Below are 124,598 nucleotides of genomic sequence, written 5' to 3'. Positions count from 1 at the left end.
AGAGAGAGAGACATCAGTTTGTTGTTCCACATATTTATGCATTTATTGGTTGATTCTTGTTTGTGCCCTGACTGGGGATCAGATCTGCAACCTTGGCTCATTGGGACGATGTTCTAACATACTCAGCTAACCTGTCAGGGCCAATATTCTGATTGTAAACATCTATATAGTAAATGTTCCTCACCATCAATATCAACATTGGTGATATTTCAGCTTGTCTCTATTTCTTACAAGTTACATTAATTACAGATGGGAAATTAAGGTACTTTATATGTGTGCATGGGACTATATTTTATTGTAGATATTTTTCTGATACGAAATACAGTCATCCCTTGCCACTTCGTGATAGAGTGAAGCTGCAAAAGTCCAGGCGTGAAGTGGCAAGGGATGACTGTAGAGTAAATAGAGAATCCTACTTCGCAGAAATTCATTTATTGTGGTAGAGTCTGGAACTGATTAACCGCGATAAATGAGGGCCGACTGTAACCTGAAATTTTGGCATCTAAAATATATCTGCCCCCTCAAACATCTCTTAACAATTATAGTTTTGATTCGATTAAAATAAAATGGCAGTTCGGCTGGTGTGGCTCAGTGGTTGAGCATCAACCCATGCACCGAGAGGTCTCCAGTTGATTCCTGGTGAGGACACATGCCCAGGTTGTGGGCTGGATCCCAAGGTGGAGGCATTCAGGAGGTGGCCAATCAATGTTCTCTCATTAGTATTTCTGTCTCTCTCTCCCACTCACTTCCTCTCTCTCTCAAATCAATAAAGGAAAAAAAATGAATAAAATGGCAAAAAATCATATACAGTCTCTGATAAATTGGAGGGAGAGAAGGGCTAGGCAGAAGTAGAAGGAAGACAGAAATTGCAATCTTAATACTTTCAGCCCAACTGTCAGAGAGCAAGATTAAAGAAAGTGTAATGAAAACCAGAGTAGGAAGTAGAACTTCATTTTAATATTGGCTCTTGGTTCTTCACTGAATTCATGTAGTAATTTTGGGCAAGTAAACTGGGCTTTCTGTTTTGGATCTGTTTTTGGCAAAATTAAGAGGTTGCATTCATTGAGTTCTAAAACCATTTTCTCATATTATCAAAAGTAAAGTATTTTGCGTGGCCTGTGTGACTCAGTGGTTGAGCGTCGACCCATGCACCAACAGGTCACCAGTTCGATTCTTGGTCAGAACACATGCCCAGGTTGTGGGCCAAATCCCCAGTGGGGGCATTCAGGAGGCGGCCATTGGATGTTCCCTCTTATCAGTGTTTTTATCTCTCTCTCTCTCTCTCTCTCTCCCTCTCTAAAATCAGTAAAGGAAAAAAAAAATTAAAAAATTTTTTTTTCTATTGAGGTATAATTCATGTAATATTCACAAATTTAAAATGTACACCCCAGTGATTTTTAGTATATTGACAGGGTTTTACAATCATCACCATTATCTAATTCGGAACGTTTTCATTATCTCCAGAAGACACCTCTGTTTCTATTAGCAGTCCCTTCTCATTACTCTCTCCCCAAGTACCTGGTAAACAACCACTAATCTTTCTGTCTCTGTGGATTAGCCTGTTCTGGTTATTTCATACAACTGGAATTATACAAAATGTGATCTTTAGTGTCTGTCTGTCTGTTTTTTTTACTTAGTCTCATGTTATCAAGGTGGATGCATATTGTTGCATGAGCAGTACTTTATTTCTTTTTATGTATGAATAATATTCTGTTACATGGTATAGCTCATTTTATTTATCCACTTGTCAGTTGATGGACACTTGGTTTATTTCCACTTTTTGGCTGTTAGAAATGATGCTGCTGTCAACATTCATATACAGATTTTTGTGTAAATATGTTTTCAGTCCTCTTGGATGTATATGTAGGAGTAGAATTTCTGAGTCATATGATAACTCTTTGGTAATTAGGGTTTTTGAGGAGCTGCCAAACTGATTCCCACAGTGGCTGCACCATTTACATTCCCACCAGCAATGTGTGAAGGTTCTAATTCTCCATATCATCATCAACTTATTTTCCTTTTAAAAAAATAAATTATGGTCATTCTAGTTGGAAAAGCTCTAATTTAAAAAAATAATAAGTTTTTCTGTGTTGCATTCTAAATGATCAAACACTGGTAAGTTATAGTGATTTGATTCTTTAGATGGGTTGATTTGAATGTGATGTAAATAAAGCCCAGTGTTTGGTTTTTAATTTTTTTACTTACTGATTTTTAGAGAGAGAGAGAGAGAAACATCGATTAGTTGTTCCATTTATTTATGCATTTACTACATTTATTAATTGTTTCTTGTATGTGCCCTGACCAGGGATCAAGCCCACAATCTTGGAGTATTGGGACAATGCTCTAACCAACCAACTGAGCTACCGGGCCAGGGCAAGCCCAGTCTTAATGTGTGCTGTGTTTACTTCTATTACCATAATAGGCCCAGATTTCTCACATATAAATGCTTACAAGGAAATTAGACTAAGTCCTCCATCTAGGAAGAACAAGTCAAAGTACCTGCCCTGCTAATAAGACAGCAAGATAATCTTGGCATAAAGACAATGTATAATTGCTTTTGTATTTCTCTCTCCCCTATCTCTTTCTTTTATTTATTTCCTACCTTATCTTCAGGACATTTGAGATTATTTTCATTATGATTATGTTGTATGGAATAATAATAAAATATCTCTTAGAATAGAATTAGAACCAGAAAAAATAAGAATGGAAGACGGCAATCTTATATAGGAGAACATGATCATAAGGGCTAATACCTATGTATCATTGAATATTGATACATTATTGATTAGCTTATTATTTGGCAAAGTTACTAAAAAGAGACATGGGCAGTTACACATCTGAACTTCATACTTTTTTCCCGAAGAAGCAAAGTTTTTCATAGCTCTGGAATGAAAAAAGAAGTCTCAGATGGAACTTTACATAGTGAAACTAAACAGTGTATAGTATAGAGGTGTCCTCACTAAAGCATTGGTAGCATGAGTATATATATATTTTTTTAATCCTCACTTGAGGACATTTTTCCATTTTTTGTTCAGATAGAGTGGGAGAGAGAGAGAGAGAGAAACACCAATATGAAAGGGACACATCGAGTGGCTGCCTCCCGCACCACCTAACCAGGGCCAGGGACAAACTGCAACTGAGGCACGTGCCCCCAGTGGGAACTGAACCTGGGTCTCTCTGGACTGCAGGCCAACGCTCTAACCACTGAGCAAAACCGGCCAGGGCAGGAGTATAATTTTTAATTCTGATACACCAGTGTGGGCTATATTCATATTTGTCACATATTTGTTCATGTTTCTTGCTATTTTATGGACATTCTAACTCTAGATATTGATTGTCTTTAAATCATATTTTTTTCCCATTTGTATACTGTGTTTTCCAGAATATATACGTAGAAACTTGGGACAAGATATTTATATAATTTCTGGTAAGTTAAGTGAATGATTTAGAGAGTTACATAAAATAATTTTGTACCTATATTTTCAGTCATTTAAGATTTAAGAAATTTTAGTGCCTATAAGATAAAAAAGATACTGATAAATTTTTTATTATTACATAATGCCAAAAGAACAGAGAATTTTTTATAAACTTGCTTATAAAAGATAATATCAAAAAATGTATGTCATTATTTCCTAATGACTTGGGTTACTTTTATTGAATCATATATTGATGTTATTGTTTGTGAAGAATAGAGTTATCTCAATGTAATTTGGTAAAGATGCCATATATTCACTATGATCCACTTAAGTAAGATAGAAGTCAGATTATTTAGATCAATCTGAAGTTTCATTCTTCATCAGCCTTATTTTCCTCTCTCAATTATAACTTGTAAATTATTTCAAAAGCTAAACCCGACATACTTTATGAGTGGGCAAATGAAACTTTATAATTTTCACATTTAAATCTTCAACAAAGTTAACCATTAATAATCTACTAATTTTTGGTAGAAAAGACTATATAGTATTTATGTAGACTAAAATATTTAACTTTTTAATTATGAAAATAATAACATCTGATTATTTTTCCCTTCTAGTGGCAAAATTAAAGACTTGTCATGGCAATGAAGAAAGAGACTGAATTTGTCATTTTCACTTAAAGAAAAATGATAGACAAAAATCAAACCTGTGGTGTAGGACAGGATTCTATGCCCTATATGAGTTGTCTGATTCACATATTTGAAGAATGGTTTGGCGTGGAACAATTGGAGGACTACTTGAATTTTGCAAACTATCTCTTATGGGTTTTTACACCACTGATACTTTTAATACTTCCTTACTTTACGATTTTTCTTCTCTACCTTACTATTATTTTCTTACACATTTATAAGAGGAAGAATGTATTAAAGGAAGCCTATTCTCATAATTTATGGGATGGTGCAAGGAAGACAGTAGCAACTCTGTGGGATGGACATGCTGCAGTTTGGCATGGTAAGCAAGATTACTTTGATCTCTATGTGTTAATATTTGTGTTTGTGGCATGGAAATTATATCATTCCATTTTATTTATTGAGAACATACTGAAACATATAATGGAAGGGATATTTACTATTTCTTGTTATCTGTTTGCATGCATTGTGCATATATATATATATATATATATGTCTTTCCTAAAATGATTTTTCCCAAACACATTAGTGTCCATTAAAGAAAGAACTATACAGCAGTTGGACTATAAGCTAAAATATAAAAATTTATATTTAAGACATCTAAGAATAAGGGACTATTTAAAGCACTATAGAAAACTGTTTTGAAAATACTTTATTTAGCATTTACTTTCATTTTGTTTAAAATAAGTTTGGCGCCTTGGCTGGTTAGGCTCAGCGGTTAGAGTACCAGCCCTCAGACCAGAGTCTCAAGTTCGATTCCGATCAAGGTCATGTACCTCGGTTGCGGTTTGTCCCTGGCCCTGGTTGGGGTTGTGTGGGAGGCAGCTGATTGATGTGTCTCTCTCACATTCATGTTTCTTTCTCTCTCTGTCTGAAAATAAATGGGAGAATATCCTCGGGTGAGGATTAAAAAAATAAATAAAATAAGTTTGGCTTTTCCAATATAGAGATATTTTAAAAATGAATATTAAATATAATTTGTATACCAAAATTTATCTTTTTTGGTCTAATTCATTTCAGAGCTCATTATATCTTTCCCAATAAATGAGAGAGCAGTAAGTTTCTTTCCTTCTTTGTTATTTCAGAAAATGTGATGTACATTTAATGATTGGTGGTTCTTCATTTGGCTGTCATAAAAATTGCCCTCTAGTGGGCTATTTTCAAGAATTTAGAGTTTTTCTCTACCAGTTTTTACCTTATTTTTGGTCTCTTGTTTTGGACTACAGAAGATTCAATAGGCTTGTTAACAAAGATATGCCTTCTATATCATATTGTTAAGTATCAAAAGTGGTTTCAAAGAAAGATGTGGAAGGAAGCACAGATTTTGAAATAGACACTTGAGGTGGTGATCATGCTAAGGAATATACCTGTCAAATCACTATGTTGTACACCTGAAACTAATATAAATGATAATGATGAATTGTATGTCAACTGTATTTTAATTAAAAGAAAAGACAGTTAAGGATTACATAGAAGTATAAGGCTGCTCTTACCAAAGATCAATGACATGCTTATTTGGTTAATATGTTGTCATTTTAATACTAGGCATAATCTGTGTGTTTTTTTAAGATTTTTAAAAATTGATTTTTAGAGAGAGGAAGGTGGGGAGAGAGAGAGAGAAACATCTTTGTGAGAGTGGAACATCAATTGGCTGCCTCCTTCACGTCCCCTATCAGGGATTGAGCTTGCAACCCAGACATGTGCCTTAACTGGGAATCAAACCAACAACCTTTTGGTGCATGGGACAATGTCCAGCCAGCTGAGCCACACTGGCCAGGGCAATACTACATACATTCTTACAAATCTTTTTTGAGCACTTAACTATGCCATACATTGTAAAATGCTTAACATGCATTAATTCTTTTAAACCTTATAATAGATAGGTTCTGTTACCTCCATTTTACAGTTTTCCAATGAGAGGTTATTTGCCCAAAGCACACTAGGACACTAGGAAGAGGAGCCAAAATGCAACCTCAGCTATCAGGCTCTATGTTGTGTACTTTTGTGATCTGTGCTGTGTGGTAAGTTGGTCCCAGGTTGGGGATTTAGTGTCAGAAGTAGTGGTATTCAGCAGGTTTGCAATCAGAAACCATACATCTTTGATGGATTGAATTCCTGATATTTACTCATTTATACTAATGCTCTTGCCAGTCAGTACAATTCTCATACTCTCTGATGGTTGTTTAACCTGAGGCAAGATGGTACTTCATCATTTCATATGTGTGTGTCTATAGAGACTGTATCTAGGTAGACTGCCATTGTTCATTATCTTTAAAACAGTGATACAAAGATTCAGTGGTGGTGTTTACAGTACTCATTGGGAATATTTATTTCTCTCCCACATATATAACCTCCCCTAATAGTTCAGGATAACATACCTTGTAAAGAAATACATACCTTATATGTATTTCCGGAGACATGGTTTGATTTGGATAACTTCAAGCCCTGAACTTATTTTATAGCAGGATATCTAATCTTCAAGTATCGTATTTATTTATTGAGGTATTTTTAAATATGCAGTTATGACTCAGAGGAGGTAAAATTTATGTACATAGTTCTTAGTTTGTTTTACATTTTATTATGATAACATATTTTATTAGGTAAATGATAATTTTAAAAATGATTTTCTTTATCCTATTCTTTGGTGACATATATAAAAGGCATTTGTGTGCATATTTGAATTTTGTATTGGTGTCAAATCAGTTTTAAAGATGCTTTTCAAAGAATCTTCAAAGGAATTTTTAAACTAATATAAATTTTCATTGTGGAAAATGTGTCAAATAAGAAAAATAAAATAATAGTCACTTAAAATTTAACATGCAATTTAGTTCTTTTGAAGTTGTGGTGTGTTTATCATTTTTTATGTGTGTTGCAGACTAGTATTTTTAATGTCATTAATCCTTTTTAGTGACTTCTAATGACCTCATGGAACTTTGTAAATTTTATAATTTAGTCAGTTACCTATTATTGAACCATCATTTATTTATTATTTGTTTACTGTATCTTTGTACAAGAATCTATCTAGTGTTTTCTGTCTTGAAGTTAAAGTTTACCCTCATACTTATATATAATGTAAGTGTACTGTCATTTAAAAACAATTCTCTGATTCTTATGTGGGGTTCCAAATTATGCCTATACTGTCAAGAAACATTAATTTGATGTTTCTTTAAGTACCTATAGACATTTATAGGTAGTTTGCCTGGTGATAATGGGTCATTGAATTTCTTACATTCAAGTTGCTTATAGCCTTTAAACTATGACTTATTATTTAAAAAAATTATTCCTAGAAAATATGAATGATATTTTAAAAAGCTGGATTCTTAATAGTTAATGATTTCCCCTGAAAATTAATTTGATGAGGAAGATTCCTCAAGATATCTACATGTATTGGAAAAAATTAAAACTATATGTTTTAGGACAACTGTAAACCTAATGAGGACCATAACTTACAGTTTAGGGAAGTAAGAAATATTTTATTTGGGGGCTTTTAGTTGTTTGTTTTATCATGTGTGTGTACATATTGAGGTTGTTTTTGTTTTAAAAAAGAATTTACTTCATTGTTTGAAAATGATGTTTATGCTTACGTAGCCCTGACATACCTGGTTCAATTCATTTCACTACAGAATTTTAGAAAATGCAATGGTTTAATTAAGTAGTACCTCTCTATTTCTGTTGGATAAGAGTTTCCTTGTACTTCCTCTGTCTTTTATGCAGTAAAGGACTCCTCAGTCAGACTACCTGTGTTCAAAACCGGGCTTACCCAATTTCTGGCTGGGTGACCCTGGCAAGTTATCTAACATTTTTTCTCCCTTTCCTCTTTCCCTGTTTCCTTTTTCTTCTCTCCTTCCCTTCTTTCCCCCTCCCTCCTCCTCACTTCCTTTTGCAATAATTATGATTTTTTTTAAAACTTCATTTTGAAAAAAATTTTGAATCACAGAATAATTGCAAAAATACGACTGAGAGTTTCAGCATATTTTTCACCCAGCTTCCCCTAATCTTACTATCTTATATAATCATTTGTACAATTATCAAGTTAACAATGGTACAATACTATTAACTAAACTACAGATCTTATTGAACTCCTTCCAGTATTCCCACCAGTATCCTTTTACTGGGATCTGAATAGTGCATTTAATTGTCCTGTCTCTTCCAATCTATGTTGGTTATTTAGTTTTTTCTTTTTTTGTCTTCCATGACCTTCACTGCTTTAGAGTATTGCTCAGTTATTTTGTAGGCTGGCTCTCAATTTAGATCTGATGTTTTCCATAATTGGATTGAATTTATGCATTTTTGACAAGAATACTACAAAACTGATAATGTGTTCTTAGTGCATTATATCAGAGGCTCATGATGTTTATATGTTTTATTACTGGTGACATTAACTTTGATCACGAGGTGTCTGCCAGGTTTTTCCACCATAAATTTGCTGTTTTTGGAACTCCTTAAAACTATGTTAATAACCCTTCTTAAATGAGATACTTAACTTTTCTGAATCTCATTTTCCTCCTCTGTAAAATGAGTTGTAAGGATTTAGTGAAAATTCACGTAAAGTATTTAGCATAATTTTTATTACATACTAAATGTTCAATACATTCATGTGCTATTTAATGATGAAAAATGCAACATTAGGTGATTTTTGTCTTTATGCAAACATCATGGAGTGTACTAACACAAACCTAGGTGCTATATCCTACTACACCCCTAGGATATATCTACATGGCATAGCCTGTTGCTCCTAGGCTACGAACTTGTACAGCATGTTACTGCACAAAACAGTTCTCGATTAAATTAAGCACGAGAAAATGATGCAATCAAGTGATGTAATAAACATGAGGTATATATATGAAGCTGCTGCTAGTGTAATGTGGCATACTGTTTTATAGCAAAGTTATTTTTAATAAGTAGGGTACATTCTAAAATAATGATGAAGCCCTGGCTGGTTTGGCTCAGAGGTTAGAGCGTTGGCCTGCAGTCCAGAGAGATCCGGGTTCGGTTCCCGCTAAGGGCACGTACCTCAGTTGCAGTTTGTCCCCGGCCCTGGTTGGTCGTGCGGGTGGCAGCCACTCGATGTGTCCCTTTCATATTGATGTTTCTCTCTCTCTCTCCCTCCCACTCTATCTGAACAAGAAATGGAAAAATGTCCTTGGGTGAGGATTAAAAAAAGTAAAATAAATAAATAAATAAATAAAATAATGATGAAAAGTATAGTATAGTAAATACATAAACTAGTAACATAGTTGTTTTTATCAGTGTCAAGTATGATGTACTGTGCATAATTGTATATGCTATATATACTTTTATATAACTGACAGCACAGTAGGTTTGTTTATGCCAGCATCACCACAAATGTGAATATTGCGATGTGCTACGAAATTATTATAGCTGCAATGTCACCAGGCAATAGGAATTTTTTAGCTCCATTATAATGTGGGACTACCATTGTATATGTGATCCATCATTGACTGACATGTCGGTATGTGATGCATGACTCTAAATGTTAGCTATCATAATTATAGAGCATCTTTCTCTAATAATTTGGAAGTCACTAAAATACATAGTCTCTACATCTTGATCATTGTTAAGTGCAGTTAGTTTAACATATCTACTATGTTCAAGTTCCCTAGTATTTTAAGATGCAATTTTAGACAATTTTGACTGTTTTTTTTCTAATAAGAAACACATTTTGCCACCTAGTATAAACAACCATACACAAACACACACGATTTCATGAAAAGTAAATATATTTTGTACATGTGATTCCCTTCATTTTCTAGTCTATTTTTTAAAATTTATTTAAAAAGAAAAATGTTGGTCATAACTCACCAAAGTGATTTTAAAACTCAGTAATAGCTTTCTACCAGCACTTGAAAAACACAGGTGTAAGTAGCATTGACATGCCTGTTGTAGGAAGTGTGGTATGGGGCAAAACACAGACTTTGTAATTAGACAGATGTGAGTTTACATCCTGGCCCTACCACTGCGTGACTTTGAATAAGTTATACAGGCTCCCACTTATGTTTCTTCATCAGTTCAGGGTTTCTGTGAGGACTAAATGAGAACAATTGTTATGGACCCAATACACTGCCTGGCATGTAAAATGCTCAATAAAAACTCATTGTTTTTTCTACAGGGAAAAATAAAAGCACTATTCCAAGAGGAGATAGCTGTTGAACAAGGCTTTGAAGAATGAGTAGGGAAAAATATTGAGAAAATATTTCACACAACTGTATTTTTAAATTTTTAAAAACTTTTTAAAATTGATTTTTTCGGGAAAAAGGAAGGGGGGGAGAGAGAGAGAGAGAGAGAGAGAGAGAGAAACATCAATGTGAGAGAGATACATTGATGGACTGCTTCCTGCATACCCTTTACTGGGGATTGAGCCTGCAACTCGGGCATGTACCTTGACCGGGAATCGAGCTGGGACCTTTCAGTCCATGGGACGATGCTCAGTTCGCTGAACCACACCGGTCAGACAGACACACAACTGTATTTAAAAATGAAATGAAATGGACAGTTTTGTAGGAAAATAGAAATGGTCAGAATTGGTTCAAAAGAAGAGAGAAACAGAACAGACCAATAATCATAAAATTAATTGGAACAGTAGTCAAAAAGTCTTTATCCTTTTCATTCCACAAAGAGCCTAATGTCCACAAATTATGTCAAACTTTTAAGGAATAAATAATGCCCATCTTAAACTGTTTTAGAGTATAGAAAAAAAAAAGTGGAGCTACATAGTTTGTTTTGCAAGGTTAACATACTTTGCTATCAAAACTAAGGAGAGCACACACCAACTATTATTAATTAAAGGTTAGAAAAGAAGAGATACTCGAAAGAACCAAGTGAATCAACTGATAAACTTATCAGTACTAATACGATTGGTTACCAAGGGAAATGGGCATAAAATCAACCAAAATTAGTTAACTATTCATATATCACTAATAATTTTTTTTTAATCCTTACCCAAGGACATTTTCCCATTTTTTGTTCAGATAGAGTGGGAGGGAGAGAGAGAGAGAGAGAAACATCAACGTGAAAGGGACACATCGAGTGGCTGCCTCCTACACGACCCCAACGAGGGCCAGGGACAAATCGCAACTGAGGTATGTACCCTTGACTGGAATTAAACCCACAACTCATTGGTCTGCGGGCAATGCCCTAGTAGCTGAACCAAACCAGCCAGGGCACTAATAATAATTTTAAAAATGGAAAGGAAAAATTATACTCAAGACTACATTGAACAAAAAAATATGTAGGAACTTTATGGTGAAACTGTATACTTTACAGGTGGAATTCAAAAGAGTTGAAGCAGATAGAAAGTCTCAGTACAATAAAGATGTCACTGTAGAGTCCTTACTCTCAGTTAATTTATTAATTCAGTACAATTTTAACTGAGTTTTTATGCAACTTCTAAATTTATATAGAAAAGTAAATAAGAATACCTAGGCAAATTTGAAAAAAAAAAACACACAAAAGAGGGAGTGTTTTCCCTATTGTATCAAAAACACTAACATTTTTAATGATTGAAATTATGGTATTGGTACAGGGAAAGGATTATCACAAATAGATTAAACAGATTTTAAAAAGTCCAGAAACATGTGACTTAGTAAATGATAAAAGTTTTCTAGATCAGTAGGAAAAGACAGGGAAATATTTGATGATCTCCAAGTAGAGAAGGTCTTCTTAAAAAAGACATAGTAAAACAAAAGCTATTTATAAAGACATAGCTAAAAGACATGTCAAGCCCTGGGCAGTTTGACTCAGAGTTAGAGCTTCAGCTCTTGGACCAAAGTGTTGCAGGTTTGTTTCCGATCAAGGGCTTACCTCGGTTGCAGTTCGGTTCCCAGCCTTGGTCTGGGTCGTGTTGGAGGCAACAATCGGTGTTTCTCTCAGACTAATGTTTCTCTCTTTCTATTTCTCTCTTTCTCCTACCTTCCCTCATTCCCTCTCCCACTCTGAAAATAAATGGAAAAATATCCTCGGGCAAGGATTAATAAAAAGACATCAAAAGATGGAACAGATTAGTACAAGTCATTTATGATGTATCTTAGAAAATAATAAATTAGTAAGAAAACCTTATGATCAAGAAACAAATGGCCAATAATTATAACAGATGCACAAGCCCACTAGTAGTTAGGAAAATGCAAATTAAAACTACATTGAGATATATTTTTACCCAAAAGATTGGCAAAAATTAAAAAGTTTTATAACATTAAAGAATGAGAATGGAGAAACGGAAACTCATTCATTGTGTGTGAAAAAGTATTGTACAGCGAGTCAGGAGGACAATTTGGTGGACGATTTACTTTAGAATCTAAAGTAGTCGTATCATATAACCAACAGTTGCCCTTCTGAGTATCTGTTCTAGTGATATATTCACACATTCAGTGCACAAGGATGCATGTAAGGGATATTCACTGCAGCAGTGTTTTTGGAAAACTAGAAACAATTCAGTGATCTCTGGATAGGGAAATAACCATTTAAGAATATGATCACTACATACAGCTAACAAGGGAAGATCTCTAAGATAACGTTTGCTGTTGAATGGAAAAAATAAGATTCATCACTGTAGTCATAGTAGGATATAAATTTGTGTTAAAACACACACATATGCATGCACACACTAGTACTAAATAAAATGCAGGCTGTAGTCAGGACTAGAAGATAAATCATTCATGGGTGAGAAGTATGTTGAATGATGAACCTGGAAAGGTAGACTGAAGCTAGGTTTTGAAGGATCTTGAATGCTATGCACAGGAATTTGGACTTGATTTTGTAAGTAGTTTAGTTCTACTTGCTTTCCTGAGGAAGGCCCAGAAGGATGCATTGTTAATTTACCATAGTGTATAGGATTTTTTATGACAAATTTAGAAGGGATCTATCTCAGGAGGAGATTATCCTTATCTGAATTCATGCTGCTGATGCCTAAAGGTGGTTAACTCATTTAAGTAATAAATAATGCTATGGAGGTGAGGCTACTGAGCTCCAGTATAACCATCAAGTCCTCTCTCTGAGCTATGCTACATGGAAAGCCAAAAAATCAGGAGAGTGCTTAATGAGCATTGAGTTACTGCAGGGGAGGTAAATAAATTTTTGTATTTAATGCATCAAATAAGAAAGCCATATTTATCATAGAATAGGGATGTTCTTATTAATGAAGCCCAGACTACTCAAAATGAGGCTCCTTCTCCCTCGACAATGATTAGCTAGTGACAGTAATTGCCTTTGTGATTTCTTTCTCTGAGCTTTTATTGCTCATCAGATCTCCTTAGGATTGGTGTAGTATAGGCAGATGATGGGGCTACACTTTGAAACTAACATTAGGAACAAGGTTTGATAGATTTAAGAGAGTAAAAATGCATAGAAGTTGGTGATCAAGTGAATGTAGAGTCTGAGAGAAGGAGTTAAAGTGCCTTAAGATTTCTACTTCTGCTAGACAGGAAAACATTGGACAGGAAGTGCTCCATTTAGCTCAATAAGCACAGAGGTGGGAAAACATATTTAGGGAGTCAACATTAGTCCATGTGATTCATGAAAGAATCTGAATAATATCACTTGATGGGCAGTTGGGATCTAAAAGGCCTTGACATTGTTGGACTAAAGTGATAATCTGATGCTTTCCAAGCTGGGAGTGGTGTGATCCATTTGTGCTTTAAGAGTGACACAGCCCAGCCGGTGTGGCTCAGTGGATTGAGCGTCGTCCCATGGACTGAGAGGTCTTGGTTTGATTCCCAGTCAGGGCACATGCCCAGGTTGCTGGTTTGATCCCCAGTAGGGGGTGTGCAGGAGGCAGCCGATTGCTGTTTCTCTCTCATAGTGATGTTTCTCTCTCTTCCTTCTTCTTTCTAAAAAATCAATAAAAACATTTAAAAAAAGAGTGACACACTTAAATAATATTTGGACTTAATGTTTAGTGGCACTATGGTAACTATAATTTCTGTCAGTAATTTAATTGATTGAACTTTTCTGCTTTCAACCAGATGATTTGGTATTATGTAAGTAGTTAAATTATTTCTTAGTTCTTTTTTTAAAAAAATTCTGAAAGAAAGAAAGAACATCAAGGATATTTTATATAGAATCCCTCAAAGAAGTACTCTTTATTTCTCAGAAAATTTATGTGATGGGGCAGTTAGTTGATCCTTTTGATAACTTCAGATAACCTCAGTGATTGTTCTGTCAAGCTGAAAGTAAATTGAATTACTTCAATTAGAATTAGGTAATTGGAAGGAAATGTTTAAAGTATTGAAATATCATTAATTTAAAAAATATAATTTTAATGTTTTTTTTTTTAAATATGTTTTTTTGTTGATGTTTTAGAGAGAGAGAGAGGGGAAGGGAGAAGGAGAGATAGAAACATCAATGAGAGAGAAACATCAATCTGCTACCTACTATACACATCCTCTACTGGGGACCAAGCCTGCAACCTGGGCATGTGCCCCAACTGGGAATTGAACCAGTGACCTCTCGGTGCATGGGATGATGCTCAATTCACTGAGCCACACTGGCCAGGCATTAAATTTAATTTTTAAAAACATTCATTCTCTTGACCTGAAACTAATATAATATTAAATGTCAACTATAATTAAAAAATAAAAATAATTTTTAAAAACCATTCTCTTGAGTTCATTTAAATTGTTATCAAGTAGTTCATGCTTTCAATACTAGAATGACAGTTACCATACTTAATTTAATCTGTTTGGTGAAGACCTTAGGAACTTCTATAAAAATGAATTTCCTACACTAAAATTTACACTGAAATCTTTATTTGAATGCTTGTTTCTTAGCAAATCAAACGGATAAAAACTTAAGGGAAAGAAACAGTTTCAAATTTCCAGATTCTGGGTTCTCCTTTTGTCTGTTAATGTCAGTGGCAATACTTCTTGGGCCACCCATTCTGTGTGGGGCAGTATGGCTGTAGGAATTTCCTTTCCTTTTCTGCTGTAGCCATAGGAAATTTCCTTTTGACCCTTCCTATTTCTTTGAGCTTAATAGTGCTCTTGGCCTCTGGATACTTGCTTTTTCCTCCCTCCCTCCCTTCATTCCTTCATTCGTTTGTTCGTTCCTTCCTTCTTTGGAGAAAGACTTCCAAAACAACTTTATTTAATTGAATGAAGTTTAAACCAAAAATGGTGTTCCTTTTATGACATGAAAAAAATAACAAAAACATCTTATGTATTACTTTATATATTTTTTTCCTCTTTATTGAGGTATAATTGGCATATAATATTAGTTTCAGGTGTACAACATAATCATTTTATATTTGTATATATGAGAAATGATCACCACAATAGGTCCAGTTAACATCCATCACCATACATAGTTAACAAAAAATTTTTTCTTGTGATAAGGACTTTGAAGAGTTAAATTCTTAGCAGCTTTCAAATATACAAAACAGAATTATTTAATATAGTCACCACGTGTACATTATATCCCTGCAACATTTATTTTATAACTGAAGTTTGTATCTACTATCCCCTTCACCCATTTCACCCACCTCCCCATCCTCTATCTCTGGCAACTACCATTCTGTTCTTTGTATCTATGAGCTTGGTGGTGTTTGTTTTTTTTTTAAAATAAATTCCACATATAAGAGATCATATGATATTTGCCTTTCTCTGTCTGACTTATTTCATCCAACATAATACCCTTTAGATCTATCCATGTTCTTACAAATGGCAAGATTTAATTTGTAGGGCTGAATAGTATCCTGATGTGTATATGTACATACATCATATTTTAATTCATTCATCAGTGGACACCAAAGTTGTTTTCATATCTTGGCTATTGTAAATAATACTGAGTGAACATGCATGTATATTTTTTTCAAATTAGTGTTTTTATTTTCTTTGAATAAATACACAGAAGTGGAATTGCTGGACCATATGGTAGTTCAATTTTTAATATTTTGAGGAACCTCCATACTGTTTTCTATACTGACTTTACCAATTTACATTCCCACTATCAGTGCACAAGGGTTCCCTTTTCTTCACATCCTCACCAACACTTCTTATTCATTGTCTTTTTGATAATAGCCATTCTTACAGGTGTGTGAGGTGATACCTCATTGTGGTTTGATTTGCATGTCCCTGATGATTAGTGATGTTGAACATCTCTTCATGTACCTCTTGGCCATTTTGATGTCTTTGGAAAAATGTCTATTTAGGTCCTCTGCCCATTTTTTAATCAGATTTTTTCTATTGAGTTATATGACTAATTTATATATTTTGGATATTAACCTTTTTTTTTTTTTTTTTATCCTCACCCGAGGACATTTTTCCATTTTTTGTACAGATAGAGTGGGAGGGAGAGAGAGGAAGAGAGAGAGAGGGAAACATCGATGTGAAAGGGACACATCGAGTGGCTGCCACCCGCACGACCAACCAGGGGCCGGGGACAAACTGCAACCGAGGTACATGCCCTTAGCGGGAACTGAACCCGGGTCTCTCCGGACCGCAGGCGGACGCTCCAACCGCTGAGCCAAACCGGCCAGGGCTGGATATTAACCTTTTATCAGCTATGTGGTTTGGAAATATTTTCTCCCTTTCAGTAGGTTGTCTTTTCATTTTGTTGATTTCCTTTGCTGTGTAAAAGCTTTTTAGTTTGATACATCCCCACTTGCTAATTTTTGCTTTTGCTTTTGGAGTCAGATCTAAAAAATAATTGCCAAGACTGATGTCAAGAAGCTTACTGCCCATGTTTTGTTCTAGTGTTATGGTTTCAGGTGTCACATTCAAATCTATAATAGATTTTTAGTTAATTTTTGCATAATTTTTGGTGAGTAGTCCAGTTTCATTCTTTTTCGTGTATCTGTCTAGTTTTCCCAGTACCATTTATTGAAGAGATTATCCTTTCCCCATTGTGTATTCTTGGATCCTTTGTTGTAAATTAATTGACCATATAAGTGTTGGTTTATTTCTGGGCTCTCTGTTCTCTTTTATTGATCTATGTAATTTTTAAAAAATACCAATACCATACTGTTTTGATTACTATACATTTGTCATATAGCTTGAAATCAGGGAGCATGATGTTTCTAGCTTTGTTCTTTCTCTCAAGATTGTGTTGCCTGATCAGGGTCTTTTCTGGTTTTATACAAATTTTAGCATTGTTCGTTCTATTTATGTGAAAAATGCAGTGGAATTGAATTGAATCTCTAGATTACTTTGGATAGTATGGATATTTAAATAATATTATATATTATCATCCATTAGCTTAGATTATTTTTTTATTTATTTGTGTCTTTTTTAGTTTCTTTCATCATTGTCATAGTTTTTTTTTTTAAATCTTTATTGTTGGATGTAAAATGTATTACAGATGTTCCACATTTTTCCCCCATCGACCCCCTCCTCCCCACTCCCGCCCCCCTCCCACCTTTTCCCACACTATTGTCTGTGTCCATTGGTTATGCATGCATATAAGTTCTTTGGTTTATTTCTTCCCACCCCCCCAACCCCTTTCCCTTTGAGGTTTGTCAGTCTAGCAATGAATTTGTACTTCTTAATCCCTTCACCTTTTTCACCCATTCCCCCAGCCCCCCTCCCAACTGGCAACCAACAAAATGTTCTCTGTATCTATGAGAATGTTTCTGTTCTACCTGTTCATTTTGTTTGTAGATTCCATTGTTGACAGATATGTATTCATTGCCATTTTGTCTGTTCATATATTTTATCTTTTTCTTCCAAAAGACCCTTCATCATTTCATATAATAACGGTTTGGTGGTGATGAACTCCTTTAACTTTTTCTTGTCTGGGAAAGTCTTTATATGTCCATCGATTCTAAATGACAGCTTTACAGGATAGAGTAATCTTGATTGTAGGTTCTTGCTTTTCATCACTGTGAGTATTTCTTGCCACTCCCTTCTGGCCTGCAAAGTTTCTTTGGAGAAATCAGCTGACAGCCTTATGGGAACTCCCTTGTAGATAACTAGCTGCCTTTCTCTTGCTGCTTTTAAGATTCTCTCTTTGTCTTGAACCTTTTGCATTTTGATGATGATGTGTCTTGGTGTGGGCCTCTTGGGGTTCATCTTGTTTGGACTCTCTGTGCTTCCTGGACTTGTATGTCTGTTTCCTTCACCAGATTAGGAAAGTTTTCTGCCATTATTGTTTCAAACAGGTTTTTGATTTCTTGTTCTCGCTCTTCTCCTTCTGGCACCCCCAAGATGCGAATGTTGGCACGCTTGAAGTTGTCCCAGAGGCTCCTTACACTATCCTCATTTTTTTGGATTCTTTTTTCTTTTTGCTGTTCTGATTGGGCATTTTTTGCTTCCTTATATTCCAAATCGATGGTTTGCTCCTTGGATTTACGTACTCTATTATCGAAGCTGTGTAAATTATTCTTTATTTCAGTTAGTGCCTCCTTCATTTCTGACTGTGCATCCTTCATTTCTGACTGGTCCTTTCTTAGGCTCTTGAGGCCCTCACTAAGTTTGCTGAAGTTCTCACTAAGTTCATTGAGCATCCTTATAAGCAGTATTTTGAACTCAGTATCTGTTAGGTTGCTTATCTCCATTTTGCTTAGTTCTTTTCTTGGGGTTTTGTTCTGTTCTTTCATTTGGAACCTGTTTCTTTGTCTCCTCATTTTGGCTGCCTCCTTGTGTTTGTTTCAGTGTATTACTTAATGAGAGGTATGGGGCTGGCTGAGACCAGATGCTGCTCATTTGAAAGAATTTAGGAAAAACCTGAAGCAGGATCCAAGACCGGCCAATCCTATGGTTAAGCAAGTGGCAACAGCTTGGGTGGGCCTGAAAGTTGGGTGGGCCTGAAAGTTGGGTGGGGCAGGGCGGGGCCTTGGGGAGTCACCAGGGCGGGGCTACCAGTGTGAGCCAAGTTGCTGGAGTCCCAAATATGGCGACTGTCTGCCTCCCCCGGGAAGGGCTCACCAAAGGAACAAAGGCCTCTTACAGCACGTTTGTCCCGGAGAAAGCCCCCTCTCCAGCCCTCGCTCCAGTGCCAAACAGCTCAGTTCTTCCCTGTATGACTCTGGTGCCCCTCGAGCTGCGTCCCCTCCAAGCTTAGAGGGAGAGAGTCCAATAAGTCCATGCGCGGGCCCTTTAAGGAGCTGCCTGGGGCTCCAGCCGCGTCAGCCTCCCTGAGCCTCAGTTCCTGCTGGTTTTTCCAGCCAGAAGTTATGGGGACTTCTCTTCCTGGCACTGGAACCCTGAGCGGGGCACCTGGTGTGGGACGGGGACCCCTCAGTCCTCAGGAAGGACCTTCCCAGCTGCAGGAGCCTCCTGATTTTTATCCGCCACACTTGGGTGTGGGACCAGCCCGTGGCGCCGCCTCCGCCCCTCCTACCAGTCTGGATGTGGCTGCTGCTTTAATTTCGTAGTTGTAGGACTTCCATTCAGCTTGATTTCAGGCAGTTTTGAATGATGGTTGTTCTGTAGTTTAGTTGTAACTTTGATGTGGTTGTGGGAGGACGCGATACTGCGTTTACCTACCCGCCATCTTGACCGGAAGTCCCATTGTCATAGTTTTCACTTTGCACATCTTTCACCTGTCTGGTTAAATTTATTCCTAGGGATTGTTTTCTTAATTTCTTTTTCTGATAATTTGTTATTAGTATATGGAAATACAAGAAATTTGTATATTGATTTTGTAGTCTGCAGTTTTACTAAATTTATTAGTTCTAACAGTTTTATTTTTTTGGTAGATTTTTTTAGGATTTTCTATATATAACATCATGTAATCTGCAAATAGTGACAGTTTTACTTCTTTCTTAATAATTTGGATACCTTTTATATTTTCTCTTTGCCTTATTGCTCTGGCTAGGACTTCTAGTACTGTGTCGAATAAAAGTGGTGAGAGTAGGCATCTTTGTTTTGTTTCTGATCTTAGAGGAAAAGCTCTCAGTTTTCCACGGTGGAATATGTTTGTTCTGGGCTTGTCATATATAGTCTTTATTTTGTTGAGGTACATTCCCTTCATACTCACTTCGTTGAAAGTTTTTGTCATAAATGGATGTCAAATTTTGTCAGATGTTTTTTCAGCATCTCTAGAAATGGTCATATGATTTTACTCTTCATTTTGGTAATGTGGTTTAACATGTTGATTAATTTGTGAATGTTGAACTATCCTTGCATCTTGGATTATGTTCCTCAGGGATTGTAATTGGCCTGTAATTTTCTTTCCTTGTGGTGTTCTTGTTTGATTTTGGTATCAGGGTAATGCGCACCTTGTAAAATGAGTTTTGACGTATTTCTTTCTCTTCTCTTCTTTTCTTTGGAAGTGTTTGAGAAGAATTGGTATTAATTCTTTGAATGTTTGGTACAATTCACCAGTAAAGCCATTTGGTCCTGGACTTTTTTTTTTTCATTTTTCTTTTGATTTTAGAGAGAGAGGAAGGGAGAGGGAGAGAGAGAGAGAAACATCGATGAGAGAGAACATCAGTTGGCTTCCTTTTGCATGGCCCCAACTGGGGATCAAGCCCACAACCTGGGCATGTGCCCTTACTGGGAATGTAACCAGCAGCCTCTTGATGCATGGGTCGATGCTCAACCACTGAGCCACACCATCTGGGCTGGTCCTGGACTTTTGTTGGGAGATTTTTGATTACAGATTCTATCCCCTTACTAGTAATAGAAAAAAAAAATATCTGAATAGAAAGTCTTAGAAGGTTGTATGTTTCTTGGAATTTATCCATTTCTTCTAGATTGTCCAATTTGTTGGCGTATATTTGTTCATTGTTTGTATTTCTGTGGTATCAGTTGTGAGGTATCCTCTTTCATTTCCCATTTTATTTGAGTTTTTTTTCTTGGTGATTTTCTTTCTAATTAAAGGTTTGTTAATTTTGTTTATCTTTCAAAGAAACAGATCTTGGGCCCGGTGGGTGTGGCTTAGTGGATTGAGTGTCGTCCCATGGATTGAGAGGTCCTGGTTTGATTCAAAGTCAGGGCACATGCCCAGGGTTGTGGGCTTGATCTCCAGCAGCGGGCAAGGAGGCAGCCGATCAGTGTTTCTCTCTCACACTGATGTTTTCTCTCTAAAAAAAAAAATCAATAAAAATAATATATTAAAAAAAAGAGCCCTGGCCTGTTTGGCTCAGCAGTTAGAGTGTCAGCCTGCAGACTAAAGAGTCGTGGGTTTGAAGAATTCTCTCTTTCTCTCTCTCTTTCTCACACACACATACACACACACACACACACACACACAGACTCAAACACATTCCTGCACCTCTCCCCCTTTCCACAGGTATGTTTTTCTTGCCTCTCTCTCTCCTAAGCTCCAAGGTTCCTTCTTTTTCCTCTGTAACTTGTTTCCTGAGCCCATTTTTTTCTATGGCTCACTTCTTCTACCTCTGTGACTTTCAAAATAAACTTTCTCTTATAGTCTGAGTCTTGGCTCTGATCTCTTTATTAGCCAAAACTCAAGTACTAAGGTTGTTGAACCAAGGTCTGGTCTAACTTCACCACTCTAATACCTGGTGCCATTTCACCACCATCAGATGATCCTGCATGGTGGTTAAGGGTGTATGCCAGGAACCGAGAAAACATGACTAAGAATGGTGCCGAACGATAATGAGATGGAACGTGTAAAACTGGGTGCGAAAAAGGTGTGGATTAGAGGGCACTGTCCCACAACCTGCTGGTACCTCGAGCCAGTCCGAATAACATTGTTGGAAGAGTTTACTGAAACCTGGAGGAAACATACCCTGAAGTAAACGGGCATTGTCAGATGCATCCGAACCCTCTGTCTTTCCCACATCCTCGTTTTCTGATCTTTGTGTACATTCCTCCTCCTTCATATATGCACTAGGCACATGGGATGTGTCCACAAGGAAGGGCTTGTAGACATCAGTATGCTTTTTCTCAAGGGTTTGAAATTCCTTTTCAAATTGGGCTTCTGTTTTATCCTGTCGTCTTACAAAATTAAAAAAAAAAAAGTCATTAGTTTGATTTTGGTTGTGGTTCAGTCTCTGGCCCTGCTTGTGATCGTGCGGGAGGCAACCAATCCATGTGTCTCTCTCACATTGATGTTTCTCTCTCTCTTCTTCCCACTCTGTCTGAAAATAAGTGGGAAAATATCCTTGGGTGAGAATTAAGAAAACAAACAAACATCTTGATTTCAATGGTATTTTCTGTTGTCTTTTTTTGTGTCTATTTCATTGATTTCCTTTCTGATCTATTATTTCCTTTTAGCAACATTGGAGGTTTTTTTTTTTTCCCTAGTTCCTTGAGGTATCTTTATACCTTTATATCTCTATATCTTTAAGTTGTTTATTTGAAATTTTTCTTGTTTCTTGAGGTAGGCATTTATTGCTATGAAATTCCTTCTTAGAACTGCTTTTGCGCGTCTTATGAAGCTTTAGTGTGTTGTTTTTCTTTTTTTTAATCTTCATCAGAGGACATGCTTTTATTGATTTTTTTTAGAGAGAGAAGAAGGGCAAGGGAGAGAGAGAAACATCAATGTGAGAGTGAAACATCAATCGGTTGCCTCCTGCATGTACCCTGACCAGAGATCAAACCTGAAACCTGGATATGCTCCCTGACCGGAACTCTAACTCGCCCCCTTTTGGTATACTGGATGACTCTCCAGCCAACTGAGCCACATGGGCCAGGACAGTATGCTGCATTTTCATTTTCATTTATCTCAAGGTATTTTTTAAATTTCTTTTTTGCTTTCTTCATTGACCCACTTATTCAGTAGGCTTTTTCCTTTTTGCAAGGCCCAGCTGAGCCTGTGACCTTACTGGTGACATAGGAAGGAAAAGCAGGTCTTATGACTAGAACCATGATCATATTTCACCTGCTTCTTGGGAGTATCAGTTCGCAACTCCTGTGGTAAAATACTCAGTATCTTCCTCTGAAACATTGGTGGAGCTTATTTTTATATTCCTCACAATCCACCAACAGCACAGGATTGCTATAAAAAATGTGTTGGTGTTTGGTAATAAAATTGGGGGGGGGGATTTCTAAACAATAGTTTATGTTTGTGAATAAAATAAACATTTAAAAAAATTTACAGCTTTAATAAGTTATCCAAATGTATATAACAGTTTAATGGTGTTTTACTTTGGGTCATTAGTTAAAAGAGTTTTTCTACTTTTATCAGTGAATTATTTTATGACTCTGTTAAATTTTACTCTGGGTTGTTTACCTCATAGGGAAGTTTTAACTTATTTTGTCTCCTGCTCTGGACCTATTTCATCTATTTCCCTTTACCTCCTCATTTGCTTATCCCTTTCACAACCTGCTTGTAACGAGTAGAACCTTGTATTCCTTTGCAGCTATAGCAAGCTTACACAGAAATATCCAGATTGTTTTTTAGAAGCTAACAGATTCAATCAAGTGTGCTTGATGTTTTAGAGATGTGTGGCTCCTTGGATAACCTTGATTAACAACCAAAAGTGGTTTTAAATTCTGATATTACTTGTTAAGTTGGAACCTGAAGATTCTTTTTACCTTATAGATTCTCTGATCTTACATGATATTTTTATAAACAACAATATGATTATTTTTTTATTTGTAGACTTTTAAAAAATTAATATTCAGAGTATTGTACAAATAACTTTAATTATTTGACTCTAAGTGCCTACATTACCCTCTCTGAAACATTTTTAGTATATATTCCTACAAACAAAGATGTTCTATTTAACATCAATAAAACCATTAAAATCAGGAAGTTAACATTGACATATTACTAACATCTAATCTTTAGATCTCATTTAAGTATATAGCCTTTTTATTTGACTTCTTATCTGATTACATGTCCACTTTTTATGCTAGATCCTTGAACATAGTAACCATAATAATTTTAAAGTTGCTTTCTGGTAATTTAAACATTTGGGTCTGATTCTCTTGATTAAACAATCTCTTGACAATGGATTTTTTTTTTTTTTTAATCCTCACCCGAGGACATTTTTGCATTTATCTTCAGATGGAGCAGGAGGGAGAGAGGAAGAAAGAGAGAAAGAGAGAGACATCGATGTGAGAGAGACACATTGAGTGGTTGCCACCCACACGACCCAACCAGGGCTGGGGACAAACTGCAACCAAGGTACATGCCCTTAGTGGGAACCGAACCTGGGACTCTCTGGTCCACAGGCCAACACTCTAACCACTGAGCCAAACCGGCCAGGGCGACAATGGATTTTTTTTTTTTTACCATGTTCTATGTCCCACAAATTTTAAAATGAATTCTGGGCCTTGTTTGTAAAAAAATAAATAACAGTAGTGAATGAAGTAAATGGTTATTTATCACGGAAAATTGTCCATTTTCTGTCAGGCTGTTAAGTGAATGGAGTAGGGGTTAATTCTGTCTACTCAGTAATTGAACTGAGGTTTTGCTGTAGGTATAGTTGCCTTCAGTTCAGCACAGACTTCAGAATTCTGCAACCTTGTGCATATATAGAGCCTAGACTGCTGGAGGGTTTTTCTCAGTGTTCCTACTACCCCTCAACCCTGTATGCCTGTGCCACAGAAGGGCCCACTCCTCAATATTTCTGTTTTAGCCCAAATCTTCCACAGGCTCCGTATGCCTGGGGCTCAAGTGTGATGCTTTCTCAGTGGTCCTTTCACTCTTCCCTGTGGCAGGCAAACTTCAGTCTTGTGTAGGTAGGAGTTTGAGGTAGGTAGCATTTCCTGCCCTTCCTCCCAGTGTTAGCAAATCTCTGCTTTATGTCATTCCAGGACCTGGGTCTACCCTATACCTCCCAGGGGTAGCATCTACCCTTCCATAGTCACAGTGAATTTTTGCCTGAGAATAGGATGGTGGGGCGAGGCAGAAGAGAGGATGAGAGGAAATGGAGCTCTGTCCCTTTCAGCATCACGTGTCTTTTGCATATAACCTTTCCTTAAAAGGGGTGGAAGGGTTTCCTGCACCTCTCCCAGTTTCAGGTTTTGCTTTGTACAAGAGGTTTCCAGGAAGTGAGTGGGTTTTTTGTCTGAACCATTAGCATGGGCTCTCCTAGGTCCCTTGCCTGCTTTGCCCCTAACTTTTCTTGAGAGCACCCACTGAGGCCTGTGGAAGAATGCTGGTGAGTGAGTGTGGACGCTTGTTTGTATCTGGAGTGCCCAGGGATTCTACACTCAATGCTCGCCTACACTTAGCCTTTAAGTATTTGTTAACATTTCAGTTTTTTATTTTTTGTCTTACCCACTTTTATGGCACTACCACTACCTCCCATACTCAGTTTTTGGTTTTTTTTTAAACTCTTTAGAGGGGCTTGTCACCCTTTGGAGCTCAGTTTGCTTGATTGAGAGAGCAACCTCGGTTTTCTGGTATTCTGCTTTTTCTCATTCTTAGGGTGGAAATGAAGTTCTCTAAGAATTTATTCTAGTTTTCTCCTGTTTTTCAGCTACCTTCTCCAACAGAGAGAAGTCTGGCTCACATTTCCCTTAATATATGGACTTATTTGATCAATTCCCCCTGTATGTAGCCAGTCTCCCATCACTGCCACCTTCCTCTACCACTCATGTACCATCTCTCCCCATTTGAACCGTGACACCCTGAGCTAGGCCACTCACGTATCTCAATGCCATTCGCATTTTACCAGGATCTGACAGCCACGCTTGTCCAACCCTTGGCTCCTCTCCTTTTCCCACTCAGGCGCCAGCACCTTGTTTTAGGCCCTTCTCCTATGTGGGTGCTCTCATGACTGTGCTTGGACTTTGATTCCCCACTCCGGGCCACCCTGTGTGGATGCCGTCCACACCTTGCCAGGGCTCCAGCACTCAGTCTAGGTCACTCCTCTATGCAGGTGCCTACTTTGCTCTGGCCCACCTAATGGCCGACGGACTGATTTGTTCAAGAAGGGAAGGAAGGGAAAGAAGACTCATGTACTTTTGTAAGAAAAGACTGAGTTTCTGAGTTAGTAACCATTCATTAGTTTAGATAAATAGTAAATATATTTTAAGCGTTTGTATTTTGTCTTTCTAACAGGTTATGAAGTTCATGGAATGGAAAAAATACCAGAAGGACCAGCACTTATAATTTTTTATCATGGAGCTATTCCCATAGATTTTTACTACTTCATGGCTAAAATTTTTATCCATAAAGGCAGAACTTGCCGAGTAGTAGCTGATCACTTTGTCTTTAAAATTCCAGGTAAATTTTCACTGTAGATAGTGATATAAAAATGTTAATTAACACAATTAAAGTATGTGGTAGTCTATCTTCGAGCTGTCTAGTATCATTTGAAAAGCTTTTTGCCTTTTTGGTTACACACTTGGAACTTCAATTTGAGAGCATCTAATTATCTTGTTTATTTAATATATCTAAATATAAAAACATGGCCAAAATGTTACCTGATCCCTTTCTTTATTAACAGGTATTTAGTCATTATTTTTCTTCTTGTTTATAAATTCTTTTTTCTTTATTGATTTTAGAGAGAAGAATAGGGAGGAAAATAAAGATAGAAACATCGATGAGAGAGAACATCAATAGGCCACCTCCTGTGTGCCCCACACTGGGGATTAGGCCCACAATGTGGGCATGTGCCCTGACCGAGAATCGAACCAGTGACCTTTTGATGCATGGGTCGATGCTCAACCACTGAGCCACACCAGCTGGGCTAGTCATTATTTTTCAAAGTTAAATCCTGAACTTTCACTTTAAAAAAAAAAAAATTATAACTTTTGCCAAATAATTTATATTTTGGTATAGTCTATTATATTTTTTTATCATACTTCTTGACTTGCCTGGTAGACTTATAACTCTTAAGATTGAGGACCATATTCCTCCTAGTCTGTTCATAAAGGCTTTGTACCTTTTAAAAAAGATTAATTAGCCAAATGGTTTCAAACACAGCAGAGTTTTTTTTAAATCACTGTAAAATAAAGTCATTGAGATTTAATCTTATTTTCTCCTCTTACTAAATCAGTCACAAGACAAAAAGTTTCTAGTTTGTGTCAGCAACCCATCAACCAGACAGAAAAAAACCAAGCAGTGAATTAAATAACAGTCTACTCAGTGCCTTTCATACACATGGTTAATGTTTTGGGTATCCTTATGTCACTAGAAAGTCATTTTTACTTTGTGTATAAACTAAATAGGCTACAAAATGTGTTGTTGTTTTTTAAGAAAATAATATGAGCATTTTATAATAAAATTTGAAAACTAGAGAAAAGAATATCATTATAATCTTGCCACCCTAACATAACCAGTCTTTTGACTTATTTTATTTCATATTTATTTTTAAATTTATCTTTATTATTGAGAGTATTACAGATGTTCCCCCCTTTTTCCTCATTGCCCCCACACATCTGGCTCCTGCACCACCCCCAGACCTTTATTTCATTTTTAATTTGCATATTCATATATTATGTAAACAATTTTGTTTTTTAAATTTTAATGTTAACATTTTATTATATTGAATAAAGAATAGTTTTAATGGATGATGAAAATATTTACTTAGTTTTCTCTTATGGAACATTAGGATACTTCCATTTTTTCTTCTTTTTATACATAATTGAATGTGAATATTTTTATTTAGCCTTTGGCTTTTAAAGAACTTTCCCCCTTTATAATCTTATAATTCAGGAAACCTCCCCTGTTCATTCATTTATTATGAGATTGCATCTAATTAAATCAGTGGGCTTTTAGTGTAATGTAGGATGAAAATTACTTCACTCTTAATAATATTTATAATCTTGCTTCAGACCTTAGACCTATGAGAAGGTTGATTAGTCTGTATAATTTTCACTACCCATTTGTATTTGCTAGTCTTAAGAAATAATGTATACGCCATCAGTTCTTTTGAGTTCCAGTTTAGGATTTGCTAAAAACATTTAATAACTTGATAGGATTCTTATTATCTATAAATAATTGAGATATCAAGAATTGTATAATGTTAAGACCTAAAATTAGCTGTTTCTGAGTCAAACACTCACTTTAATGAAAACTCGTCATGATTTTGCTATTATTATTGACAAAAATTTTAATTGTGGAATTAGCATCATCTAACTTTGATTTCAGTAGATTTTATTTAATTAATTAATTAATTAATTTGTTTATTTAATCCTCACCAGAGGATTGCATTTATCTTTAGATAGGGTGGGAGGGGAGAAGAGAGAGAAACATTGATGTGAGAAAGACACATCGACTGGTCGCCACCCACAAGACCCCAACCAGGGCTGGAGACAAACTGCAACTGAGGTACATGCCCCCCGGGACTCTCTGGTCCACAGGCCGATGCTCTAATCGCTGAGCCAAAGCGGCCAGGACTGATTTCAGTACATTTTATTATGGCTTGCCAGTTTGGGTAGGGCTAAGCATAGTCAGATTCACATGCTCTTGAGTGATTTTCTTATAAAGTTAATGGAAGATTAGATTTGTGATTCTTGATGAGATATAATTTCTGATTGCTGTAATGAATACTATAGACAGTGTATAGCCATGAGATGCAGAGGAAGGAACTTTGGGTTAGATATACCTGGACCAGAATCTCTGCCTTGCCATGTTTGGTGTGTGACTTTGAGCAAGCTACTTACTCTGTGAGCCAACTTTTCTTCATCTGTAAAATAAGGATAAGAATCCCTGTTTTCCAAGGTTTTTGTGAGTTTTAATTAGGAATTTGAATATGTAAAGTAGCCAGAGTAATAGGTGATCACTAAGAAGGTAATCAATAGTAGGTAATGAATAAGACATAGTTATTACTTTACCAGCAATATTATTCTTATGTTAACCTTGAGAGTTCTTATTGTTTTTTACAAAGTAAGAAAGAATTTACTGATTTAAGTATAGATAGTACATTTTGTGGATTGTGAAGATATTTGCTCTTGAAGAATTGGACAAGAAGTACTTAAAGATATATATTCATGCTAATGTTTCTTACAGGGTTTAGTTTATTACTTGATGTATTTTGTGCTCTACATGGACCAAGAGAAAAATGTGTTGAAATTCTGAGGAGTGGTCACTTGTTAGCTATTTCACCAGGTGGAGTTCGAGAAGCTCTAATTAGTGATGAAACCTACAACATCATATGGGGTAATCGTAAAGGCTTCGCTCAGGTTGCAATTGATGCAGAAGTGGTGAGTTGTATAAAACTAATTGTTAAAGTAAAGCTAGGTTGAATTTATAACAAATACTTAAATAGTGAGCCAAAGTATGTAAGAATTTAGACACTGCCATTACAGTACTTTAAAAATTAGTATATATACTCTTAAAGGGTAACAATAGAGAAATGTTCCTGTGGATAGGAAACCATCTAAAAAACTCAATCTGGAAATTTGAAAAATATTCAGCAACATTTTATTTTATATTTCAAAATCCAGCATCTTTTAATCAGATGTCTAAAATTCCTTATATTCCTTCAGTTATACTTGTTTTCATAAGTAATAATCAGTCCACTTCTTTGTATTATAATTCCTTTTGAATGTTTGAATTGGCATATTTCAGTGATGGTTGTTGGTTGGTTTCATTGCAATTCTTTTATCTGTGATCAATTCATATAACAATAGAACTCAAATAATATTCATCTTTTTTTTTTATTAGGAAATGTGATCGGCTATCTAATGATATGAATAAAAATGAGAAATAGATATTGGTATAATTTAGATCTTTTCAAAAGACTTTATAAATGAGTTTGTCAGTGAAGTTAAATGTTCTGGGATTCACTGTACTTATTCTACTTAGTAGACTGAAGAATGTGAATGCCATTTTATCCTTTTCTTTTACTTTGGAAAGTATTTCTCAGCTTTTTGGTCTCCATTTTGTGCTTTATCCTATGAAACATTTATTACCCATGGAATGTTTCTTCTTTGTTTCCTGTTTGTTTTAATTTTAGATGGTCTATGAGAAAGAGAAATCATAGTATCTTTGACAAGTTGTGTTTTTTTTCTAGGCCAATCAATTAGCTAGAGACAGCTGCCAGTACTTTCATATTTCAGATTTTTGTGTACCCATTGCTGCTACATAAAGAAACTACACCCTTAGATTGCCTATTCATCTTGCAAATACAGACTGTTGAATAAAAAGAAAAAGATAGTGGATAATTCATAACACCAAGACTATTATTTGAAAAAGAGTGGAAAATTTCTCTATATTTTTAAATTTTAGAGTTGCAATAAATTCAAATGCATTGAGCTCTATTCTCTCTTGTACATATGCATATGTAACTCCTAGAAGTAAGTTATTACTGTATAATACTTTAATAATGTGGTCCTAGTATCAGTTAATATTGTGTTTAATAATATACAACATACAAATTTAAATACTACTGTCCTACAGTAGATTATATATAAACTCTTGGAGGACAAGGCCATCTTTTTATATTCTCAGTTCCGCCATCTTTTTATATTCTCAGTTACTAGGATAATGAAAGGCACTTAGTAGGCTATTTGTATTTGTTAAATTGATTTTTTAACACAGTGTTAAACAATACTAAAAAGGAACCTTTTAAATTTAATTTTGTTAATAGTATTAGTGATATATAAAATTAATTTATAGCACATTTTATTTTCCAAAAAGTCTTAAATATTGATTTAGAAAATAAAACCTTAGACTGTGTGAATAATATAGAATACAAAAGGATATACGTACAAAATTTATGTACAAAATTTAATTATATGTAATGTATTTTTAAGCAATGGTAAAAGCTAAAATCTGAAGTTGTTTAATTTTCAGGTTTATATTTTGAACAATTATTTCTTCTAAGGTTTAAGATAAAAATAACAAATAGATTTGGAATTACAGAAGTTGATCATGGGATTCTAATTTCTCATTCTTAAGTTTACAGTTTTTAAGAACATTGCCTGGAAGAAGGCCTGAAAAAAAATTATATAGCGAAAGGAACTCCTAGTCCAATCCTTGAAAGAGTTTCTAAATAATTATTTAAGATAATCTAGGTAATGTAGTTAAGGTTCTTATGTGAAATTTGAGAAAATTTAATAAACAGCCATTTACAAGTTTATAAATAAACAAAAGTCTGTAGCATTGCTGATTTACAAAAGAGTATTGTAGGTTTGATAAATCTTGTACCACCCCAACCTTTTATAGTGCTTCTAAAGGCTTTATGTTAGTACTGTACTCCTGTATAGTAAGTATGTAACGTATGTAATTATTCCAGTGTTGCAGATGAGGAAACTCAGGCACAGAGAGATGAAGGGGTGGAGGGATTGGTTCATACAATAAAGCAGAAGCAGAGCAGAGCACAGTTCAGGACTGCGGCAGCTGGTGCTGTTGCCATCACTGACTGCTTTCACAGTGAGTGCTGGCCTTGAGATTAGAGGGCCCTTCCTAATATGTGAGGAAAATCTTTCAATCGTACATGGATATACAGCCGTCCCTCACCACCTCACGCGTCGACTTTCCCGGCTTTACTCTATCACGGTTCTTCCAAGTATAGTATAGTGTAGCCCAGCCCAGCCCAGACCAGCCCAGCCCAGCCCAGCCCAGCACAGCAGCATAGAGTATTTGAAAAACCCACTATAGAGTGAAGCCGTGAAAATCGAAGTGCTAAGTGGCGAGGGACGACTGTATATAAATAAAGAATCCTACTTTGCGGAAATTCATTTATTGCAGTAGAGTCTGCCACTGATTAACTGTGATACACTGCAATACACTGTGATACACGAGGGCTGACTGGTTGTAAATGTCACAAGTATCCCATCTGGAAAACCCCTTCATAGACCTCATAGAATTATAAACTTTTTTTTTGTTTTTAATCCTCACCCAAGGACATTTTTGCATTTTATCCTGAGATATAGAGTGGGAGAGAGAGAAGGAGGAAGAGAGAGAGAGAGAAACATCGATGTGAGAGAGACATATGGAGTGGTTGCCACCCACACGACCCCAACCGGGGCTGGGGACAAACTGCAACTGAGGTACATGCCCTTAGCGGGAACCGAACCTGGGCCTCTCTGGTCCTTGGGCCGACACTCTAACCTCTGAGCCAAAGTGGCCAGGACCAGAATTATAAACTTTTGCCAAACATTTAAGACTATTATTGCAGGATTAACTACATTTAAATTCTGACATAGTAACAGAAATTAAAGTGAAAAAGTCTAGATCATCAATGCAAGCTCACAACATATTTAAGGGTCACCTGAAAGTTGCAACCTTTGATACAATATAAATCACTCTTATTTTGTGAATTCCTGAGAATTATGACTCTGACAAGAATTTTTAGGTAACTTCATATCTAAATAAGTTGGGAAAAAATTAGCCCATTCACTTTAGTTGGAAAACAATAGATAGAAAATAGCATTTGTTCCAATAAAATTGTTTATATGTATTATTTCTACCTATTAAAAAATCTTTGAGATGCAATAGTATTTAGCTTAATTTTAACATGAAGAAACTGAGACTTAGACTTGGTAAATAACTTATCCAGTGGTTCCCACTTTTTTAGTGGCAAAGTTAAGACTCCAAGACCAATTGAAGCTGATTTTCCAAAAGTAGTTTTAACAAAATACACATTCTCTCTCTCTCTCTCTCTCTTGCACATGTGTACATACATATACATACAGAGACACATGTATACATGTAAACAGAATGTAATGCTAGCTTACTTATGCACCTGCCTTGTGTACAAAGTATGTACAAGGAAAGGGATGAATAATTGTACTACATCATCAAGTTGTAATAAGATAATGTTTGTAGCTTTAAGGCTGGAACTTGAATGCCAGTCTAGGAACAGTGTGCCCCAAATATAGCCTGGAGTACCGAGCCTGCTAGGGTAAGCTTTCTCCTGTTCATTAGGTTCTGGAAATGTCTAGCTTCTGAAGAGTTAGCTGTTTAAAGGATGACATGTAACCTAAAAATGTGTAAATAATGTATACTTCAATACAAACCTGGGTTCGTGTCAGTAGAACTGGTCAGACAAAGCACAATGGCATATGTATGAGCTGAAACATTTCTAGAAGTTCCTTGTGCATTTTAAGTTCTTAATTCTAAAGTCATAACTATTTAAAACATTAAGATTTCAGCTATAATTTTATTGTACAAAACTAACAGTGGTTTCCTAGATCCAAATCTGAATTTTTTACAGAAGTGTCTATGTACTTTTTCTTATATGCTTGCTTTGTGAATTAACTCCATTGAATTTTAATCCTTCATCTGACTTCTTTTCTTTACCTGACTTCTCTTTTTCTTAACTGTTTTTAAGATTGCCGCTGCCTATATCTGACCTTTATTTTCTGGGTGCTGGGGATACAGCAGTGAACAAAGCAGTGTCTGTGCTCCTAGGAGTCCTTCTGGGGGAGGGGAGAGACACAATGAATATGAGATCAGTTAGTTATATGTGAGATAGTAAGTTTTATGAAGAAAGCGATACCTAGTCTCTCTCCTTCGTCTACCACATTTTACTGTTTTCCAAAGCTAAACAGAAATGGCTTTTTAAATGTCAGATTATTTAAATATCTCAAACCCTGCTTGCGAAGGCAGGTATTTCTCTATTAAGCAAATACTGATGGTAGACTAAGTGAAGTGACCGTCTCTCCCCCAGTTTTATCTATTCTAAAACTGTTTAACTTGGTATATTTTGTGTATGTTTTAAAGTGTTCAGTTTTTAATCTACTTCAGTGTTACTGTGGCATACTCTTCTCACATGATCCTTTGCTACTCCACCCCTTGTTTTCTGGCATTTAGTTAAGGTCTTCATTTTAAAAATTATACTTAATTATTGATATTCATAGAAAAATGAAAACCGTGAACTTGTAAGAAGAAATTCTCTAAAATTAATGATGTGAAGAATTCTTTTATATATATGCTTTTCCTTTTTTTGTGGTGAATCTTATACGTACTTACTTTTCATTGATGTTGAACATTATATTTAATAGGCTCACAAAAATAAATGGTGTTTTACTAATTCCATGTCAGCATCTTGCCAAAACCTGTCATTTAAATTTATATAAATTTTCTGGTAGAGAAAATCTCTGCCTTGTACCTTTTTCTTCGGTGAGCATACTATTCAGTAGCCCACTCGAACCAATTTGATTGCCCACCTTCATTTTATTTAATGAAATTAATGATTACTATAATCTTTGAGTATTAAGGATTTATGTGGAATGAATAGGAAAGTTGGTAAATGAAATATTACACATTACCACTAGAGGGTAGTGTTTCCTATTTATATTTCTACAAATGATCAAATTTAGTCTGATAAATCATGTTAGTGATAAAAGTATACCTTTATTTTAAAAATACCTTATTTTTATAATCTTAAACAGGTCCTCAAAAGTTTACATTAATGACTCAGTGGAGACATTGAATAGATTAATATATTTACTTTTTAATTCAAATTTTCTCCTTAGCCCATTATTCCTATGTTTACACAAAATATCCGAGAAGGATTTAGATCACTTGGAGGAACAAGTAAGTTCTGGTTTGTTTGATTTTTCAACTGATAATGTAATATTTATAATGTAATATTTTTATTTTTGGTTTGCTTTTTTTTATAATGTAATATTTTAAATATATGGGCTTTTAAACCCAATATGGATTGAAAATTTAGATTTTTTTCTATTTAGATGTTTTTCTATTTAAAGGCTAAATGATAACTGGTTCTAAGTAATGGCCATTCTTAGATGTTATGTTTTTGTCTCATATATGTACTGAAGCTTATTTGTCATTGGCTTTTAAACATTATGGAGTAAATTATCTAATATACTTGTATTAACAAATTGTTGAAGGTTAGGACAAATTTACAAAGAACCCAGACTATCTTCTTAACTCCCGCCTGAAGAATTTATAGCTTTAAAAATGAATGACAATATGATACTGAATTAAGATGAACAACCAAAGGAGATATAACTTACCTGGTTTATTTCTATTACTTTTTGTTTGTTTTTAAAATATTCTGAACCATGATCCATTTATTTCTTTTTGCCAACTTTTAATTTACTGGTAATAAAATAAGCTCTGAATCTAGTTATAGGAGTAATTAGATGTACTTTTCCCTTGCAATGTCTCTCATTTTCTTTTTCTTTTGAAATTTTTATAGCTAGCTTCATTTTATTATTAAAATTGTTTTTTTCTTTATTGATTTGAGAGAGAGAGAGAGATTAATGAGAGAGAACATTAATCGGCTGCCTCCTACATGCTCCCCACTGGGGATGTGGCCCATAACCTGGGCAAGTGTTCTGACTAGGAATAGAACCAGGGACTTCTTGGTGCTTGGGTTATTGCTCAACCACTCAGCCACATTGGCTGGGCTCATAGCTTGTTTTATACCCTATGCTTTATATATTACATTTGGTTGATCGTACTTTATAGCCCTAGCACTATATCGTTAATGTTTATATCCACATATAAATCCCCTCCTGAAGAACTCTAAACTTCTGTTGTTTCTTTTATGTCCAACATTGATGTGAAGTTGATATTCCATTATGTTTTATAGGTCTTCTTTTTCTTTTCTTTTTTAAATTTGAACTGGAAAGGTAGGTTGATGAGGTGTTTATTTTTGTTGTGAATTATTTCTAATTTTCTCTCAGATCATTTCTTTAGAATTTAAGTTGCATACCAGAAATTATTCCTAATTTTGCTTCTTTAAATGCAGGGTGGTTTTAAAATTCTTTTGACTGCTTTTTAGCTTTTTTTACTTTAATAGTTGAATATCTCAAAATTAGTATCTACTAATTTTTTTTTTTTTTTTTCGTATTTGGGTCTTATGGTGTGCTATGTGTTTCCATATATAAACAGTGTTTTAAACTTCCAGTATAATTTATGATTATGTATTCCATGTTGCTTGCCTTTCTTAGATTTATACTTTTTGAACTTAGTCTTGAAGTCTGCAAGTTTATTTTGTATTACTACCTCTTTTATTTTGCTGAATTTTGTACTTGATCATTAGCGTTAGTATTTCTTTGCTTTGTTACATTTTTCCTAATTTACAATAATGGTTTAGTCTTTACCTAGTTTATTGATGCATTTTGGTTTCATGTTTATGTGAATTTTTATGCTTCTATTTTTTATTCATGTAAATCACATATTTTTGAGTCTTTAGATTTTTTAGCTTCTAGCTTGTGGTTTTAGTCTTTACTCTCTGTTTTACAATAATAGTACTTGGTTTGCCTGAAAATTCTCATATTTTTAAAAGCTCATTTAAAAAAATTAATAGACCTTATTTTTTTTTTATCCTTACCCGAGGACATTTTTCCATTTTTTTGTTCAGATAGTATGGGGAGGGAGAGAGAGAAAGAGAAGCATCGATGTGAAAGGGACACATCGAGTGGCTGCCACCTGCACGACCCAACCAAGGCTGGGGACAAACTGCATCCGAGGTACGTGCCCTTAGCGGGAACCGAACCCAGACCAACATTCTACCGCTGAGCCAAACTGGCCAGGGCTAGACCTTATTTTTTTTGAGAATTTTTGAGAAAAATTAAACAGGAAGTACAGAGTGTGCTCATACACTCCTTTATCACCCTCCAGTTTCTTCTATTAACATCTTGCACATTTTTTCCCATTGATGAAAAGCACATCTTTAAAAAAATATACTAATTGCCAAGAGATGATACTGTTTGCTACTGTCCCTTAAACCTTATGTAATTACTTTGAGAGTTTACAATTACAGACTCAGAATTTGTAACCAATTAAAATGTTTTTTGTTTACTTTAAAACAGGATTATTTAGGTGGCTTTATGAAAAATTCCGCTATCCATTTGCTCCAATGTATGGAGGTTTTCCAGTGAAGTTACGTACCTATTTAGGTGATCCCATTCCATATGATCCAAAGATAACAGCAGAAGAATTAGCCCAAAAGGTAAATTATTCTTCCTTGTATAGATTTTTTTTTACTTTTAATTATTATATTATTAATGTATTAATTTATTTTACAAACATGGTGATTTCCTCCCCAGGGCACATTTACCAATATGGAGACATTTTTCATTGTCACAGGGGCAGGACTTAGGAAGTGGTGATGCTACTGGCATGTAGTGAGGAGAGGCTGGGGATGGTGAGAAACCTCCTGCACAGCACAAGACAGTCCCCACTACAAAGGACAATCCATTTTAAAATTTAGCAGTTAAAAAAATTGTCTATCCCCTAAATAGGGGGGTGGTGGGGAAGAGATAAACCACAGAACTTATATGCATGTATGCATGAACAGTGGACATGGACAACAAACTGGGGAAAGGGCAGGGAGGGAGGGGGAGGGGGAATCAGTGGGGGGAAAAGGAGAAACATCTGTAACAAAAATTAATTAATAAAAAATTTTTTTAAAAAATTGTCTATAGAATTGCCATATGTCACCTGGGACACAAGGTCAACCCTGATTGAGAACTGCTGTGTTAGGGTCTTATGGAAGCACAAAGGAATGGGAGAGACAACCAGTCGAAAAGTCTCTCACATCAATTTTCCTCCCCCTTCCCTCGTCCCTTCCCTTCCACTCTCTCAAAAACATCAACAGAAAAAATATCCTCTGGTGAGGATTAACAGAAAAAAAAAAAGAAGGAAAGGTATACAAATGAGATCAGGGACACCTCAAGGGAGGTGATGCTTAAATTCAATTTTGAAAGGCAAGAAGGGATTAACTGGACAAAGAGTAATGAGGTAGAGGAAACGGAATGTATAAAGGGATAACAACATGAAATAGCCTGAGCTCTCTGGGGAGTTGAGGGTGGTCTGGTACAGCTAAAAGGAATATCATAGGAGATGAGGCTAGACATTTAGGAATGTTCTGGACTATGATGGCTTATCATTAATTTGTTTACTGAAAGCCAGAGAGCTAAAGTAGATGAGGTCATAGGTTTGCATTTAGAAAGATTGCTAGAAACAATATGGAGGCTGAATTTGATTTAGACCAGTAGAAGCTCAAAGGGGAAAGAGACTGCTTTGTGAGGGAAAAAAGTAGTCAATCTTTCTAGGATGGGCATTTGAGGTGGGTCTTGAAAGGTGGGCATGTATTGAATATGTGAACTTGGGGCAGGAGATAGAGTATGAACAAAGAAGCAGTGGTAGGAACTAAGTTGACTGCATATACCGACAGTGTTGAGCAGTTTGATGTGATTAGAACAGCAAGGTTGGGAATGACTGCCTAATTCTCTTCTAGGGATTTTGCAAAGCATATTAACATATTAAAGATTCTAGGAAGACTTGCAATAAAAAAGTCTATTTAACTTTGTTTCAAAGAGCATTTTTGAGTCTCATCCCACCAAAACCCTCTCCCTGTTTTACCTTGAATAGCACTTAATAACAGCTGTGGAATAAACTGGGGGTCACTAGCTTAGTGGGTACAGTTTGGTCAATGAAGCTGAAAGAGTAAATGGAAGCTATATTTTGAGGCCCTTAAATACAGACTAGGGAATTTGTCTATAAAATAACATTTTTACTAGGATAGGCCTCTGTTTGGAAGTGGCTCATTTCAGTTCCACTCAAATTGTTTTTTTTTTAATCCTCACCCAAGCACATTTTTGCCTTTATCTTCAGATAGAGTGGGAAAGAAGAAAGGGGGAAGAGAGAGAGAAACATCAATGTGAGAGAGAGACATCGACTGGTTGCCACCCACACGACCCCAGCCGGGGCCGGGGACAACTGCAACCGAGGTATGTACCCTTAGCAGGAACTAAACCCAGGACTCTGTTCCAGGGGCCGATGCTCTAACCACTGAGCCAAACCAGCCAGGGCTCAAATTGTTTTTTGGCCAAAGGAAGCAAATGTATAATCTCTTTTTGTACAATGATTTGTGTTGATGCTAGCAATTGTGAAGACTTAGATACATATAAATAAAGTGCCCTTTTTAAGAGCAGAGGTTATATTATGAATTTTTGTGTCTCTAGTTCCTAGTACAGTGTTAGGTATTTAATTAAATCTTAATAAAAGTTTGATGAATAGTTAGATAATGATCTTATCTATTTGAAAGGTAGAGCAAGGTACAGATATGAGGGATTTTTACCGAGAATAGAATACACCAGACCTGAAAACTAATTTGATATAGTTACCTGCAGGATATCTATGTTTATGTTTATATATGTAGGGTTTTGGAAATATTTTACTTCTGAAGTTTGGGAAAGAAGTCAGAATTGGTAATGAAGATTTAGTCATTTGCACTGATCTGATTACTGAAGCCATGAGCTTTACAGGGCAGGTTAGAGAGAGAAAGAGGAGGACTGAGGACAGACTTAGAAGATGTAACATTCGAAGAGTGAGCCATGGAAACAACCAAAGCTGGCTGAAAGGAAAGTGGCAGAGAGGTAGGAGGACAAGTATATTTGTGTGTGAGAAGTCTGCAGGTGAAGTTTTTTTTTTTTAAAAAAAGGAATGATCAGTAGTTTTCATTGCTGCATTGAGGTCAAGGGAGATGAGATAAGACCACTTAGCTTTCAATTATACTTTTCAGAGAGTGTGAAACTACATAAAAAGTAATAAATGTCATATTATTGAATCACCTAGAAAATGGGATGTGTTATGATTTTTATATCAGCCTTTTATATACATAGCCTGATTTTTTAAAAGGTTTTTAAAATTGTGGTAAAAACACATAATGTAAAATTCATCAACTTAACTATTTTTAATTTAAGTGTAAGGTTCAGTAGAGTTAAATATGCTTACACTGTTGCGCAACTGATCTCTAGAACTTTTTCATCCTATAAAACCAAATCTCCATACTCACTGAGCACCAGCTAACCTTTCCTTGCTTCCTTTCTTCCTTGCTTCCTTCTTTCCCTCCCTCCCTTCCTTTCTATTTTATATATGTCCATCAACACTTTGTTCTGGTTCATGATTATGGGCTACACAAGATTCTTTTCCCCCCCAACTATATTGAGATATAATTGAAATAAACATTGTATAAGTTTAAGGTATACAGTGTGAAGATTTAATACATGTATATATTGGGAAATGATTATCACAATAAGGTTAATACATCTATCACCTCCATAATTACTTTTTTTTTATTGTGGTGAGAATATTTAAGATCTACTCTGTCTGCAACTTTCAAATACATACTACAGTATTGTTAACTGTAGTCACTATGCTATACATTACATCCTCAGAACTTAATTTATGTTATAGCGAGAAATTTGTGCCCTTGACCAACATCTCCTCATTTCCCCACACCCCAGCCTCTGGCAACCACCATTCTACTCTATTTCCATGAGTTCATCTTTTTTAGATTCCACCTATAAATGAGATCATATACCAGCTCCCCATTTATTCCTTCCCCAAGCACCTGGCAACCACCATTCTACTTTCTGTTACTGTGGGTTTGGCTACTTAAGAAACCTCCTATGAGGGGAATCATACAATATTTGTCTTTTTGTGATTGGTTTATTTCACTCCTCAATAATTATCCATACTGTAGCATGTGACAGGATTTCCTTTTTTTAAAAAAGCTTAATAATATTTCATTGTATGTATATACCACATTTTTTAATCTATTTGTGCATTCATTCATTGATGGACATTTGTGTTGCTTTTGTTGTCTTGGCTGTTGTGAATAATGCTACAGTAGACATGGATGTGTAAATATGTTCTCGAGATCCTGCTTTGAATTCCTTTGGATATATATCCAGAAATAAGATTGCTGGGTCAAATGTGTAACTATTTCCTTCCTCCTGTGTAGGGAAAGAATATGACGCCAAGACACAGGCATCAAAAGCGCGTCTTTCACCTGTGTCTACTTTTACACAGAATACTTCACTTCTGATACTCTATTCACCAGATGTGTGGAGGTTTACCCCACACCAAGCAATTCTCTGACACTGGCTGGATAGCTTACAATTTAACTCAATTCTGACACTATCTGTCTGGAGATAGTGTCAGATTCCACAGGTTAATATTGCTCCCACCCCACTTCAGATACGAACTGAAATTAGTAGGTCCCTAGGTTCCCCACAACTTCTGTCTGATTTGGCTACAAATTGTAGGTTCCCACAACCCCCTCCCCAGGTTCAGTTAATTTGCTAGAGTGGCTCACAGAACTCAAAGAGACACTTACTTACGTTTACCAGTTTACTAAAAGATCTGATAAAGGATACAGATGAACAGCCAGATGAAGAGATACACTGGGAATGTCCCAGTCACAGGAGCTTCTGCTCCCATGGAGTTGAGTGTGTCACCCTTCTGGTATGAATGTGTTCACCCGCCTGCAAGCTCCCTAAGTCCTGTACTACTGGGGTTTCCTAGAAGTTTCCTTACAGAGGCATGATCAATTATAACCTTCATTTTCATTCCCTCTCCCCTCTCTGGAAAATGAGTAGAGCTGAAAATTCCAAGTTTCTAATCATGGCTTAGACTTTCTGATGACCTGCCCCTGTCCAGGAGCCCATCCAGAGTTGCCTCTAGAATAAAAGACACTCCTACCACCCAGAAAATTACAAGGGTTTTTGGAGCCCTGTGCCAGGAACCAGGGGCAGAGATCAGTATATATTTCTATTATCTCACAATATGATAATTCTGTTTATTTTTATAGATTTTAGAAAGAGGAAAGGGGGGGGAAGGGGGGGAGAGAGAGAGAAACCAACCTGGGATCGAACCCGAAACCTGGGTGTGTACCCTGACTGGGAATCGAACCTGCCACCTTCTGGTATATGGGACAACACTGCTGCAACCAACTGAGCCAAATCAGCCAGGGTGATAATTTAATTTTTAAATTTTTGAGGAACCTCCTCCATATTGTTTTCTATATTGGCTATGCCATTTTACATTCCCACTTACAGTGCATAGCGGTTCCAATTTATCCACATCCTTGCCAACACTCGTTATTTGTACATTTTTTTATGGTAGTTATCCTAATGAATGTGAGACGGTATCTCATTGTAGTTATAGTTTTCTTTTCTCTAATGATTAGTGATGTTGACCATCTTTTCATATGCTTAGCCATTTGTATATCTTCTTTTAAGAAATGTCTGTTAAAGTCATTTGCCCATTTTTTAACAGTATAATTTGGGGTGTTTTGTTGTTCTTGTTGAATTGTAGAAGTTCTTTATATATTCTGAATGTTAACCCCATATTAGATATATGATTTGCAGTTATTTTCTCTCATTCCATAGGTTCCTTTTAAACCTGTTAATTGTTTCTTTTGACGTACAGAATTTTTTTAGTTTGATGTAATCCCATTTGTCTACTTTTGCTATTTATGCCTGTGCTTTTGGAGTCATGTTCAAGAAATCATTGCCAAATCTAACACCGTGAAGCTTTTCTCCTGTGTTTTCTTTTGTGTGTTTTATAGTTTTAGGTTTTATGTTTAGGTTTTGAATCAATTTTGAGTTAATTTTTGGATATGGTGTAAGATGAGGTCTAACTTCTTTCTTTTACATGTGGATATCCAGTTTTCCCACCATCAGTTGCTAAAGAGACTGTCCTTTCCTCATTGTGTAGTCTTGGCACCTTTGTTAAAGATTGTTTGACCTATGTGCAAAGGTTTGTTTCTGGGCTATCTACTTTGTTCCATCGGTTTATATGTCTGTCTTTATGCCTGTTTTGATCACTTTAGCTTTGTAATATATTTTGAAATCAGGAAGTGTGAGGCCTGCAACTTTGTTTTTCTTTTTTCAATTCAAGATCATTTGGGCTGTGTGTCCTTTGAAATTCCTTATGAATTTTTTTTTTTTTTCCTATTTTTGCAAAAAATGCTATTGGGATTTTGGTAGGGATTGCACTGAATTTGTAGATCTCTTTGGATAGTATGGTCATCTTAACAATATTAACGCTTCCAAATCCATGAAAACAGGATATCTTTCCATTTATTTGTGTCTTCATTAATTTTTTTCGGCAGTGTTTTATAGTTTTCAGTGTATAAGACTTTCTCTTCCTTGCTTTAGTCTTTATTTTATTCTTCTAGATGCTATTGTAAATGGAGTTGTTTTTTCTTTTTCTTTTTTTCAGATTGTTCATTGTATGTTGATTTTATATCCTGCAGCTTTGCTGAATTCATGTATTAGGTCTAACAGTTCTTTGTGAATCTTTAGGGTTTTCTACATATACAATCATATCATCTGTGAACAATGATAATTTTACGTCTTCTTTTCCATATATAGTTTGATTTGATCCTCACCTCAACCTTTTGAGCAGCCCTTATTATCACTGTTTTACAAATGAGAAAAATGTATGATTTAGTCAGCTTTTTGGGTTATGCTGCAGTGTCAAACAACCATATCATCTTAGCAAGTTAGAACAATAAAGCTTACTTCTTGTTCATACTACGTTTCCTCTGAGGTCCGAGTTTTCTGTATCTGGGGTTCAGGCTGAAAGAACCCTATGTGCCCTTTGCATGGCAAAAAGAAAAGGTCAGAAATGGAACCAGGAGATGGCCCTTAAAGCTTCTGGTTGGAAGTGACTCACTTATTCCCACTGACAGTTTATTGTCCAAAGCAGTCACATGGCCACACTGAACTCTAGTGCACCAGATCCTGGGCTCCTTCCACAAATTTGGCCCAGAAGAGAGGGAAGGCATGAATAATTATAATCTGCTCCACCATACTGGGTCTCAGCAAGGTCAGACACTTAGAAAGTTTCACAAAGGTAACGTTAATGATACATTTTGGACCTTGTCTGTGACCTTCATTCTTAGAAAACTTACCTTCAATTCTACTGGTTCATTAAGTACATTCACAGTTTATTGCTCTTTTTCATCCTGAAAGTAAAACCCTGGGACACGATTTTTCGGATCAGGGCACGCTCTCCACAAAATGTGGCTCTTCTGTCATCCTGAAGTGATGCCTTCCTGAGTTGGCTGCAGGAGTCCTGTACCAGGTTGAGAGCTCACCTGTGACATCGCTTCTTCATTGTTAACACATTTCTTTGCTCCCCCCTAACAAATGCAGTCTCCTTTATAACTGAATTCTGTTTTGTTCTTAAGGTTTTTTTTTCCTGCCTATCTGTTAGAATTTAAGTGGGTCAGAGCTAGTTGGGAACACATTTTTACAGATACTGTCTTTTTTTTTTGTGTGTGGTCAAAATAGAAGGTAATGGAGGTGGGTGGGGGAAGCCTGGCCTTATCTCAGTGGTTTCCTCCAGGTCTAAAATTAAATGAATCCTATCCTCTTCCCTTTCTTAGTTAAGGGAAATATATTACTGACAGTTAAATTCCAGTGGCTTGATTTTCCATAGGAGGGTTTCTTATAAAAAAAAATGTACTGTTTCTCTCTCTCTCTTCCTCCTTTCCTCCCTCTTCTCTCTCTCTCTCTCTCTCTCTCTCTCTCTCTCTCTCTCTATATATATATATATATATATATATATGTATCTATGTAAAGCCTCACCAATTCAAACTAAGTAAGAAAGGAAAGGCCTTTCTGGAGCATTGAAATACCTCAGTTATTGTCTCCAGTTACTATATGTACTTTATTATCAGTACTTAAGGTAGCAGAAGTGGTTTACTAAGGCACAGTTTAGTAGAATTTCTTGAGGGAATTTATGTAAATATCTAGTTGCCACATCCATGTTTTTTACTGTAGGTTGTCATTATTGAACTAAAGTGTACCTGAAATGAAGAATACTTGCAATTTTCCTTTTGTGAACGCATTATGGTTTTCCGATCTTCATCGTTAATAATATGATTATAAACTAGAGCATAATGATCCCTTCATTATCACAAATTTAAAATGACTAGCATCCAAATTAATGTAGAAATGAAACCTAATTTTAAAAATTAGTGATAGACTGTTCAGGCATTTGATTGTGGAGAACCATTCTGTAAACACAACATCTAAATTAAAATATATTGTACTAACACTGAAGAGGTCACTTGGGATATTTCCTTAAAGTTCTCTCAGTCTTAATCTCTGTGTTGTTTTATTTCATGTTTATAATGGCTGTTTCTATCTCTATGCCTCTCTCTGCATTCTCATACTCACATTCACATATGCATATAGAAACAGATTTATTTACATGTATTTGTTATATTATATATACATGTGTTATTAAGGTGGAAAGTGATGGGGAGAAGTGGGTAGATTATAGTGGTATTGGGGAAATGATATTAATGGATGCTGCCAATGGATTGGCCAATTGAGAATGAGAAGCAGTTGTTAGGATGACTCCTGGATTTTGGCTTACTTGACTAGTTTCCTGGTAGTGTCATTTGCTGTAATAGGGAGGGAACTTAGGAGAGGACAAAGGGTAAGGGGGAGAGAATGTTAGTTTAGTTTAAATTAAGAAGCTTGAGATGCCTTTAAAACACTCAAGGGAAGTCACATTGAACATTCCTATTGGAAACTGAGTGGACTGGAAATATAAATTGGGAGTTATCAACAAATAGATGATAATTAAGGGTGTGGAAATGGATAAGATTACTGACCTGAATCTCTGAAGAATAAGTGTGTTCCTGATTTGGGGGTTATAAATCTACAAAAGGAGATTGAAAGGGAGCAGTGTGAAAGCTAGATGAATATCTAGCTTTTCCATTTTGAGTTTATTCTTGTATATGGTGTAAGTTGGTGGTCCAGTTCCTTTCTTTTTTTTTTTTGCATGTAACTGTCCAATTTTCCCAACGCTATTTATCAAAGAGACTTTCTTTACTCCATTGTATGCTCTTGCCACCTTTGTCAAATATTTAGTATAATGTCTTGGGTCAATTTCAGGGTTCTTTGTTCTGTTCCATTGAGCTATATGCCTGTTATTATGCCACTACCAGGCTGTTTTGATTACAGTGGCTTTGTAGTATAACCTGATATCCATAATTGTGATCCCTCCTACTTTGTTCTTCTTTTTCAAGATTGCTTTGGCTATTCAGATTCTTTTTTGGTTTCATATAAACTTTTGGAGTATTTGTTCTAGTTCTGTGAAATATGCTGTTGTTATTTAAATGGGGATTGCATTGAACCTATAGGTTGCTTTGGGTAGTATGGACATTTTAATGATGTTAATTCTTCCAATCCATGAACAAGGTATATACTTCCACTTTTTTGGAACTTCCTCTATTTCTATAAAATACTTAAATGTGACTCGTGAATCCTTAAAAATCCTAGAAGAAATGTAGGCAGAAAAATTTTAGACATCATATGCAGCAGAATTTTCGCCAATACAACTCTTAGGGCAAGAGAAGAGAGGAAAAAATTAATACATGGGACTACTTCAAACTAAAAAGCTTCTGCACAGGAAAAGAAACAAGCGTCAAAATGGAAAGAGATGCCACTGTATGAGAGAATATAATTTCCAATGATACATCAGATAAGGGGTTAATTTCCAAAATATATAGAGGGCTCATACACCTCAACAAAAGGAAGACAAAGAACCCAATTAAAAAATGGGCAGAGGATCTAAAGAGACACCCCTCCAAACAGGACATACAAATAGCCAAGAGACATACAAAGAAATGTTCAACATCACTAATCATCAGAGAGATGCCAATTAAAACAACAATGAGGTATCACCTCACACCTGCCAAAATGGCTGCCATCAACAAATCATCACACAACAAGTGTTGGCGAGGGTGTGGAGAAAAGGGGACTCTAGTACACTGCTGGTGGGAATGGAGACTGTTGCAGCCACTGTGAAAAACAGTATGGTGTTTCCTCTAAAAATTGAACTGCCATTTGACCCAGTGATCCCACTTCTAGGAATATATCCTAAGAAGCCTGAAACACCAATCAGAAACAATATATGCACCTCTGTGTTCATAGCTCTGTTTACAGTTGCTAAGATCTGGTAACAGCCCAAGTGTCCCATCAATAGATGAGTGGATGAAAAAGCTGTGGTACATATATACAATGGAGTACTATGCAGCTGTAAGAAAGGAAAATCTCATCCTTTGAAACGACTTGGAGGGACCTAGAGAGCATTATGCTAAGTGAAATTAACCAGTCAGAGAAAGAGAAGTATCACATGATCTCACTTATTTGTGGAATATAATGAACAAAATAAGCTGATGGACAAAACAGAGCCAGAGACACTGAAGGTAGGGTTCTGACTAACCTCAGAGGAGTCGGGCAGGAAGGAGGAATGAGATAAACCAAAGAACTTACGAATATTAGCATAACCAATGGACATAGACAACACTGCTGTGGCGGGGGGGGAGGGGGAGCCTTGCAGGGGGACAGGAACGGAAATAGGGTGTCAGTGGGGGGAAACGAGAACCATTTGAAACAAAAATAAATTAGAGAAAAAAGAAAAATATGCCCCTCTCTCTCTCTCTCTCTCATGCACATATACAATCATTCTCTTTCTCTCTCTGGTTTCACCCACTCTCCCTCCCCAACCCCTTATCTGCTCTGGGATCTGTGGAGACACCAGCCTTGTCCTACCTATCAGAGATAGCAAAAATGGGGACACAACTAATGGACAGATGACCTGGGCCACACCCCCATGCCTCCCACCTCCTGCCCCTCCAGATGGCTTTATTATCTTATATAAAATATAATTAAAAGAAAACATATAAAAATATTCTTCTCTAAACCATAGATTTACCTGTCTGTGAAATGAGAATGATTTCATACAGTTATAAAGAGTAAATGAAATTGAAACCATGTCTTCAGATACTTGACACAGTTACTAACGCCTAGGTTGTTTTGTGAAGTATATTTTTAAAATTTTATTTACTTATTCAAAAAATATTAGGTGGCTTGGAAGCTAAAACATCAGTGAAACAAGTCTCAAATCTCAAGGAGCTCATAATTTAATAAGCATAATCAAGTCCAAAGTAAATAAAATGTAAGATAATTTGTGACATATATCATCTGAGATATGAAGAAAAAATATTTAGGTTTTTTTAAAAAAATGTTTTTATTAAATTTAGAGAGAGAGAGGAAAGGAAAGGGAGAAAGAGAAAAATGGTTCAACTGACTCCTGCATGGCCCCTACTGGGAATTGAGCCTGCAACCCCAGCATGAGTCCTGTTCAGGAATCAAACCTATGAGCTCTCAATGCAGGGGATAAGGGCAAGGGACATGCCCAACCAACTGAGCCACACCAGCCAGGACGAACAAAAAGTATTTGGAAGTTCAGACTTGTCAGCCCATTTGGTGGGCAATGATCAGAAAAGTTCGAATGAACAGGTACTGTTTGGTCTGAGTCTCCAAGGATCAGTGAGATTTCAATTACAGGGAAGGAAGAAGCACCAGGAAAAAGACCACACACTGGAAAACCACTGTCAAAAGAATGGTGAGTTACCAAGTTTGGCTAGTTTCAGGATATGTTCATAGTAAGCTGGGTGGGGTAAATCTTTAAGATTAGGATTGCCTTGGCCAGTTTCGCTTAGTGGTTAGAGCGTTAACCCATGGATGAGAGAGTCACGGGTTCGGTTCCCACTAGGGGCAGGTACCTCGGCTGCAGTTTGTCCTCAGCCCCGGTTGGGATCTTGTGGGTGGCAACCAATCAATGTGTCTCTCTCACAACGATGTTTCTCTCTCTTCCTACCTCTCTCCCTCCAGCTCTATCTTAACTTTACTTAACTTTTTTGCTGCAATTGTAAATGGGATTGTTTTTTTAGTTTCTCTTTCTGTGAGTGCATTATTGGTGTATAAGAATGTCGTTGATTTCCTTATATTAATTTTGTATCCTGGTACTTTGCCAACTTCATTTATTAAATCTAGTAGATTTTTGATAGAGTCGTTAGGGTTTTCTGTGTACAATATCCTGTCATGTGTGAATATTGACAGTTTCACTTCTTTCCAATTTGGATCTCTTACTTTTTATTCATGTCTAATTGCTGTGGCTAAGACTTCCAGTACTATGTTAAATAAGAGTGGCGAAAGTGGGCATCCCTGTCTTGTTTGTGTTTTTAAGGGAAATGCTTGTAGTTTTTGCCCATTTAGTATGATGCTGGCGGTATGTTTTTCATATATGGCCTTTATTATGTCGTGATATGATTCCTCTATTCCCACATTGCTGAGTGTTTTTACCAGGAATAGGAGTTGGATTTTGCCAAGTGCTTTTTCAGCTTCTATAAATATGATCACATGGTTTTTATCTTTCATTTTGTTTATGTGGTGTATCACATTTATTGATTTGCAAATATTGTACCGGCCTTGCATCCCTGGGATGAATCCCACTTGGTCATGGTGGATAATTTTTTTGGTGAATTGCTGGATCTGAAATGCTAATATTTTGTTAAGTATTTTGGCATCTGTGTTCATCAGGGATATTGGCCTCTAGTTTTCTTTCTTTGTCATGTCTTTATCTGGTTTTGGAGTTAGAATTATGCTGGCATCATAAAACGAGTTTTGAAGTCTTTCTTCTTGAATTTTTTGGAATAGTTTGAGGAGAACAGGTGTTAGTTCTTCTTTGAGTGTTCAGTAAAACTCTCCCATGAAGCCATCCAGACCTGGACTTTTGTTAGTTGGGAGACTCTTGATTACATCTTCAATTTCCTTTGTCGTTATTGGTCTGTTCAAATTTTCTATCTCTTCCCAGTTCAGTTTTGGGAGACTGTGTTTCTAGAGATTTGTCCATTTTGCCTAGATTGTCCAATTTGTTGGCGTATAATTGTTCATAGTATGTTTTGATGATCCTTTATGTTTCTATGGTTTCAGTTGTTACTGCCCCTCTTTCATTTCTGATTTTATTTGGATCCTCTTTTTTTATTTCTTAGTGCGTCTGGCTAAAGGTTCATCAATCCTGTTTATCTTTCAAAGAACCAGCTTTTTGTTTTATTGATCTTCTGAATTGTTTTCTTTGTTGTTTATTTCTGCTCTGACCTTTTCTATTTGTTTCCTTCTACTTGCTCTGGATTTTTCTTTTTGTTTACTTTCTAGTTTTTTAAGTTGTAGCGTTAGAAAGTCAACTAGAAATTTTTCTTGTTTCTTGAGGTAGGCTTGTATTGCTGTGAACTTCCCTCTCAGGACTGCTTTCACTGTGTCCCATAGATTTTGTGTTGTCATGTGTTCATTTTCATTGGTTTCCAGGAAGTTTTTAATTTATTCCTTGGTCTCCTTTGTAACCCATTCATTGTTTAATAACATGCTATTTAGAATCCAAGTGTTTGAATGTTTTTGTTGTAATTGAGTTCTAGTCATATGCCACTGTGATCTGAGAAGATGCTTTGATATGGTTTCAACCTTGAATTTGTAGAGACTTGCTTTGTGTCCTAACATGTGGTCTATCTTTGAGAATGTCCCGTGTACCCTTGAGAAGAATGTATGTTCTGCAGCTTTGAGGTAAATGTTCTGTATCAGTTAAGTCTAACTGATGTAGTTTATTATTTAAGGACTCTGTGTCCTTGTTAATTTTTTGTCTAGAAGATTTATCCAGGGATATCAGTGAGGTGTTAGTCATGCACTATGATTGTATTGCTATTGATCTCCCCCTTGAAATCCTGCAGGAGTTTTTGATGCTCCTGTTTATTTTGGTGCTCCCGTATTTGGTGTGTATATGTTTACCAGGGTTATATCCTCTTGTCGGATTGCTCCTGTTTATATTATATAGTGACCGTCTTTGTCTCTTATTATGGCCCTTGTTTGAAGTCTATCAGATATGAGTATTGCTACATGATTTTTTTTTTTTCATTTCCATTTGCTTGAAACTTTTTTTCCATCCCTTCACTTTCATCCTGTGTGAGTCTTTTGTTGTTAGGTGGGTCTCTTGTATACAGCATTAATATGGGTTGTGTTTTGTTGTCTAATAAGCTACCCTATGACTTTTGGTTGGAGCATGTAAACCATTTACATTTAAGGTTATTATTGATAGATTCTTATTAGTTGCTATTTTTATTTAATGCCTGCATCTACCTCCCTCCCTCCCTCCCTCCCTCCCTCCCTCCCTCCCTCCCTCCCTCCCTCCCTCCTCCTTCCTTCCTTCCTTCCTTCCTTCCTTCCTTCCTTCCTTCCTTCCTTCCTTCCTTCCTTCCTTCCTCTTTCTTCTTACAACAGTCCCTTTAGCATTTCTTGCAGTGCTGGTTTGGAGGTCGTAAATTACTTTAGTTATTTATTTATTTTTTTTGTCTGTGAAGCTCTTTATTTCACCTTCAATTTTGAATTATAGCCTGCTGTATAGAGTAGTCTTGGATTCAGACCCTTGCCTTTCATTACTTTGTATACTTAATGCCACTCCATTCTGGCCTACTGTGTTTCTATTTAGAAATCAGCTGACGCTCTAATGGGAGCTCCCTTGTAGGTAACTTTCTGTCTCTCTCTGCCTTGCTTTAAGATTCTTTCTTTGTCCTGGCCAGTTTGGCTCAGCGGTTAGAGCGTCAGCCCATGGACCAGAAAGTCCCAGGTTTCCGCTAAGGGCACGTACCTCGGTTGTAGTTTGTCCCCAGTCCTGGTTGGGGTCGTGTGGGTGGCAGCCATTTGATGTGTCTCTCTCACATCGATGTTTCTTTCTCTCTCTCCCTTCCACTCTCTCTCTGAAAATAAATGCAAAATTGACCTCGGGTGAGGATAAATAAGAAAAAAGAGTGTTTTGTGTTGTCCTAAAACTCCTTAAACTCTCCTCCTGCTTTTTAAATGTTTTTCCCATTTGCTGCTTTATTTTGGTGTGTTTTTTCTACCTTGTTTTCTATCTTACTGATTCAGTCTTCAGCTTTGTCTAATCTACTGTTGAGACCTTCAAAGGTATTTTTCATATAAGCTATGTCATTCTTTATTTCCACTTGATTTTTGTTCATAGCTTCTACGTCTTTTTTTTATGCTGATGTATTTCCCACTGAACTCTATAATTCTCATTAATTTGCTTGTAGTTCTCACTAAATGAGAACCCTTAAAATCATTGCTTTGAATTCTTTATCTGACAAATTGCTTTCTTCCATTTCATGTAATTCCTTTTCTGGTGATTCCTCCTTTTCTTTCATTTGGGTGTTGTTTCTTTGTCTCACAGTTTTAGCAGTCTTGTAGTTCCAGGTCCTGTGAGGGATGTTGGGATGTGTAGGCAGGTCTGTTCATATCAAACAAGGCTGCTGTGCCTTCAAAATTGTTTTGGTGCATGGCACCTCTTGTTGGCTCTTGGTCCTGGAGGATTGACAACTAGCAACTGGTATTAGTCTGTTATGGTAGGAGCTGCTGTGATGTTGGGTCCAGCTGGTGCGCTGCTGCCTGGTGGTGCTCAGCTCCTGATCAGTTGCCGTTGATGCTGCTTGGGGCTAGTGTCAGCTCTCGGTTTATGCTGCTACTGCTGGTACTATTGCCAAGGGTGCTTTCAGCTCCCATTCCTCTGTTGCTGTTTGGGGCTTACAGTGCTCAGCTCCTGGGACTCTGCTGCTGTGCTGCTGCAGGGGGAGGTGCTCCAGTCCAAATCTGACACTGTAGTTGTCAGGGGTGGGATTTGGGTGCCCAAGCCTTGCTACTTCTTGGGCTGGGGCTGCGCTCCTAATCAGCCTCTGTTGATGCTGCTTGGGATGGGTCTCAGCTGCTGATCTGCGCTGCTGCTGTCTGGTGATGGATGTCCACTCCTGAACCTCTGCTGCTGGGGGTGTGTCTTGGCTCCCCAGCCTCAGCTGCTGTTGGGGGTGGAGCTCCACTCCCGCTCAGTCACTGCTGTTGTGGGGGAAGATGCTGGGCTCCCAGGGTGGCACTACTGCTCCTGGGGGTGGTGCTTGGCTCTGACCAGGCTGCTGCTGTTGAGGGTGTTGCTCTTCCGAGCTGGTGCTAGGGCTGCTGCAGTGGGGGATGTGCGCTGGGAGCTGGTGGTACTTCTGCTGCTGTGGGGGATGGTGCTCAGCTCCCAGCCAGTTACTGCTTCTGCAAGCAGGTACCTTGACTGCACTGCTACTGTGCACTGGTCCACATTGACACAGAGGGGCCACTGGTCTGATGGGCCAAGGCACATGGGTGGACTCAGGTTGCTTGGCCCTCGCTGCTCCCCAGTGGAGAGGCTTATTTTTAAAATACATCTTTGGGCCAGGGTTTGTAGGTTATATTTAAAAAGAGGAAGTTCCAAGATTTGTGAAAAGACTTATTGCAAGGTTAGCATGTAAAAGGAAGATTTGTGTGCAAGTGCATGCTTGCACTGTGTATGTGCATGAGACATTATTTTAGATAGCCACAACCATTTTCAGAGTAAAACTGTTGGAATTTGTCCTGAATTGAATGAGAAACAAATAGTTTTCGATTTCTACATATATCCTAATTGACTTTTCCATTATTATGACTTAATTTACATTCTTGTTAAACTGTCTAGAAATTTAGGTAATGAACTAAACTATATTGGCTCATTCATTCATTCATTCATAATTTTCCTCACTTTTTCCTTTTTTTTTCCTTTTTGGCGTGTATGGTAATGAAGGAGAAAATGCAGAACAGTTTATTAATGGATGGAAAGCAGTGAAACTTCCATTTGTTTATTAGAAAATTTCTTGCTACTTTTTTTTCTTCAGGTCTTTATGAGTGCAAAACATTGCTGTGCTCAATGTTGGAGAAATGCTGAGATGTATTAGAAAATATCCATGTGGGCAATACTGTAATTCAAGCCTAATAAAATAAGTATAAGAAATACACTGTGGGTGTACTGAAAGGAAACTATCAATTTTGGAGAGAGATGGGTGCTCAGTTAGGGAGGACTTCTTCAAAGTAGTAGTACATTAAAATCTTTACAAAATAAATGATCTATATTGATAACTAAAAGAATAATGGCCTTTCTTTTGTTTTCTTAATAGACGAAGGATGCTGTTCAAGCTTTGATTGATAAGCACCAAAGGATACCAGGAAACATTATGAGTGCTTTGTTAGACCGTTTTCAAAAAAATCGGAACATGTACTAGAAGACGATTTGATATATTTATATTAATATGTTTGTGTCTGTAGTAATGTCTTCTAAATTTTGTAGGTTCTATAATTAGCATTTTTTTTAAAAATCATATTAATAAGCATTTTTTGCTAGACTTGTTTAAAATTGTATTGTAAATTTTGTTTTATTAAATCATGTGAAATTTAAACAATAACATTACATGCCTAATAATTCAGAAAATGATTGTTTCTTTTTATAAATTCCTAATAATGTATGATAAACATATAGATTATTAGAGTTAAGTTTATTAATAACAGCAATTTAGGTTAAACAGACATTCCTAAATAATCTATCTAATTTCTGTATCTGTTACACTGAGCTAATTTTGCAAGATGGTATTACCTAGGGTTAGTACAGGTGCTTAAGTTAGGAAAAAAACATAGAAATATTTTATCTGCCTTTTGTCTCTTTCATGACCTTGGGCAAGTCACTTAATGTTTTTGTGCCTCAACAATGCCAGAGGGGAGGGGAGTGGGGTGAGTAAATAAAGACGGTGCAGAGGTTAGCTAAAGAACATAGTGTAACCCATGGACACGGCAACAGTGTGGTGAAGGCCCATGGAGGAGGAGGCAGGGGTGAATGGAGGTGGGCAAAGTGGGGTGGGAGTGGGGGACATCTGCAATAGTGTCAACATTAACATTTTTTAATTAAAACAAAAGAATCCACTTTTTAAAAAACATGTTAATACTATGGGGAGGGGTATTATTTTAAATTCTTTATATTTGCTGTGCTTGATAATTGTAGAATTGAAATAATAACTGAATTAATTAAGACCACAATCCTTCAGAAGTTTATGTATATATTTTGTCATAGAATGTTTAAAATATTCCTTCAGGTATAATGTCAAGTTGCCAAGCACAATAAAAAAGATGTACTGGTTTTCAAATTGAATAAAAAAGAAATTAGGAAAAGTAAATTTTTAAGTATTGTTTTTAATGAGAATCTGTAAACAAACAATATAATGTATGCTGTGTATTGTCAGCCCTATACTATGGCATTAATAGTGTAAAATTTAATGTCACTGAGGTTCAAAGTCACTGTCATGCTCTGCAGTTCGTATGTCAGAAGGATTCTAGACTGATGAAAGCAGAGTTAGAGAAAGCTCTGCTTTTGCTTAATATAGCTTATTTATTTGAGTTTGCAATTACTCAAATGGTTTATTGTTTCAATAAAAATATACTTGAATGATGAATTTATGTGAACACAAGGCTTTCTGAAAAATTAATGGCTTTTGATTTGTCTCCTTGAAATCTGAATTATAAAAGTTTTTAAATTCAGAATAGAATATAAAAGAATAGTACCAGAAATCAAATGCAATATCTCCCTTTCCCTTTTTTAGATATTAAACTACTTGGATTTTTGTGTATATGTGTTGTATACCAAGTACGTATGTATGTGTGTATGGTATGTATCATGTATATAAAATTAAACAACAAAAATAAATGTAAAGCTGAATTGCAATTCATTTTCTTGTGAAATTGCATATGATTTTTTAAATTTTAAACTGTTTTATTTCTCATCCACAGTCATATTCATGTATCTCTCAACCAGAATGAATAAACCTTACTTTTTTAATGTAATATATTTTCATTTCAATTTCAATGAAAAAAGTCAATTCTTATTTGCAGCTTTTTTTTCTTGTAGTAGTGAGCAGTGTTTGTTTAAAATTGATATGTATATCCAGAATGAATGAATAAATGATCATAAAATAAATGAGATAGTGTTTTGGGGTAACTATTGGGTTTTAAAAACAAGAAAGAATAGCATTCATTGATAATGCAACAAACGCTGGGGTGTTATTTTTTTATAGTATTTAAGTTTTACTGCTTTAGTTAAAACCTTTTCTTGTTCTCTCATTCTCAGACTAATATGAGATCTTTGTCGTGGGTATTTAAATTTAAACACTAGTTAGAAGAATGAGGGAATATGACTAAATATAGAATATAAGTAATAACGGAAAAGGATGTTCTTGACCCTCTTTGAAGGGTGTCTTCACAAGTTAAAATCTGATGAAACTTAGGACTTTCTTCAGAAGCATGAACATGGTGCGCTTTTATGGGAAATCTTTCATACTCTTTAAAAAAAATCTTTCATTTTGAAACAATTTTAGATGTACAGAAAAGTTGCAATAACAGTGCATCATACTCCTATTACTCTGTACCCAGTTTCACCAGTTATTACGGCACATTTGTTTTATTCTCTTAGCATACCCCCTGTCCTATCTCCATATATATATATATATATATATATATATAAAATATTTTTCTTCTGAATCATCTACTGGTAAATTGCAGATAACATGCCCCTTACCTTTACCTAACCTATAAGGCCATCCATTAATAGCACCACAGAACAACGATCAAAATCAGGAAGTTTATCATTTATATAATATACTATCTGATCTAAAGACTGGGTTCAAAATTTCAGTTGTTTCAATAATAACCTGGATATCAATTTCTATTTTTTATCCATGGTTCATAACAGGATCACACATTGCATTTAGTTTTTCTATCTCTTTAGTCACCTGTAATCTGGAATGATTTCCCAGCCTTTTTTGTCTTTAACAATACTGTCATTTTTGGAGAACACAGACTGTTTTGTAGATAACCGTTCAATTTCCCCTGATATTTCATCACGATTTGATTAAGATTATGCATTATTTCAGAAGCACTACATAAATGATGCTGTGCACTTTGTGGTGTGTCATATCAGAAGGCCCATAATGTTAGTTTGTGTCATTAGTGATGGTGGTAACTTTGATCACTGGGTTAAAATGGTGCTCACCAGATTTCTGCCCTGTTCTTTTTTTCTTTGTAATGGATAAGGTTATGGAGACATAACATTGAGACCAAGTAAATATTTGTTTCTAAACCCCACAACTCTAGATGCTTTGAATTGACTGTTGCCTGAGTAAGTTATTACTATGAAGGTTTCAGAAGTGTGACTTTCTGACTCTGTTGTCATTTTACTATAAGAAAACTTTGTAATCCCCTCTCACTTATCAGTATACACTCTGAAATTCATATTTTGTTGAAAAGATTATGCTTATACTTTTTTTTTCACTCCTCACCCGAGGATATTTTTTCATTTCTCTTCAGACAAGAGTGGGAGGAAGAGAGAGAGAGAAAGAGAAACATCCATGTGAGAGAGACACATTGACCAGCTGCCTTTTTCATGACCCCAACCAGGGCCGGGGACTGAACACAACCGAGGTACGTGCTCTTGACCAGAATTGAACCCGTGACTCTTTGGTCTGCGGGCCAAGTCTAACTGCTGAGCCAGACGAGCCAGGGCTATACTTTTAAATAATTTAAATATAAAACCCTCTGGAGTTTATAACATTTGTGAACTATTGAAATAATAGTTGTTTACAGGGGTAAGTGGGATGAGTTGTATTTGTGTATATGATTACTATTTACTTATTTTTGCTATATAAATTAACCCATTTATTATAGGCTAGCAATGTTTCAAACTGTGGAGCTTCTACTGGTCTTTCAGTTCCTTCAGTCTTCTGATGGCAGCTTGACAGTGATGGTAGAAGTGGTGGTGTGGGTCCAGGTGCCACCAGCGACTGTCTTCATGCAGGAACCACGGTGCCGATCCCCACCGCCCATCTCTTCATCTTGGTTTTGCCACAGAAGGAGCAAGTGTACTTGACATGCTGGCTGATTTCAATTTTCTTCACCATTTTCCTGAGGGAGGTGCCATAACGGGTTCCGGATTTACTGACGATTCCGGCCTTCTTGGTGCGTTTAGCCATGTTGCCACTAACTGGGTTCAAACCCAAGAGCTATGATTACTATTTTTTTTTTTTTAAATATGCTATTATTGATAATTTTTGAGAGAGAGGAAGGGAGAGGGAGAGAGAAACATCGATGAGAGAAACATTGCTCGGCTGCCTCCTGCACACCCCCTACTGAGAATCAAGCTTGAAACCTGGGCATGTGCCCTGATCAAGAATTGAACCAGCGACCTCTTGGTGCATGGAGCCACACTCAACCAACTGAACCACATGGGTCTGGGCTATGATTACTATTTTTAAAATATATTTTTGTTACTTTTATTGTAAAATACATATAATAAAATTGACCATTTCAGCTCTTTTTAAGTATGCAGTTTACTGTCATTAAGTGCATCCACAATATTGTGGACCATCACCACTATCCATTTTCAGAACTTCTTCATTCCCAACAGAAACTCTGTAATTTACTCAATAATAACTCTCCATTCCCCACTCACCAGCCCCTGGCAACCACCATTCTACTTTCTGGCTCTGTGAATTCACCTATTCAAGGTGGAATCATACAGTATTTGTCCTGTGTCTGATTTATTTTACTTAGCATAATTATTTGATGTCTTTTCTGACACCAAATGGCATAGTTCCAATGCCAATTCTCCAGTTCCATTTAATTCTGACACTATTGGAGTTAGCACAGACCCTACAGGGTAAGGGGGATCAATTGTCACAAGACTGCCCACTTAGATGCCAGCTGCAAATTGGGTCCCCGGCTTCCCCCACTTCTTCCTGGCCTACTACAAATTTGGCGATTCCTAGGACATTTCCCCCACCCACCCCTTTTGGATAATTCAGTAGAACAAATACAACTCAGGAAAATGCTATACATAGTTTCATTGTAAAGAATACAACTCAGGAACGGATAAATGGAAGAGGGTAAGGCGTAGGGGTGGTTTCACAGAGCTTCCAAGTGTTCTGTGGGTGCGTGTGGTGATTGAACTCGAAATCTAGCCCCCTCTACCCCAGCAAGTCATCTCATCAACATACAGAGGACACTCAGGAAAATCTAAGGTTTTAGGAACTCAGTCTAGGAACTGGGAATGAAGATCAAATATATACAAGGGTGGGCAAAAGTAGGCATATAGTTGTGAGTAACATTCTTTTGAGTTAATAAAGCTATTGCAATAATCATAACCTGCATATTTTTTTCCACACAACTGTAAACCTAGTTTTGCTCACCCCTTTATATATCTGTCACAATAATGTCTTCAAAGTTCAGTCTTGTGTCAGAATTTCATTCCTTTGTAGGGCTAAAAAATATTCTGTTGTACGTATATATCACATTTTCTTTCATGTATTCATGTATTATGGACATTAGGATTGTTTCTACCCTTTATGGTTATTGTGAATAATGTTGTTGTGAACACTGGTGTACAAGTATTTGTTGACTTCTTGCATTCAGTTCTTTTGGTTATGTAAGAGTGCAATTGCCAAACTTTCCACAGAGACTGCACCATTGTACATTTCCACGTGCAGTTCTCCAGGGTTCCAATTTCTCAACATCTTTAGTGACAATTGTTATTTTCAATTTTTTTGATAATATTTCCTTATTAGATACATGATTTGCAAACATTTTCTATTCAGTGGGTTGTCTTTTTACTCAGGAGTCCTATGATGCACAACAGTTTTTAATTTTGATGATACCTAATTTATCCATTTTTTCTTTGGTTGCTTGTGCTTTTGGGTAGCAAGAAATCATTACCAAATTGAATATTACTAAGTTTTTTCTTATATTTTCCTTTCAAAGTTTTAAAATTTTACTTTTCAAGTTTAAGTCTTTGATCCATTTTGAGTTATTTTTTGTGTCTGGTTTAAAGTAAGGGTTCAGCTTCATTCTCTTGCATATGGGTGTCCAGTTTCCCCAGAACCATTTCTGGAAAGTCTGTTCTTTCCATTATGCCAGCATCACAATTTTAATTACTGTAACATTGTCACTTTGTAGTAAGTTTTGAAACATTGAAGCGTGAGTTCTCCAGCTTACTATTTTAAAATACATTTTTTTCTTCTTTTCTTTTTAATTAATTTATTTTTTATTAATTAATTTTTGTTACAGATGTTTCTCCTTTTCCCCCCACTGATTCCCTCCTCCTCCCTCCTTGACCTGTCCCCAGTTTGTTGTCCATGTCCACTGTTCATGCATACATGCATATAAGTTCTGAGGTTCATCTCTCCCCCACCACCCCCTCTTCCAGGAATTGTCTGTCTGTACCCCACGTCCACGTCTCTGGGACTACCACATTCCTCAGACTGTTATGTTCATTATATTCCATAAATAATTGAGATCATATGATACTTGTCTTTCTCTGTGTGGCTTGTTTCACTTAGGATGATATTTTCCAGGTCCCTCCATGTAGTCTCAAAGGATAAGAGATCTTTCTTTCTTACAGCTGCATAGTACTCCATTGTGTATATGTACCACTGCTTTTTTATCCATTCGTCTACTGATGGACACTTGGGCTGTTTCCAGATCATAGCTATTGTAAATAGTGCTGCTCAAACATGGGGATACATATGTTCTTTCTGATTGGTGTTTCAGGCTTCTTAGGGTATATTCCTAGAAGTGGGCATCCTTGCCTTGTTCCTGTTCTTAAGGGAAATGCTTTTAGTTTTCGCCCATTGAGTATGATGTTGGCTGTGGGTCTTTCATATATGACATTTATTATGTCTAGAAATGATCCCTCTATTCCCACATTGCTGAGCGTTTTTATGAGAAATGGATGCTGGATTTTGTCAAAGGCTTTTTCGGCATCTATTGATGTGATCATGTGGTTTTTATTCTTCATTTTATTTATGTGGTGTATTACGTTTATTGATTTGCGCATATTGTAGCAGCCTTGCATCCCTGGGATGAATCCCACTTGGTCATGGTGGATAATTTTTTTTGGTGTATTGCTGGATTCGATTTGCTAGTATTTTGTTCAGGATTTTGGTATCTATGTTCATCAGGGATATTGGCCTGTGGTTTTCTTTCTTTGTAGTGTCTTTTTCTGGTTTTGGAATTAAAATTATTCTGGCTTCATAAAACAAGTTTGGAAGTCTTCCTTCTTGAATTTTTGAAATAGTTTGAGGAGAATGGGTTCTTCTTTGAATGTTTGGTAAAATTCCCCCGTGAAGCCATCCGGGCCTGGGCTTTTGTTTGCTGGGAGAGTTTTTTTTTTTTTTTTTAAATCTTTATTGTTGGATGTAAAATGTATTACAGATGTTCCACATTTTCCCCCCATTGACCCCCTCCTTCCCCCTCCCGCCCCCCTCCCACCTTTTCCCACACTATTGTCTGTGTCCATTGGTTATGCATATAAGTTCTTTGGTTTATTTCTTCCCACCACCCCCCCCCCCCAACCCCTTTCCCTTTGAGGTTTGTCAGTCTAGCAATGAATTTGTGCTTCTTAATCCCTTCACCTTATTCACCCATTCCCCCAACCTCCTTCCCAACTGGCAACCAACAAAATGTTCTCTATCTATGAGAATGTTTCTGTTCTACCTGTTCATTTTGTTTGTAGATTCCATTGTTGATAGAAATGTATTCATTGCCATTTTGTTTGTTCATATATTTTACCTTTTTCTTCAAAAAGACCCTTCATCATTTCATATAATAATGGTTTGGTAGTGATGAACTCCTTTAACTTTTTCTTGTGTGGGAAAGTTTTTATATGTCCATCGATTCTAAATGACAGCTTTGCAGGATAGAGTAATCTTGGTTGTAGGTTCTTGGTTTTGATCACTCTGAATATTTCTTGCCACTCCCTTCTGGCCTGCAAAGTTTCTTTTGAGAAATCAGCTGACAGCCTTAGGGGAACTCCCTTGTAGGTAACTAGCTGCCTTTCTCTTGCTGCTTTTAAGATTCTCTCTTTGTCTTGAACCTTTTGCATTTTGATGATGATGTGTCTTGGTGTGGGCCTCTTGGGGTTCATCTTGTTTGGGACTCTCTGTGCTTCCTGGACTTGTATGTTTGTTTCCTTCACCAAGTTAGGAAAGTTTTCTGCCATTATTGTTTCAAACAGGTTTTCACTTTCTTGTTCTCACTCTTCTCTTTCTGGGACCCCCATGATGCAAATGTTGGCGCGCTTGAAGTTGTCCCAGAGGCTCCTTACACTATCTTCATTTTTTTGGATTCTTTTTTTTTTTTTCTGCTCTGATTGGGCATTTTTTGCTTCCTTATATTCCAAATCGATGGTTTGCTCCTTGGATTTACGTACTCTATTATTGAAGCTGTGTAAATTATTCTTTATTTCAGTTAATGCCTCCTTCAATTCTAACTGTGTATCCATGATTTCTAACTGGTTGTTTTTTATGCTCTTGAGGCCCTCCCTAAGTTCACTGAGGTTCTCACTAAGTTCATCGAGCATCCTTATAAGCAGTATTTTGAACTCAGCATCTGTTGGGTTCCTTATCTCCATTTCGCTTAGTTCTTTTCTTGGGGTTTTGTTCTGTTCTTTCATTTGGGACCTGTTACTTTGTCTCCTCATTTTGGCTGCCTCCCTGTGTTTGTTTCTGGGTATTACTTAATGAGAGGTATGGGGCTCGCTGAAACCAGATGCTGCTCGTTTGAAAGATTTTAGGAAAAACCTGAAGCAGGATCCAAGACAGGCCAATCCTATGGTTAAGCAAGTGGCAATAGCTTGGGTGGGCTTGAAAGTTGGGTGGGGTGGGGCGGGGTCTCAGGGAGTCACCAGGGCAGGGCTACCAGTGTGAGCCAGGTTGCTGGAGTCCCAGATATGGTGGCTGTCTGCCGCCCCAGGGAAGGGCTCACCAAAGGAACAAAGGCCTCTGACAGCACGTTTGTCCCCTAGAAAGCCTCATCTCCAGCCCTCGCTCCAGGGCCAAACAGCTCAGTTCTTCCCTGTATGTCTCTGGCGCCTGTGGAGCTGCCTCCCCTCCAAGCTTAGAGGGAGAGAGTCTGATAAGTCCGTGCGCGGGCCCTTTAGGGAGCTGCCTGGGGCTCCAGCCGCTTCAGCTTCCCTGAGCCTCAGTTCCCGCTGGTGTTTCCAGCCAGAAGTTATGGGGAGTCTCTTCCTGGCACTGGAACCCTGAGCGGGGCACCTGGTGTGGGACGGGGACCCCTCAGTCCTCAGGGAGGACCTTCCTAGCCGAGGGAGCCTCCTGATTTTTATTCGCCACACTTGGGTGTGGGTCCAGCCCGATGCGCTGCCGCCCCTCCTACCAGTCTGGATGTGGCTGCTGCTTTAATTCCGTAGCTTGATTTCAGGCAGTTTTGAATGATGGTTGTTCTGTAGTTTAGTTGTAACTTTGATGTGGTTGTGGGAGGATGCGATACCACATTTACCTACCCGCCATCTTGACCAGAAGTCTGCTGGTAGAGTCTTGATTACATCTTCAACTTATTCTGTTGATATTGGTCTCTTCAAGTTTTCTATCTCTTCCCGGTCCAGTTTTTGGAGACTATGTGTTTCTAGAAATTTGTCCATTTCGCTTAAATTGTCGAATTTGTTGCCATATAATTCTTCATAGTAGTTGTTACGGATCTTTTGTATTTCTGTGGTGTCAGTTGTTACTTCTCCTCTTTCCTTTCTGATTTTGTGTATTTGGGTTCTCTCTCTTTGTTTCTTGGTGAGTCTAGCTAAGGGTCCATCAATCTTGTTTATCTTTTTGAAAAACCAGCTCTTTGTTTTATTGATCCTTTGAATTGTTTTGTTTGTTTGTTTTTTTTGGTCTCTATGTTGTTTATTTCTGCTCTGATCTTTACTATTTCCTTCCTTCTACTTGCTCTGGGGTTTTCTTTTCATTTGCTCTCTAGTTCTTTAAGTTGTGAGGTTAGATAGTCTATTAGAGATTTTTCTTGTTTTTTGAGGTAGGCCTGTAGTTCTATGAACTTCCCTCTCAGAACTGCTTTCGCTGCCTCCCATAGATTTTGTGTTGTTGTGTGTTCATTTTCATTGGTTTCCAGGAAGTTTTTGATTTCTTCCTTGATCTACTCGGTGACCCATTCGTTGTTTAATAACATGCTATTTAGCTTCCATGTGTTCAAATGTCTTTGTAGGTTCTTCTTGCAATTGATTTCTAGTTTCATGCCATTGTGATCTGAGAAGATGCTTGATATAATTTCAATCTTCTTGAACTTGTAGAGACTTAGTTTGTGCCCTAACATGTGGTCTATCTTTGAGAATGTCCCATGTGCACTTGAGAAGAATGTGTATTCTGTAGTTTTGGGGTGTAATTCTCTGTAGATATCTATTAAATCCATTTGGTCTAGTGCTTCATTTAGAGTCTCTGTTTCCTTGCTAATTTTTTGTCTAGAGGATCTATCCAGTGATGTCAGCAGGGTGTTGAAGTCCCCTGCTATGATTGTATTGCTGTCGGTTACTCCTTGGAAGTCCTCCAGAAGATATTTAATATATTTTGGTGCTCCTGTATTGGGTGTAATATGATTATCAAGGTTATATCTTTCTGTTAGATAGATCCTTTTAATATTATGTAGTGGCCGTCTTTGTCTCTAGTTATGGCCTTCATTTTGAAATCTATTTTATCAGATATGAGTATTGCTAACCCAGCTTTTTTTTTTCCTTTCTGTTTGCTTGGAAGATTTTTTCCATCCCTTCACTTTCAATCTCCGTGAGTTTTTTGGTGTGAGGTGGGTCTCTTGTAAACAACATATTGATGAGTCATGCTTTCTTATCCAATCAGCTACTCTGTGTCTTTTTATGGGAGCATTCAATCCATTTACATTTAAGGTGGTTATTGATATGTACTTATTTATTACCATTTTAGTTTAGTGTGGTTCTATTTTTCTTCCCATTTCTCCTGTTAATTACCGCAGTCCTTTTAACATTTCTTTCAGTGCTGGTTTGGTGCTAATATATACCCTTAGCCTTCTTTTTTTGGTATGGGGAGCGCTGTATTTGACCTTCTATTTTGAATGATAGCCTTGTTGAGTAGAGTAGTCTTGGATTCAGATCTTTATTTTTCATGACCTTGATTACTTCATGCCATTCCCTTCTGGCCTGTAGTGTTTCTGTTGAGAAGTCAGCTGAGAGCCTTATGGGGTTTCCTTTGTAAGTAACCTGTTGCTTATCTCTCACTGCTTTTAGGATTCTCTCTTTGTCTTTAATTTTTGGCAGTTTGATTACTATGTGTCTTGGTGTGGGCCTGTTTGGGTTGTTCTTACTTGGGGCTCTCTGAGCTTCTTGAACTTGAATGCCTTCTTCCTTCACCAAATTAGGAAAGTTTTCTGTCACTATTGCTTTGAATATATTCTCTAACCCTTGCTCATTTTCTTCTTCTTCGGGGACCCTTACAATGCAAATATTATTACGTTTCCAGTTGTCCCACAGTTCTCTTAAGCTGTCTTTCTGTTTTTTAATTGTTTCTTTCCTTTTTGTTTTCTGATTGGTTGATTTTTTCTACCCTGTCTTCTAATTTAGTGGTCCGGTCCTCAGCTTCCTCTACTCTGCTCTTTAGACCTTCCAATGTGTTTTTCATTTCTGATATGTCATTTTTTTATCTCTTCTTGGAGGTTTTTAATTTCCAATTGTCTTATTCTCAGCATCTCTATGTTTTTACACATTCTGTTGAGCTTCCTCAAGATCTAGGCACTGAATTCTAGTTCTGTTAACTTGCTTAACTGCACCTCATTTATCTCATCTTCGGTAGAGGTCTCTTGTTCCTTCAATTGGCTTTTGTTTCTGTTTTTCATCATTTTGGCTATCACAGTGGGCTTTGGAGTCAGCCAAATTTTCCCTGTGGGTGTTGGTGTTCTGCTGTTTGTGTGTCCTTCTCCTGGGTTTGGATGAGGCAGGGAGGATCCCCTTTAAACACCACTGTCAAGTCTTAACTTTCCTGGTTAGAGTTGCTAGCCCAGGGAATGGTAGTTATCCTCTAGTTTTTTTTTGCCTGGAGGCTGTTAGTAGAGGTTACCTGAAGATCCTTGGTTTCTGAGTTGCATGAAAAACTCCCTCAGGTGCTCAGTGTAAGAGGATTTCCCGAGGGTGGGGCAGATGCTGGTTGTTAATGGGCCTCAATTAGTATGTCAATGGCCAACAGGTGGGGTTGAATCTTCGAGGGAGGGGCCACCACCTCTCCCCAGGGCCCTGGGAAGGAGTAAGATGATCATAGTCCTTGGTGGCTGCACTCAGCAAAACCTCTGACCACTGTCCAAATCCCCAGTGTCCCCACACAGTTCCAGTCCAGTCTGCCTTCCCTCTGCCGGAGCCCAAGTTGAGTGGCTGCTGCCTGGGACTTTTAACCCGAGGGTGCTGCTCCTAGCTAAGGGTGGCCGAGGCTGCAGCATCAGCAAAGGGCATCGCACCCAGGCGAGGCCGTAGTACCCAGCCGAGGCCACAGGACCCAGCCACGGTGCAGGACCCAGCTGAGGCGGCAGCAACAGCTTCCAGCCAAGGCAACTGGACCCCGCTGAGGGCGTAGCACCCAGCGGATGTCACAGGACCCAGCTGATGGCGCAGCTTCCAGCCAAGTCCCCTGGTCCCAGCCGAGTCCACTGGTCCCAGTCCAGGCTGCTGCGGACCGTGGGCTCCCGGCCCCCTCTCGCATCCTCACAAGCCTACCAGGATTGAGTCAGTGTCCCTGGTTATGTGGTCCTCCAAGCTGCCTTTTGGTTGCCCCTTCCTGACGATTTGTCTTTATTTTCATTGTAAATCCAGTTTGGTCCTGGGAGATGGTCTCTATAGCTTCCAGTCACTCGGTTGCCATTTTCCTCTCAAAATATATATATATATATATATATATATATTTTAAAGCTATTTGGAGTCCTTTTAGATTCTATATGAATTTTGGATGGGTTTTTCTATTTATGAGACAAAAACAACCTAAAGATAGTGATGGAGATTACATTGAATCTGTAGGTTGCTTGTGGAGTATTGTCATCTTAAGAACATTAATTTTCCAATTCATTAACAATATTAAGTGTCTGGTCCATTTATTAATATTATCTTAGCCCTGGCCAGTTTGGCTCAGCGGTTAGAGAGTCGGCCTGCGGTCCGGAGAGACCCGGGTTCGGTTCCCGCTAAGGGCACGTACTTTGGTTGCAGTTTGTCCCCGGCCCTGGTCGGTCGTGCGGGTGGCAGCCACTCGATGTGTCCCTTCACATCCATGTTTCTCTCTCTCTCTCTCTCCCTCCCACTCTATCTGTACAAAAAATGGAAAAATATCCTCGGGTGAGGATTAAAAAAAATAAATAAAAATAAAAAAATATTATCTTAGATTTCTTTGAGCAATGTTTTATAGTTTTGGGCATACAAGTCTTTTACATTTTTGGTTAAATTTAATCTAAAGTATTTTATTCTCTTGTAAGTAAAATTGTTTCTTTAATTTCCTTTTCAATTGTTTATTGTTTATCTGTACAAACAAATTATTTTCTGCGTTAATTTTGTATCAGCAAATTTGTTGAATCCATATATTAGCTCTAGTAAGTTATTTTAGTGAAATGTTAGAGTGTTTCTATATATAACATCATGTCATCTGAGAACAGAGATAGTTTTACTTAACTCCTTTTCTATTTGGATGTATTTTATTTCTTTTACTTGCCTAATTGCTCTGGGTAGATTGATACTACGTTGAATAGATGTGACAACTGTGCATTGTTGTCTTTATATTATTTTTCTTGTACAGAGATGTTGCCTGTTTGTGTGAAAGTAACCAAGAGAATAGCTGTGAATTTACGTATCTCCTCCACGTTGCATATGTTGACTTCTACACATCAGGATGATTTTGGGTATTAGTGTTATTTGGCATTCTAGGTGAATTTATGACACTATTTTGGATCATGAATCAATATTTGTGATTTATTTTTGTGTTGTTCATCTCATTTAATTTACTCGACAGCAGCTGTTTACTCATCCTATTCTTACCTCTTCTGTAATAAATGCCAACCAGCAGTGTTGAAAGTCAAATATTGATTATTTGTTCAAACACTACATTTAACATTATTTCTCCATTTAGGACTACTGTTTCATAGGTAATACAGAACACATTAATCAACCTAGTATGCAAAATCAAATTCCAAGCAGAAACTTTTACTTTAAAAAAATTGGCTATCTATATATTATATTCTGCAAATCAAAATGATGACCCTAAACTCTTTTTTCTTCACTTATTATATTTATTTGTTTTATTTTATTTTTGTTATAGATGTTTCTCCTTTTTTACCCCATTGACACCCTCCTCTCCATATCCCTACCCCGTCCCCGGCTTTGTTGTCTATGTCCATTGGATATGCGTACGTACATATAAGTTCTGTGGTTTATCTATTCCCTCCCCTCACCTGCCCCTCTTCTGAGGGTTGTCAGTCTGTACCCTACTTTCACGTCTCTGGGTCTACCCTATTCCTCAGACTGTTATGATCATTATATTCCACAAATAAGTGAGATCATGGGGTATTTGTCCTTTTCTGCTTGGCTTGTTTCACTCAGGATAAAACTTTCCAGGTCTCTCCATGTTGTCTCAAAGGATAAGAGATCTTTCTTTCTTTCAGCTGCGTAGTACTCCATTGTGTATATGTACCACAACTTTTTTATCCATTCGTCTACTGATGTACCCTTGGGCTGTTTCCAGATCTTAGCTATTGTAAATAGTGCTGCTATGAACATGAGGATACATACATTCTTTCTGATTGGTGTTTCGGGCTTCTTAGGGTATATTCCTAGAAGTGGGATCACTGGGTCAAATGGAAGTTCAATTTTTAATTTTTTGAGGTAACACCATATTGTTTTCCATAGTGGCTGCACCAGTCTGCATTCCCACCAGCAGTGTATTAGAGTCCCCTTTTCTCCACGCCCTTGCCAACACTTGTCATTTGATGATTTGTTGATGGCAACCATTCTGACAGGTGTGAGGTGATACCTCATTGTTGTTATAATTTTCATCTCTCTGATGATTAGTGATGTTGAGCATTTCTTCATGTCTCTCAGCCATTTGTATGTCCTGTTTGGAGAGGTGTTTATTCAGCTCCTCTGCCCACTTTTTTAATTGCGTTCTTTGTTTTCTTTTGTTGAGTTGTATGAGCACTCTATATATTTTGGAAATTAACCCCTTATCTGATGTATCATTGGCAATGATGCTCTCCCATACAGTCGGTTGCCCTTCCATTTTGATATGACCCTAAACTCTTTATCTCTAAATAAGAAGACACTGTTTCTTCAAAAAGCTACATGTTACTTTTTGCTTCTCCTCAAAAAATTCTGTAACACGAACCTGTCTTTGGCGTATTCTGGGTCAATAAAAGAAGAAAATGGATTCTCAACAAAATACATATTTTAAAAAGCTCCATAATTCTCTGCCATTGCATTTGAGTTTCTCCTGGTATCTATTAACTTGTGGAAGTAAAAGTACACTCATATAACATGCTGAATAAAGCTTGTAATTAAAAGTAGCAGTCCCCTGTCTTTCCTGTTCCCCCATTTCCCACACCAGACAAACACTTTCAGATCTAGCTGCTTCTGGTAATTAACCTCTAAATAACATGCTTATATACTCTACTTCTAGATTTATCTCCTGATTTTCCTACTGATTTCTTACTAAGAAAGCTGGTGATTTAGTTCATTTATGTCCCCTATTCCCCATGCCTCTTCTACCCCTATTCTTTCCATTGATTTATCACAATTTGGGGTTAAATGAATATTTAGTGTTATTACAACTATGCAGATGTGTTTACAGCTGAGCCATTTAGTGTACTATGATTAAATTTCCTTTCCTGAACAGCCTTCTCTAGTCCTCTGTTGAATAAGGAATTATCTCATTTTTCATTTGGTTACTTTTATTTGGGCCTTAATAATTCTTCACCAAAATTTTCTACTGAGCTGGAAAGACAGCACATCAGCCAGTTGTTACTCGCTCCTCTTTTCACTGTGGTGAGCCTGCTGGAGCCCTCTGCGCATCTGTTGTGATCTGGCAGTTGCTATAACCCTGTGGTGTCCCTTGGCGATCCCTTTTCCTTTGAATACCTGTTTCCTGGATCCCACTTTTCCTTTTTCTTGGTTATGCCCACTTTTGATGAAACAGATCCTCTAGTAGTTTCCTGAGAAAAGTTGCAGAGAGATACATGTTTAAGCTTTTGAGCAGCTTCTTACTTGTTTGGTAAATTACCTGGGCATAGAATTCTATAATGGAAATCATTCTCAGAACTGTTGAATCATATTATATTCTGGTATCTACCATTTCTCATATAAGATATTTGGTGCCATTTGATTCTGAGTGCTTTATGTGGCATCTGTTTTTCTCTCTGGTAGTGTCATTTCACCTGTATCCTGAAATTTTTTTGATGCTAGTTTAGTTTTTCATTGTTTGAACTAGGTATTTGATGGATTAGCTTAATTAGAAAATGTATGTATTTTATTTTTAAGAAATTATCTTTCTGGTTTTGTTTTTAGGTCTTTTAAATTTTAATTGTAAAATATAGAATTTATCCAAAAGTAACTAAAATGTATATGTAAATTTTCCTGTAATTTTTTTTCTTTCTTGTAATGTTTTTGTCAGATTTTCATTTCAAAGGCTCATAATACTGGACTTATAAAAGTTATAAAAATGAGCCATTTTAGACTCTGCAAGAATTTCTGTAATATTGCAATTTCTTCAACAAATGGAAGAACTTAACTGATGAGGCAATCTGGTCTTAGAGTTTTCTTTGTGAAAAGGTTTTTACTTATAAATTCATTTACTGTAATAGGTATGGTTTTGCTTCTTGGTAAGATTTTCTATTTCTTCTTGGTAAATTTTGATATGTTTTAATAGAAACTCTTCTATTTCTCTAATATTTCAAATTGTTGTTATGAAGTTGTTCATATATCTTGTAGGATTTGTAGGATTACCCTCCTTTTCATTCTGGCTATTGATAGTTTGTATTTTTTTACTTACCTTTTGTGTCTCTAAATCTCTTGGTTTCTCTTTCTCTCTCTCTCTTTTTTTTTTTTTTTTGCCTTGGTACTATAGAACAGGTTTATCAAGTTTCTTGTGTAAAGGTGGCCCTTTTACAATAAATATTTTTGATGGTGTAGACTACAAACTGCCCTAACTAATGTAGTGAGGTTCCAAAGTCTGCAAATTGATTGGTTGCTTGTTCATTCATTTGACAAGTTATTTTACTTTACTTTTATTGACTTTTTAGAGAGAGAGGAAGGGAGAGAGACAGAGAGAAACATCCATGTGAGAGAGAAACATTGATTGGCTGCCTCCTGCATGCCCCCTTCTGTACTGATGATGTATTTTTCTTCTATAATAAAGGAAAACAAAAATGTTCAATATTTAATTTTAAGGTTCTGAAGTGGTTAATCCTATCCATCTCCCCAAAATAGAGCTCTAGCAAGACAACAAAAGGCTGTAAGATTTTTTAGGTTGAGGATGAGGGGGCTGTTTGTTGTTCTGTGGAAATCAGTGGAAGGGAACGGGATGTATGTCCAGGTGGATTACGAACAGTGCCGAGCAAGCTCACAGGGGCCTTCTAGGCAGTTCTTGAACTGAATGAATTAGGCAGAAACTAGATTCTAGAGACTATACTAACCAAGTAAACCTTGTGCTTCTGGGAATTTTCAGAATTTGGTCTTAATTTTTCCAGCAACTACGCAAGGTAAGTATTATCAAGAGCCCCATTTTACAGATGAGAAACTGAAGCTTAGAGTTTATAGAACTTGCTGAAGTTCTGAGGGGGGGAAGTTAGAAGAATTAGGATTTAACCTGTGAATCCTCACTCTTATGACTATGCTATCCTTCCACATCCTCTGTGATCTCTGTTTAACACTCCTCTTGAAATGTGACATCTGGAGTTGCTGCCATAGTTCCAATATGACCAAACTGGTATTTGTATATAACGAAACTATTCCTTCTTTTGGCCTCGGCACTTTTATAATGAGCTCAAGGCTGCATTACCATCTGATACGTGTGGTTCATAGTGAATTTACTTTCACTCAATTACTTTCTCTCTTTTCAAACCTTTTTTAAGTTGAAATTTTTATTACTTACAACTTACATATATATTCTGACTAATGTGGGGATCAAACGATATAACATATAATTTAATATAGCATATAATATAATATGACAGTTTCCCTCCTTGCTGACATTGGACGGTAACATGGTGTGGTAATCATTCTGAATTTCAAGGTTCTCAGCTACTTTCCGGGGTCTACTGAGCCCAAGTTATGTGACCTTGGCAGGATTCCTTATCCCCCAAACCAAAATTCAGCTCTACAGACAGCAAGTCTAAGACAAACTCTCATCTCACAGGTCTGTGGAGAGGACTGATGGACGTCATCCCTGTAGCCGGTTTAGCACTTTACGACATCTAGGTGCTGGCCTGGCTCATGAGCAGGCACTTGGAACTCGGTAAATATCTGATATTATTACTGATTTTCCTGGTGTGTATATGCAATTTCACTGTTGGACCTGTAGTAAAAATTTCACATATATCCCAGTTAAATTTTATATTTTTTATTTCACCCCATCATTCCACATTATAGTAATCTCTTTGATTATATCATCCAATATAACAATCTTTCTTTCTTTTAAATATTTTTGTTTGTTTAATTAACCACTCTGTTGAGATATGTATTTGTTTTGACTCATCCGGAGGTTTGATATACCAATTTCCCTTTGAACTTAATCCAAGTTGTTAGAGAACCTTCGTCCTGCCGTTAGGACTTCTCTCGGAGAGTAATTCTCACCCTACCTGACTTCAAGCCCGTATCCTGCTTCTCCATCGTCCACATCGCCAGATTCTCTCTTGCAGTCTCAACCCTTCCGAAAGTCCAAGAGGGTTAAAAAGGAACACTTATTAAGTGCCTACAATGTGCTGGACTTAGTGCTAGGTGCTTTATGTTTTATGACTTTTAATTCTCACCATAAGTATTCTATAAATACAGAGGAAACTGGAAATGTAAAGAAGTTATAACTTGCTAGCAAAGAGCTGATCTCCCTGCAAAAGTCCTTGAATTTTCCACAACTACCACTGTTGTCACCCATTTCCACTGTGCTGTGGTCTAGGTGGGCTGTGGGTGATCTTCCCTGGTGTTGTGGAGACCCAGCAGCAGGCAAGTGTAGTGAGCATGACCCATCCCCCTTTAGGACAGGGGTGCTTTTCCCCAGCTGCTGAAGGCTCAGAGCTGGGTGTCCTTATGCTTCGTGTTGATACTGTAAGGACTTATATTTCGGATCCCTCACTCCTCTCAAGACATTGTCCTTTGTTTGAAACTCCAGATACAGAAATGTGCCTATTTTTATCCAAATTCAAGAGTGTCTACATTCAGAATTCCTTTGCTTAGCTTTCATGATACCATTGCTGTTCTTTCCAACCAGCTTTTATCGTTCACAAGTGAGTTAGAACAATAACGCTCTGTTTTCTATTCTCTACTAAATGTGAAACACTAATTTCAAGGCAAGTCAGGATTTACAAACCACATTTTGTTTGTTTTTTCTTGGTCAAATGAGATCCTCAGCAGAAGTTTTCATATTTGTGCAGACTCCTATCCATTTTGGGAGGAATTTGGGGTTTTTTCCTCTTTACTTGAATCTTCCTGCTTTATAAAATCTCTTTTCTTTCATTATTTATTCTGTTACTTTTGAGCTCTTTGTTTTTTTAGTACTGCAAAGGGCATCCTTTTGTTAAAAAAAAAGAAAGAATAGTTGTTACATGCACAGGGGAAGTGAAAATTAAATCAGGAGCAAATTCTGATGCTGCGTTTCCTTTAGCTTGTCAAAATGACCCGTTTGTGTTCCACCTCATCTTAATTTTCTTTAGGTCTTTGTGCTGAACACCAAGAACTATTTTTTTTCTTTTAAAATATGTTTTTATTGATTTTTTTTTTTTTTTTTTTTTACAGAGAGAGGAAAGGAGAGAGAGATAGAAACATCCAGGTGAGAGAGAGACATAAATGGGTTGCCTCCTGCACGCTCCCCATTGGGGATCAAGCCCAAAACCTGGGCATGTGCCCCGACTGGGAATCGAACCAGGACCTCTCAGTCCATGGGACGACTCACAATCCACTGAACTACACTGGCCAGGAAGAACTGTTTCTTTTAAGCAATTTTTATCCACTACTAGCATATCTCATGTAAAGATTATCCTTCAATAAATATTTTTGATTGATGATGTTAAATGAAAATGGAAATGGAAAGAGTGTGTTCTTATCCTCAGTGAGCTTTCTGAAGTTAAACCAGGTCCACTCTAATGAATGTTTGAATGATATTCCTGATTACCTGGTGCCCAGTTCCAGAATGATGATTTATCAGAATACTTTTTATTTATTTTAAATTCACATACAGTACAATTCACTCTTTTTGATGTACAGTTTTATGGCCTTTGAATGCATTACTATGTATTTACCATCAGGGTCAAGATATAGAACAATAGTCTCATCTACCCCCCAAAATTTCTCCATGCACCACTTTTGTAGTCAAAGCTTCTCTTCCATCCCCTCGCAACTACTATTCTGCTTTCCATTCCTAAAGATTTGCCTTTTCCAAAAATGTCATTGCAATGAAATCGTACCCTATCTAACATTTGGGTCTGGCTTTTTCACTTACATATATTTGGAATTCATCCATGTCATTACATGTATTAATAATTCATTCCTTTTTCTTGTTGATCATTATTCCATTGTATGGATATACTACAGTGTGTGTAACCATTTCCCAGTGGAGGGACATTTTGGGAGTTTTCCAGTTTCTGGCTATTACGAATAAATCTAGAAATATTTTTCTAAAACTTGAGGTTAACATAGGTTTTCCTTTTACTTGGGTGAATACCTAGGGATTTCTGGGGCTGTGAGTTTCCTATGGCTGCTATAACAAATCACCACACACTTGGTGGCTTAAAACAACAGCTGTTTCTTCTCTTACAGTTCTGTAGACTAGAAGTTCAAACTCAAGGTGTCACCAAGGCCACACGAGGGACAGTTCCATTCCTTGCCTCTTCTAGCTGCCAGCTTCCTTGGCTTGTGGCCACAATGCTCTAATCTCTACCTTGATCTTCACATTGTCCTCTCCTTTGTCTTCTCTGCCTGATCATATTCCAACCTGAAGGCAAAGAAACACACTTAGTCTGACTGCACATAGCTCCCCTCGATGCTTATTGACAGAGTTGAGGATGTATGGGGAAGTCAGCTGTCACTCCACATTTCCTTTATGACTGTTTCGTGAATGCTCTTACTTCCTCCATTAGGTTCATTTTCTTTTTCTCAAGTCAGTATTCTTTGTTTTGCAAACAAAAACTAATCCTGGTTAATTTAAGCACCTTTTTTGGAAGGATATTGGACAGCTTTTATGGTCGATGGAAAGTCGAGATTCCTGGGATTTGAAAATGCACACACAATAACCAAGGAATCCTACTTATGGATGCTGTTGTCCCTGTGCTCCTTCTCTGTGACCCAGGATTCTTGACTCTACCACCCATGTCAGGAATACTCTCTGCCTCATCCCCTGTACATTATCTCTCCAGATTCAAAGTCCTGGAGGAAATATCACTTGGCTACATCAAGACCTGTGGCCATGCTTCAGCTTTGAGGGAATTGGGAAGAAATAACAACTGTTACTTTACATTAGCTGCTCTAGTGGGAGCATCCTATTTCTAGGACTTCAGTTTTCTCCAAAATAGGAACTGTGTTTAGTTGTTGGGTAGCCAAAACAATCCCTAAATCACAAATGTTTGCTACATGTACTAGAGTTTCTTTGGTTATCTTTTTTTTTTTCCAATAGGGATGATTGAGTGTTCTCTTTTATGTCTAGTCCCATAGAGAATGAATTTGTCTTCTATCTTCTTAGTATTTTTGGCCTCTATCACTGCTTGGTTTGGAACTGAGGAGAAAACATAAACTTGACCTTATGGCATTATCTTTTTGAACTTCCATTTGACCCAGTGATCCCACTCCTAGGAATATATCCTAAGAAGCCTGAAACACCAATCAGAAAGAATGTATGTACCCCCCATGTTTGTAGCAGCACTATTTACAATAGCTAAGATCTGGAAACAGCCCAAGTGTCCATCAGTAGACGAATGGATAAAAAAGCAGTGGTACATATACACAATGGAATACTACGCAGCTGTAAGAAAGAAAGATCTCTTATCCTTTGAGACTACATGGAGGGACCTGGAAAGTATCATCCTAAGTGAAACAAGCCAAACAGAGAAAGACAAGTATCGTATGATCTCACTTATTTGTGGAATATAATGAACATAGCAGTCTGAGGAATGGGGTAGTCCAGAGACGTGGAAGTGGGGTACAGACTGACAATCCCCAGAAGAGGGTGTGGTGGGGGAGAGATAAACCACAGAACTTATATGCATGCATGCATGAACAATGGACATGGACCACAAAGCTGGGGACAGGGCAGGAAGGGAGGGGGAGGAGGGAATCAGTGGGGGGGGGGGAGAAACATGTAACAAAAATTAATTAATAAAAAATATTTTTTTATTTTTCAATTATAGTTGACACACAATATTATATTAATTTCAGATATACAACATAGGGATTAGACATTTATAAAATTTACAAAGTAATCACCCCAATAGATCTAGTACCCATCTGACAGCAATCATAGTTTTAACAAATTATTGACTATATTCTCTATGCTATAGTATACATCCCCATGACTATTTTGTTACTATGAAATTGTACTTCTTAATTTCTTCCCCTTTTTCCCTCATCCTTTGACACTTCTTTCATCTGGCAATCATCAAAATGTTCTTTGTATTTATGAATTTGTTTCTGTTATGTTCATTTGTTTATTTTGTTTTTTAGATTCCACATATAAATAAGATCATACAGTATTTGTCTTTCTCTTTCTGACTTAATTCACTTAACATAATACTCTCTAGATCCATCTATGTTGTTACAGATGGCCAGATTTTAATCTTTTTTATGCCTGAATAATATTAATACATATATCACATTTTCTTTATTCATTCATCTATTAATGGACACTTATGTTACTTTCCTATCTTGGCTGTTGTAAACAATGTTGCACTGAACATATGGATGCATATGACTTCATGAAAAATATGTTTTTGTTGATTTTCTAGAAAGAGAGGAAGGGACAGGGAGAGAGAGAAAAAAAAAATCAATGAGAAAGAGAAACATCAATCTGCTGCCTCCTGCATACCCCCTATTGGGGGTCAAACCCACAACCCAGGCATGTGCCCTGACTGGAAATTGAACTGGTGCCCTCTCAACGCATGTGACAACATTCAACCAACTGAGCCACACTGGCCAGCGCACATGTGACTTTTTGAATTAGTGCTTTGGGGTTTGTTTTTGCATAAATACTCAGAAATAGAATTGTAGGGTCCTTCTTTGTCTCTTGTTATACTTTGTTTTAAAATCTCTTATGCTTGATATAAGTATTGGTACACCAGGTTTTTTGTTGTTTTCATTTTCATGAAATTTCCATTTCCATACTTTTACTTTTGGTCTGTGTGTTTCTTATGATCTGAAGTGAGTCTCTCGTAGACAGCATATGTAAGGGTCTTGTTTTCTCATCCATTCAGCCACTACATGTCTTTTATTTTTTGGTTTTTAAACATCTTTTTATTCTTTATTGACTTTAGAGAGAGAGGAAGGGAGAGGGAGAGAGGGATAGAAACATCGATGGCTACCTCCTGCATGTACCCCACTGGGGATGGGGCCCACAACCTGGGGTCTCTAGTTTTTGCCTAGTCTGCCCTTTGTGTGTGCCCTTGGTAAAGGTGGTTGGGTGGCACTCTGGTGTGGTCTGAAGCTGCCCACTGAGTGTGTTGTTTCTGGGACCTCTTGTGCAGGCAAAGATCAGCTGCTGCCTGTGCCTAACCTGGGGCTATTTGGTATAAATTACATGGGCATGTGCCCTGACTGGGGATTGTCCTGGTGACCTCTTGGTGCATGGGTCAATGCTCAACACTGAGCCATATTGGCTGGGCTGACCAAATGTCTTTTAATGGAAGCATTTAATCCAGTTACATTTAAAGCAATTTTTTTTTTTTTTAATCCTCACCCGAGGACATTTTTTCATTTTCTGTTCAGATAGAGTGGGAGGGAGATAGAGAGAGAGAGGGAGAGAGAGAGAGAAAAAAACATCGACGTGAATGGGACACATAGAGTGGCTGCCACCGGCATGACCAACCAGGGCCAGGGACAAACTGCAACCAAGTTATGTGCCCTTAGCGGGAACCGAACCTGGGACTCTCTGGTCCTCAGACTGATGCTCTAGCCACTGAACAAAACCAGCCAGGGCCTTTTTGCTGTTTTGATTGGGTGTTTTCTGCTATCTTGTCTTCCAAATCACAGATTTGATCCTCTGCTTTATCTAATCTACTGTTGATTCCCTCTAATATATTCTTCATTTTAATTACTATATTCTTCATTTCTGACTAGTTCTTTTTATGTTTTCTGTCTCTACTTATGAGATCATTAAGCATCCATATAACCGTGTTTTGATTACATCTAGTAGATTGCTTGTCTTCATTTGTTTAGTTCTTTTTCTGTTCTGTTTTGTTCTTTCATTTGGGACATGCTTCTTTGTCTCCTTATTATCTGCTTCCCTGTGTTTGTTTCTCTGTATTAGGTAGAGCTGCTATGTCTCCTGGTTTTGGTAGAGTGACTTTGTATAGTAGGTGTCCTGTGGGACCCAGTTGTGCTGTCTCCCTGGTCACCTGAGTTGCTTGCTTCAAGTTTGTCACTTGTGTGTGTTGTATGTGCCCTCCTATTGTAGTTGAGCTTTGATTGCTGTTTGCATGTCAATGGGAGGGATTGACCCTCAGGCTAATTGACTGTGAGGACTGGCTGTGACTACAGTGGAAGAGCTGTTGTTCAGGGACTGACTTCACAAAGCAGGATTTGCTTTAGTGGGTCTCTAGTTTTTGCCTAGTCTGCCCTTTGTGTGTGCCCTTGGTGAAGGTGGTTGGGTGGCACTCTGGTGTGGTCTGAAGCTGCCCACTGAGTGTGTTGTTTCTGGGACCTCTTGTGCAGGCAAAGATCAGCTGCTGCCTGTGCCTAACCTGGGGCTATTTGGTATAAATTACAAAGTTAGCCCCGGCTGGTTTGGCTCAGCAGTTAGAGAGTTGACCTGCGGTCCAGAGAGACCCGGGTTCGGTTCCCGCTAAGGGCACATACCTTGGTTGCAGTTTGTCCCTGGCCCTGCTTGGGTTGCATGGGTGGCAGCCACTTGATGTGTCCCCTTCACATCGATGTTTCTCTCTCTCTCTCTCCCTCTTTCTCCCTCCTACTGTATCTGTACAAAAAATGGAAAAATGTCCTTGGGTGAGAATAAAAAAAAATAATTACAAAGTTATCTGCAGATGGGCTTGAGATGCCTAGGAGAGGTTAAGTTGCAGACTGAGGTCAACTGCCACTAGTGCTGGGGTTTGGGCTGCTTTTCAAGAGGTTAAGGGCATGCCTGGCCAGTGTGACTCACCATTTGAGCATCAACCCATGCACCAAGAGGTCACCGGTTCAATTCCTAGTCAGGGCACATGCCCAGGTTGTGGGCCCAATCTCCAGTGGGGACCATGCAGAAAGTGGCCAGTCAATGTTCTCTGTCATTGATCTTTCTATTTCTCTCTCCCTTTCCCTTCTTCTCTCTCTGAAATCAATAATGAAAAAAAAATAAAAAAGAGGTACAGGGTACACCGTGGCCATATGCTACTTGGTTAGGATTTGTAAACCTTTGAGAGATTTTAGGAAAGTCTGAAGCATGAGCCAAGACAGGCAGTTTGTATGGGAAAGCCATTGGAAGTGGCTTCAGAGGAACAACAAGTTGGGTGGGACAGGGGTCTCAAGGAATCACAAGGGTAGGGCTAACACTGTTAGCCAGGTTGATGGAGACTCAGATACGACACCTGCCTGAGCCTGCAGATTGGGTAGGGGATGACGCAATAAAGAAACGATGGCTTCTGTCTGGGAGTAAGCTGCCCCTCCAGCCCTCTCCCTGAGCCAGACGATTCAGTTACTCCCCATATGTCTCTAGTGCCTTTTGAGCTGCTGCCCCAGTGCTGGAGCTCAGAGGGCATGAGTCTCAGTAAATCAGTGTTTGGGCCTTTTTAAGAGGAACTGCCTGGGACTCTAGAAGCCTCCATCACCCTCATTCTTAATACCCTCACTGCTTTTCACAACCAGAAATTATGGGGGGCTTCTTTTCCAGGCACTGAACCCTGGGCTGGGAATCGATGTTGCGCTGGGACCCCTGGCTCCTTCGGGGGAACCTTGACAACTGAAATATCCCTCCTGATTCTTAACCACCACACATGGGTGTGGGACCAGGGTCCCTGCGCCTTCTACCAGCCTTGATGTGGCTTCTTCTGTATACCTTTAGTTGTAGGGCTTCTGTTCAGCTAGACTTCAGGCAGTTCTGAATGGTGGTTGTTCTGTACTTTAGCTGTAATTTTGATGTGTTTGTGGGAAGATGTGAACAGAGCATCTACCTACTCTGTTATCTTGATAGAAAAATTATATATATATATGTATATATATATACATTTAAAAAAAATATGTTTCTATTGATTTTTTAGAGAGAGAGAAACATCTATGTGAAAGTGAAATATTGATCGGCTGTCTCCTGCACGCCCCCTACTGGGGATTGAGCCCACAACCTGGGCATGTGCCCTGACCGGGAATCAAACCTGGACCTCTCAGTTCAAGGGACGATGCTCAATCCACCGAGCCACACCTGCCTAGCAGGAAACATTCTTGACCCGAAATTCTTACACAGCGCAGATTGGTTAGGTAATACCTATCACTTGGAAAACCATGTTTTCTCTAAAAAAAAAAACACCAAACAAACAAAAAACAAACACAACTCTATTTTTTTCTTAATAAAATCTTTTTTCCTTAAAAAAGAAAAAAAACAACAACTATATCTTCTTCTTAAAAGAACGGTAAAGATAGTTTAAATATATGAAGTTGGCAGCTGGGTCTATAATTTCATAGGATGGAAGGATATGTCATAGGAAAGAAGTTATAGGATAGAAATGTTGCTCTCTTCCTGAGGCTCCCTGAAAAGCCTCCTCTCTCTCCCTTCCTTGGTTGGCATGCTGCATGTACCATGTTGCTCTCCCAATTTTGGATTTTGTTAAAACTATACACAGAAGAGTGTTGTATGTGTATTTCTGAGTATCCACTAATGGGCTGGATGACGCTACCTGGGCATGTGAGGGGTTAGCTCCCCTTGAGGTAAATCCTGGCAAAGGGGAGCGGAGAGATCAGTGGAAGCCGGGCACGAGCATTTCCCTCCTCTTGCTCTGCTCTGAGATGCAGTTCTTTGCAAGCCTCTGGAAAATCATGTGTGATGAGTGAACACACTGCTGAGCAACCTGCTGTTTTTTTCATTATCACTGAGTGGAAAACAGTAGCTCAAATAGTAACGCTAATACATTCCATTACACTGCGTCACACTCGCTGGCCTCGCTTCTCCTGTTACTTCACCTTCACTGCCATGGGCTTGCATTTTCCAAATAAAATATTAGCATCTTAATCCTTGCCTCAGGTTCTGCTTTCTAGAGTATCTGGGCTATAAAAGAAAGTCATAGATTTTTAAGCCAACAACTGCCAGTGGATTTAGTCTCCCCACAACTACTAAATATGACTGGTGTAAGGGTCATTTTTATATCCATCCCGTTCTAGAAATCCAGAGAAGAGGTGGGGGAGTTTGTCTCTCTCCTAACAAAGATTCAAAACAAAACCTATCTTCCCAAGCATGTAGTTTTGATGCTACAAATGTGTAAATCCGGGCAGCAATGGTATATAAGCTATACTTTTGATACAGGGATCAGATCAGGAAGAAAGAGGGGGTTTAGTAATATTAACACAATGAAGAATAATAGAAGTGATTGTTAACTGGCTGGAAGAGGGCACCAGCAACTAGGGAGCCCAAAAAGGCTTGTGCTTAAAATGTGCCAAAGTATTGAAATCCCAAGCAACACGTTCCACTAACTAGAAAATAGGCATCAGTTTCAAGATTCCCCTAAAAATTAATGCTCAGGACTACACTGAGCCTTGACTATAAGACATAACACAGAGATTTCTCCCTAAAATTTATTGTATTGAGCATTCTGCAAATCGAATCTAGGAATTGTTCATTTTTATTGATTGATACTGCCACTATGAAATGCTATAAAGAAGTATCTTTTAAGTGTTCCAGGATACAATTAAATAGATTTTGTGAAATCTGTGTGGAATACCATTTGGAGGTGAACAATTGTTTTTCAAGTGTGTTGAAGACTGAAAAGAATAATTGGCCTTAAATTTAGGCAAGCATGGTATTGATTAAGTTTCTTGAGCCTCAAGGTGACAAAGCACTGTAATAGGCTAAACAGGGACGTGTGAATCCCAGAGAGTGTTTTAAAAAAGGTAATACTACATAAAAGATACATTCCATCCATTTTCTCCTGGAAATGTTATTTTACCTAATCCACATTATTTGAGCATGTATTCTCTAATTTCCTTTTCCTACTCACTAACATTGAAGATGTTGTTAGTTTTTATGGAAAAGATGTGTTAAAAGATTTTTTATGCACTTCACATTGCCATGCGTGTTACTACTTCAAGGCTATTCTGTGCCCATTTGACCCAAACACAAACAAAAGCTTCTTTTTAGGTTCCTATCTTGTGCTTATGGCATCATTCATGTGTCTTCGCTAATCCTATCTACTGACCTCCACATGCAATTTATAATCTCGTCCCTCACACCTTTCCCCATTGTGATCCTAGGTCTCCTACCATGTCCTTTGAATAAATCATCTAACCTTCAAGTTGCATCTGGCCTTGACCTTGGAGGTCCACTAATTACCTTGAAAGAGCCATTCCCATTTCTTTTTTGCTGAAGAGCCACACTTTAGTTTAGGTGAACACTGGGCACCCAGAGAGGTGCTGAATGGCCTAGGGCATTCTCTTCTCCTTGCCAGAGATTTGTTTAGGAGTTGGTATGTGACCCAGTTTGGGCCCCAAACCCTGGAGGTTAACTCTATTGAGGCCTTTTAGTTAAAACACCTTTCCTCACTGCTTAAAAGTGATAAATATCGGAAGAAATAGCCCCTTGTCTCCCTTGCCCATGGTGTCTGGAACATAACACAGGAACCACGGCCAGCCTTGCAACCACAGGAAAGCTCACCCGACAGGCTAAGAGTGGCAGAAGGGAAATGTACAGAAACAGGACAATGGGGAAATGGAAACAGATAAACCTGAAGCTGTCCTACCTCACGGTTAACGGGATCTTCCGTGTTGAGAGCTTGATGAATTGGGATTTTCTTTTTCTTTCCAAAATGTGATTTGTTTTATCCTGATATTTCCTCATGATGAATTTTGGAAATGCATTTTTGGCAGGGATGCTGCTAACGTGAAGTGCTGTTTAGTTTTTCTCGGTGCAGCTAGCGGGAGCCACAGAGGTCCTTTTCTCCTATGCTGGTGAGGCCCACTCGGTCACTTGGTTGAGGTGGTCTGCCTGGTTTGTCCACTCTAAAGTCACTGTTTTCCTTCCACCATTAATTAGTATCTTCTAGGGAGGACTTTGATGCTCCCATTCTTCATTAAATGCTACCCACTAGTATCAATAGCCATTTATACCTAAATCACATATTGTGATGGTTGCCAAATGATGTATCCTATTATTTTAAATGGTGTACCCTATGATTTTAAATGACGTATTCTAAGATTTTTAAAGAGCTTTTTTTAAAAAAGTGGTGAAATATACATTATATAAAATGTACCATTTTAACCTTTCTTGAGTGTACAGTCACTGGCATTGAGCACGTTCACCTTATTGTGTATCTATGACCATCCATCTCCAGAACTCTTTCATCATCCCAAACTGAAACTCTGTACCCATCAAACAGTAACTACCCATTCCTCCTCCTCTCAGCCCATAGTAACCACTGTTCTATCTTTTTGTGACATTGACTATTACAGGTGCTGCATGTAAGTTAAATCATGCAATATCTATCTTTTTGTGTCTGGCTTATTTCACTTAACGTAATGTCTTCAAGTTTTATGCCACATCATGTGCCAGAATTTGATTCCTTTTAAAGGCTGTGTGATATTCTATTGTGAGTATAGAACACATTTTGTTTATCCATTCAGTTGTCTATGGACACTTGAGTTGTTTCCATCTTTCTGTTATTGTGAATAATGCTGCTGTGAACACTGATGTACGAATGTCTATTGGAGTCCCTGCTTTCACTTCTTTTGGGTATATATCTAGAACTCAAATTGCTAGATTTTATGTGATAATTCTAGGTTTAATTTTGGAGGAGAACCATAATTTTTTCTAAAGTGTCTGTACCATTTTATTTTCCCATCAGCAGTGTACAGAGGGTTCCAATTTCTCCATATCTTTGCTATTAATCATTTCCATTTTTTTTTCATAATAGCCATCCCAATGGGTATAAAGTACTATCTCATTGTGGTTTTGATTTGCATTTCCCTAAAGACTAACCACAAACATTTTTTCATGTGCTTATTTGTCATTTGCATATCTTCTTTGGAAAAATGTCTAGCAAGTCTTTTGCCCATTTTTGAATTGAGTTGTTTATTTTGTTGTTGAGTTTTAGGAGTTCTTTATATATCTAGATATTAATAATCCTTTATCAGATATATAGCCTGCATGTATTTTCTCTCTTCCTATTTTTGCCTTTTTACTCTCTTAATAGTGTCCTTTAATGCACGAGGGTTTTATATTTTGAAGTTCATGTTTAATTTACTTTTCATTTGTTGCCTGTGCTTTTGGTATTATATCCAAGAAATCATTGCCACATCCAATGGCACCATTTTTGTCTCAACAAATGTTTTATGGTGCACCTAGGCGAAAAGAAATATCTACTGATTTCATTCATCAAATAGTTCGGTCTAAACAACTTAATGTGTATTTATACCAACACAACTTAGTCATTTGAAAAAAAAAAATACTACACATAACCTGAAAGAAAAAATACTATTTTAATTTATTCTTAAATAGCACAATTACTTATTAATGGAATGTGTGTTTCTGTTAGGTGATGACCAACATCTCAGACCTTGGAATCAGACTGGACACTGCTGCTTTCACGTCCTGTTTCATTGGTTTTTGTGTGGTGTTTGCTGTTTTATAAACAACTGCAAAGATATTATATCATTGAAGTATTTTAAGCTGGTTGTTCCCACGGTGTCTGAAAGATGTCCCGTGTCTCTGCGCTGGCCTTGAGCATGTTACCCATGAGTTCACTGCGGCTTCTCAGCAGTTGCACAATTTGAGGAGGCTGTCCTAGCTGATACCAGTTCCTTACCTTTGATGATCTTCACCTCCAGCCCTGCCTCTGCCAACTGCTCCAATGGACACACTTGTCCTTATCATAACATGGAATATTTTACTTTTGTATCCCACAATTTCATACACTAATCATATCTTCTATCATCCATCACATTTTCTCCTAATTCCCATTTTTATTTCATGCAGATCTTAAACTTCTTCATTTTCCCATTGTCTACCAGTCAATCAGCTTCTTTCTATTTAAGCATTTTTCTATCTGGCTAATCATTCTCTGTGTGTGTCTACAACCTGCTGAACATTGAAAACTCCATGTAAATTAGAATCTGCAGTCTCTAATATTATCAAGACCCTAATTGTTAACTGATAATCATTTACATAAATTCTTAGTGACTATTCTGAAATAATGTCCAAATGAATCCAAACTTCCCCTCATTTCTTAAAATACCCACTATACTGGCTTCTGCCTCACAATCAGCAACTCTATGAACTTTACCAAGAAAATAAACTTCGTAAACTTTGTGCTAGAATTTACTCAGCTTCCTATCCCATCACCCACAAACTCTTCAACTTCATCTCTACTCAGCTTCCTCTCATCATAGTTCAGTAAAAGAGGATCCCTTCCTTCTGCAAGATCCTCCATTTGTCCCTACCTGCACTCTGCTCTGGGCACCCCTCTGACTTCGGGTGGAATTTTGGCCAATGGATTGCTTCAGCAGGAGACTGGTTCAGTCCCCTGCCCCCCCATGCCCAGCCTTGAGTTGACAGTGGCTGAGTGTCTCTCACGCGACAGCTCCTGCTGGGTGGCACTTTCTTGAAGGAGGGATAGTTTCTCTTCTGGTCCCTTCAGACAGATGGTGGTGGTTTTGACTACCAGCCCAGGAGTGCTCTACCCCTTTGGCTACCATCACCCCTGCCCACACCGTGGTAAGAAAGGAAATGTTGCTTTACATTGTGCCCTACTGTTCCATTTACTGGTAAATAAATGTGAATATATGTAGTTTGTTGTCTTCACCAGTCCTTGATTAGCATCTCTTCAGTCCTTTTTTTTTTTTTTTATCCTCACCCGAGGACATTTTCCCATTTTTTTGTTCAGGTAGAGTGGGAGGGAGAGAGAGGAACAGAGAGAGAGAGAGAAACATCGATGTGAAAGGAACACATCGAGTGGCTGCCACCCGCACGACCGACCAGGGCTGGGGACAAACTGCAACCAAGGTACGTGCCCTTAGCGGGAACCGAACCCGGGTCTCTCAGGACCGCAGGTCGAGGCTCTAACTGCTGAGCCAAACCGGCCAGGGCTCTTCAGTCCTTTTGAGTGTGTCCTTTGTTTCCTGTTGGGACCCTGATGGGATACAGATTCCTGTCCCTATATTTCTTTGTGGCAACTCTTTCTCGCAAATGCCATTCCCTGGCTAGTGATAATGCTGATGACAAATTAATAGTAATAATGTACTAGTATTGTTCTAGGCACCATGACAATTTAACATGTGTGACTTTATTTAATTTTCATATGGAAACTACTGCATTCTGTTCACAGTTTCCTTTTATAGCTGAGAGACCTGAGATTCACTGAGGACAAGCAGTGTTCACAAAGTCACACACTGGAAGTGGCAGAGTTGGAATTTGAGTGGCACTGTGAGAGAGTCAGATCTTTGGCATCTAACCACAAGGACACATTTCCTCACTATCAGCAGGGAGGGGCAGATGGTGACCTCCCCAAGCAAAGAGGAGACCAGGAAAAGGTTCAACTTGGTTGTGCTGTTGCGATGATAATTTCTACCTAATATTCGTGGGTCTTTAATTTGGTGCTTGAGTCTCTTGGTTTGTGAGGAATGTGAACGAGCTGGCTCTGGAGTTGCAGCTGATGCCAAACTTTTCTGCTCAGCAGGAGGCCCGGGGACACAAAACAATTGTCAGTGAGAAGAGGGAGCGGAAGGACTGCATGCCTGAAGCACAGTCCTCTTGATCCTCCTTGCAATGAAGGAGGGAGCTCTTGACACCACTGAGGACTTCATTTTAAACCTTTGTCTGCCCTGACATGGAAAAAAATCACGACACTTGTGGTGAAGTGTTTCCCTAGCGAAGGGACTGAGTTGTATGGACAAATGCTAGGAAAGTTCTGTAAAAGAACAACATTGTGTCCTAACCTAGAAACTGACTGATGCTCTGACGTCTGTTCGCAGCCTCTGCAGAGGCATCTCTGCTCAGGTAAAAGAGCCAATTATGGGGTGGGAGTGTGGTGGGGAGAAAGAGTGAAGCAAAAAAAAAAACAAAAACAAAAGTCAATGTTCTTCATTTTCATTTCAAAGTGTTGGGGATAATTAGGCAGGGAAAATATGTAAGTGAAGAAAACAATCCTTATTCTTGCCCTGACCTCGTTAGCTTTGGCCATTACTTGAACAATGAAGATATATATCTAGGAAATGTAACTCAAATAAATTCTTTCTAAATACCTTCCCTTTAAACCCAATGACTTCCTCCTGAATTTGTGCTTAGCTTTCAGGCAGAGACAGCACAAAGAAATCCAGACAAATTTAATTTAGATTTGTCCATAGAACATCTGCTTATTTTTCATCTTTTGATATTCTGGGGAAATGGCAGACACATCAGAAAGAGATCTGAGTTCTAGATCTGAGCAGCTCCGTTCTTGACTGCATCTGCCTCCGTGGGCCACCTCAGAGGTACCTCGAGCAAATGGCAAGTGGCTGAACAGGATGGTCTTCTCTAAGCCTTCAGCCAGAGTTCCTTTAAGCACCAGGGCTACATGGCTTCGTATCCTAATTTTGTTAGGTCTTCACTTTTTTCTGCCATCCCAATATTTTGACTTAGTGATGATATATTTATACCCAAGGGTGAGGGAAGAAAGAAGAAATGTCGCTTTATATTGTGCCCTACTGTTCAATTTATTGGTAAATAAATGTGAATATATGTAGTTTGCTGTCTTCACCAACCCGAAATCTGGATTTTTTTGTATACTTTGCAGATATTTTTCCATTTTTTGTACAGATAGAGCGGGAGGGAGAGAGAGGAAGAGAGACAGAGAGAAACATCGATGTGAAGGGACACATCGAGTGGCTGCCACCCGCATGACCAACCAGGGCTGGGGACAAACTGCAACCGAGGTACGTGCCCTTAGCGGAAACCGAACCCGGGTCTCTCCGGACCGCAGGCCGACGCTCCAACCGCTGAGCCAAACCGGCCAGGGCCAGATTCCATAATTCTTTTGCCACATCTTTCTTTGTTCCTTCCATGAGTGCTCTTGATGAGATCTAACAGGAGTTTGGTTGAATGAAGTATATTGGCGACCCAATACCATAATATTCTTTGTAAATTTATTTTTCTTAAAAGAACTCATAGAGCATTGAGAAAATCTAAAAAATGTCTTTCCCCCAAAAATGAGTTTCAATTTACTCCTCATTCATTTCATAACAACTTTTTTATTCTCCCATCAGATCACAGTGTTACTGGACATAGTCTGCGCACAAGGTGGCCTGCCTAGAGCCTGCGGGTAGTGTGTGGGCTCTTGACTTCATGTAGGAAAGATTTCACAATATGAGTTCAGGTGATTTTGAGAGAATGTTTATTAAAGGTTCCTTTTATTAAAGGAAGGGCTTAAGGTAGATGAAGCAATAGGAGAAGGAGAAAATGGGGCCTTGGAGACAGGTGCAGGGGGCAAGTGTAAGACAAGCGGCCACAGCCCACTGCTCCCCTAGTTGGAAATCTCATGAGGTCCTTAGTGTTTAGGAGAAAAACAGCAAATCTACAAGGTGTGGGCGTGCTTTAGCGAGAGCGTGCTGTGGCTCCTTTGTCTTGAGGCTTTTTTTTTTTATCTTTCTTTGGCTGCTTGTGTGTCCTTCAATATGTGGAGTCATCAAAATATGTGTATAGAGGGGCCAAGGTTATTTTCTAGTTGGTTTTATTTTTAAAGAACGTTACTGAAGAGGGACTGGGATCAAGGTCAGTCTGCCCTGGGACAGTCTAGAACGTGGAAACCATTTGCTCCTAAGTGTCCTTGGTTAGGGAAGAGAAAACCTTGTAATTTATTAGCTGGCTATAAATTGCTCAAATTGTTTAACCTTGTCTAATTATTTTGTCTCAGTTTCCCTTATTCCATTTGTCAAGGAATTTTTCTAGTTACTTTACATCCTGCTTCAACAGCAGCATTGCTTTGTTTCTTAGCTTCTTACACCTCTTTTTTTTTTAAAATAAAACAATATTGACAATTCTCTTTATTATAATGGACCCAGCATATATTTTGCTTAAAGTTCTAAACATCACATCAGAGATACCCTTCTTAGTACCCTCCTTTTTCATTCAGAATTACTCTCTATCTAGTCCTCATTAGATAAACACATCTCTCAAGCTTCTCATATGTATTTCTCTGTATTTTAAATTTTTTATATTTTATTTTAATTTATTTTTTTATTAATTAATTTTTGTTACAGATGTTTCTCCTTTTCCCCCCACTGATTCCCCTCTCCCCCTCCCTCCCTGCCCTGTCCCCAGTTTGTTGTCCATGTCCATTGTTCATGCATACATGCATATAAGTTCTGTGGTTTATCTCTCCCCCACCACACCCTCTTCTGGGGATTGTCAGTCTGTACCCCACTTCCACGTCTCTGGGACTACCCCATTCCTCAGACTGCTATGTTCATTATATTCCACAAATAAGTGAGATCATATGAAACTTGTCTTTCTCTGTTTGGCTTGTTTCACTTAGGAGATACTTTCCAGGTCCCTCCATGTAGTCTCGAAGGATAAGAGGTCTTTCTTTCTTACAGCTGTGTAGTACTCCATTGTGTATATGTACCACTGCTTTTTTATCCATTCGTCTACTGGTGGACACTTGAGCTGTTTCCAGATCTTAGCTATTGTAAATAGTGCTGCTATGAACATGGGGGTACATATATTCTTCCTGATTGGTGTTTCAGGCTTCTTAGGGTATATTCCCAGCAGTGGGATCACTGGGTCAAATGGAAGTTCAATTTTTAATTTTTTGAGGTAGCACCATATTGTTTTCCATAGTGGCTGCACCAGTCTGCATTCCCACCAGCAGTGTATTAGAGTTCCCTTTTCTCCACACCCTCGCCAGCACTTGTTGTTTGATGATTTGTTGATGGCGGCCATTCTGATAGGTGTGAGGTGATACCTCATTGTTGTTTTAATTTGCATCTCTCTGATTAGTGATGTTGAGCATTTCTTCATATGTCTTTTGGCCATCTGTATGTCCTGTTTGGAGAGGTGTCTATTCAGCTCCTCTGCCCATTTTTTAATGGGGTTCTTTGTCTTCCTTTTGCCAGCACCATTTATTAAAGAGGCTGTCCTTACTCCACTGTATGCTCTTGCCACCTTTGTCAAATATTAATTGAGCATATTGCCTTGGGTTCATTTCTGGGTTCTCTATTCTGTTCCACTGGTCTGTATGCCTGTTCTTGTGCCAGTACCAGGCTGTTTTGATTACAGTGGCTTTGTAGTATAACCTGAAATCTGGTAATGTGATCCCTCCAACTTAGTTCTTCCTTTTCAAGATTGCCGTGGCTATTCGAGGTCTTTTTTGTTTCCATATGAACTTTTGAAGTACTTGTTCTAATTCTGTGAAGTATGCCGTTGGTATTTTGATGGGGATTGCATTGAATCTATAGATTGCTTTGGGTAATATGGACATTTTAATGATGTTAATTCTTCTAATCCATGAACAGGGTATGTGCTTCCACTTTTTTATATCTTCCTTCCTTTATTTATTTATTTTTTTCAATGACCTGTAGTTTTCTGCGAATAGTCCTTTATTTTTTTGCTTAAGTTTCTTCCTAGGTATCTTAATTTTTTTGCCGCAATGGTAAATGGGATTGTTTTCTTAGTTTCTCTTTCTGTGAGTTCATCATTGGTGTATAAGAATGCCATCGATTTCTTGACGTTAATTTTGTATCCTGCTACTTTGCCAAATTCATTTATTAAGTCTAGTAAATTTTTGATGGAGTCTTTGGGGTTTTCTACGTATACTATCATGTCATCTGCAAATAATGACAATTTCACTTTCTTCTTTCCAATTTGGATCCCTTTCATTTTTTCTTCCTGTCTGATTGCTGTGGCGAAGCCTTCCAGTACTATGTTAAATAAGAGTGGTGAAAGTGGGCATCCTTGCCTTGTTCCTGTTTTTAAGAGAAATGCTTTTAGTTTTTGCCCATTAAGTATGATGTTGGCTGTAGGTCTTCCATATATGGCCTTTATTATGTCTAGATATGATCCCTCTATTCCCACATTGCTGAGCGTTTTTATCAGAAATGGAATGCTGGATTTTGTCGAAGGCTTTTTCAGCACCTGTTGATATGATCATGTGGTTTTTATTCTTCATTTTATTTTTGTGGTGTACATGTTTATTGATTTGTGAATGTTGCAGCAGCCTTGCATCCCTGGGATGAATCCCACTTGGTCATGGTGGATAATTTTTTTGGTGTATTGCTGGATCTGATTTGCTAGTATTTTGTTCAGGATTTTGTCATATATGTTCATCAGGGATATTGGCCTGTAGTTTTCTGTCTTTGTAGTGTCTTTTTCTGGTTTTGGAATTAGAATTATGCTGGCTTCATAAACCAAGTTTGGAAGTCTTTCTTCTTCTTGAATTTTTTGAAATAGTTTGAGGAGAATGGGTGTTAGTTCTTTGAATGTTCAGTAAAACTCCCCATGAAGCCATCTGGGCCTGGGCTTTTGTTTGCTGGGAGAGTCTTGATTATATGTTCAATTTCTTCTGTTGTTATTGGTCTGTTCAAGTTTTCTATCTCTTCCCGGTCCAGTTTTGGGAAACTACGTGTTTCTAAAAATTTGTCCATTTTGCTTAGATTGTCGAATTTGTTGCCATATACTTGTTCATACTAGTTGTTAAGGATCTTTTGTATTTCTGTGGTGTCAATTGTTACTTCTCCACTTTCATTTCTGATTTTGTGTATTTGGATTCTCTCTCTTTGTTTCTTGGTGAGTCTAGCTAAGGGTCCATCAATCTTGTTTATCTTTTCGAAAAACCAGCTCTTTGTTTCATTGATCCTTTGAATTGTTTTTTTTTTTTTTGGTCTCTATGTCGTTTATTTCTGCTCTGATCTTTACTATTTCCCTCCTTCTAGTTGCTCTGGGGATTTTTGTTTGTTTGTTTGTTCTCTAGTTCTTTAAGTTGTAAGGTTAGATAATCTATTAGAGATTTTTTTTGTTTTTTGAGGTAGGCCTGTAGTGCTATGAACTTCCCTCTCAGAACTGCTTTTGCTTCATCCCATAGATTTTGTGTTGTTGTGTCTTCATTTTCATTGGTTTCCATGAAGTTGTTGATTTCTTCCTTGATCTCCTCGGTGACCCACTCATTGTTTAATAACATGCTATTTAGCTTCCATGTGTTCAATTGTCTTTGTAGGTTCTTCTTTCAGTTGATTTCTAGTTTCATGCCATTGTGATCTGAGAAGATGTTTGATATGATTTCAGTCTTTTTGAACTTGTAGAGACTTAGTTTGTGCCCTAACATGTGGTCTATCTTTGAGAATGTCCCATGTGCACTTGAGAAGAATGTGAATTCTGTAGTTTTGGGGAATTATTCTCTGTAGATATCTATTAAATCCATTTGGTCTAGTGCTTCATTTAGAGTCTCTGTTTCCTTGCTAATTTTTTGTCTAGAGGATCTATCCAGTGTTGTCAGCGGGGTGTTGAAGTCCCCTGCTATGACTGTATTGCTATCGATTTCTCCTTTGAAGTCTTTCAGAAGATATTTAATATATTTTGGTGCTCCTATATTGGGTGCATATATGTTTATCAAGGTTATATCTTCCTGTTGGATAGATCCTTTCAATATTATGTAGTGGCCTTCTTTGTCTCTAGTTATGGCCTTCATTTTGAAATCTATTTTATCAGATATGAGTATTGCTACCCCAGCTTTTTTTTCCTTTCCGTTTGCATGGAAGATTTTTTTCCATCCCTTCTCTTTCAATCTATGTGAGTCTTTTGTTATGAGGTGGGGCTCTTGTAAACAACATATAGATGAGTCATACTTTGTATCCAATCAGCTACTCTGTGTCTTTTTATGGGAGCATTCAATACATTTACATTTAAGGTGATTGTTGATGTGTACTTATTAATTCCCATTTTTGTTTAGTGTGGTTCTATTTTTCTTCCCATTTCTCCTGCTAATTACAGCAGTCCTTTTAACATTTCTTGAAGTGCTGGTTTGGTGCTAATATATTCCCTTAGCCTTATTTATTTATTTTTTTTGTCTGGGAAGCTCTTTATTTGACCTTCCATTTTGAATGATAGCCTTGTTGGGTAGAGTAGTCTTGGATTCAGATCCTTGTTTTTCATGACCTTGATTACTTCATGCCATTCCCTTCTGTCCTGTAGTGTTTCTGTTGTGAAGTCACCTGAGAGCCTTATGGGGTTTCCTTTATAAGTAACCTGTTGCTTATCTCTTGCTGCTTTTAGGATTCTCTCTTTGTCTTTAATTGTTGGCAGTTTGATTATTATGTGTCTTGGTGTGGGCCTGTTTGGGTTGTTCTTACTTGGCTGTCTCTTTGTTTCTTGAACTTGAATGCCTTCTTCCTTCACCAAATTAGGAAAGTTTCCTGTCACTGTTTCTTTGAATATATTCTCTAACCCTTGCTCATTTTCTTCTTCTTCGGGGACTCCTACGATGCAAATATTATTACGTTTCTTTCCAGTTGTCCCACAGTTCTCTTAAGCTGTATTCCTGTTTTTTAATAGTTTTTTCCTTTTGGTTTTCTGATTGGTTGATTTTTTCTACCCTTTTTTCTAATTCACTGATCCAGTCCTCAGCTTCCTCTACTCTGCTCTTCAGACCTTCCAATGTGTTTTTCATTTGTGATATGTCATTTTTTATCTCCTCTTGGTGGTTTTCAATTTCCAATTGGCTTATTCTCAGCATCTCTATGTTTTTACACATTCTGTTGAGCTTCCTCAAGATCATGGCTCTGAATTCTAGTTCTGTTAACTTGCTTAACTGCATCTCATTTATCTCATCTTCGGTAGAGGTCTCTTGTTCTTTCATTTGGCTTTTGTTTCTGTTTTTCACCATTTTGGCTATCACAGTGGGCTTTGGAGTCTGCCAAATTTTTCCTGTGGGTGTTGGTGTTCTGTTGTTTGTGGCTCCCTCTCCTGGGTTTGGATGAGGCAGGGAGGACCCACTTTAAACACCACTGTCAAGTCTTAACTTTCCTGGTTAGAGTTGCTAGCCCAGGTAATGGTAATTATCCTCTAGCCTTTTTTGCCTGGAGGCTATTAGTAGAGGTCACCTGAAGAAACTTGGTTTCTGAGTTGTATGAAAAACTCCCTCAGGTGCTCAGTGTAAGAGGATTTCCCGAGGGTGGGGCAGATGCTGGTTGTAATGGGCCTCAATTAGCATGTCAATGGCCACCAGGTGGAGTTGAATCTCAGAGGGAGGGGCCACCACCTCTCCCCAGGGCCCTGGGAAGGAGTAAGATGACCATAGTCCTGCATGGCTGCACTCAGCAAAAGCTCTGAGCACCCTCCTAATCTCAAGTGTCCCCACACAGTTCCAGTGCTGTCCACCTTCCCTTTGCCAGAGCCCAAGGTGAGTCGCTGCTGCTAACTTAGCCTCTGTCTTGGCTCTGAGTTGTGGAGCTGCCTGGGACTTTTAACCCGAGGGCGCTGCTCCCAGCCAAGGGCTGCTGAGGCTGCAGCACCAGCTGAGGCCACAGGGCCCAGCTGAGGGCGTAGCACCCAGCCAAGGCCACAGGACCCAGCTGAGGGCATAGCACCCAGCCGAGGCCACAGGACCCTTCCACGGTTGCCGGACACAGCCGAGGTGGCAGCAGCAGCTTCCAGCCCAGGCAGCTGGACCCATCCGAGGGTGTAGCACCCAGCCGAGGTCACAGGACCCAGCCAAGGGTGCAGCTTCCAGCCGAGTTCCCTGGTCCCAGCCGAGTCCGCTGGTCCCAGTCCAGGCCACTGCGGAACGTGGGCTCCCGGCCTCCTCTCGGGTCCTCGCAAGCCTACCAGGATTGAGTCAGTGTTACTTGTTATGTGGTCCTTCAAGCTGCCTTTCAGTTGCCCCTTCCTGACGATTTGTCCTTATTTTCGTTGTAAATCCAGTTTGGTCCTGGGAGATGGTCTGTGTATCTTCCATGCACTCCGCCACCATTTTTCACTCCTTCTGACACTTCTGAGGATGAAGGAGGGGAGTCTGAAAAGGGGGAGCCACTCTAATTTGAGTAGCCAGGGAAGGAAGCCACTTTTTTCACTCCAGTGTGCTGAACTCTGGCAAGTGCAGCTCCTGTCCTCTCACACTGCTACTGTTGGTCCTTGAACGATGCCATTTCATTCAACGTTGTTATGTTAACACGTTGGTGAGAAAAAAAAAAAACCTATTCCTCCAGGGGTCCCTGTCTGTGTGGAATTTGCATGCACTTTCCGTGTCCTTGGGGTTTTCCCCAGGTCCTCTGATTTCCTCTCATATCCCAAAGATGTGCACGTGGGGTGGAAAGGGTATGACTAAATCTTCTCAGTCTGAGTTTGGGTGGGTGTGCGTGGCCCTGCGATGGAAGGGCATTCTGTCCACAGGGGGTCCCACCTTGTGTCCTTCGCTGCTGGGAGATACTCCTGCCACTCAAGTCCTTGACCTTGAGTAAGCAGGTTGGAAAATGATCTTACTTGTTTTCATTCATCTTCCTTAACTGTGTGTCTGAGTCACATTTCTTTCAATATTTAATATTAGAAGTGTTTTGAGTCTTTATTTAGAAGTTTGGTGTTTTTCTTCATTTTTAGAATATACCATAGGGACTTACCTCTTGTTTATATCAGTCTATGGTAAAACTGGTTTTGTTACACTTCATTTCACTTTATGTCACAGTTTTCAAGAACGTATCAATGATGTTAAGTGAGGACTTACTGTATTCTGGGGGAAACTTGTGCTAGTAACCTTAAATTATGCACTTGTTTAATAAGTAAAATAAAAGAAACTTTCCTCCTGTGTCACTCCATAGCCAGTGTTTCTATCACTTTTGTTAGAATAGCTTCTTTTTTTTTTGGCTTTTATGCTTCTAAAAGCATTTTAATTTATTAACTTATTTAATTAATTTATTTTTGCTATAGGTGTTTCTCTTTTTTCACCCATTAACATTCTCCTCCCATCCCCTCACCTGCCCCCAGCATTGTTGTCTTATCCATTGGTCATGTTTATATGCATAAGTTTTTTGGTTTATCTCTTCCCTCCCCTTCACCCCCTCCTCTGAAGTTTGTCAGTCTGAACCCTCCTTCTATGTCTTTGGGTCTATTTTGTTCATCACCATATTTTGTTCATTATATTCCACAAATAAGTGAAATCATGTGATACTTGTCTTTCTCTGACTGTTTTTTTTTCGCTTAGCATAATACTTTCCAAATCCCTCTATGTCATCTCAAAGAATAAGAGATCTTTCTTTTTTACAGCTGCATAGTGTTCCATTGTGTATATGTACCACAGATTTTTTTTCTTTTTTAAAAATTTAATTAATTTATTTTTATTACAGATGTTTCTCCTTCCCCCCCCACCACTGATACCCCCTCCTCCACCCTCCCGGCCCTGTCCCCAGCTTTGTTGTCCATGTCCATTGTTCATGCATACATGCATATAAGTTCTGTGGTTTATCTTTCCCCCCAAGCCCCTCTTCTGGGGATTGTCAGTCTGTACCTCACTTCCACATCTCTGGGACTACCCCGTTCCTCAGACTATTATGTTCATTATATTCCACAAATAAGTGAGATCATGTGATATTTTTCTTTCTCTGCTTGGTTTGTTTTGCCTAGGATAATACTCTCCAGGTCCCTCCATGTCATCTCAAAGAATAAGAGATCTTTTTTTCTTACAGCTGCATAGTGTTTCATTGTGTATGTGTACCACAGCTTTTTTATCCATTCATCTATCGGGACACTTGGGCTGTTTCCAGATTGTAAATAGTGCTGTTATGAACATAGGGGTACATATATTCTTTCTGATTGGTGTTTCAGGCTTCTTAGGATATATTCCTAGGAGTGAGATCACTGGTTCAAATGGCAGTTCATATTGTTTTCTTTTTTTTATTTATTTATTATTTATTTATTTATTTTTTTATCCTCACCCCGAGGATATTTTTCCATTTTTTGTACAGATAGAGAGGGAGGGAGAGACAGGAAGGGAGAGAGAGAGAGAGAGAAACATCGACGTGAAAGGGACACATCGAGTGGCTGCCACCCGCACAACCAACCAGGGCCGGGGACAAACTGCAACCGAAGTACGTGCCCTTAGTGGGAACTGAACCCGGGTCTCTCTGGACCGCAGGCCGATGCTCTAACCACTGAGCCAAACCGGCCAGGGTCATATTGTTTTCTATAGTGACTATACCAGTCCGCATTCCCACCAGCAATGTACTAGAGTCCCCTTTTCTCCACACCCTTGCCAGCACTTGTTGTTTGAAGATCTGTTGATGCCAGCCATTCTGGCAGGTGTGAGGTGATACCTCATAGTTGTTTTAATTTGCATCTCTCTGATGATTAGTGATGTTCAGCATATTTTCATATGTCTCTTGGTCATTTGTATGTTCTATTTGGAGAGGTGTCTATTTAGGTCTTCTGCCCATTTTTAATTGGGTTCTTTGTCTTCCTTTTGTTGATTTGTATGAGTACTGTATATATTTTGGAAATTAACCCCTTATTTGATGTATCATTGGTAATAATGCTCTCCCATACAGTGGGTTTCCTTTCCATTTTGATGGTTGTTTCAATTGCTGTGCACAGCTTTTTAGCTTGATGTAGTTTCATGTATTAATTCTTTTCTTTAGCCCTGGCTGGTTTGTCTCTGCGGTTAGAGTATCGGACTGTGGTCCAGAGAGACCTGGGTTCAGTTCCCGCTAAGGGCACGAACCTCTGTTGCAGTTTGTCCCCAGCCCTGGTTGGGTTGGGCGGGAGGCAGCCACTTGATGAGTCCCTTTCATGTCAATGTTTCTCTCTCTCTCTTCCTCTCTCTCTCTCTCTCTTCCCCCCGCTCTCACTCTGTCTGAACAAAAAATGGAAAAATGTCCTCTGGTGAGGATTAAAAAAAATAATAATAATTCTTTCCTTTATTTCTCTCGCCTTACGCATTGTATCAGTGAAAATTCTGTTGTGTGTGATGTCTGAAATTTTGTTCCCTCCTTGCGTCCTTGAGAGAAATCCCATTTGATCATGGTGTATACTTTTTAAAATATATTGCTAGATTCAATTTGCTAAGATTTTGTTGAGGATTTTGGCATCTATGTTTATCAGGGATATTGACCTGTAATTTTCTTTCTTTGTAGTGTCTTCATCTGGTTTTGCAATTAGAATTATGCTGGCTTCATAAAAAGAGCTTGGAAGTCTTTCTTCCTCTTGAATTTTTTTGAATAGTTTGAGGAGAATAGGTGATAGTTCTCTGAATGTTTGGTAATACTCCCCTTTGTAGCTGTCTGGACCAGGGCTTTATTTGCTGGGATTTTATTGATTACTTCTTTTATTTCTTTAATTGTTATTGGTCTGTTTAGGTTTTCTCTTTCCAGTTGAGTTTTGGATAGTATATGATGCTAAGAATTTGTCCATTTTGTCTAGGTTGTCGAATTTGTTGGCATATAATTGTTCATAGTATTTTCTTACAAGCCTTTGTATTTCTGTGATGTTCGTTGTTACTTAACCTCTTTCATTTCTGATTTTATTAATTTGACTTCTCTTTCTTTGTTTCTTGGTGAATCTGGCATAAGGTTGATGAATCTTGTTTATCTTTAAAGAAAAACAGCTCTTGGTTTCATTGATGTTTTGTATTGTTTTTTTAGTCTCTATGTCATTTCTGTTCTGATTTTTATTATTTCCTTCCTTCTACTAACTCTGGGTTTTTCTTTTTGTGTTCTTTCTAAATCTTTAAGTTGTTGAGTTAGATAGTTCATTAGAAATGTTTCTTCTTTCTTGAGGAAGGCCTGCATTACTATGAACTTCCCTCTCAGGACTGCTTTTGCTGTGTCCCATGGATTTTATATTGTTGTGTGTTTATTTTCATTGGTTTCCAGGCAGTTTTTGATTTCTTTTTTGATCTCTTTGGTAACCCATTCATTGTTTAATAACATGCTATTTAGCCTCCATGTGTTTGAATGTTTTTGGGTGTTTTTATTGTAATTGATTTCTAGTTTCATGCCATTGTATTCTTTTTTTTCCCCTCATCCGAGGATATTTTTCCATTTTTTGTTCAGATAGAGTGGGAGGGAGGGAGGGAGAGAGAGAGAGAGACAGACAGACAGAGAGAGAGAGAGAGAGAGAGAGAGAGAGAAACATCGATGTGAAAGGGACACATCGAGTGGCTGCCACCCGCATGACCAACCAGGGCTGGGGACAAATTGCAACCGAGGTACATGCCCTTAGCGGGAACCGAACCCGGGTCACTCTGGACCGCAGGCTGATGCTCTAACCGCTGAGCCAAACCGGCCAGGGCCATGCCATTGTATTCTGAGAAGATGTTTGATATAATTTCAGTCTTCTTGAATTTGTAGAGACTTACTCTGTGTCCTAACATGTGGTCTATTTTTTAGAATGTCCTGTGTGCACTTGAGAAGAATGTATATTCTGCAGCTTTGGGGTGAAATGTTGTGTAACTGTCAATTAAGTCCAACTGATCTAGGTAGTCATTTAAGTACTCTGTTTCCTTCTTAATTTTTTGCCTAGATGATCTATCCAGTGGAGTTAGTGGAGTGTTAAAGTCACCCACTATGAATGTATTGCTGTTGATCTCTCCCTTGAAGTCTTCCAGAAGTTTTTAAATATATTTTGGTGCTCCTATATTTAGTGCATATATATTTACCAGGGTTATATCCTCTTGTTGGATTGATCCTTTTTTGTCTCTTATTACGGCTCTCATTTTGAAATCTATCTTATCAGATATGAGTATTGTTACACCAGCTTTTTTATTTATTTATTTATTTTTTCATTTCCATTTGCCTGGAAACATTTTTTCCATCTCTTCACTTTCATCCTGTGTGAGTCTTTTGTTGTCAGGTGGGTCTCTTGTAGACAGTATATATATGGTTTGTGTTTTCTTATCCAATCAGCTACCCTATGTCTTTTGATTAGAGCATTTAAGCCATTTACATTTAAGGTTATTATTGATAAATACTTTTTAGTGGCCATTTTTATTTTATGCCTGTGTTCTTATCTCCCTCTCTCTATTACTTCTTCTTCTTACAATAGTCCCTTTAGCATTTCTTTTTTTTAAAATCCTCACCCGAGGACATTTTTCGATATTTTGTTCAGATAGAGTGAGAGTGAGAGAGAGAGAGAGAGAGAAACATCGACGTGAAAGCGACACATCGAGTGGTTGCCACCCACACGACCCAACCAGGGCTGGGGACAAACTGCAACCAAGGTACGTGCCCTTAGCGGGAACCGAACCCGGGTCTCTCCGGACCGCAGGCTGACACTCTAACCGCTGAGCCAAACTGGCCAGGGCGCTTTAGCATTTCTTTTTGTGTTGGTTTGTTGGAAGTAAATTCCTTTAGCTTTTTTTTTCTTTTCCTTTTTCTTTTTTTTTTTTGTCTGTGAAGCTCTTTATCTTTAATTTTGAATGCTATCCTTGCTGGATAGAGTAGTCTTGAATTCAGACCCTTGCCTTTTATTACTTTGTATATTTCATGCCACTTCCTTCTGGCCTGCAGTGTTTCTATTGAGAAATTAACTGACAGTTTAATGGAGCTCCCTTGTAGGTACTTTTCTGTCTCTTTCTTGCTTCCTTTAAGATTCTTTTTTTTTTTTCTTTAATGTTTGCCATTTTAGTTATGATGTGTCTAGCTAGGTCTTTTGGGGTTCATCCTGCTTGGGGCTCTCTTTGTTTCCTGGACATGTGTGACATTTTCCTTCATTAAATTAGGGAAGTTTTCTGTCATTATTTCTTCTTACAGGTTCTCTATTTCTTTCTCTGATTCTTCTCCTTCTGGCACCCCTATGATGCAAATTTTGTTATGTCTCATATTGCTCCAAAGCTCCCTTAAACTCTTCTCCTGCTTTTTAAATTTTTTTCCATTTGTTGCTCTATTTTGGTGTGTTTGTTTTGTTTTTTTCCTACCTTGTCTTCTAACTCATTGATTCGGTCTTCAGCTTCTTCTAATCTACTATTGAGATCTTCTAAGGTATTTTTTATACCAGCTATGTCATTCTTTATTTCCACTTGACTTTTATTCATAGCTTCTGCCTCCTTTTTTTTATGCTGATATAGTTCCTACTGAACTCTTTATAATTCTCATTAGGTTGCTTGTAGTTCTCACTAAATTGTTTGAGCACCCTTAAAATCATCTGACAAGTTGCTTTCTTCCCTCTCATGTATTTCCTTTTTTGGTGATTCCTTCTTTTCTTTCATTTGGGTGTTCTTTCTTTGTCTCACCACTTTAGCAGTCTGGTAGTTCTCAGCCTGGTGAGGGATGTTGGGATGTGTAGGCAGGTCAGTGTATATCAAATAAGGCTGCTGTGCCTCCCAGACTGTTTTGGTGCTGGTACCTCTTGCCAGCTGTGGGTCCTGGAGGATTGACAACTGGCAGCTGGTGTCGGTCTGTTGTGGCAAATACTGCTGGGGTGCATGGGTCCAGCCACTGCTGGGGTGTGATGCTGCCTGATGGATCTCACCTCCTGATCAGTTGCTGCTGGGGTCAAGTGTTAGCTCCTGGTTGTGCTGCTACTGTTGCTGCTGTTGCCCGGGGTGCTCTCAGCACCCAATCTTCTGCTGCTGTTGGGGGCTTAGGATGCTCAGCTTCCAAGACTTTGCTGCTGCTGGGGTAGGGGCTCCACTCCAAATCCACTGTTGCAGTTATCAGGGGTGGGTCTCAGCTGCCTGAGTCTTGTTACTGCTTGAGCTGGGGCACTGCTCCTGATCAGCCTCTGCTGATGCTGCTGGAGATGGGTCTAAGCTGCCTGGGAATAGATGCTTCTGCTGCGAGTATGTCTTGGCTCCTGAGCCTCAGTTTCTATTGGGGGTGGGGTTCCACTCCCACCCAGTTACTGCTGCTGTGGGGGAAGATTCTGGGCTCCCAACCTGGCACTACTGTTGGGGGTAGTCCTTGGCCCAGTCAGGCTACTCCTATGGGGGATGGTGCTCAGCTCCTGGCCAGTTGCTTCTTCCATGAGCTGGTACCTTGACAGCTCCACTACTGTGCACTGGTCTGGTTGACATAGCAAGGTCCACTGGTCTGATGGTGCAAGGTACACTGATGGACTAAGGTCAGTTGACCCTATCGGCTCCCCACTGTCTCCTCCCAGAAAAGACCAGGGATCTTCCAAGATGGCAGGGCCTTCTGGCTGTGCAGAGAGAAGCGCCCTGATAAGTTGCTTACTACAGTAGCTAGCTGCTCCCTGTCCACAGCACAGGAACCCTCTGCCCCACGTTTCTGCACTGCTTGAGTCTGCTCATCCACACTCATGTCCACTCACACTCCCTCACACTCGCTCACATTCTCACACACTCACCCTTGCTTTGGTGCTGCCCGCCGCCATCTTCCCCATCCCCTCTTACCCCCTTGAATAGCTTATTGAAGTCTAAATACTTTTCAGTATTAGGTTTCTTGGTACAAACACTTCTGATGGCCTCGTCCCTTTTTAGAATGCCCAACTGATGTGTGCCAAACCTCTTACAAGTACTTGTAAATGTGCACTCTTTCCTTCCAAGGTCTTTTTCTAAACTAGTAGGTTTTCTGTCACTTTTGTCAGAATCACCTGGGTTGTGCTTGTTAAAAATTCAAATTCTTGACCCCCACCCCAAACCTACTAAATTAGAACATCTGTGTTGATACCAAGGAATTTGCATTTCTTACTTTACCCTTATGTTTGAGAATCTCTGTTCTAGGTTATAGAGAGGCTAATACCAGAGCAAACACTTCTTACTCTGGGCCTAAATCATTATTTCCCAATGCTGGTTGCATATTATGGTGCTTAAAATACAAATACCAGCTAATGAAATCAGAATCTTGGTTGGGGGTGGGGCCTGGTGGTGTTAGGATTTTTTTTTAGCATCTAAGTTTTTTTGTTGTTAATTCTCACCTGAGGATATTTTTCCCATTGATTTTTAGAGAGTGGAAGGGAAGGAGGGAGAGAAGAGAGAGAGATAGAGATAGAGAGAGAGAGAGACAGACAGAGAGGGAGAGAGGGAGAGAGAGAGAGAAACATTGATTGGTTGCCTCCCACACAATTGAACATGCAACTCAGCTACAGGCCCTTGACTAGGACTTGAATCCGAGATCTTTTAGTGCACAGGCTGATGCTCTAAGACACATTGGCTAGAGCACTTCTAAGTGTTTTTAACGTGTACCTTGATTAGAGCTCCTTGTCTAAATGTAGAAGTCTGAGAACTGCCCTCAGGGCATTGATAAACTTACTGAAGTTGCTAATACACAGAAATTGGGGTGGCTGCCTGGCTCATGATGAATAATATCCATTCTTCAAGAGGAGTTTTGATTGACAGTGTACGCATTCAGTGGCCAGAACCCATTGGTTCAGCTTGGACATCCAAGGCAAGTACAAGTCCATCAGTATCTTTGTCCTGGAAGGGTTTTTTCTTAAAAGCTGTTTTTTTTTTTTCTTTCGCTCATTCTTTTCTTTACTAGACTACTTCTCAAAATAAACATAACTTTATTTTTTTTGGTAATAAAAATAACACATTAATAGAAATAAATCCAGACAATATAAAAAGGTGTAAAGTAAAAATGAAAATTGCCACCACCCAGAGAGAAATCTTAACATTTTGATGTGTGCCTTGCTATATTTTTTATGCATATATAAATATATATATATATAAATAAATGTGATCATATTATACATGTTGTTTTGTAATCTATTTTTTTTTAAATCCTCACCCGAGGATTTTTCTCTCTATTTATCTCCAGATAGAGTGGGAGAGAGAGGGAGAGAAAGAGAAACATCAACGTGAGAGGGACACATCAACTGGTTGCCTCCTGCATGACCCCCAACCAGGGCCGAGGATGAACTGCAACTGAGGTTGGTGCCCTTGACTAGAATCAAACCTGGGACTCTTTAGTCCGTGGGCGATGTTCTAACTGCTGAGCCAAACTGGCCAGGGCTGTAATCTATTTTATTAAATACAACACATATGGGCATTTTTCTTTACAATGAATATTGACCTTCATGATTTTTTTTAAAAATCCACATAGCAGCAATATAGTGCATGGCTGTACTGTAATTTATGTAATGAGTTCTCTATTGAACATTGAGAAAATAGGATTTCTATTTTTTTCATTATTACAAATAATATCATAATGAACATATTTATACTTATAACTTTGTATGCCTTTCCGGGTATTTCCTTAGGATAAAGTCACAAGAGTCAGACTACTAGGTAAATGGGCATGCATATTAAAAACCTGATTACATATTGCCAGATTACCCCTGGGGAGGCTGGTTTTATTTGTACTGCTACCATTCCAGCGTGAAGGTACACTGCTTCACACATGCCAATACCAGCTCGTAGTAATCTTCAGATTTTGCCAGCCTGTTAAGCAAAAATGATACTTATTATTGTTTAATTACTTTGATTCCTTGATAGGGGAAGCACTGATCAAATCATGAGTGAGAAAATTTCATTTAAGCCATGAAAACCACAAGTGTTCAGTCCCACACTGGGGACAAAACAAATGACCTGGATCTGATTAAGGCTAAGATGACATTCTGCTGTTTATTATTATTTTATAACAGTTTGCTTTTGAGGTGTATAGAGTTAATTTGGTGGCTGTTTTGATTGTTAGTTCTCCTTTTGGTTTCAAATATCTAAAATTAAATTGAGAGAAATCTGGAAGGATCTGGAAGCCGTTGTTTACTACCTTATACCTGCCTCACCTCAGTGTGAAATAGCAGGAGACAGGGCTGGGGCATCAGTTTACTGCTGCAACTGGATCATCTTTTCTTCGTATTGTCATGCTTCCTGCTTGAAATACTTTTTTTCCCAAAACTTCTCTTTCTCATCCATCAGTGATTTATTTCTTTTTTCACCATTCCATGGCTTTTTTTGTTTCCATTGAGGTATATTTACATAACGCAAATATAAACCATTAGCTATTTTAGTGCACATTAAGTGGCTTTTAGGACATTTACAGTGTTGTGCAGGCGTTATCTATCTAGACCTGTTCTTCCCCACAAAAGGAAACCCTACAGCCAGGAGCAGTCATTTCCCTCCTGTGTGGGCCCTTTGCCAGCCTGACAGATAAGCTTAGAAATGGACAATCAAAAGGCATGATTGAACATCAAACATATTTTTGTGGGGCATAAATCTTAGCCAGAAAGCAAAAATTACCTTTTACGATGGCTATTATTAAAAAACACCTGCAAGTAACAAGTGTTGGTGAGAAAGTGGAGAAATTGGAACCCTTGAGTACTGCCAGTGGGAATGTAAATGGTGCAGCTGCTGTGGGAAACAGTATGGTGGTTCCCCGAAAAATAAACAATTACCGTTTGATTCAGCAATTCCATTTCTGGGCCCACACTTAAAAGAATTGGATGTAATGACGAATTTGGTGTGTGTGTGTGTTTTGATAGTCAATATTTTAATCATTTCAGGTGTGCAGCACAGTGGGTAGACAGTTATATAAATAACCAAGTGACTCCCCCCAATGAGTTTAGTGCTCAAAAAGATATTTCCACACTCATGTTCATACATCATCCACAATCACTAAAAGGTGGAAGCAACCCAAGTGTCTATTGATGAAAGAATGGATAAACAAAAAAATGTGGTGTACACTACAAATGAAATATTATTTGTCCTCAAAAAGCAATAGAACTCTGATATACGCTGTAACACAAATTCACGTTAACAACATTATGCCAAGTAAAATAATCTAGTCCCCAGAAAACAAATATTCTATAATTCTACTTATGTGGGGTACCTAGAGTAGTCAGATTCAGATTCAGAGACAGAGAGTAATAAGAGTTGCCAGGTGCTGGGGGGTGGCGGGGTGGAGTGGGGGAGGGAGTTGGGTGTTAGTATTTAATGGGGACAGGATTCCCATTGGGGAAGATGAAAGGTTCTGGAGATGATTGGAGGTGATGGTTGCACAACAGTCTCAATGTACTAAATGCCTCTGAACTGCACACTTAAACATGGCTAAAAGGGTAAATTTCATGTTCTATATACTTTACCACAATTTAAAAGATTAGTAGAGTCATCTCCAAAAAGACACAGGAGGCATCTACAGAGGGCAATTTGACCACCAAAACCAATAAGGGTTCCAGTAAATTAACATATGTAGATGTTTAATATTTATAAGTTTCTGAAAAAAAAAAACATTTCTCATTTACCAGTCACTTTTGGATACTGCAAGGGCACCGATTAATTAATCACAGTATTCTGAAAATAGATAAATAAATAGAAAGGAATGATGAAAAAGACGATATGTGTAGGGAGAAATCATTTGCAGCCAGTTTGAAGGATCTGTGTGCTTGGCCCTCCTGTTTTGGTATCTATTTTTACTTAAACGTGGTTATTACCTTGTATGTGTTCTCCTTGCCAGTCTGATAGATGAGCTCAGATATGGACATTCAAAAGAAAAATGATCGAATATCAAGCATGTTTCTTGTGGGGCATGAATCTCAGCCAAGAATGCAAAAATGATCCTCTTCCTTGATCTGTAGTTCTAGTTGTTGGGACAATATATTATTCTTTTGTCAGAACTAGATTAAATTGGATCTTTTGAAAAAGGAAGTTAGAACACTAAAGTTAGAAATCTCTTGAGTTGGAATTTGAGTAATATAAAATGTGATATTATGGAAATATGCATAAAATATTTATTTCCTTCTAGGTTTTGGCCACAATTGCTATAGAACAAAAAATTGTTGACTAGATTCTTCATCATGAATCAAAACACCTCAAACAATGAATAACACTAGCAACTATTTATATTTTATTTAATGTTCATTTTGTTGGTGTTGTCATATATTTAAATGATTAATATTCCTTCAAACATTAAGCATAAATGATTAATATTCTTAGTATTTACATACTCCTTAAGATGAATAAATCAAAAGTTACACATTCAACAAATTAAATTACCCCAATGCTTAAGCATCAATCACAGACTTACTTAATCAAACTTTTCTAAACATTAAATAAAATCACAAATCTCATTCATCTAATGCTTCAAACACCTTAAAGAGCAAAAGAGATGCAGAGTATAGCAATAATGTCAAGAATGGTGACTAATGTGCCAGTGCTGTAGATTGATTGATTTCTTGTATTTTTCTGTGATTGTCTTTCTAAAGTTGCATAGAGTTTTACAACATCTGACAGAAAAAGAACACCCCTCAGACCAGCCGAGACTGCAGAACCTGGCTGTCAAGACACTTATTCTTGACCAGGACTCCACCTCTCTCATGCCATCCAAGGTTTTACATTTGAGCCTCTGTGAAAAGGCTGAGCCTCTTTTTATAATTCAGTTTTTGTTCTACATCAATGAGACTTTCAAGTCTATGTCTTTCAGGGGGCTTTTAGTTCTTGAGGCTTAATGTATTTCCAAGAAATAGTACCTTTTTTTTTTTTTTTTTTTTTTTTTACTTTCACATGGTCTGCATTATCAAAGCTTATCTTACCATTATGAACTGATTTCTTAGTATTACTGGAAACTTTTGGTTTATGCATTATATTTAACAAGGTTGTTCAGAGCTTTCTTCTAAAGTGAACGAGGGATAATCCCATCTTTAGGAGATTCGACTAACGATCACCTCGGACAATTACATATGATCACTAGTATTGACGTAAATTCTACTTTCATCTAGGAATCTCATAGTTCCCTGAGGTTCTGTTGACTTTTAAAAATATTTCTCTCTCTCTTTTTTTAATCTTCACCCAAGGATTTATTTTTTTCCCCATTAACTTTCAAATAGAGTGGGAGGGAGGGAGAGAGACAGCAAGAGAGAGAGAAACACTGATGCCTTCTGCACAAGCCCAACCAGGGCTGCGGACTGAACCACAACTGAGGTGCATGCCCTTGACTGGATTCAAACCCACGACTTTTTGGTCTGAGGGCTGATGCTCTAACCACTGACAAAAACCAGTCAGGGCTTCTTTCTCTCATTTTTTAAAATTCTTACCTGAGGACATTTTTGCATTTATCTTCAGATACAGTGGGAGGGAGAGAGGAAGGAAGAGTGAGAGAGAAACATTGACGTGAAAGGGACACATCAACTAGCTGCCACCCACACGACCCCAACCAGGGCCGGGGACAAACTGCAACCGAGATACGTGCCCTTAGTGGGAACCGAACCCGGGACACTCTGGTCCGCGGGCCGATGCTCTAACTGCTGAGCCAAACCGGCCAGGGCATTCTCTTTTTTTATATGGGATAATTTCTATTTTTGTCTTTTATTTATTTATTTTTTCTGACATTCTTAACCTGCTCTTATGCTTACCCAGTGAATTTTCAATTTCAAATATGATCCTTTTCAGTCATAGAATTTCCATTTGGTTCTTTTTTTATGGTTTCTAGTTCTCTGCTTACATTTTCTTTCTTTGCATTAATTATGAGTTGTTGTGTTTTTTTGTTTGTTTGTTTTTTTTTAATGTCCTAGAGCACAGTCATCACAGTTGCTTTAAATTTTTTTATTGTAAACTCTAACCTCTGGGTCACCTCAGAGTTAGCATTTGCTGATGGTCTTTTCTTTTCAGTATGCAACATATTTTAAAGTTGAAAAGCTTTTTTTTTTTGCATGTCAAATAATTTTGGAATGTGCCCTGGACACTGTGAATGAGACATTACACGGACTGTGCATTCTGCTGTGTTGCTGTGTTTCGGCAGGTTGTTAACCTGTTGCGCCCTCACTGCGAAGGCCCCATTTCACTCCAGCCTGCAGTTGGCTGGCGCAAGTATGATTCAGAGGCAGGCGAGAGTCTGGGTCATGTTTATACACAGAATTTGCTTGTCTAGCTCTCTTTTTAAAGAGTTTCTCCTCATATTTCAGCTGCTAGTTCTGCCCAACCTCAGTTCTCTTATTCTTTAAGCCAATAAAGACCCGAAAACAAAGGAAACCAAAAACGTTTAAATCCCACGTGTAGCCACAAGATCCAGACTGGGGACCTCCCCTCAGTTCAAACACCGTAAAAACGGGAACCTCTCCCCGTGTCTTCCCTTCTCCCTGGTTTCCACCCCCATCCAGTATCTATCTTCCTGTTTTTGTTTGTTCTTTAGTGTCTTCGGGCACTTGTTTTTATTTTTCATCCAGTTTATAGTTGTTCTTTGTGGGAAGATTGGTTCAGTAAGAACTACGCAGCTATTGCCAGAATATACTTTTAAGGTCAAGGGGTCAGCCTAATTTTTTCTAATTACCATACTATATGTTGTTCTCCCTACTCTGTTCTGCAATATGAAGTCCCATCGGCCTTTAAAACACTTTACTGCATTATTAAAAATGATCGCAAGGGGAAGATTTCCTCTAAAAAAGGAGATCTAAAATGTTGCTAAGTCTTGTACAAATGTAATCCTGCAAGAGGTTTCAGAGGAGTGATCTGCATAAATTCTTATTCCACCTGACTACAGCTGTATAATTTGAGCAAGACTTTTATTTATTTATTTTTCATTGAGGTTATAATTGAAATATGCCATTATATTAGTTTCAGGTATTCAATGATTCGATATTTGTATATGTTGCAAAATGATCGCCATGATGTCTAGTTAACATCCGTCACCTTACCTAGTTACAAATTTTTTTCCCTTGTGATGAGAACTTTTAAGATCTATTCTTGTAGCAACTTTAATTTGCAATATAGCATTATTAACTTTATTCGCCATGCTGTCTATACTTTATATCTTCGTGACTTATTTATTTTGTAATTGGACATTTGTATCTTTTTGGGCAAGACTGTTAACTTCTCAAAATTTTAGCTTTTATTTTTATAAAAAAGACAGTGATTTACTATTCTTTCTATATCCACAAAGTTGATATTAAAGTCAAATGATATGCTGCACTTAAAAGTATTTTAAAATAAAAGCAATCATAACAATTTCCTTTACTGGATCTCACCAAATATTCTGAGTCTTATGAAAACCTAATGGGTTTACCTCAAACCCTTGACTTTCCATCCTTCATATGTTGTAAGTTGAGGACTGGGATAGGGCATCCTGGTAGCCAGCCTTAGGATGATGGTAGTATCATAGGATGATGTTCCAATTTTACATACATTTAAGTTTGCTTTTACTAGTGATCCAGAACTGATCAGAATAACTAACCTAACCAAACTCACAAGAGTCTACTATGCACACCAGAAAGCTAATTTATTCATTTGCATTGGAGTCCAGAAGGTTGTGTCTGAGGGACAGGTTGCCCTGTATGATGGCATCAGTGTTTGTGTAAGCTAACTTAATAATTCACAGGTTGTTTCCTGATATGGAAACCAGGCAAAGAGAGAAGAAGAAGAATTACAATAACATGAAAAGACCTGCCATTGCCAAGTGCTTTCTAATTTTGTTAATTTTCACAACAACCTTGCAAAGAGGATATTATCACTTCTGTTTTACAGTCTCATTACCATATTTGGAGTTGGGTCTTTAAAGAGGTGATTATGTTAAAAAGAGACATTAAGGTGGGCCTTAATCCAATCTAACTGCTATCCTTATAAGAAGAGGAGATTTGGACACACAAATTTCCTCTTCTTCTAGGAAGTTCACCAGGGATGTGCAGACACAGAGATAAGACTACGTGAGGACACAGGGAACAAGGTCATCTGAAAGCCAAGGAGAAGCCACAGGAGAAACCAAACCTGCCGACTCCTCCTTCTTGGACTTCCAGCCTCCAGAACGGAGAGAAAATACATTTCTGTTGTTGAAAGCACCAAGTTTGTGATATTTTGTCATGACTGCCCTACCAAACTAACATTAATTTTGTTCCAAGTAAGCTTTAAAAGTTATTTTCCCTAGATGTCATGTATCAAACTATTTCCTACTCTTCTATAATTCTTTTAGCCTTTCCTTCCTTCTTTTTTCCTTGGCCTCCCTCCTTCCTTCCTTCCCCCTCCCTCTCCCTCCTCATCCTCGCTCTTTCCACAATCTTCCTGAACAGAAAACTTCTTGATCATCATAGTAAAGGGTTTAAATAACAGATAGAAAAAAAAAAGTCCTAGTAGAAAGCACCAGGCCATGCATGATTGACTAGCGTTTCTCAGGTTTTTGCTGACTGTTGGCCAGCCTCCGGGTCTCCTTACAACCAGGTGCCTTGTGTGGTGAGATGCGCATATGGCAATGAGCCTTAATGAGTGTAGACGAGCTCTCATCTCTGCTTCAAGATTCTGCTGCTTTGAAGGAAATGGGGCAGGTTGACATTCTGCCAGGTAGAGAATCCTGAGATGACCCACAGGACACTTGAGAGTCAGCCCACCGACGCTGTTGTGCCCTCTGGAAACTAGCTCAGAGTAGCTGACTAGCTAACTGTGTACTTAATATCCTGAGCAGCTGTCTTTTTCTCATTTCAATTCTCAGTGCCTAGCTGTTTTAATATAGGTTTTATTATTATTTAGATGTTATGAGACCACCAGATAAGGAGATGATCACCATTTGAAGATAGCTTGTCACTCACAGTTCCCAAGAGGAGGGGCACTCCACGCCACGCCGGGCCCCACGGGGAGCGTGAGAAGCAGTGGGCTCAGTCTGGAGGGAAAGGGAGCAGGAAGGAAGCAGTGGCCAGAGCATTTGGTATGGTTTCCATGGGGGGGGGGGGGCAGGCTAGGCAGGGCAAACAGCCCTAGGACTGGCTGGCTTAAATAACTTCGGTGTGCTTGGGGGCCTCGGCTGTTCTTGGCTGTGTGGTACCAGTCCTGGGGTGATTAAGGTACATGGAGAGTGGCTCAGAGTGTGAGAACAGCAGAAAGGAGGCAGTTGGGGTGTGGGCTCTGAACTGGTTGTTTGCATTTGAAACGTGCACTGGCAGGTGAGGTGGGAGGGGCAGTTCCTCTAGAGTCTGCAGGATGCCAGGTGTCACAGCACAGAATAAGGGGGAAGGGGGACAATTGTAATACTTTCAACAATAAAAAAAAAATACAGAAAAGAAGCCATGCTTAATGCACTAGCACGAAGTCAGGTTCCCTGACTGCTGATCGGAGCACCTGTGCACGGAAACACCGGGCTGCATCGCTGACATGAAAGGCAAGGCGCCTGCTCGCGCCCACGCCTACTGGTTCTCTCTTACTGCAGCTGAATCGCCAATATTTTCACATCCTTTTGGGAGATGAGTGTGCGAAAGAGAGTTGGCAGGCGGGGATCACTCACTTCCTTTTAGCTTCCAGGCCCGCGGTTACCCGGTTACCTGTGCAGAGAGCGCTCCATGCCCTGGAGGTCTCCTTTGTCCCGCCTGAGAAGAGACGAGCATGTGTGTGACAGACACTTTGCTAGACACACCTGATGTCACGGAGCCCTCACACTCCCCTCTGCGCTGGCTGTTATATTAGTACCAACTCCTCAGAGCTGGAAATGTAGACATCAAGAGATTTATTCATCAATGTCACTCCAATAAATTCAATATAAAAAGAGATGATTGAAAAATGAGAGAGAGAGATATGAGTAACTTGGCCAAGGTCACACTGTTACTGGAAGGATGAGTGAGCCAGATCCCTCTGACATTTGTGGGTGTGAGGTTCTTTGGGTACCACTGAAATAAGTGTTTTCAGAAGCCCCAGTGGGAGCATGAATTGTCTTTATTGGCATGGAGTTGTATTTCTGGGGTTGTGACATCCCAGTTCCCTTACACAGTCCTGGAAGACATGCAGCTATGGATTTAGCCAAGTTAGAAACAGCAGGGCCAGTGTCCAGAGCTTCCTGTCCACGGTGGAGCCAGGTCACGTCATTGTAGATTCAGTCCATCAGTTCGCTGTGTGGAGCCCACATGGCTGTGGGCTACGTCGGAGGATGCAGGACCTGGGAGCACCGCAAGCCGGGAATCTGGTGCAGCATCAAGAGAGAGAAAGGCTTTTTGCGTTTGCAGTGGCCATGCCTATTCTGGCCATTGACTCACTCCCGGGTGTGACGGACAGGTAGGCACCTTCCCACATCACTCAGACCTTTGTCCAGTCCCTTCCCCCGGTGGGGAACAGACCTGGAGTGTTAAACTGCTGGTCTTCCCTTTACTCCTTTCCTGTTAAATAATAGCCAGATTATTGCAACGGCATCAACACAACTCGTCCATGAGGTTGAATCAGCCTAAGTTCAAAGCTAGAAGTGTAGCTGCCATGCCAAGATGCGATGGTTTCCTGGTACGCCGCTCACCTTGGCTCTGAGGAGGCAAAGAAGTTGATTTAGTAAATAACTGCATTTGTACCTTTTTATCGTCTTCATTTTACCCCTTCCCCAAACCATGGCATGCATTTCAATATCTTGTGCAATTTGAAGCATCCTGCTCCCAATGTGGTCATATAAACTTGGGATAGCAGAAAAGGAAAGAAAGTCTTATGAGGACTGTGCAGTGAACATCCCTCACCCCAGATCCCTAGGTTTATGAGTTTAGTAGGGAGAGGTAAACATTGGCAGCTTATTACCAGGAGCCTCAATGCCACCAGAATTGTAGGTGGAAGGTGAGAGATTCAGGCAGGAAACACCAATGAGGTTGTCCCACAGCTGTATTGCACCAACTAGTGCGCCTCCAGCCCTGTTTCCCTCTCTAACAGTGGCCAGTAAACCAAGGGGTGGGTCTAAATAAAGTAGGCTGCAAGTGGGAATGATCATGGTGCTTATTTTGGCTATTGTTTTCTGTCTTTCCAGATTTTAGGGATTTTACTCAGACAATTTAAGCTCCATTCTTTCCTGCCGATGGCTGTATTTTTGCAGAGGTGTGAGAAGGGAGACCCGCATCTCAGCAGGGGTCCCAAGCAAGTCCATCTTATCCAGCTCTGTTGGGCTCATTCTTATGACAAGATGGTTTGATTGTAACCCGCGTCTGCAGTTCATCTGCTCTGAGAGCACAGATGAGTATTCAGAGTGTTGACACGTCTCTTTGTTCCCATTCCTGCCTGGAAATCTGGAAAGCCTACCCCACCGTTATGGTTCGAAAGCATGATATTCTAGCTTGTCAGAAAAGATTTTACTAAGAAAAGTCAGGCAATTGAAAGTCAAATTCTTTTCCCTGAAGAGCTAGAAAATCTGTTCCCGGGAAGAGGCTCTCAGCAGGCTGTCCCTGCTGGCATGGGGCCTCTTCAAGGCCTGTGCTTGCCTGGCTGTGCTTCATGCTAAGCTTTCCTACAGGAGGTTGGTTCTTCCCACCCCGATTCCCTCCTCACTTCCTGAAGGTTCTTAGGCTCAGAAGGGGTACAGTGTGTTAGAAATCTGCTTTTTAACAAGAGGGAAAAGCTCGGGTCGGTGGCCACAAGACTGGTGGAGTTATGTCAGAGCAGGGTACTGTCATTACTGACACACGGGGGACATTGTATTCACTACATTATCTTCTTTTCTGTATTCATGGTGCTCTAGGCTCTGGGTCTCACTGACCATTAGCTCCTTCCCAGGACTAGCTCATCCCCAGACTAGCAAACAACTTGCCTGCAAGCAGATGTATGATATGCAAACCAACCAATCGCAAATCCACATTCCCATCACCCCTGCCCTAAATTACCACGAAGCCAAATATCAGAAAACTAGGGACCACCCCTGTAGCACAGAGGCTGCTAAAATTATTCAAACTGTGCAATCCTAACCCTGTTTAGCAGTTTACCCAGCCTTGCTCAGTCCTTCCAGTGACAACCACAACAGAAGCTTTTGTTCATTCTGCCTCCCGACTGACCCTGAGGTGTCCTCATGTGGCCCTGCATGGCATGGTATGCCCCTTCCTCTCGGGAACTGTGAGTAACATAGCATTGTCTCTTGCTTCACCATACCTGGATGATAATAAAACATATTTAAAACACACACATGGGTGAGCTTATATCCTATAGTCATAACTGGTCCCCAGAGACTATAATGATAATCAGTTTAGGAAGGTTCTACAATTCACTCTGATCTTGTCCATATTTTTACTATTAAATTGTTACTGTTGCTAGCTAGATATTAAGAAGGAAGAGAGCAAAGGAAGAGTCAGACATTGTTGAACATACTCAGCTGGGAAGCAGAGCCTGTTGGCTTCACCAGGAAGCTACAGTTTCACAATCCACCCAGGAAACCACCAATCCATCACCCCCGACCCCAAGATCACTTGGTGAAGGGATAGAACAAAGGGAGGTAAGGACATGTGTACTAAATTAAAAATGGCACAGGGGGAGGTGATGGACCATGGAGAACTGTCGATCTAACCTGGAAAAAAGATCACTGGCTGGATGGTAGGGTGGGAGGTGGAGCCAATGTAAGCCCACAAAATCTTGGGAAGTTAATTGGTTACTTTAAAAAAGCACTCTCAGACTTCCAGTCAAGATGGCTGCGTAGGTAAACGCGGTATCGCGTCCTCCCACAACCACATCAAAGTTACAACTAAACTGCAGAACAACCATCATTCAAAACCGCCTAAAATCAAGCTGAATGGAAGTCCTACAACTACAAAATTAAAGCAACAGCCTTATCCAGACTGGTAGGAGGGGCGGAGGCGCCACGGTCTGGTCGCGCACCCACGTGTGGCGGATAAAAATCAGGAGGACACCTCGGCTGGGAAGGTCCTTCCTGAGGAGTGAGGGGTCCCCGTCACACACCAGGTGTCCCACTCAGGGTTCCAGTGCCAGGAAGAGACTCCCCATAACTTCTGGCTTGAAAAACCAGCAGGAACTGAGGCTCAGGGAAGCTGAGGAGGCTGGAGCCCCAGGCAGCTCCTTAAAGGGCCCACGCACGGACTTATCAGACTCTCTCCCTCTAAGCTTGGAGAGGAGGCAGCTCGAGGGGCACCAGAGACATACAGGGAAGAATTGAGCTGTTTGGCACTGGAGAGAGGGCTGGAGAGGGGGCTTTCTCCAGGACAAACGTGCTGTCAGAGGCCTTTGTTCCTTTGGTGAGCCCTTCCCTGGGGCAGCAGACAGCCGCCATATCTGGGACTCCAGCAACCTGGCTCCACTGGTAGCCCCGCCCTGGTGATTCCCTGAGGCCCCGCCCCACCCAACTTTCAGGCCCACCCAAGCTATTGCCACTTGCTTAACCATAGGATTGGCCTGTCTTGGATCCTGCTTCAAGTTTTCCTAAATTCTTTCAAACAAGCAGCATCTGGTGTCAGCTAGCCCCATACCGCTCGTTAATTAATACACAGAAACAAACACAGGGAGGCAGCCAAAATGAGACAAAGAAACAGGTCCCAAATGAAAGAACAGAACAAAACCCCAAGAAAAGAACTGAGCAAAATGGAGATAAGCAACCTAACAGATGCTGAGTTCAAAATACTGCTTATAAGGATGCTCAATGAACTTAGTGAGAACCTCAGTGAACTTAGTGAGGTCCTCAAGAGCATAAAAAAGGACCAGTCAGAAATGATGGATGCACAGTAGGAAATGAAGAAGGCATTAACTGAAATAAAGAATCATTTACACAGATTTAATAGTAGAATACGTAAATCCAATAAGCAAACCATCGATTTGGAATATATGGAAGCAAAAAATGCCCAATCAGAACAGCAAAAAGAAAAATGAATCCAAAAGAATGAGGATAGTATAAGGAGCCTCTGGGACAACTTCAAGTGTGCCAACATTCGCATCTTGGGGGTGCCAGAAGGAGAAGAGTGAGAAAAAGACATTGAAAACCTGTTTGAAACAATAATGGCAGAAAAATTCCCTAACTTGGTGAAGGAAAGAGACATACAAGTCCAGGAAGCACAGAGAGTCCCAAAAAGATATACCCCAAGAGGCCCACACCGAGATGCATCATCATCAAAATGCAAAAGGTTCAAGACAAAGAGAGAATCTTAACAGCAGCAAGAGAAAGGCAGCTAGTTACCTACAAGGGAGTTCCCATAAGGCTGTCAGCTGATTCCTCAAAAGAAACTTTGCAGACCAGAAGGGACTGGCAAGAAATATTCAGAGTAATAAAAAGCAAAAACCTACAACCAAGATTACACTATCCTAAAAAGCTGTCAGTTAGAATCGATGGCCATATAAAGAGTTTCCCAGTCAAGAAAAAGTTAAAGGAGTTCATCACCACCAAATTGTTATTATATGAAATAATGAAGGGTCTTTTTGAAGAAAAAGATAAACTATATGAACAAACAAAATGGCAATGAATACATATCTATCGACAATGGAATCTACAGACAAAATGAACAGGTAGAACAGAAACATTCTCATAGATACAGAGAACATTTGTTGGTTGCCAGATGGGAGGGGGTTTGGGGGAATGGGTGAAAAAGGTGAAGGGATTAAGAAGTTCAAATTGGTTGCTAGACTGACAAACCTCAAAGAATAGGAGGGTTGGGGGGTGAGAAGAAATAAACCAAAGAACTTACATGCATATATGCAGAACCAATGGACACAGACAACAGTGTGGGAAAAGGCAGGAGAGGGACGGGAGTGCGGAGTAGGGGGTCAATGGGGGAAAAATGAGGACCATCTCTAATACATTCAACAATAAAAATAAAAAAATAAAAAAATAAAAATTTTAAAAAAAGAAAAACAAAACAAAAACAAAAAAACCCAGAAAAATCCTCAAGTGGGAGGAACCCTCCCTATACCAGGAGGAAACATACCATCTTTATCTCCAAAGACAAAGGGACTTCCTCCAAAAAGAATTCTAACCAACAAGTCTTGCTATTTCCCCTAGTTACACTTACCTCATACTCTGTAACCTATCATATTTCTCTACAACTATCTGCTCTTCATCAAAGCTAGCATAAAAATATTCAGGTTTAACCTTTCCATCCAGTCTTCATTTCCTTAGGAAGGCTCCTGTGTCATGTAAAACTTAAATAAATGTATTTGCTTTTCTTCTGTTAAAAAATAAAAATAATAAATTAATTAAAAAGCTCTCTGTCTCTGTCTCCCCCCTCCCCCCCATAGCCATTCCTAGCAGCCACATGGATGATGGCTGTGCTGACCCCACACACAGGCTCCAGGCACGAGTCTAGGTACAGTAGCAAAGCAATGGATTTCAGCCAGGAACACAAGCTAAACTCACCAAATGCTGGACTGAACTAAGCTTTGATATGGCACAGGATTTCTCAACATTTGTTCTATTTCTGGCCCTGATTTTCCATTAAGGGATGGACAGTGATGGAATATTGGGGAACTTCTTTAATTTTGCTTCCCAAATAAATCATCCTCTCTTGTGGGTCCTTTGAAATGCTTTCCTTCTCCACAGGGCAATTACCCCACTTCCATCAGCAACAAAATTGGGCAAATATGTAGAAAGCATATCAAAATTTTGGATGAAAAAGTTTGGGATAGCTTATATTTTAGATCAAAATATCAAGTTTTACAGATACCTGGACATTTTAAGTTTATCACTAACACAAATAAGGGAAAGTAGAATAGAATAAATATAATGAACTCTGTTATGAAATTATTTGCTTTGGGGTGGTGAACACACAGTACAGTGTACAGATGATGTGTTGTAGAATTGTGCACCTGAAACCTGTATAATTTTGTTAACCAGTGTCACCCCAATAAATTCAATAGAAATGAAAAAAGGAATTGTTTAATGTAACTTAAATATGGTTCATATGAAAATCTTGAGAGGTTGTAAGATGTAACATGGTGGCACTAAAAGTACAACACCAACATGAGTCAGTTCATTCAGTACAATCAGTGCCAATGTCCAGGTCAGAGGGTCTGATAGTTGCACACTGTACACTTACATATCATGTGAAAATGGTCATATCCAGTGTGACCATTACTTTTTGAGAGAGCACCTGGTGAATTGGAATGTATCCATAAAAAGATGACCAGAATTATGAAAGCCATAACCTCCAAAATCTTAAGGGTTATATATGTAAAGGGGTTGGATTTATTCTGTGTAGATACAAGGCACAGAACTAAGACCCATCAAGAAATTCATGGAGAAGTATATTTTAGATTTTTATGAGAGAGAACTTTTTTTTTTATTAATTTATTCTTGTTCAGATGTTTCTCCTTTTATTCCCCATTGACACCCTTATTCCCATCCCCCCCCAACCCTGTCCACAGCTTTGTTGTCCATATCCCTCAGTTATGTGTATATGTATATAAGTTCTGTGGTTTATCTCTTTCCTCCCCGCCACTCCCTCTTCTGAGGATTGTCAGTCTGTACCCTACTTCTACGTCTCTGGGTCTACCCTGTTCCTCAGACTGTTATGTTCATTATATTCCACAAATAAGTGAGATCATGTGATATTTGCCTTTCTCTGCTTGGCTTGTTTCATGTAGGATAATACTTTCCAGCTCCCTCCATGTCGTCTCAAAGGATAAGAGATCTTTCTTTCTTACAGCTGCGTTATGTATATGTACCACTGCTTTTTTATCCGTTTGTCTATTGATAGACACTTGGGCCTTTTCCAGATCTTAGCTATTGTAAATAGTGCTGCTATGAACATGGGGTTACATATATTCTTTCTAATTGGTGTTTTAGGCTTCTAAGGGTATATTCCTAGAAGTGGGATCACTGGGTCAAATGGCAGTTCAATTTTTAATTTTTTGAGTTAACATCATAGTGTTTTTCATAAGTGGCTGCACCAGTCTGCATTCCCACCAACAGTGCACTAGAGTCCCCTTTTCTCCACACCCTTGCCAACACTTGTTGTTTGATGCTTTGTTTATGGCGTCCATTCTGATAGGTGTGCGCTGATACCCCATTGTTGTTTTAATTTGTATCTCTCTGATGATTAGTGATGTTGAGCATTTCTTTATATGTCTCTTGGCCATTTGTATGTCCTGTTTGGAGAGGTGTCTATTTAGGTCCTCTGCCCATTTTTTAATTGGGTTCTTTGTCTTTCTTTTGTTGAGTTGTATGAGTACTCTATATATTTTGGAAATTCACCCCTTATCTGATGTATCGTTGGCAATTATGCTCTCCCATACAGTGGATTCCTTTCTCATTTTGATGGTTGTTTCTTTTGTTGTGCAGAAGCTTTTTAGTTTGATGTAGTCCCATGTGTTCATTTTTTTCTTTTGTTTCTCTTGCCTTAGGCATTGTATCAGTGAAAATTCTGCTGCATATGATGTCTGAAATTTTGTTGCCTACATTTTCTTCCAGGGTTTTTATGGATTCACGAGTCACATTTAAGTCTTTTATCCATTTGCTTTTATTCTTGTGTATAGTATAAGTTGGTATTCTACCTTCATTTTCTTACATGTAGCTGTCTACTTTTCCCAACACTGTTTATTGAAGAGGCTGTCTTTACTCCACTGTATGCTCTTGCCACCACTGTCAAATATTAATTGAGCATAATGTCTTAGGTCAATTTCTGGGTTCTCTGCTCTGTTCCATTGATCTATATGCCTGTTTTTGTGCCAGTACCAGTCTGTTTTTATTACTATGGCTGTGTAGTATAACCTGATATCTGATATCTTTCATGCGTTGTTCTCTTTTTTCAGGATTGCTATGGCTATTTGGGATCTTTTTTGGTTCCATACAAACTTTTGGAGTATTTGTTCTAGTTCTGTGAAATATGCCGTTGGTATTTTGATGGGGATTGCACTGAATATCTAGATTGTTTTGGGTAATATGGACATTTTAATGATGTTAATTTTTCCAATCCATGAACAGGGTATATACTTCCAATTTTTTATATCTTCCTTTATTTCTTTTTTTCAATGACCTGTAATTTTCTGCGAATAGGTCCTTTACTTCTGTGGTTAAGTTTATTCCTAGGTATTTTAATTTTTTTGACGCAATGGTAAATGGGATTGCTTTTTAGTTTCTCCTTCTGTGAGTTTGTTGTTGGTGTGTAAAAATGCTGTCAATTTCTTGATGTTAATTTTGTATCCTGCTACTTTGTCAAATTCATTTATTAACTCTACTAGATTTTTGAAGGAGTCTTTATGGTTTTCTATGTACAGTATCCTGTCATCTGCAAATAATGACAGTTTCACTTCCTCTTTTCCAATTTGGATTTCTTTTATGTTTTGTTTATGTCTAATTGCTGTGGCTAAGACTTTCAGTACTATGTTAAATAAGAGTGGTGAGAGTGGGCAACCCTTTTTTATTCCTGTTCTTAAGGAAAATGCTTTGAGTTTCTGCCCATTGAATATGATGTTGTCTATAGGTTTTTCGCATATGGCCTTTATCATGTCAATATATGATTCTTCTATTTCCACCTTGCTGAGTGTTTTTATCAAAAATGGGTGCTGGATTTTGTTGAATGCTTTTTCAGCATCTATTGATTAGATCATACGCTTTTTTTTTTTTTTTCATTTTGTTTATGTGGTATATCACACTTATTGATTTGCAAATATTGTACCATCCTTGTATCCCTGGGATAAATACCACTTGGTCATGGTGAATAATTTTTTTGATGTATTGCTGGATCTGATTTACTAATATTTTCTTAAGGATTTTGGCATCTGTGTTCATCAGGGATATTGGCTTGTACTTTTCTTTCTTTGTAGTGTCTTTATTTGGTTTTGGAATTAGAATTATGTTGGCCTCATAAAATGAGTTTGAAAGTCTCGTGTCTTCTTGGATTTTTAAGACTAGTTTGAGGAGAACGGGTGTTAGATCTTCTTTGGATTTTCAGTAAAACTGCCCTGTGAAGACGTCTGGGCCTGGGCCTTTGTTTGCTGGGAGTTTCTTGATTATATCTTCAGTTTCCTTAGTTGTTATTGGTCTGTTCAAGTTTTCTATCTCTTCCTGGTTCAGTTTTGGGAGACAGTGTGCTTCTAGAAATTTGTCCATTTCTCCTAGATTGTCCAATTTGTTGGCATATGATTGTTCATAGTATATTTTAATGATACTTTATATTTCTGTGGTGTCAGTTGTTAACTCTCCTCTTTTGTTTTTTATTTTGTTTATTTGGGACCTCTTTTTTTGTTTCTTGGTGAGTCTGGCTAAGGGTCCAGCAATCTTGTTTATCTTTTCAAAGAAGCAGCTCTTTGTTTTATTGATCTTTTGAATTTTTTTTTTTTTAGTTTTTATGTTGTTTATTTCTGCTCTGTCCTTTACTATTTCTTTCCTTCTACTTGCTCTGGAATTTTCTTTTTGTTTACTTTCCAGTTCTTTAAGCTGTAGGGTTGGAAAGTCAATTAGGAATTTTTCTTGTTTCTTGAAGTAGACCTGTAGTTCTATGAACTTCCCTCTCAGGACTGCTTTCACTGTGTCCCATAGATTTAGTGTTGTTCATGTTTATTGGTTTCTAGGAAGTGTTTAATTTCTTCCTTGATCTCCTTGGTAACCCATTCATTGTTTAATAACATGCTATTCAGCCTCCATGTGTTCAAATGTCTTTGCGTGTTTTTGTTGTGATTGATTTCTAGTTTCATGCCATTGTAATCTGGGAAGATGCTTGGTATGATTTCAAACTTTTTGAATTTGTAGAGATTTAATTTGTATCCTAACATGTGGTCTATCTTAGAGAATGGCCCATGTACACTTGAGAAAAATGTATATTCTGTGGCATTGGGGTGAAATATCAATTAAGTCCAACTGATCTGTTTCATCATTTAGGGACTCTATGTCCTTATTAAATTTTTATCTAGATGATCTATCCAGTTGTGTCAGTGGGGTGTTAAAGTCACCCACTATGATAGTATTGCTATTGATCTTTCCCTTGAAGTCCTCCAGAAGTTTTTTGATACATTTTGGTGCTCCTGTATTTGGTGCATATATGTTTACCAGGGTTATATCCTCTTGTTGAATTGGTCCTTTTAATATTATTTAGTGACCTTCTTTGTCTCTTATTATGGCCCTTGTTTTGAAGTCAATCTTATCAGATATGAGTATTGCTACACCAGCTTTTATTTCATTTCCATTTGCCTGGAAAATTTTTTTCCATCCCTTCACTTTCATCCTGTGTAACTCTTTTGTTCTCAGGTGGGTTTTTTTGTAGACAGCATATATATGGTCTTGTGATCTCATCCAGTCAGCTACCCTATGGCTTTTGATTGGAGCATTTAAGCCATTTACATTTAATGTTATTATTGAGTGATACTTATTCATTGCCATTTTTACTGTATGCCTGTGACCCCCCCCCCCCCCCTCTCCTTCTTATAGCAGTCCCTTAAGGAATTCTTGCAGTACTGGTTTGGTGGTGGTAAATTCCTTTATCATTTTTTTTTTTTTTTTTTGGTCTGTGAAGCTTTTTATTTCACCTTCAATTTTGAATGATACTCTTGCTGGATAGTGTAGTCTTGGATTTAGACCTTTGCCTTTTATTACTTTGTATACTTCATGCCACTGCCTTGTGGCCTGCAGTGTTTCTATTGAGAAATCATCTGACAGTCCAATGGGGGCTTCCTTGTAGGAAACTTTCTGTCTTTTGTTTTCATTAAGATTCTTCCTTTGTCTTTATTTTTCTCATTTTAATTATGATGTGTCCAGCTGTGGGTCATTTGGGGTTCATCTTGCTTGGGACTCTCTGTTTCCTGGACTTGTGTGATTTTTTTTCTTTCAAATTAGGGATGTTTTCTGTCATTATTTCTTATATATTTTAAATTTTATGTATTTATTTTATTCTCACCTGAGGACATTTTTCAATTTTTTTGTTCACATAAAGTGGGAAGAAGAGAGAGAGGGAGAGAGAGAGAGAGAAACATTGACGTGAAAGGGACACATTGAGTGGCTGCCACCTGCACGACTCAACCAGGGCCGGGGACAAACTGCAACCGAGGTACGTGCCTTTAGTAGGAACAAATTCTGGGACTCTCTGGACCGCAGGCCAATGCTCTAACCACTGAGTCAAACAGGCCAGGGCTTCTGTCATTATTTCTTTAAGCAGTTTCTCTATTTTGTTCTCTGATTCTTCTCCTTTTGGTACCCCTATGAATCAAATGTTATTTTGTTTTGTGTTGTCCCAAAGCTCCCTTAAACTCTCCTCTTGCTTTTTCATTTTTCTTCCCATTTGCTGCTCTATTTGGGTGTGTTTTTTCTACCTGGTCTTCTAACTCGGTGATTCAGTCTTCAGCTTACTCTAATCTACTATTGAATCCTTCTAAGGATTCAGCTATGTCATTCTTTATTTCCTCTTGATTTTTATTCATAGCTTCTACCTTCTTTCTTAAGCTATTGTAGTTTCCACTGAGCTCTTTATAATTCTCATTAAGTTACTTGTAGTTCTCACTAAATTGTTTGAGCACCCTTAAAATCATTGCTTTCAATTCTTTATCTGACAAATTTCTTTCTTCCATTTCATGTAGTTCCTTTTCTGGCGATTCCTCCTTTTCTTTCATTTGGGTGTTCTCTCTTTGTCTCACCATTTTAGCAGTCTGGTAGTTGTCAGCCTGGTGTGGGGCATTGGGATGGAGGCAGGTTGGTGTGTATCAAATAAGGCTGCCTTGCCTCCCAGACTATTTTGGTGCTTGGTACCTCTTGCCTGCTATGCGTACTCTAGGATTGACAACTGGCAGCTGGTTTTGGTATGTTGTGTTAGGTGCTGCTATGGCGTGCAAGTTCCCTCCACTGGGTCTCTGATGTGGTGTGTGTGGGTCCCCACTGCTGGGACTCTGGTGGTGCTACTGCAGCTGGGGTGTTTCCAGGCTCCTAAGCAACAGCTGCTGTTTGTGTTGGGGCTCCACTCCTGCTCAGTCACTATTGCTGTGGGGGATGGTGCTCGGCTCCCAGCAGGTTATGGCTTCTGAGCAGGCACCTTGACAGTGCCACTATTGTGTGCTGGTCTGTGTTGACACAGCAGGGTCCACTGGTCCAATGGTGCTAGGCACACTGGTGGACTCAGGTTGCTCAGCTCTTGCTCCCATTGCTTCCTCCCAGAGACCAGGGATCTTCCAAATTGGTGGGGCCTCCTGGCTGCACTCGGAGAAACGCCCTGATAAGCTGCTTACTGTGGTAGCCGGCTGCTGCCCATTCACAGCACAGCAACACTCTGCCCCTATTTCTGCACTGCTTGAGGTTGCTTGTCTACACTCACGTCCACTCTCTCTGACTCATACTCACTCACACTTGCTCACACTCTCACACACTAACCCTCGCTCCATTCCTGCCTGCCACCATATTTTCTTAAATTCACTGTGCAGAAGCTTTTTAGCTTGATGTAGTCCCATTTGTTTATCTTTTCCTG

At 38.4% G+C, this 124,598-nt stretch overlaps 1 protein-coding gene and 1 pseudogene across 7 annotated transcripts; one reads left to right on the top strand and one right to left on the bottom strand.

Moving 5' to 3' along the window:
* The first annotated feature begins 3,368 nt into the window (after window positions 1–3,368).
* Window positions 3,369–71,588, top strand: TMEM68 (transmembrane protein 68). Of its 7 annotated transcripts, XM_036264182.1 has the most exons (8): window positions 3,369–3,427; window positions 4,034–4,427; window positions 25,979–26,143; window positions 28,874–29,067; window positions 34,291–34,351; window positions 36,601–36,740; window positions 47,959–48,016; window positions 53,442–53,485. In XM_036264182.1, exons 2-8 carry the CDS (start codon window positions 4,103–4,105, stop codon window positions 53,468–53,470), a joined length of 972 nt encoding a protein of 323 aa, XP_036120075.1. In that variant the 5' UTR covers window positions 3,369–3,427; window positions 4,034–4,102; the 3' UTR covers window positions 53,471–53,485. The 7 variants fall into 7 exon arrangements, with proteins under 7 accessions (XP_036120075.1, XP_036120080.1, XP_036120074.1 ...); XM_036264187.1 differs by lacking the exons at window positions 47,959–48,016; window positions 53,442–53,485 and adding an exon at window positions 71,556–71,588; XM_036264181.1 differs by lacking the exon at window positions 47,959–48,016 and having other exon boundaries at window positions 53,442–54,022.
* Window positions 57,056–57,332, bottom strand: LOC118631680 (annotated as a pseudogene).
* Window positions 71,589–124,598: the final 53,010 nt, after the last annotated feature.

The sequence above is a fragment of the Molossus molossus genome, unplaced genomic scaffold, assembly GCF_014108415.1.
Source record: "Molossus molossus isolate mMolMol1 unplaced genomic scaffold, mMolMol1.p scaffold_m16_p_16, whole genome shotgun sequence".
NCBI lineage: Eukaryota > Metazoa > Chordata > Mammalia > Chiroptera > Molossidae > Molossus > Molossus molossus.
The sequence above is the reverse complement of the archived record's forward strand: the minus strand, read 5'-3'. Positions and strand labels throughout refer to the sequence as shown.

Coding starts and splice junctions, on each gene's coding strand:
- TMEM68 (XM_036264181.1), top strand. CDS start 4,103: ATGATAGACAAAAATCAAACCTGTGGTGTAGGACAGGATTCTATGCCC. Junction 4,428..25,978: donor ACATGCTGCAGTTTGGCATG/GTAAGCAAGATT, acceptor TCTTTCTAACAG/GTTATGAAGTTCATGGAATG. Junction 34,352..36,600: donor TAGATCACTTGGAGGAACAA/GTAAGTTCTGGT, acceptor ACTTTAAAACAG/GATTATTTAGGTGGCTTTAT.